The sequence below is a fragment of the Ornithodoros turicata genome, chromosome 3 (genome assembly GCF_037126465.1).
Source record: "Ornithodoros turicata isolate Travis chromosome 3, ASM3712646v1, whole genome shotgun sequence".
Classification (NCBI taxonomy): domain Eukaryota; kingdom Metazoa; phylum Arthropoda; class Arachnida; order Ixodida; family Argasidae; genus Ornithodoros; species Ornithodoros turicata.
The window spans coordinates 59,216,267-59,360,445 of NC_088203.1; the positions used below are offsets into that span (position 1 = coordinate 59,216,267).

General features: G+C 45.0%; 1 protein-coding gene and 2 long non-coding RNA genes across 3 annotated transcripts; 1 reads left to right on the plus strand and 2 right to left on the minus strand.

Moving 5' to 3' along the window:
• The first annotated feature begins 7,791 nt into the window (after nt 1-7,791).
• Nucleotides 7,792-102,275, plus strand: LOC135387156 (uncharacterized). The gene is made up of 2 exons (XR_010420898.1): nt 7,792-7,880; nt 101,526-102,275. It is a non-coding gene; the product is annotated as an uncharacterized LOC135387156 (long non-coding RNA).
• An 11,913-nt stretch (nt 102,276-114,188) lies between these two features.
• Nucleotides 114,189-114,680, minus strand: LOC135389528 (uncharacterized). Its single transcript, XM_064619565.1, has one exon. It carries the CDS (start codon nt 114,678-114,680, stop codon nt 114,189-114,191), a length of 492 nt encoding a protein of 163 aa, XP_064475635.1.
• A 5,761-nt stretch (nt 114,681-120,441) lies between these two features.
• Nucleotides 120,442-121,797, minus strand: LOC135387157 (uncharacterized). The gene is made up of 3 exons (XR_010420899.1): nt 121,579-121,797; nt 121,247-121,466; nt 120,442-120,750 (listed from the first exon to the last, which is right to left on the minus strand). It is a non-coding gene; the product is annotated as an uncharacterized LOC135387157 (long non-coding RNA).
• Nucleotides 121,798-144,179: the final 22,382 nt, after the last annotated feature.

A 144,179-nucleotide genomic window follows, 5' to 3' on the forward strand; every position in this document is an offset into this window, starting at 1 on the left:
GCCTTACAGCACACAAACAGTTCACAAGCAGCGAGATAAAAGGAAACTGGGAAGTGGTTTATGGCGCTTATGTTACGGACAGAGGTACTGCTTGTATATAGTGCCTGTTTCTAACACCAGCACACAAACAGCGTCAGTTCTTCCTTTTAGTGATCGGGGTTCATAGTTTGCGAATTGTTCTGTGTCCAGAAATTGTAAACACATTATATGTATTTAAAGGGACCATGAAATGATTTTCGAGAATTCCGAGTACTCTGCGGGAAACCGTTCTCATGATCCATCACTATCGTACACACATCGACTTTTAACCGTATTCAGTACAACGAGGGTGCAGTTATCAGACAAAAATAGCAGGGCGTGACCGCTGGATATATGCCTTCGAAGTGGTGGTGGTGGTGGTGGTGATAGGGCTTGCCGTTGTCGGCCTCACGTATGTGGGCAACGTCATTCGAAGTGGGCTTACGTCATCGCCATCCAATCCTCTCCGCCAACTGTGAACGACGAGGTAGACACACCCCGCCGGACCACGTGGATGCATGGTTTCGGTTTGGACAACAACGACGTCGTATATCTCCCGTCGAAATCACTTGAAATATTGCGAAAGGCAAATTATCAGCAATTGAGGAAGAGGTTATGCGACACATACAGCGTCTATGGATCGTTCGGTACGCAGCAGCTCGTAAAATGTCACCGACGAAGGTATGTTCTGACGAGGAAGAAGTTCAAAGAGGAAAACGTGCTCCGGTAACCATGCTGACAGTCAACGGCTATATTACATTTCTGGTAGGATTCTGTGTCAACGGTTAGTTACATTCGTGTCTGCAAGTCAAATTAAAACATATTTCATGACAAAGTATGCAAGCTTATTTGAAAATTTTGCACTTTGCTCGCAAAAGCCCGTCCGCGAATGGCAACATGTTCTGTGTATGATGTCACGGCCAGTTCGCCTCGGAGGCGGGCCGTAGCAGCTGCCGTTCACGCTTGTGGTAAATATAGAATATTTTCGCTATTTGTACGATTTTCAACTTCATATTTCTCAGAGTGAATGCTTTAGTACAGGGGAACTAATTAAAAATGATCGTGGGCTTGTGAAAAATCCTTTCATGGTCCCTTTAAGTAATATACGTACCACTTGCGCATGACCCTGTTGAGCTGCCTGCAGCTGTAATACACATGAAAACCAATCATGTCTACCGTATTGCACAAAAGTCACAGGTTCAGTAACAGGGAAAGTTCATTGATAACGCGTCCGACAACGAGAAAAGCCAATCACGTTCATATGAATGACATCATGTTCTTTTACTTGTTTACTGTATTTTATTTATCTAGTTATTAATCATAGGTTAAGGGATACCTTACGTTGTACCGATTTCGTCTTTTGCTGCTATGTTACTCACGCTCAAGAGTGACAGATCCGATTGGGAAACTACATAGACATTGTGACTTACTGTCGCTTGTGACTTAAGTTGCTGGCTCGCTTTGTTCGTGGAACACTATCGGAAAGGCGTCAAGTTTCAATTCGTTCCTTTTTTGTGTCAATCCAAGTTGCGCTTGCATGATGTTCTCATACAGATACACATTATCGGTGAAATGCGAGGAGCATACACGGACAGCATGAACACTCCTTGCTTCATCTTGTGGGAATCGCCTCACGACCCGCCCAGGGCCGGCAATTTCCACTCCCAGGGCCCCACCACCCGCTCGCTACCGGAGTACCAAATGCACCACACAGACCAAGTCGGCCAGATTCAGTTTATTCTCATACCTTTCAACGGAAGCCAGGTATCCGCACCCAACGCCCGGCGAACACCAAAAGGCAGCCCCAGCCTTGAACGGAACAATCTCCAGAAAACTGCTCGGAAGCTGAGCGCTTCTTTTAAACCAACAAACCCCGCCCACAGTTCTCTCTAGAAGGGAAACCGTCAACAAAACAGGTAAGGGACACAGATAAGGAGCGTAGATATCAACGCACAGATCTACGCGAAATCAGAAGCTCGGAAACAATCTTTATCACGAAAAGGCGAAAGTTCCACATCTTCGAAAAGGCGAAAGTTCCACATCTTCCCCCCTCACAAAAAAAGGGCACAAAAACCGTAGCGTTACACGTCTGCAAGGCGAGAGAAAAAACGCCCAAAACGTCGGGCACAAAACTAAACGCTCGGGACACAGTTCGGGTGGCAGTCCTAGGCTTGTAGATTCACAAACTTAAAGCATTTCGTCGTCATTGAGGTCGATGAGGCTGTCCTGCGATGTTGACGGCGGTGGGGGAAGGGACTCCGCTCTTCGGAAGAAGTCGTCGCGAGACGATGCGGGCGGCAAAGATCGTGATTCCCCACCACGAAGGAGCTCCGGCCGTTGGCGCTGAATGACTAGAAGGGCTGCTGCCACATCGGACTCGGTTACTCTCGCCGTCCGCGCTACCTCCACTCTGGCCCGGTGCAGAGGGCCTCGCAGGTGAGCACTACGATGAATCATGGGGACACCACATCGTGGGCAGAGGGCTTGACGCTCTTCCTCCGTGTACGGCTGCAGGGGATCCGACGGGTGTCTGTCTTCTAAAGTTACACCGCGGAACGGTGCCGGTACCGAAGATGGTTGTGCGCCACGGAGAGGTCTGGGTTGAGAGGTCCACCTAGAACGTGATGCCCAAGAAAGTGGCTGGCCAAGATGCGACGCGAGAAGCGACCGTCCAAGTCGCGATAAAGTGACAACAGGCCCGCTGTCGAAAGACATCTGTTGGTCGGGAGGTGCTGGGTCGAAGAGAGCACTCGGGACGGCCGCTTGCACGACGCCCTTGACGCCTGGAACGACCTGAACGGGACATTTCTAAAAAGAAACAAAAACCACATAGTAGTCAGAAGGTATATATCTTCTGGCCGGGAGGGTCTGTCCAGCCCTCCAGCGATCGTGATAAGCAGCCGTGGAAACGGGAAGCACACGACAGGGGTACATAGGCAAGCCGGTTCGAGTGCACTAGGAACTAGCGACTGTGGCTTTACTGTTACACGCGTGAGCACTATGGAATAGTGGCCGCTGTAATAACTTACGTGCGTCACTTGCAGAGCACGGTGCGTAAGGTACGGGAAAAATGTAGCACGCAACAGCACCGAGACCGGCCGGAAGGCGATCTGGCGCGATGAATGATTGTAAGCGATAAGCCGAGAATGCAAGTCTCGTGAACACCAACCGGGGCAGAGGCACTCTGCTGATAATTTGGACGGTGGCGTTACATTTACAGATAAGTCAGGTCAGATAAAACGAAGGGTGCGAAAGAGTCGCCTGCTCCGAAAATAGCTGAATAAGCATGTTTTGAAACGTTCCGGGCTACTGCTAGTAACCAACGGGGCTGAGGCGTTTCGAGTGTCGGAAAGGACACTCGACAAATAACTATTTAGGCTTCTCCCGGTCGAACATGCGTCATGCAGCTCCTACGCCTGCTCCGGCGGAAACGGGACTGACCTGTACGCTCAAAGACCACTAGGATTCGAACTATATAAATGGGAGTCCCGGAACGGGTTCCCAGACAAAGACGACGTGAGTCGGTCTGCAGTCTCCCTAGGTAATCCTACGCAGCCTGCTGTGCTGAGACGGAGACCTAGGAGCAAACGTGGTTGCGGCAGTTTAGGCAACCTAAAAAGCAAGCCAGTCATGCGTGACGGCGGGATAGGGCGGTAAAAACGGCCATTACAAAACGCATTCTGCTCGGCCTAGACGTGAGGGTGGGATGGTGGCACTATAAACTGTCTTGCCTCAAACCGACATGGCTCATGCTGGTGCATACTCCAGCGAGGTTGGTGGCTACGGGCCCCACGATCTGGATACCCGTTAATGATGTAGCTGCTTCCAACTTTCGCTTTGTCTGGGGTCTGGCTGTAGCTGCACCCTAGGCGTGCGAAATCAAACATCGAGGTTTTCGAAAGAAGTTTTCCTGGAGTCAGGAAGGCTGTGTCGGTTTCCAAACGACATCTCACGCGAAGGACACAAGCGTAGAGATTATCCCGATTCACAAAGAGTATCCGCGTCACTAGAAAGTGTCACATGTGAATACGGGCGACGTGCAGGAAAAAACAAAGCAGCCCCAGACTTGGCGGCCAGGCCGAAGTGTAGATTCACGAAGGGCGCGCGTCGCAAAATCTTCGCAGCTTACGGCGGAATCCTGCGAGAGCTTCCGAGCAGTCTTACGAAGAAAGATGACGGCGTTATTTGGCAGCGGTGCATTTGGAGACGGCAAATAAAGACTCCGTAATGCGCGCCAACGCATTGCACTTTGCCACAGAACCTTCAAGACCATCCCCGAACTGATATTGAGGCACTTTTTGCTTGGTAACCTTCAACAAATGCTTCAACTTTGTGCTCCGTAAAACCGGGTAACACGTGTCAAGAGATGAATGCAATGCATCACCTGTAGCTGGCCCCGCGAAAAAAGATTTCGTCATGGCACGACCGGCCATGATGGCGTGAGTGCTAGCAGGAACAGCTGCGCATGTCATATTTTTTGCAATGGACCCATTATGGCCGCTCATTGAAGAAATGCAAACATCTAATCACACGTGTACATATAGCTCTAGGTGAGAAATGGAACTGAATGGAATGGAAGTGAACATTCCCATTTTCTATGTGGTCATCACGATGCCCTTCTGCGGGGTCGGATTCACAAACGCGATCGTAAGTTACACTAAGATGCGCTAAGACTTCGTAGCCTGCGACGCGCGTACGAAGACGTCGTAGCGCGATTCACAAAGCTATCGTAGTGCAGAGGGTACACCCTTTGACGAGGAAGAGGAAGTTGCTCGCTTCCTGCCACGTGCACCTCGGAGCGAAACAGCCAAAGGGTGCGAGACTATGTTTTCGCTATGGTAACGATTGTAGCGGACGCTGGAAGACGACAACGATGACAACGATGGCCACGCGCATGGAGCACCCACTTCTCAGTTCCACCGGCGCGACCATGGAGATAGGCCACCGTCATCGCCTCTCCGTGGCATACCATCATCGCCGGTCTGGGCTCATGTAGAGGAAGACCATCGTCCTCTACATTTGGTGACCCGGACGAAGAACATCACGTCCGGAGCAATTCGGCCCATCACCATCCCAAATTTGTGACGACGCCATCGAGCAGCATTACCTCCGGCACACACGCGCTTCACAGATTGAGCCGCCTTCACTCCTACCGCATCTCGGTACTCTTCACTCCCCTTCTCACGCTTCTCACTGCCGGCCGCGACACTCGAGCCTTGCGCTCACCTGCCGATTGCGGCAGTCACGGCAGCCGACGCCTCGGCACGCTTCAGCCCATCTCGGCACCTCACTCACTTCACCTGGGACTCTCGAGCTTCGGCTCCCGTGCCGGTCGCGGCACCCCAGGACCACGACACTGAGCGCCTCATTCTGTCTCGCTCGTCTGTACCTGACGGATCGCTGTTCCCGTCTCCATCCTCTGTGAAATGCTGCCAACGTGTGCCGTGCCCCTGTTCGACCACACGTCACCACGTCTGCACGTCTACCACGGTCGCCCTCAACTGCAGCTTTTCCCAGACGCGTTACCTGGACTCCAGCTCTTGCGATGCGTCCGCAACGCACCTGACGGCCGGGGGACCCCTGTAGCGGACGCTGGAAGACGACAACGATGGCCACGCGCATGGAGCACCCGCTTCTCAGTTCCACCGGCGCGGCCATGGAGATAGGCCACCGTCATCGCCTCTCCGTGGCATACCATCATCGCCGGTCGGGGCTCATGTAGAGGAAGAACATCGTCCTCTACAACGATGACGAAAATGTGTAATCGCATCAATAAGAGTCGTCCCGTTAGAAGAAGACGAAGTTGTTCGTCCCCAAATGTTTTGTTACTGCACGTGCTCTCGGTCTTCCGGTAGCCATAATGGATACCATGCAATCACAGGCGAAACGCGTTTGACGACACCGCAAATATATTCCCAGTATGTTCGTCTCTGGGAGGGGGTGGGTGAGGGCGTTTTGTAAGCGGTGTGTGGCACCCTGCAGCTCTTATGGCTTTTTGCCTTTCTTGCAGACAATTTGGAGGGGTGTTGGGGGTGTCTTAGCGGGTGTGGGGGATGCTTGAAAAATCCCTGCGACCCGATTTTACGGAGCACAGAGTTGAAGCATTTGTTGAAGGTTACCAAGCAAAAAAGTGCCTCAATGTCACTTCGGCGATGGTCTCGAAGGTACTGTGGCAAAGTACAATGCGTTGGAGCGTATTACGGAGTCTTTGTTTGCAGTCTCCAAATCCACCGCTGCCAAATAACGCCGCCACGTTTCTTCGTAAGACTGCTCGGGAGCCCTCGCAGGATTCCGCCGTAAGCTGCCAAGATTTTGCGATGAGCGCCCTTCGTGAATCTACACTTCGTCGTAACTTTCCCGTACGACGGAGATACGACAGATGCCGTCGCACGAGCTCTTTGTGAATCCGACCCCTGTTTGGACTTGCCAAAATCTGTGGTCACTGTACGTATTTCGAATTGATATGTGTCACTACACCCGATATGATTTATTTTTCCCTGTTCTCGTCTGTATTGTTGCCCTGGATGATTAGTATAGTTCGGTCGGGAAAAGGGAAAGGGAATACAACGCAAAGGAGTACGCAAATGTAAACATGCTATGGCTAATTACGCACTGCTTATTATTCATACTGCTGACGTCATGTCTGACGTTATTTGTTTACGATCGTAGTAGTCCGCGCAACGCAAGGATGCGCTGACCGTCTCTATCATGGCATCGTTCTGAAGACTCAGGGGCCTACGGGAGTTACGCTACCTGTTTAGATATACTTTGGTTCCACTTCCTAGCCTTCGTTCTCTGTACGTCTGCCTGCCTAGACTGCGGCACTCTTGAATAATATGTAACTATGGGGTTTTGTGGATTCCTTCAAACATTCATGGAACCGTTCTGGAAGTGTTCGTTGACGGCATTCGTATCTTGCGTAGTGAGTTTTGAGTGAGGTTGATTATAATAATAATGTAAAAAAATTAGTATCCTTCTCTCTCAGCCTGTAGTGACCCTCTAGAGAGGAGCTTTAAGAAGGCACATCATTGCGAAAGGTACGGTTCAATGCTGAAGATAGGATACGAGAATGAGGGACGGACGACCCATCTCGCTCGTGAAGCTATAGGCACACACACACGCACACACACACATACGGGGTTATGATTTGATGGACCGTTCACCACCGAAGCTATGGAGCGTGTCAGACGAATATGGAATAGTAGGATCTTCGACGGCGTCAGAAAAAAGTGACGACACATGCCTAACGCCCCGTGGTGGATCCAGGGGGGGGGGTGCAATTGCCCCCAAAACTTTAGTGTATACATTGGGTTTCCTTCTCTCCCCTCCCTCACTACACACTTCCACAAAGACCCCCCAACACACACACACACACAAAGTGAGGGTAGGCGCCCCTGCCAGCGCTCTACATGAAACGACTGTTGTATACCTTGGATGGGTGGATGAATGGATATGTCAAGAGAAATATACTGTATACGACGGTGCTGGCTGTACGATATTGGTAAATAGTTTCGGTAATATATATCAACCACATTATGAGCGTGACTGGGAGAATTCTACTGCAGAGGTTCGTAGTATTAGCGTTATTCGTTCAAGCTTGACATATTTCATTCTTTGGTTCGCGTGACAGGTACAACAAGGCACGATCTTGTTCCAAACAGTTTAGTTCATCGATTCGCCTATTTTTCAAAAAGGCAATTTACCTCGATGACATGAGCAGTATTTTTCCCAGCTGCCGAGAAAAAAAAGCATTGATAGCGTTTCTTTTGCAGCTGTTGGCACGTCCGCGGATGCTCGAGTGTTAGAACCGTGAAGGCCCTGAAGAATGGCGCTGTATGTTTTGTGGAGGAACCCATAAGGGAGTAAGTTACTTTTCCGCATTATTTCAAATGTATAAAGAAAGCTGCTTCTCGTGGGCGAGATATGCTTCGGGCGGTCAATCGCTTCGTTTCGATTGCATTGCTCCAGAGTTCTGTGAGACGGACCGTGCGCGGCACTCGTACGAGTATTGGTTTATTTGAAAAGTCCAATGAATGATTCAAGCACGAATCACGACGAGGAAAGGGGTGGGGAATATGTGCACACAAGTCATTCGTTGGAAGGAAAAAGGCTTGCATTATAAACGCGCTCTTTATTCTTCACGATCTGTAGGATAACGTAAATAAGATGTGGGTCTTCGCCTGTGAAACTCTCCTGTATTACAGACTTACTAGAGAACATGTGCTTTAGAACAATGGGTACATGCTTCACATTTATCTCACCTCCAGGTTCTAGTGCCTCCCCTCCCTGCCTGATTAGCTATCACGTGCTTTAGCGTCTTGAAATTGTATTTTTTTTATTTCCTGAATCACTCTCAAACCTATACTTTCAACGGAGAAAACTTTAGACGGCCATTTTTTCAGACTGTTTTGCCCTTCGTCTTATCCCTTCTCCCCCGTCTTTAACTTTAACCTCACACTCGTCCAAATCCAGAGTTCGTCGGAGGCATCCACTTTTCTTTCGTTATTTTGTTGAACGAGTTACGCAAAAATGGAGACATGTGTGGAAGCCAAACTTTGAATCTTTTTGTTATGTTGACTTCAGACAGCTTACATCCAAATTACCCATGGGCTGAATCACTGATGATATTGGCATAAAACGACGGCTGTGGATTTTGCAATTGCTAAGATACGTCGCAAACGCTGTTTATGAGTCTCTCTTAGTTTGTTTAGCTGTTCTGTGCTCATAGGAGCTCTCGATGAGCAATATGCCTAGTGTAAGCATCGGCGTCATTACGTCTAGGGCTTTTGCACAAAAGCACAAGTTTCCACACACCCGTACGTATTGAGCTGCACGATTTATTTGCTGGTTGTTGCTATTCATCAACATAACATGTACACATCGCTACTTACCACCGTAATGCCCCCGTGTTCTAATGGATCGCCCAATGATCAGAGAATTGCTTCTTTAAGGTGGCAGCCAATGCCTACTAATTTGCTTCTTTGCTGCTACTCTTTTGCTGCTGTGACCGGAAAATTCACTTAGCAGGGAACTCACAATATCCGTTCATTAACTTCCTGCGTTGTAGGGATCTGTGGAGTTGTACAAACGCTATTTATGGCCCCGACTACCGAGGAACTGTTCCGTGGTGCACATTACATCCCCATGAACGTAGTTTTGGTAGGTACATGCTCCAAGTGGGCACGTATGACCAAGTGTCCGTTCTGTTAAAGATCAGTGAAAAAAAAACGTCCAGTAGCCTACGTGTCTTGTGCACTTTAATCCAACGAGTAATAGTTCAAATGGGTCAACTAGCGATAACCTTGCGCATCGAGTGATTCCTGATGTAGAGAGTTGCCTTAGCGTCATTGAATGTCTCCGGTCTGAGTATTGCATTCATTTTCCCCGGTACTATGCCGACAGCCGTCTGGGAACATTGAGAGTGCCGCTCTCCAATTGGACAAAATCTGCAACTCGGCGACATTTTGTTGACACGCCAGTGGAACCGCACACTCTTAAAAATGAACTTCACCGCATAGCATGCTCCTAGCCAACTATCATCCCTAGAGAAATCGTTCTCGCCCCTGATTTGTTGAAAACGGGAGGCGTACGCCTTTTTTGCACCGATTATGCAGTACATACTTAGTACAAAAGTGGTACACGCCTCCTGTGTTCAACAAATGAGGGGAGAGACCGATGTCATTCAGGATGATGCTTGGCTAGGAGCGTTCTATGCGGTGAAGTTCATTTTAAGAGTGCAGTTTCTTTCCGCCCAGACAAAAATTGCCGTATGCTGTGGCAAGCTTATTTCGGATCACGAACAGCAGCCACTTGACCATAACAGTACGTGAGATTTTGTTTAGAGGGCTTTGATCCATTGCCGTCAAGAAAGCAAAAGCGTGGTCGAATAAAGAAGCAAGAACGAACGTCTACAGGCGGGATCCGTCATTAACGGAGCAGACGAACGTAACGGAGTCAATATGGCCTCCCCACACGGCGCCTCCTAGGGTAAAACGTGCAGATGTACATCAGTTGCAGTACTCTGAAGCTATTCAGTGACTCTATACGTTGCCCTAGATAATGTTCAGGTTTTGTAATGCCGAATAAAGAAACGAACACAGCTTTTCGGGAGCTTAACTATGTATCGGACGACGTATCATACAACAAAATTTTGTCAGTACAGTCGGAGTTACTTTACAGAGATAAAATTTAAACTTACTGGGAGTGCTTCGTGAAAGTTAAAAAGCCGCCGGCTCCACACGATTTCCTGTGAATTGTCCACCTCATTATCATCCAATGTATGCGTGCGTGTCCTGTGGCCCATACCTGTGTTTCCGCTCCCTCCGGTAAATGGCGCCACAGTCGGCATCACATAGTAACAAAACACTGTTTATTAACAGTCAGCTGCGTGGGTAGCAGTGCTGCTCCTGAATCAGAATCACAATGACCACATCTGTTGCTTGCAGCATATGACACGTGTTCGGTGTCGTCTGTAGCGCCACTACACTACCTTCCTGTCTAGTAGAGTCGTACCGCTGTGGTGGGTGATGAACCATTCCAGATGAAAGTGACAGTCGCATCCGCTTCGGGCGATTTCGAAACTATAGTGTCATTTTATTCCTTATAGACTGTTGAACACGCAATCGAAAACCCCACACGAAATAGTGGCGTTGTTCGGCTATTATTCGATTGAATACACGACAAGAGCAGACGCCGAATGTTGTGTGTATTCCGTTCATCCCTCTCTAAAAAAGCGTGAAAACGTATTTATCTAAGAACCAATCAATGCGCGGCCTCCAGAATCGGGACCGGGACGCTTTTGATCTGCCGTCGTCTGCAAGCCCTGCAAGGCATTTAGATGTCAACATGTACGACGCGAGCGAATGTTACCTGTCGTCGCTATCCAGAGATTTCCTCGAGGACAGCAGTGACGCAGTAATAGAGGAGAATGATCCTTATTCTATGGATACTGAGACGAGAGATACGGAGATACGGAAACGAAACTGCGCGAGTATCACGCCGTTCGTCAGTTACGAGAAGCATCTCGATTCAGTGCTTGACGGACGCCCCCATCGAAAACAGCACAACAGCTGCCTCTGCGGGTTTTACAGTCAGAGGAGCCGGGCGTGTATCGTGTTGCCGTGCAGTGGGCACGGTAGCGATGCTCTGCACTAGCACATTGCGCTAGTGCATTACGGAGCATCCTCTTTTTTTCCCGACCTGTGCTACCGGCTGCAACTTCCTGCTCCAACAGGTACAGTAACGTGGTTTTTCAGTTTCTTTGAGGGGCCACTTGTTATCACTTTCAAACGATAGCTAGAAATTACGCAGCCTACACTTATGTAATCGTACAGTTCTACCAATATGGCGTTATCTCGTGTCCGGAAAAGTGAAAGGAGCTACAAATTCCGTATCAAATATTGCCGCATCCGGTAAAAGCACTTGCGAAAATCACGTTGTGGAACTTGCTAGATGCATGTTGACTTCGTCTGCAAGTGTTTTTCGGTCCGACTCGGGCTAAATACAATTTCATTTCATTCCATCCACGAGCATGTATGTGTTTGTGTATATATTTAGTAGCAATGTTCATATGAAATGTAAATAGTACGTGGCTGCAGCATCGAACTACACATATCCATGCAATTCCACGTCTACCCCTTCCTTTTGTTCTATATTTCACATGAAATGCATGTTTCTCCACAACTCGCACCCGACTTTTTATCGCCTGAACTCAGAAAAGCATCTCATCTGATCGTGTTGTGCATGTTGGACTAAGATATTAAAAAGGGTAAGAGTGCTAACAGTACAGGACATAAACAGTAAGAAGGGACACACACACACACACACACACACCAAACACACTTTGGTGGCGTACTTTGTATACATGTTGTTCTAAAAAGGACGAAGATCATCGGCCATCTCGCACGCGCGCATCTACCATTCAGTCCGGTATCGATCGTTCTACCATCGGTCCATTAAACCCTGCACCTTTGAGACTCCGGTTTTCCATAGTTGTCGACACATGTTGCTCCATGTTTATATCCAGCGTACAGTTTAGCTTGGTCGTTTTTCATGACACAAGGTATATTTAGTGCTTTTATCCTTTTTAATTGACACGGCAGATTTATGGATTGTTTATTCTCACAGGTGTCTAAGGTTCGCCAGCTGGATCTGGGGCTACCTGGATGTGCTGTGGGTCTTCCCATCAGCATATGAGGTTACTAACATATTCAGAAGGATAACATATTCCATTTACATGTTATAACTTATCTTACAATGAATACCAATTTTTTGTTTACAATGCAATATATTCAATACAGTAAAAAAGCAAAAAAAAAGCAAAGAAGCTTGTGATCTTGATGAGTTTTGCTACTTGCCTGCTTTCGGAGAAAACTTGCGAAGTGGCGTTGTTAAGTTGTTTGTACTGAGCGAGGATCTTCCAACAGGAAGAGACAGGGACAGGAACACGCACAACAAGACAATCTGCTTTACCAGCAACTAAGTACAAGATTAGTAGAAGAAGTTGCTCACAGTTTTTCCAGAAGAGTGCGCAGATCTTGCGCATGTGTTCTTAAATTGTTCTTCAAGTTAAAGAAATGCGTTTGTCACACAGTTGCTATAATAAAGGGGATCGTCTTGTTGTGCATGTTTGCGTCCCTGTCCCTTGCTGTTTGAAGATGTTTGCCTGTATTCGTAGTACATGGAAATTATGTGAGTGTACACGTATTCGCACACTTATCCCATTTTATGCAGTTTTCTTTCACATAAATTGCTGCTCTTTGCATACTTTTGCTCCACAGCAATCCCGTGATGTAAACTAACAAGCTGCAAGTAAATCTTTCTGGTCGGTCTAGTTGTAACTCATGTCATGCAGCATAACATTGAGACCTGTCTCATTCCTGCTGTCCATGTCTCGTTTCAGCTCTGCAATGTGGTGCAGACGTACAGTGAACTGCACAATAAAAGGACAAGCAAAGCATGACTGAAATTTTGCTTTATCTCGAGAACTTTACAGTGCAACAATGGAGCATGTCTGTTTGGACTTAACATATATTCGAGAATAGAGAGGGACAAGGACAACAAACAGAGTTCAACATATTTATTTGAACAAAGGGTGTTTGTTCAAATAAACCATTCCATTCCATTTTTTTAATAGGAAGCCGACCTCCGTCTGGCTGACCATTCCTTTCTTTTTTCTTAATAAACATATCCCCCCCCCCCAGATGAACGCTGGTTGTTTGTTGTACTTGTTATAATTGTTGTACTTGTAATTGGGGGATTTCGGTCAAAAGCGAGAGGGCAGATTAAGATACTATCCTAGTTGCAAGCCATTTCACGTAACCGGATCCAAAACCGAAACCGTGGCGACCGGGAACGCGAGGAGTACAGCGCTCATTTCACGTCAGAGGGCGACACGATTTGGAGCGATGGAGATAGTATGTGACCGGTAAAATGATACGATAGTGACATCTGCATGGAGAACTCCCATGATGCTTTGCGGTTCCGGTTCTGATCTCGGCGGAATCCAACAAAAGGAAACGTCTGCGTTGTGCGCTGCAGTGGTTGTTTTTTCTGTGTTTCGGTGTTCTATTTCCACACGAAAGGGCTTTCACGTTTCTTCGGTACCTTGGAACCCAAGCAGACAGCTACAGTGGGCTGTGGCAGTAAACATAAATGAGGAGAACGCTCCCGTTATGGATGCCGCCCGTCGGGGAAAGATGTGTGAAGAAGAGTACTTTTGTTACAGGTAACACCGCATTGTCTGCTGCTCGTTTATGGAGGTATACCCTACGAGATTTCACTTTGCAGCTCCCCTTCAAATCAACTTTCTCATGTTGACTATGTTCCTTCTGTGTTTCACTACAATCCGGAAACGGTCGCGAAACTAAGGGTAAAGCTGGCAAGGTGAATATCATGTTACGACGCCTATTTCGACGTCAAATCAGCATGCGTCGAACATTTTTTATTTATTGGAGTTTAGTTTTGGATGTCACACGTAGCAGGTACCAACGATATGAAGACTGAAAAGTGAAGAATGTTGTGCCTACACAAGACACCCGCGCAGAGTACGAGCAATGGGTTGCGACCACAGTCGCCGTCACTGCTAGCTCTGATATAGGGGGAACACTGGATTATGCAAGGGTAGCAGCGAGCCAACAGCTTCCCAAGCAGCACGCCAATATTGGACCAATATGGCGAGTGCAACCAGGCTTCATATTGGACCAATATTGCCAATATTTCTGTGATAACGCCAACGGGGAGTCCGTGTAACAATAAAGCATTATCCGGATCAATATCCACCACTGATATTACTTCTCTCTACTCTTTGCTCTTTCGTTTCTGCAGGTCTCATTGATCCATGTTGCATACAGTTACAAAAACGACACTACATCGCCCCAAAAACGAGGAACGGGAGGCCCGTCTTGCGGACACAGGCAGTCCCACGAAACTGCCAACGCCAAACATCTCCCAGAAGCCTTCATTGGGATCGCAACAGTCTATGAACCAAAAATTTCCAAGCCGCTCCGAGAGTACAAAGGAGCGAAACGTTTTCGTGACGGCGACGGACATACGCCAGAGCAACTCACACTACTTGCAGTAACTTGAAAGCACCTAACTTTAGAGAAGAGCCATCCCTTTCTATCAAACATTGTGTTTTTTACATGACCTGCCGCAATTCCGTTATCATTAAAGGAACCAGCGACATTTTAGCCCATATGGAACGTCCGATCCGACTGTCGCGCATGCGCATTAGTTATAGGGCGCATGATTTCGCTCAAACGACCACGCTCACTCTCAGTCGTTTCTACCGAGTGGCATTGGCATCGCGAAGCAAGATGGCGGCTGCTTCCAGAACGTGGAAAGTTGAGTTGTCGAGTTCTAGTGAACGTTACGATGGTATTGCCACGTATGTTGACTGTTTCGAACAATGTGTGTCATCTGTGGGAAGTTGTTGGATGTAACGACGTATTCAATTAGGCATTTCACGGGCTTCAACGTCCAATCTTACCGTGCTGCTTGGGCATTTGTGCAACACGGGTACACCCCATTTTCTGTATTTTCAGTCAATATGGGGTGTACACTTGCAATATGGGGCCCATATTGCCAGGATTTTCCCAATATTGGCTCAAACTGGGCAATATGGGGCCCATATTGCCCAGTTTCAGCCAAGTTCCAGCAGAGTTCCTGCAGAGAAGTTCCTTCCCTATGCAGATGGGGGTCCTCCATTGCTTTCTCCCCCCCTCCCCACCCCATTTGCTCTCCTCAGGTGTGCCAAAGTGTATTTTTCTTCTTTTCGCGACCACCGTTGTTGCAGTCCTGCCAGCTCCTTGAAGGACACTTCCCTATCCCTTCCACCTGCTCATGTTCCTGATGAAGCTGCGGCTTAACACTGCGCCAACCGACCAGCATATTGGCCGACCCTTGCTCTTGATTACCGAATGTCTTCCAGTGTGTGTTGGAGAAGGTTTCACAACAGCTCTAATATATGTACCAGAGTGAGGTCAGAAGTGACATGAGGCAGCATGTGTGAAAAATCAAAGGTTCTCACTTTAATAGCTAGAATGTTTATGACCAAGTTTACGACTGGCTGTCTCCATCGTCATCAGCACAGTTACACATTCTACTAACTGTTATGGGTTCGGTTATGTCCACTTTGTGTTTTTCGTTACCCATTATGAGTATTACACAGGGCAAAATTTTCTCTTAGAAAAATAATGTCAGTTTGGTTTGAGAACACTAGCATACTTTGTGGAGTGCCGCAAGAGGCCACAAATGAAGACCACATGAAGGTATAGATAGTATCGTTTGGTACCCATACTGTTTAAGTGCATTTGTGCTTGAATTTTGCAATAAAACCAATGTCAAATTTGGGGTGAACTTCCCTCAGTGAATACAAACATTTCACTTCAATGAGGACTGGCTTGTGGCAATCACTCGAACACGCTGTCGGGGGGAAGTCTTGAGAGATCCTCAGTCCACAGGATCAAATTCTTGCGTAGATATTTCATCACAGATGCTGTGGCTTCTTTGGTCAGCATGCCACAATTCAGCCTTCGCTTGTGCTTCTGTGGCAAATTCAATTCCAGCGGAATCATGCAGTGTAATGCGAACACACCTCATTGCAAAGTCCGCTGAGACGGGCTTACCTAACCTTTCGTGTGATGATTCTTGTTCTTGTAACTACGACATTGGTCGTGTGCACTTTGCCTGAAAAACAATCCTAATGAAAGTCAATCCAAACTGACATATGTATTCCAGCGACGTAGTGCATAAAAAGGTCAGCTATCCTTATGTCATATGTAACTTGCTTTAACATAAAAGTAGGTTTCAAAATATTTGTGTGCCTCCATATACCTGTTCTATCTGGTCGATTGAATAAATAGGCCTTCGAGTAGTCAAGTGCCTTGGTCACATGAAGTGCCTTGCAGCCATGAGACAGTAAGCAGTAAATCTGTTGTAAAACCTGCATCAGTATGTTAACCACCTTTCTCGTCAACGATGTCGTTCGTTTGCTAGGGGTCGCGAAGAAACAGCGAGGAAGGAATAATTCGGTAGCAATACAAGCAAAACGAACGAGTGCGTACCTCTTGAAGGAATACATTTTGTCTGCAACAGATGATCGATTAACAACCTTGAAACGTACTTAATGCCGCAGTATTACTGGTATCTAAGACGAACTGTCACGTCTGCCCTATACTCAAAGTTGCGCAGTTATCTTAGCGTACTGTGCATACGTGTACAAAGTATTTTCATTCAAATTCATCCTTGTTACATCTGTCGCCTTATTCGTTATTCGTATACCTACATTCTCCAGGAATGCATTACAGTTTGGAGGATAAGAAAAGGAACATGACAATATAAACTAATGTTATACAAACACGTCACGACAATGATACTACAAATTAATGACCACGAGAGAGTAACAATGAATAAAACGTACCAACACAGTTTGCATGAACAGTATCACTGGACAGTCCATTCCAATCGAATATCGTTCTTGGAAAGTATGAAGTTTTAAAAACATCCGTACTACAAGCATATTCCCAGGGACTTTTTTAGAATAATCAGCTCTCAGTGACAATGACGAGAAGGGCCCAGGCAGGTCATACCGTGATACAAAGAATGGAAACATTTTAATCTAAGTTCTTCCTACGTCCTTGCAATGAGTCCCCAACCCAACATGGCCTGCATGAACACTCCCCCCCCCCCCCCCCCACTAATGAAAGCAAAAGAAACCGCGCAGCGTTGTTTTGTACTTTTTCGAATTGACCTATGCATCCAACAGAAGGAGTGCCCCATATAATACAAACATATTCCAATATGTGGTGCACATAAGTGAGGTAAAGGTTCTCTTTAGTGGTTTAGGGAGCATTTTAAAAATTCCTAGTTAGCATTCTGAGGCAGCGGCTGGCTTAATTTGTTACTTATGGAAGGAACATAACTAATCCATTTAAGATCCTTTGAGAAAACAACTCCCACGTATTTCTATTCATCAACGTTCTGCAGTACTATTTCCTATCGTATAAGTCGTCAGTGTAGAGTTCATGGTTCCTGTAAATGACATAAACTTCCATATGCTCAAGTTGGGGTGTAACTGCCAGTCGACGGATCATTTAAAAATCACATGGATATAAAATTGTAGTGCAACTATATCATTATGTATCCGAATTTCTCTGTAAAGTAAGCAGTCGTCAGCAAAAAACCTAATCTTTGATGTGATACTGTCAATGATATCATTAATATAAACAAGGAATAAAAGTGATCCAAGGACCGATCATTGCGGGACACCTGATTCCATGACACATACATGAGATTTAAAACCGTTAATTACAATAGATTGCTCGTGCTTACCGAGGTAGGGTTTAAGCCATGACAGCATACCGTAAGGGATTCTCTAGGTGGAGAGTATACAAAAGCAGTCAATGGGGAATAAGGTCAAAGGCATTCCCAAAGAAAAAAAGAAACACTGCATCTACGAGTATATCAAACTTGTGCGTGACGCGTTACTAGTAATTGCGTTGCTTGTAATCAATTACTTATTGAGTAATTTTTCCAGTAATAAGTTACTTTACTGTAAAGGTAATTTTTGGAGTAATGAGTTACTTTTCTGGGTAACCGATTACTCAGTAACTGATTACTTTTCCTGCAGACATTAACTTATCTTTCCGATGTTCCGCCCCAAGTCAAGCCCCTCCTGCGGACAGCCTTTGTTGGACCGTTCTACTATATCAAGCGGGGTCATTGTAATAAAGTTCTGGAATTTCAGGGTCTGTCTCCCTAATCTCATCCTACACCAGTGTTGTGGTACCTGAAGCTGTGGAGGTTTAGTGAGGCATGGGGAAATTCCACCGAAAGGTCTTCCACAATCGGGTCAACGTCTTCCCTCGCGATAAATACAGTAGACGTACAGATCTAATTGTGTTATGCGTGTTTGTTCATTGTGTTATTTCAGCTGTTTCCCTGTTGAACCTTCTTTTTTTTTTCCTGAGGCACGCAAAAACGGGTATAATTTGCGTGAATGCAGGGTAACGACCGGAGTAAGGCGTTACTTTTTTTTCAATTACATTTGGAGTCGAGTGACTGGTAACGGTCATCAATTACTTTTTCCGTAGGAGTAACGGTAAGGGTAATCAATTGCCTTTTTCGAATAACGGGCACAAGTCTGATCTGTTTGCCTTCCGTTGTCTATGCCAACCGTTGTCAAACGAAGACGATAAATCGAAATGAAGCTGGGTTACAGTGGGCATACGTCGTCGAAAGCCATGCTGAACCGCACTATGTTGTTTCTTTACTGACGTGATATTTAATTTAAAAAAATTCCTGCTTAGGAGAAAGAAATCAGTTTTGTTCTTCCCGGTTTCCGGATGTGTGCTCGTATCACGCTCGTATAGACAAGAGTCTCGTATGATATCAGTCTCACAGCGCTCACATTCTACTCATCGTTGTGTGAAAGTTAACGAGCAATAATAATCTGAAAATATCGTTTGTCTTACCATTCTTTTAAACCATTTTTTCGTATGCTTGCATCCGCCGCCGTAGCCATCGTGTCGCGTCGTCTGCTCGCTGTGAACCAGAAGTCGTGCCTTCCCATCATGCTTAGAAATTGCCGGTCACCTATTGGAGTAGTTGCCGCTCAGATGCCCAACTAAACCGCTTTCCGGCACAGATAAGCCTCCGTCGGCGTGGGTGACGGCATCCTCAGGCGCGCTTTTTCGGTTTCGGCTCATTTGCATACAAAAATTCGGGGATAGATTAGCGCACGAGTGTTTTCAGGATTTTTGAAACGTGGAATGGTGTTCAACGAGGATAGTCTCTCAATTTGCTTCCTCGCTTTTGCCTAAACTTCTCTAATTAAAAGTGTAATTAATGAATTCCAGGAAATTTGTCATCCAGTAGTTCAATACTCTTTACCAGAGGATGCGCGCCTGGCCATTTAACTCAAGTGCAAAAACAACATTGATGCTGCTCTCATAGCTTTTATATATATATATATATAGGGTGTTCCATTTAACTCGAAACCCACCTTTAAAAAATGAGAGAAATAAATACCCGGGATGAATAATTCGGGAACGGCGCCATCTATCGGGAAACTTTCTTTTTTGTTACCATCTCTGAGATATCGTCCACCAGCCATGCCGTGTGAAATTGATTTGCGCACTTTCATTAATTAGCTAAAAATAAAAATCAATTACCCGGAAATGAGAGCTTTCAAAGTACGCGTCCGACGGTACCGCGACATCTACTACACCATTGGGGATCTTGAGTACATACCCCTCAGAGGGGAAAAAAAATCATCGGGCCTAGTCATTTTCGCGAGTAATTAATTAGTTTCGGTTTACATATTTTCCTCGCGTAGGACCGCAAACACAAGTTCTTTCACATTGCTATCCGCCTCGGAATTACGTGTTCTTCCGCATGTTTGGCAGCAGGGAGTGCTGATAGAAAAGTAACAACCGCAGAACCGGCTTCGCCAACCTTCCTTCCTGTTTATCTGATTGATGTACGGTCCGCTCTATGGGGCCGTCGTGTAGTCGATATAACGTGCTTTTATCGCCAAAACAAAAAATGTACGCACGAAACAAACAAGCAAAACAAAGGAGTGAAGCGAGGATTCTGTTGTTGTCCTGAGCTTTCATTCCATGAAATAACAAGCCTTCTGACCAATTGACCTTCTATTCACTTTCAATCTCGAAGCAGGAGAAATTATGCGCCACTTGGTTTCGCTTCTGTAATGCCATATTCTCTGAATGACCATAGGCGACCGTTGGGCGATGTATAGACGGTGGTGTGACAGTGCAGAGAGCGATGTGCTCCTTATGCACCGCCACGATGTATTCTTGTGCTTGCAACCGCAATGACGATTCGTTCTTTACTTATAACGAAGGCAACCTCCTAAGTTCAAACTACAAAATTAGGAAAACACAAATTTGATTTATTGCGGCACAAAAATCACAGGACGTGTTCAAAAGGCCTTCCTTCCGCGGCAAGGCACATACGGAGCCGCTTTTCAATTGATTCCGCGGTTCCTCGTAGCTGCTCAACGGTTATCTGTGCGCAGCATTCCTCGATCCTTCGCCTCCAGTTTTCCGGCGTCGCTGGATCGGTGTCGTACACTCTGTCCTTTATGTATCCCCACAAAAAAAAAAGTCCAAAGGAGTCAGGTCAGGGGATCGGGCTGGCCAGGGAACAGGACCTCTTGCGCCTGTCCACTTGTCTCCGAAAACGGAGTCTAACCATAGGCAGGACGTCCGCGATGCATGGGCTGGGGCGCCGTCGTGCTGATACCAGACGCCGCGTCGGTCGGACAAAGGCATTTCGTCGAGGTAGTCTTGGACAACGTTCCCGAGAACTTCACAGACGTACCTATGTGAAGTCAGGTGCCCGTCAAAAAAGTATGGGCCAATGACGCGGTCACCATGAATACCACACCAGACATTAAATGAGCACTGCCACTAGTGCTTACCATGCAGCCGCCAGTACGGGTTAGTAGAAGCCCAGTAGTGCCGATTCTGGGTGTTGACATTTGCGTCGCGCCCAAATCGCGCTTCATCGGTCCATATGACTTTTGATAGAAAGTCCTCTAGCCATAGGTCGGCGAATTCATTCATGATGGCCTTCACCCACATCATTCACCATCACCTCATAGAGAATGATGTGATGTTGAATAAAGGGCATGATTGGATGTGAAGTTGAAGTTGAATGAACGGCATGATGTGAAGTGAAGTTGAAGTTGAATGAAGGGCTATGATGTGATGTGAAGTTGAAGTTGAATGAAGGTCTATGATGGGATTTGAAGTTGAAGTCCGCGTGATGGGTTTTGAAGTTGAAGTCAGCGTGTGTGGGTTTGGAAGTCGAAGTCCATGTGTTGGGTTTTGAAGTCAGCGGGATGGTTTTTAAGGGGAAGTCAGCGGGATGGGCTTTGAAGTCGAAGTCTGCGCGATGGATTTTGAAGATGACGGATAGGTTTCGAAGTCCTCATCATAGGTCTTGAAGCCAACAATGTTTAGTCGATGTCTGACGTTCACGTGTCGTGACTGTTACTTGTGCGAACGCGTGCGGAGTGAAGGGCAAATGTGTATTGGAGTGCACCGAACGAACATAAAGGCTTCGCGTTTCGTGTCTGGTGTGGGCGTATGGGCCTGACACTGCAGATGCCTGGTGGACTTCCTCCCCCCTCGTTGTGTATCGGCGGTCGCAGGGAGGGAAGTGTTTGGAACGCGTTACTCTCTCGCATAGTGGGGCGGGGAGGGCAATGTCATGTAGCCGGAGGCAACTGCATGTTGGGAATGTGAGCGGTAGATTAGATCGAGAGGCGATTTGGCGTTCTGCGGTCGCGCGGTCTGCACGTTGCGGTTGTTCTGTTTGACTCATTTGCTCGCCTACAGCTATAATGTGCGCATATATGTATATTGGATGGGTTTGGATTTGAGCCTCCGCCTTCGGTCGCGTACGCGCGTTTTACTAGACGACAGTAGATTGCTGTCGTGCTGACGAAGTGTGTTTTATTAGGCTTATTTTGTGTCTTCTTAGATTGCTTATTTTCGCTTTGTGTGATTGGGATCCAAATAGGACACGATCCGGCTGGCATTGTTTTTGTGGACGTCTTTTATTTTAAATGTAATATACAGAAGTCACTATAGGTATCTTATTTATCTCAGGTGCATAGGTCATGTTATGGGGAATTATGTATTCCGCAGCATGTAGCATATCCATCGGACACAAGTGTTTCATCAGAGCACGCAGCTGCTATTTCTTAGATATTCATCGCCAATAAAGTACATTTCAGTTCTGAATATACCTTGTCAATTGGGCACAAAGCGAGAATTGGAATTCCAAGTTCTGCGAGTTCCCATTTTCCGCGCACATTTCATAGAACCTTGCCAGTGGCCTTATCACCTTCCCCGTTAAAAGATGCACTCCACGAACTCCAAACGAACGCTCTGCTGCGACCTTACTCAGAAGCACGTCGGAATTGTGGTAGCGTACATCCACTACATCGCGCTGCAACAAGGCGGAGCAGACAGGCTGCTGGCGCCGCGCACGTGCAAGAGGCGGGGTCACTGTCGTCGGATTTTTCAGCAGCAAAATAAAAAGAAAGGAGCCCGCGTTGTGCGTTCTGCTTGCTTGGACGTGAAGCGAAATAGAAATTTCCAACTTTGCTCATGATACTTTTGCGAAGTTACCTCTAAAAGTGACTAACACTACAGTCAAGTGATTATGATGAGAGGTTGTTTCAAACATCAAATAAAAACAGGTAAGAGTGGAAATTGTTGTAAACTGTGTCGACGCATATTTATTCACAGATCGTGAGAGAGGAAAAGAAACTGTTTCACGGACTGTAAATTGGTGGTCTTCCGGGCTCCTTGCAGTCTTCACTTCAATTTGCGCCTCAATATGTCCAAATGCCTCAGTCGTTAAGAATTCACTTAGTGTTCGTCCGTATATACCCTCCTCGGAGGAAAAAGAATACTATGGGTTACACTTTTCCGAGGACAGATTCTCAGTTTTTGGTGTCAGTGATTTATCCAGGCCCTCCTACATCCCTGTGACACCCCCTACCCCAAAGAAAAAAGTTTGGTGACACCCCCTGCCAAAAAGGGGGCTTGCTGTTTCAGCTGTAATGACATGTCGGTAATTGTACGTGTAAAGCTGTTATCACGTGGCTGTAATAATGACCACGCCCCCTCCTTGGGATTCCGGATAAATCACTGCAGTAGTGTATTGCATGAAAGAATTAGAGTAAAAGCATATGTTCAGCGAAGATGATCACAGGTCGCTGAATTCGTTCATGACGGCTATTTCCAGCGTCAGTAAGCATCATGTCACCAGAACTTATGTAATACTGAGAGGCAGGCCACGATGTATTCAATGCTGAAGCTAATACCCCCGCGTCAAGAGTGAAAAATGGCACGGCGGAAAAGCCAGACGTACGAAGCCACATGAACGTGCAATGTACCGGCAGACACGGCGGTCGTACGAAGTCACATGAACGTTCAGTGTGCCGGCAGGCAAGGATGTCGTACGAAGCCACATGAACCTGCAATGTCCTATGCGCTCACTTAGCTGTCAACAACGGGCGCAACATTGTGCAACAACCCTACCGCGTAAGCAACATACCTTCCGCCGCCGTTCACATGCGACAGCGGAGGTCAAATGTTGCATCCCTCCCTTTCCTCCTTTCTTGGTGCACCCTGCTTCCAAGCCCAACCCAGAGCTAGGCGACCGCACCCTCCAAACAGCATACCCCTCCTCCGCTTATGCTTTCGCCGCCACTACCAGAAAATCCACGCTAACAGGGGCGAGGAAGACGCCAACGTCGTAATCCTCCAGCAGCGGGCAGCCTGGCACACTAACGTAGGCCTTCGTTGGTATTCAACTTCAAAACCCCATCAGCGGTCACCCGAAGCCACATGAACGCGCAATGTGCTATGCGCTCACTTATCTGTCAACAACGGGCGCAATATTGTGCAACAACCCTACCGCGCAAGCAACACACCTTCCGCCGTTCACATGCGACAGCGGAGGTCAAACGTGGCATCCCTCCCTTTCCTCCTTCATTGGTAAACCCTGCTTCCAAGTCCAACCGAGTGCAGGCTGACCGCACCCTCCAAACAGCATACCCCTCCTTCGCTTACGCTTTTGCCGCCACTACCAGGAAACCCACGCAAACACAGGCGAGCAGGACGCTAGCGTCGTAATCCTGCAGCCGGGCGCACCCCTCGTAGGCCTTTGTTTGAGTTCAACTTCAAAACCCCATCACCGACTTCAGCACCCATCATAGGAGTTCAACTTCAAAACCCCATCACAAATTTCTTCAAAATCCATCACCGACTTCAGAACGCATCATAGGAATTCAACTTCAAAGCCCCATCACAAACTTCAACTCCAAAATCCATCACCGACTTCAAACCCATCATAGGAATTCAACTTCAAAGCCCCATCATAAACTTCAACTTCAAAATCCATCACCGACTTCAGAACCCACCATAGGAATTCAACTTCAAAACCGCGATGGGATCTCAAGTTGAATTATGATGATGGGCTCTGAAGTCGGTGATGGTTTCTGAAGTTGAATGATGGGTTATGACGTGATGGATTCTGAAGTTGAAGTTGAATGATGCGATGTGATGTGGTGGGTTCTGGAGTTTAAGTTGAATATTGGGTTATGATGTGATGAATTCTGAAGTTGAAGTTGAATGATGGGTTATGAAGTGATGAATTCTGAAGTTGAAGTTGGATCACGGGCTCGTGATGTGATGGTTTATGACGGTGATGTGATGTAATGGGTTTTGCACACGGAGGAGAAGTAAGGAGACCGAACTCTGCCGCGCCGCCGTTGAAAAAGTGTGGTCCCGATTCCTCGAGTCTAATTGTGGCCGCGGCGCGGCGCTCGCGCTCCCTCAGGTACTTGCTCCTCTGAAATGACGTGCTTGTAAATGTGCTGTGTCAGAGTTACTAGTGTGTCCAGTGCAAGCAGGAAAAAATAGTTTGATAAAGAAACACGATTGTCGTGTATCAAGGAACGATCTCTCTTTGCATTTTTCGCCTGGAGTCCTTGTTGGTGCAAAGCGGGAAGCTTTCATTTTACAATGTGGGGAAGCCGCCGTCAAGGGGATCCGCGTTTGCTCGAAGGCTTGAAGGTGTAAATAAGCGTAGTGCTCTCGCAGTTAGGAAGCTATTAAGAATCGCGGAAGTATGTTTTGTTTTATTTTAGATAAAAAGACACCCGAAGGAGCACAAAGGTTGTTGTTTGACATCGTACAGGATGGTAGTATAAGTTTTCGTGACTGGCAAGGGACGACTGCGAGATCTACATTGTTTATGGTGTGCACTGATTATTATTACTTCCCACAAACATCTCGCAGCGTGAGGAAATGATGTAATTGAGCACATTTGGATTCCAGCTGTTGCACGACAGCGTCGTAGCGCGCGTTTCTACCATCCGCTTCGCGTGCACAACGTTTTGGGAAACGCGAACTTTTTGTCGTAATTGTAAAGCATCCGCTAGGGTACAGAGGATAGAGTTACATTTCACGTGACACCGCACATGAATTTAATGCCAAGGTGCCGGAACGCACTTTCTGTCACAGGTTTGCAAACGCGGCAGAGGACACAGTACACGTACTTCAGTTTAAGGAAGAGATCCCGAAGACGATTTTCATATTGGTGTCCGGTTGGGGTGTCAAGCCCATATCTACTGAATTTGGGTCTTTTTTAGCTTAGGTAGAATACCTGGTGTAGCGTATTGAGCAGCATGCTTGTGCTGAAGTAAATTGTAACTCCTATAGGCATGGAACTGAACATCAAAAGTCAGTGTTATTCATGATGTCAGTGTTGGACGACACACATTACAGACTACATACCGACTTTCTTTTCTGTTCCCAAAACCGTAGCATAGCGTGTCACTAAAACGTCGCCATACACGAAGTTCTCTTAATTGGTTCACACGTACGCAGATAAAACTTTCCCAGTCCCAGCTTATGCGGCTACACCACATAGAAATTCCGACATATTCCGAAAAGATCGCGTCCGGAAACTTTACAGATCTTCAAACACATCATTCCCTCCACGCCATTTAAATGTGGCTTTTCAGCACAACCTTTGCTTCCTTTGGAGTAGGTGCCACCTATGACACGAAAACGAGGCAACAGAAATTGCAAACCAAGATTGGAGCTGACCAGAAAACATTAACTCATTATTGGAGAAATTGTTGTTAATTTTTATTACACAAACACTCGTTTTGAACGCTTCTTAGTAGAGTATTTGAGGGCAAACAGCGCATTGCCTTGCAGGCGATTTCGCGGAGCTAGTACCGGAGGGTACGCGAGCGCCGCGCCGCGGCCAACAATAGACTCGAGGAATCGGGACGTCATTCTCCAGTCGAGTTCGGTCTCCTTACTTCTCCTCCGTGGTTTTGCATAAAACTAACAATGATGTGATGTTGAATGAATTCTTAGGAAAATGCCGACCTATGCCTCTAGCATGACAAGTGCCCAGTTCGCGAATTCCGCTCTTCTGCCGTAGTCATCCTGAATGAGTCCTTGATATATGTGGGGATGGTAAGGATGTCTACCGGCCTTTTTCAATATGCGCCATGTTGTCGCTCGGCTCACTTCAAGGGCAGCTGCTGTGGAACGGACACTTGCATGTGGATGATCGCGGATATGTTCGAGAACACTGGACGTGACCTGCTCGTTCCGCGCAGATGGCTCTCTCGTATGGGGCTTGCCGAAGGTGCCGTAAATTGAAAGACTAGTAGTATGTATAGGGTGAGAAACAACATGGTGTCCAAACTACGGCACCCCTGCCCCTGAGCCCTGCGCGTATTTTTCCCCGCGCGGCGCGTGTGCGGAGGGTTATCCGCGCGATTATAACATGCAGAGACATGCAAAGAAGGGTCATACACAAAAAGTACAAGTGAAAATATATTTCTCAATGCCAATCAAGTTGAGATATATTTATTAAAGCCAATAGTGCTGGGAATTGTGCCAATTGTGATGCCAATCAGGTGAAGAAAAAAACCCAGCCGAAAAACCTTCACCACTTGTAACAGGGGCGGCGCTCGGGTGGAGGGCTGCTGTGGTGGGCGGAGCGTGACCGGAGGGCTGCGTGCGCGCTTACCCTTCCACCTGGGCCGACTTCACAATTTTTTCCGGTACAACAGGTGGGCGGCGCTCGAGTGGAGGGCTGCTGTTGTGGGCGGCGCGTGGCCGGAAGGCTGCGTGTGCGTTTACCCTTCAGCCTGGGCCGCCGACTTTCGTCATACGTGGGCAGACTTCACAATTTATTTTTCAGCTACAACAGGTGTGCAGTAGGCTGTTTACATGCAAAGGATAGCCATACACAAAGTACAAGTGAAAATATATTTATTAAAATCATTAGTGTCAGGAATTATGTTATGACTCTGCGTGAATGGGAAAAACTTAACAAAAAATCTGATACAATAGCATTGAATAGGTATCACAAATCAAACACAATATTTTTTATTAGTGGAAGTTTTCAATGAATCAGAAGGGATAGCACATTTAATCAAAGAGGATTTATTATAAAAAGTCTGAGATGTGAGAACCTGATAGATGTAAGTAATTTCGAGCACAATATGGAAGCTAACAATAATATTCCAACGTGACACAAATTTAATTAATCAGTTTCTTATGAAATGAATAGCGCAGACATAAGGCAATAATTCGAATCAACACGAACAACACATAGCATTAATATAGAACCAATCATCCAACATGTAGGGAAATAATAGCTACACCATATCAAAACGAGAAACGATCACCACATTTAATCAAAGGTATTCTTAATCAATATGATTATAAACAAAATTATAAGATGTATTATAAAAAGTCTAATATTCCTATACGTGAGAACCATCAGTGCAATAGCGGGAAGTTCTGATAGTTGTATGTAATTAACTGTGAACAGCAGAGACCCTGGAAGACTATGGGACACGAACACAAGAGGAAATAAAATCTATAACACTACAAAGAAGTTATTCTTAATCAAAACAACATAGTAATCTATCATTCAGAAAATCAAAAAAGAAAAAATCAAACTCATCAGAAAATAGACATGTTAAAAATAAACTTCACCACATAGCATGGTCCTAGCCAACAAACAGAACAAAGAACGACACGAACACAAGAGGAAATAAAATCTATACCACTACAAAGAAGATATTCCTAATCAAAACAACAGAGTAATCTATTAATTCAGAAAATCAGAAGAAAAAATCAAACTCATCAGAAAATAGACATGTTAAAAATGAACTTCATCACATAGCATGCTCCTAGCCAACAAACAGAACTAATGATATCTGCCCTCATTTGTTGAGGACGGGTGCCAATAGATGTGGAAGACCACGGAACACGAACGACAAGAACGACCCAGGAAATAAAATCTATACCACTACAAAGAAGATATTCTTAATCAATACGATTACAATCAAATTACAAGTTGTATTATAAAAAGTCTAATATTCCTATACGTGAGAACCATCATTGCAATAGTCACTCATAACATTTCGAGCGCAATAGGGAATCTCAGTTTCATATTCCAACATTACGCAACTTTTAATTTCATATTAAGTGAATAGCATAGGCGTAAGGAAATAACGCGAAACAACACAATCAACAGCTGCAATTAATAGAGAGCCAAACCTGCGCACCATCCGACACATAGAAAAATAATAGCTAATCAATCTATCAAAGGCGAAATATTACAATATAGTACAGACTTAACGCTGAAGAACAGAGGAACACGCGGCGACACGTAAACAACAACAGAGGAAAATAATCTATCATTGAACCATCATAAAATCGACCAATATACAATTTTCATTCTAACAAACATTACAAACCTTGATCGAGGTATCCAAGACGTAGGAAATATGCACTGTTTTCACTCTTTTCCTCAAAGCCAGGAGACTTTATGTCTCTATCTATGTGACCATAGCACCGCCCATGCTTTATCACTCAAAGGGTTAGGGGCTATATTACTTCGTCCAGCAAACGGGGCGCTCTAGAGGTCAGATAAGAGAGTTCAAAGGCGATATATTTTATTGTGCAGCGCAAATAGATGTCGATATCACTCGCGGGGATCACTATCTTTTCGCATCCTTTCCCTGAAACGGAAATCTTTCGTCAAAGTGGTTGACAAGTCCACTAGGTTTGTAGAGATGCGACATTGTTATTGAAGATGTAGAGAAAGTCCAAATTATTAATTGGTAGCAACGATACTCAGTCAAAATCGAGAAAAAAATTTAGTTACATCAGTTTCTGTAATGTCTTGCAACAGAAATTTCTAATGAACCACACAGAAATATCAAATGTGAAATGCAACTCAGAGTTATGAGGCATTCCCAACTCAGAGGTACTTACTTATGTCAATCGAGTGAACAATTGAAACAAGTACAAGACAATAACTATTTCGGGCAGTAAGTTCACAACTCATGGAATATCAGTCGAGTGAATACTTGAAACAAAATTAAAACAATAATTCTCACGACAGGTGGAGATTATAGCATTCTAAACTACATAATAAAATTTTAATCAATAAAATAAACATAGATATGCTTTTAATGAAGTGTAGACGTGCACTTGAAAACAGAAGAGACAATTGCTCTACATTGAAAAGATGGACAGATTTTGTACTCGATACCATAAGTGATGGGAAGATGTGATAAAAAACTGCTTCGAAAAGGAGAAGCCGCGAAACGATTTCATTATCGCTGCATTTCAATACGTCCTAGACAAGGTCGTATTCGGAGATATGGTACAAACTACAGAACTGAAGGTGCAAGAATTTATATGCCGAATCTACAATACTTATAAAAATATCTGCACATCAACGTCGGAAGGTCCACTGGGATTGATGGCGGAGTTTTTGAGGTTTGCCGACGAAGAATTGAAATACACTAGACCAGATGTAATTGTAATCAATGCAATGGGCATTGCGTTCATCAAGAAAGCAGTCGGATCAAATTATCATATACAAGCGGTCTATATCGCACGATTCATTATGGATTTGTTGAAATTACACATATCTGAGATGGAAAGTACATAAAATCTTATCACGTGATGTGTTCCACTACCACGGCAACGCAATTATTTTATTCTACCAGTCTCTGCAAAGATGTCGAATGAACAAAAGTTCAATATTGTCGTGCAAGGTCTGATGTATCATCATTTATTGAAACTCAAGAAACATATCAATTGCGGTGGACCACCGGACGATTTTCCTCTAATACTCTCTTGTACGCCATTCAAAAATCTTCATACAAAGAAAGGAAACATCAATAAGAGACTGTGCAAGTTCATCGCGATAAAGTGCAAGTTGTTGAAGCAATACAAACACGGCGACAACATATCACCTGCGTTAATCAACGCTGGATTCAAGCGCCCAATAATCAGAATAAACTACTTGATGTCTTCGGAATTAGTGAATCAAGACAACAAACGAAAACTTCAGAGTTTGGAATAGAATTGTAATTTATCGGAATAAACAAGCATATAATTGGAATAATAATTGTATTCTTTGTCATCATTGTAATGTATTGAACACATCGCAACGAAAACAGCTTATGATTAGATTGAAGACTGCTAAGGAGACGACTATTCCACAATTTGTGTAAGAATTCTCATATGGAATGAGACCTGACCACCAAATAGCTTTTACTCGACTACACTCTGTACAAGTTCAACACCCGAAGGATAGAATTGCCGCAGAAGGATCGGTCATTGAAATTTAGAGACATGATACATCAGTTTAGGATTACAAAAAGGATCACTAATCTCCTGTGAAAACTTATCGAATTTCATGAATTAAATTCCACAGTGCATGTATATTTCTCCATCAGTCGCACTAGCCCAGACGTAGTAAAGAAGGCGTCTTTGACAAGCAACCCGATGGGAGTGCGGAACAAATAAATAAATATTTTTTTCAACACAGTTGTCCGTTTGTTTGACTGGATAGGAAAAATGAGCAGTCCAAGACAGGGCAAAACGGGAAATAAGGCAAGATAACTGATTGCGGCGGGATAAGTCAAAGCATTGGCGACACAGTGTCATCGACTTTTACAATCGCATTCGGGTTCAGTGCCTTGGAGATAACACGAAGCCTTCACGAAAAGCGAATCTATTATCAGATGCCACAATGCAAACGAAAGATTTTACGAGCATGACGTGCAGGCCAAGTCTACATTTCTAATCCCATAGTCTTCGTAACACACGGCACACAAACATATATGAAATAATTTCCAAGTGGCAATCAGATTTTGGGAGAAGCGGATCACACAATAGCCAATAGAAGGGTACGGGGCCATTACATCCAACGAGCTGTTGCATGACGTGAATTCGTTTGTAACGGCACAATGGATGTAACAGCATGTTGGACTAACGGCTTGTTTTTGGATGTAACGCCGCGTTGGATGTAATGGCACGTTGGATGTAGTGGCACGGAATCCATCAGAAGTGCTTAACCAATATACAATGAAGATGAGCGTTATGCATAAACACAATGGAAGATATATTATATTGATTATAATAACCAGATCAGCGCAGGTCACACATAAATGTAGATCCAATTCATAAAATATACTCGAGATTTCTCGTGCGCCTCCTGGAGGCGCACAGGCCAATTGGCGTCTGCCTCCAAGAGACGTATTTGAACTCTGGACACACAAATCCGTTCCAACAATACCAAATGTTTAGAAGGGATCGCCCGGTGGTTACGCGATCCTCAGGTGGAGTGGCGATTCTAGCATCCCGGTCTGTTGCTGCAGTTGAGGTGCCGTTGACAACAACATTGGAAGCTGTGGCTGTTCGATTGAATCTCTCTACACCACTTACGCTCTGCTCAATATATCTTCCTCCTGCAGCAGATGTGCAGCGACAGGATATCGAAGATCTCTTGGACCAGCTGGCAGCCCCATTCCTCATTATGAGGGATTTTAATGCACACAGCCGTTTGTGGGTATGTTCAGATTTGGACTCGAGGGGCAGACTTCTTGAGGATTTACTCCTCCGCCACTCCATCACACTCCTGAACACAACACAACCAACATACTGCAGCACATCAACACGGACATTCTCTGCATTGGACCTTTCCATCTGTAGTGCGACCATTGCACAAGATCTGCAGTGGCACGTGATCCAAAACCCCTATGGCAGTGACCATTTTCCAACTTGGGTCGATTATCAGTGTGATGATGCTGTGCTGTGTACGCGAAAACCCCGCTGGAGGCTGCAGGATGCGAACTGGGCGGTGTTCAGCGTGCTGGCTGACCTGACCCTACACAACACTGACAACATGAGTATCGACGAGCACAACGAATTCATAACAAACACGATAATACATGCTGCTACACAATCCATATCCAAGACGTCGTCATCTCTGCCCAAGCGTTCAAAGCCTTGGTGGAACGACGACTGTAAACGGACGCGCAAGGAACAACAAAAGGCGTGGGCTCGTTTGCGTCGATACCCGACAGTTGACAACATGATCCAATACAAAAGGAAGCGTGCTGCAGCCAAACGCACAAGGGAGGAGGCCAAGCGCAACTCGTGGAAGGAGTTTGTGGGTACATTGAACTCGCGAACTCCAGCCAAGGTTGTGTGGGACCGTATCAATAAGATCTCCGGGAAATACAAAGGGTTTACAGTGCCTTGGTTTTCGCAGAATGGCGTTCCCTGTACGTCCTTGGAGGAACAGGCTAACGTACTTGGCAGACACTTTGAACACGTGTCTAGCTCCTCGCATTACAGCCAGTGTTTCCTGTCACACAAAACCGCTGCTGAAAAACGCATCATTAAACAACCTAAACAAGATACAGCACCTTACAATGTACCCTTCAACGCACATGAACTTCAGAGAGCCCTACAGGCAAGAAAGAACACTGCACCTGGCCCTGACGGCATACACTATGACATGTTGCGGCATTTAACACCCCAGTCGCAACAAATCTTACTCCACTTTTTTAACCGTGTGTGGAGAGAAGGAACTCTTCCGTTGTCCTGGAAGCTAGCCCAAGTGGTTCCGGTTCTCAAGCCAGGGAAAGACCCGTCTGCTGCTATTAGTTATCGCCCCATCGCATTAACCAGCTGCCTTGGGAAGACTTTCGAGCGCATGGTAAATGCAAGGCTCGTATATGTTTTGGAAGAGGCAGGCATCTTTGACAAACACCAAAGCGGTTTTCGTTCCGGCCGGAGCACCCAGGACAACCTACTCCACCTAGAATCACAAATCAGAGAGGCTTTTGTTCGAGGGCAGTTCTGCGTATCCGTGTTTTTTGATCTCGAAAAGGCGTACGATACCACATGGCGCTTCGGGATTCTGCAAGATCTACACGCATGTGGTATCACAGGCTGCATGTACAGGTGCATCGATAATTTCCTCAGAGATAGAAAGTTTCGTGTCAGTCTGGGCTCAACTTTATCTAACGTCTTTGTACAAGAGAACGGGGTTCCACAGGGGTCTGTGCTGAGCGCTACGCTATTCGTTGTGAAAATGAACTCGATAGCCAGAGCCATCCCAGCTGGCGTCCAGTACTCCCTGTACGTAGACGATGTCCAGGTTTCCTACTCGGCATCAAATCTTTCAACAGCTGAGAGGCAGGTGCAGCTCACGATCAACCGTCTATCTAAGTGGGCGGATGAAAACGGCTTCAGGTTTTCCGCGCAAAAGACAGCATGTGTTGTCTTTACTAGGAAGCGAGGCACATTTGCTGAGCCCTCGCTGCTCCTCGGTGGCAACACACTACCAGTTTCTGATGAGCAAAAATTTCTGGGGGTGGTGTTTGACAAGAAGCTGTCTTTTGTGCCACACATAAACTATATAAAACAGAAGTGCCTGAAATCCTCCAACATACTCAAAGTTTTATCCCATCGATCGTGGGGAGCCGACAAAGTCACACTGTTGCGGGTCTCTGACTCGGTTGTGCGATCAGTAATTGAGTACGGGAGTGTCGTGTATGGCTCGCCGCGGCCTTCGGCATTGAAGGTGTTGGACCCCATCCACCACGAAGGCATCCGACCCGCCACCGGTGCCTTCCGGACGTCCCCTGTGAAGAGTTTGTATGTTGAGGGCAATGAATGGTCGCTCGAGAGACGGAGACAATTTGAACATGTGAAGGCTGCGCTAAGGTACAGATGCCAGGGCGATGACCCAGTTGTACACTCTAGTGTGAACCCCGCTCTGGAGCGACTCTTCCTTGCAAAGCCCTCTGTTGTACCCTCGTTCCCGCTTCGTGTGGAGGCGGCGAGTTCCCGTGTGGGATTCAGCCCCTCTGGCGTTCCCTTGCAGCAGGCAGTCCTCGATGCTGCGCCTTGGCAGAGACATCTAATACAATCCAATTTAAAAATGACACAGTTTGACAAACAATCCACTGCACACACTGTCATTCTCCAGGAATTCCTGGAGATTCACCATAACTTCGGGAACCACCATGCAATCTACACTGATCGGACTAAAGTAAGCAATGGTGTGGCGGCCGTTGCCCTTGAAGGTGATTCTATTATGACGGCACGCCTGAACACGAACGCCACAGTTTTCACCGCAGAGCTTTACGCGATTCTCCTGGCTCTGCGGCACATTCAACAAAACGACCTTCAAAATTCAGTGATTTATTCCGATTCGCTAAGCTCTGTGCGTGCGCTGCTTTCATGCTATGACAGCAAGAATCACCTCGTCAAGCGAGTACGAGCGCTTGCGACCCAACTTTGTTCCCGAGGCTTTTCAATCTGTCTCTGCTGGGTCCCCAGCCACACTGGGATCCCGGGGAATGAACGAGCCGACCGTGAGGCTCGGCGAGCGTTGGCACAAGAGGAGTCAGCTCTAGGACTACCCTACCAAGACATCCTGCCAGTGTTAAAGAGAGCTGTCTGCACACAGTGGCAGCAGGAGTGGGACATGGAAGAAAATAACAAGCTACACCTCACACAGCCACACGTTTCTCCCCCGCATCGGACTGAACACATCAACAGATCATCCGAAGTTCTTTACGCGAGATTGAGGATTGGACACACATGGCTCACGCATCACCACCTACTCAGAGGTCAGGATCCGCCAGCTTGTGCGCACTGCGGTGACAGCTTGACTGTCTTGCACGTACTGGCATCCTGCCCTCACTTCGAACACCAACGCCAACAGTATTTCACCGCATTCTACAGATACCATGTCCCACTCCACCCAGCCCTTCTACTGGGTGACACCCCTCTTGTGCCGTTTAATAACGTAATCAAATTTTTGGCCACGTGTGGGTTTCTTAGTCAGATGTAGATGATAAGCATTGCTCCGCTTTTATCCATTATCACCGAACTCCTCATGTAAATATCTCATTGTCACACTTGTAGATAGCTTTTAACTGCCATGCTCGCTTGCTATCGTCATCCCCCTCTCTCTTATCCTGGTCAATCAATCATCGCTCATCGCTGATACCTGTAGATAGGTTTTAACTACCACACACTCTCTCACATCATCTTTCCCATAATCGTCTCCGACACACTCAGCATAGTTTTGGCGCTCTATGGCCTTTGTTGCCTTTGTGCCATTAAACACATAATCAATCAATCAATCAATCGTAGCCATACAGAAAAACTATCACATTATTTTAGTGTCATAGCATCCGGGCACTACAAATGGAAAGACCATACTTTAATTTTATAAGTCTTTAGCTCATAACGTTGTAAAACGCAAATTCCACACTAAAGATCATTTTCTTCTTTAAATTTTCAAAGTCAAAACTGCAAGCTATTTCTTGCATTTTTTCTAAAGATATAGATTAAAAAGTTATTCGTATACTCATACATACTATACAATTTGATTGCGGATTAAATTCTAAAATTTATCGATTCACATTAAGGAGAAGTGGTGACTACCACACATCAGTAAGAGTTTAATTAAAATTTGAACAGGTGTTGCGATTTATAATCAGTGTTGTAGAATGTGTAATTTCACAATACGCAAGCTTTAGCTCGATCACTTTGACGAGCACTCTTTCACGATGTCAGAGAAGTTAATCGAATGGATTGATATTTTCTGTATACACTATAACATAACGCGAATTCTTTATGTCGTGGATATTAAAAGTTACGAATATTTTCCGAACGAAATTTACTTAAAACTCGAAGAAAGGGTCACCTGCGTCGACGAACCCGTTTCCCGAAAAAGCAACACGCTCGCGTGCGGTACCGCGTTAACGCGTCGGGCGCAGAATCGCGTTCGGTTTCGGGTACGGCATTGGGGAAACGCGGCCCGGCGTGTTGCCGAAATGTCTTCGAGGACGCGGGTGACCCTTTCTTCGAGTTTTAAGTAAATTTCGTTCGGAAAATATTCGTAACTTTAAATATCCACGACATAAAGAATTCGCATTATGTTATAGTGTATACAGAAGATATCAATCCATTCGATTAACTTCTCTGACATCGTGAAAGAGTGCTCGTCAAAGTGATCGAGCTAAAGCTTGTGTATTGTGAAATTACACATTCTACAACACTGATTATAAATCGCAACACCTGTTCAAATTTTAATTAAACTTTGACTGATGTGTGGTAGTCACCACTTCTCCTGAATGTGAATCGATAAATTTTAGCATTTAATCCGCAATCAAATTGTATAGTATGTATGAGTATACGCACAACTTTTTAATCTATATCTTTAGAAAAAATGCAAGAAATAGCTTGCAGTTTTGACTTTGAAAATTTAAAGAAGAAAATGATCTTTCGTGTGGAATTTGCGTTTTACAACGTTATGAGCTAAAGACTTGCAAAATTAAAGTATGGCCTTTCCATTTGTAGTGCCCGGATGCTATGGCACTAAAATCATGTGATAGTTTTTCTGTATGGCTACGTGAAATCTCGAGTATATTTTGTGAATTGGATCTACATTTATGTGTGGCCGGCGCTGATCTGGTTATTATAATTAATATAATATATCTTCCATTGTGTTTATGCATAACGTTCATCTTCATTGTATATTGGTTAAGCACTTCTGATGGCTGTTGTGTGATCCGCTTCTCCCAAAATCTGATTGCCACTTGGAAATTATTTCATATATGTTTGTGTGCCGTGTGTTACGAAGACTATGGGATTAGAAATGTAGACTTGGCCTGCACGTCATGCTCGTTAAATCTTTCGTTTGCATTGTGGCATCTGATAATAGATTCGCTTTTTGCGAAGGCTTCGTGTTATCTCCCAGGCTCTGAACCTGAATGCGATTGTAAAAGTCGATGACACTGTGTCGCGAATGCTTTGACTTATCCCGCCGCAATCAGTTATCGTGCCTTATTTCCCGTTCTGCCCTGTCTTGGACTTCTCATTTTTCCTATCCAGTCATACAAAGGGACAAATGTGTTGACAAAAATATTTATTTATTTGTTCCGCACTCCAATCGGGTTGCTTGTCAAAGATGTCTTTTCTTCTTCTTTTGCTACGTCTGGGCTAGTGCGACTGATTGAGAAATATACATGCACTGTGGAATTTAATTCATAAAATTTGATAAGTTTTCACAGGAGATTAGTGATCCTTTTTGTAATCCTAGACTGATGTATCATGTCTCTAAATTTCAATGACCGATCCTTCTGCGGCAAGTCTATCCTTCGGGTGTTGAACTTGTACAGAGTGTAGTCGAGTAAAACCTATTTGGTGGTCAGGTCTCATTCCATATGAAAATTCTTACACAAATTGTGGAATATTCGTCTCCTTAGCAATCTTCAATCTAATCATAAGCTGTTTTCGTTGCGATGTGTACAATACATTACAATGATGACAAAGAATACAATTATTATTTCAATTAATGCTTGTTTATTCCGATAAATTACAATTCTATTCCAAACTCTGAAGTTTTCGTTTGTTGTCTTGATTCATTAATTCCGAAGACATCAAGTAGTTTATTCTGATTATTGGGCGCTTGAATCCAGCGTTGATTAACGCAGGTGATATGTTGTCGCCGTGTTTGTATTGCTTCAACAACTTGCACTTTGTCGCGATGAACTTGCACAGTCTCTTATTGATGTTTCCTTTCTTTGTATGAAGATTCTTGAATGGCGTACAAGAGAGTATTAGAGGAAAATCGTCCGGTGATCCACCGCAATTGATATGTTTCTTGAGTTTCAATAAATGATGATACATCAGACCTTGCACGACAATATTGAACTTTTGTTCATTCGACATCTTTGCAGAGACTGGTAGAATAAAATAATTGCGTTGCCGTGGTAGTGGAACACATCACGTGATAAGATTTTATGTACTTTCCATCTCAGATATGTGTAATTTCAACAAATCCATAATAAATCGTGCGATATAGACCGCTTGTATATGATAATTTGATCCGACTGCTTTCTTGATGAACGCAATGCCCATTGCATTGATTACAATTACATCTAGTCTAGTGTATTTCAATTCTTCGTTGGCAAACCTCAAAAACTCCACCTCAATCCCAGTGGCCCTTCCGACGTTGATGTGCAGATATTTTTATAAGTATTGTAGATTCGGCATATAAATTCTTGCACCTTCAGTTCTGTAGTTTATACCATATCTCCGAATACGACCATGTCTAGGACGTATTGAAATGCAGCGATAATGAAATCGTTTCGCGGCTCCTCCTTTTCGAAGCAGTTTTTTATCACATCTTCCTATCACTCATGGTATCGAGTACAAAAGTAGAGCAATTGTCTCTTCTGTTTTCAAGTGCACGTCTACACTTCATTAAAAGCATATCTATGTTTATTTTATTGATTAAAATTTTATTATGTAGTTTGGAATGCTATAATCTCCACCTGTCGTGAGAATTATTGTTTTAATTTTGTTTCAAGTATTCACTCGACTGATATTCTATGAGTTGTGAACTTTCTGCCCGAAATAATTATTGTCTTGTACTTGTTTCAATTGTTCACTCGATTGACATAATAAGTACCTCTGAGTTGGGAATGCCTCATAACTCTGAGTTGCATTTCACATTTGATATTTCTGTCTGGTTCATTAGAAATTTCTGTTGCAAGACATTACAAAAACTGATGTAACTAAATTTGTTCCTCGGTTTTGACTGAGTATCGTTGCTACCAATTAATAATTTGGACTTTCTCTACTTCTTCAATAACAATATCGCATCTCTACAAACTTAGTCGACTTGTCAACCACTTTGACGGAAGATTTCCGTTTCAGGGAAAGGATGCGAAAAGATAGTGATCCCCGCGAGTGATATCGACATCTATTTGCGCTGCACAATAAAATATATCGCCTTTGAACTCTCTTATCTGACCTCTAGAGCGCCCCGTTTGCTGGACGAAGTAATATAGCCCCTAACCCTTTGAGTGATAAAGCATGGGCGGTGCTATGGTCATATAGATAGAGACATAAAGTATCCTGGCTTTGAGGAAAAGAGTGAAAACAGTGCATATCTCCTACGTCTTGGATACCTCCATCAAGGTTTGTAGTGTTTGTTAGAATGAAAATTTTATATCGGTCGATTTTATGATGGTTCAATGATAGATTATTTTCCTCTGTTGTTGTTTACGTGTCGCCGCGTGTTCCTCTGTTCTTCAGCGTTAAGTCTGTACTATATTGTAATATTTCGCCTTTGATAGATTGATTAGCTATTATTTTTCTATGTGTCGGATGGTGCGCAGGTTTGGCTCTCTATTAATTGCAGCTGTTGATTGTGTTGTTTCGCGTTATTTCCTTACGTCTATGCTATTCACTTAATAAGAAATTAAAAGTTGAGTAATGTTGGAATATGAAACTGAGATTCCCTATTGCGCTCGAAATGTTATGACTGACTATTGCAATGATGGTTCTCACGTATAGGAATATTAGACTTTTTATAATACAACTTGTAATTTGATTGTAATCGTATTGATTAAGAATATCTTCTTTGAAGTGGTATAGATTTTATTTCCTCGGTCGTTCTTGTCGTTCGTGTTCCGTGGTCTTCCACATCTATTGGCACCCGTCCTCAACAAATGAGGGCAGATATCATTAGTTCTGTTTGTTGGCTAGGAGCACGCTATGTGGTGAAGTTCATTTTTAACATGTCTATTTTCTGATGAGTTTGATTTTTTCTTCTGATTTTCTGAATGATAGATTACTCTGTTGTTTTGACTAGGAATATCTTCTTTGTAGTGGTATAGATTTTATTTCCTCTTGTGTTCGTGTCGTTCTTTGTTCTGTTTGTTGGCTAGGACCATGCTATGTGGTGAAGTTTATTTTTAACATGTCTATTTTCTGATGAGTTTGATTTTTCTTTTTTGATTTTCTGAATGATAGATTACTACGTTGTTTTGATTAAGAATAACTTCTTTGTAGTGTTATAGATTTTATTTCCTCTTGTGTTCGTGTCCCACATAGTCTTCCAGGGTCTCTGCTGTTCACAGTTAATTACATACAACTATCAGAACTTCCCGCTATTGCACTGATGGTTCTCACGTATAGGAATATTAGACTTTTTATAATACAACTTATAATTTTGTTTATAATCATATTGATTAAGAATATCTTCTTTGATTAAATGTGGTGACCGTTTCTCGTTTTGATATGGTGTAGCTATTATTTCCATACATGTTGGATGATTGGTTCTATATTAATGCCATGTGTTGATCGTGTTGATTCGAATTATTGCCTTATGTGTGTGCTATTCACTTCATAAGAAACTGATTAATTAAATTTGTGTCGCGTTGGAATATTAAAGTTAGCGTCCATATTGTGCTCGAAATTACTTACATCTATCAGGTTCTCACATCTCAGACTTTTTATAATAAATCATCTTTGATTAAATGTGCTATCCCTTCTAATTCATTGAAAACTTCCACTAATAAAAAATATTGTGTTTGATTTGTGATACCTATTCAATGCTATTGTATCAGATTTTTTTGTTAAGTTTTTCCCATTCACGCAGAGTCATTAACATGATTTTAATAAATATATCTTCACTTGTACTTTGTGTATGGCTATCCTTTGCATGCAAACAGCCTACTGCACACCTGTTGTAGCTGAAAAAGAAATTGTGAAGTCGGCCCACGTATGACGAAAGTCGGCGGGCCAGGCTGAAGGGTAAACGCGCACGCAGCCCTCCGGCCACGCGCCGCCCACAACAGCAGCCCTCCACTCGAGCGCCGCCCACCTGTTGTACCGGAAAAAAAATTTTGAAGTCGGCCCAGGTGGAAGGGTAAGCACGCACGCAGCCCTCCGGTCACGCTCCGCCTACCACAGCAGCCCTCCACCCGAGCGCCGCCCCTGTTACAGGTGGTGAAGGTTTTTCGGCTGGGTTTTTTTCTTCACCTGATTGGCATCACAATTGGCACCATTCCCAGCACTATTGACTTTAATAAATATATCTCAACTTGATTGGCATTAATAAATATATTTTCACTTGTACTTTGTGCATGGCCCTTCTTTGCATGTCTCTGCATGTTATAATCGCGCGGATAACCCTCCGCACACGCGCCGCGCGGGGAAAAATACGCGCAGGGCTCAGGGGCAGGGGTGCCGTAGTTTGGACACCATGTAGTTTCTCACCCTATACATACTACTAAGATTTCGGTAGACGGATAATATTGTGTTATGATCCGGGTGGCCCCTCTGGGGGAAACCTCTGGGCGTAAATTGTTGCAGCCAAAGATGCGTTTCTCTGAGATTCCCCGAAGGCCAGGATCATGTCCACTCGTTCTTCGTTGGAGTACGAACCGATATCTTGACATTTGACATGGCGCAATATTCCTGGGTTTTTATTGCCTCCAAACCGAAGTTGCGCCCAATGAAAACAAGAAGACATATCAGTGTCACATGTGCGATAAAGTGCGATTTATCCTACCCTATCAATGCCATGTACGAAGTCAGGTGCTGGCAGATCGCGTTGATCACGGCCAGTCTCACTGTATGCACACCTTAGTGATATCAACACATCATTGTCAAGACAAACTTGACTTCACCAGGAGCGCCACAACGTACGGAATTTATTGGGTACCTGCTAAACGGTGCCCCCCTCCCCCAGGGGTTGCACCGTTGAGCAGCTACGAGGAACCGTGGAATCAATTGAAAAGCTGCTCCGTATGTGCCTTGCCGCGGAAGGAAGGCATTTTAAACACGTCCTGTGATTTCTGTGCCGCAATAAATCAAATTTGTGTTTTCCTAATTTTGTAGTTTGAATTAGGAGGTTGCCTTCATTATAAGTGAAGAACGAATCTTTATTGCGGTTGCAAGCACAAGAATACATCGTGGCGGTGCATAAGGAGCACATCGCTCTCTGCACTGTCACACCACCGTCGATACATCGTCCAACGGCCGCCTATGGACATTCAGAGAATAGGAGAGAAGCGAAGTGGGGAAATGGCATGATACGCATAATTTCTCCTGCTTCGAGATTGAAAGTGAATGGAAGGTCAATTGGTCAGAAGGCTTGTTATTTCATGGTACGAAAGCTCAGGACAACAACAGAATCCCCGCTTTACTCCTTTGTTTTGCTTGTTTGTTTCGTGCGTACATTCTTTGTTTTGGTGATAAAAGCACGTTATCTCGACTACACGACGGCCCCATAGAGCGGACTGTACATCAATCAGATAAACAGGAAGGAAGGTTGGAGAAGCCGGTTCTGCGGCTGTTACTTTTGTATCAGCACTCCCTGCTGCCAAACATGCGGAAGAACACGTAATTCCGAGTCGGATAGCAATGTGAAAGAACTTGTGTTTGCGGTCCTACGCGAGGAAAATATGTATACCGAAACTAATTAATTACTCGCGAAAATGACTAGGCCCGATGATTTTTTTTTTCCTCTGAGGGGTATGTACTCAAGATCCCCAATGGTGTAGTAGATGTCGCGGTACCGTCGGACGCGTACTTTGAAAGCTGTCATTTCCGGGTAATTGATTTTTATTTTAAGCTAATTAATGAAAGTGCGCAAATCAATTTCACACTGCATGGCTGGTGGACGATATCTCAGAGATGGTAACAAAAAAGAAAGTTTCCCGATAGATAACGCCGTTCCCGAATTATTCAGGCCGGGGATTTATCTGAGACACCCTGTATATATATGTATATCTAAAGCACTGGTCAGTCTTACGTGACGCACCCTGTACACATTAGTCCAGTACAAGGTTAGATTATTGACACACAGCTTAATTTATACTGCTCACCTGCCATATATTGTAACCACCACTAATTTTATTTATCCGTATCTGCTACGATGGGATCTTCTATATTTCCGTCTATCCTTACAGCACACAAACTATGGAATACACTCATTGTCTTAGGCTGACCCGAATTTGTGGAACAGATTGCCGTTTGATACACGCCAAATCACTAATTACTTTATGTTTAAGAGAAAAGTTAAATTGGATTGCCTTGCGTGCATTCGAAACCCTGTTGTTTGGTTATCCTCGAGTTCAGTGTACCTTATGTATTTTTCAGTTTGGCTTGATGTGGCGCGTATTTTATCGTGGCTGTTTTGTGTACCGATGATAACATAAATTTAATAATATTGATAGCGTGTATCAATCAATAATAGTAGTCTTGACCCTTCTCTTGTTTTACATCCTGCAGTTTATTTATTTCTATGTCTTTTTAATGCAGCTGAGATGACAAATGTTGCCTCCCAAAACGATGTTTATTTGCCAACTATATTATGCGTAGTTATCTATGGGACTGCGTAACAGGCTTGTCCTAGCAGTCCCTCATTGGTGTGTATGTATCGCTGCTGACGGCAATTAAACAATTATTATTATTAATCCAGTGTACTAAGTGGAAGTAGTTGAGGGTGTTACTGTTTATAGCAAGCGTCATAAACCCAGAGGTCATGGGAACTCATTACCCTTTACCAGGTGCTGAGTGCGACACTCAGCTAGGTATGTGCGACACTAGGTATATCGGTGTGGCAAGGTTCGGGACCTTATAAATGGTCTACGGTTACCAGGTTCTATGATATCATTGTAAGCTAAGATGTTATTTGCAAGCATTGCGCTCTCTGGGTGGATGCGCCACGCTTAGTCTATATGCCGGTGAGGAATGCTTTCTTCGTCTCTCGCACAGCGCGCGCACATTAAATATATATTAAAGGACACTTCATGAATGAAAAGACATTAAACGACTACATCCCTTTTCATTTGCCAAGCGCCCTATGGCGTACGGCGTATCGTATACGTTGTATTCGTACGGCGGGACATGTACAACATTGCTCACTGGACATTTGCTGACCGGACAATTGCTCACGTCGAAGCAAAAGTTGAAACGTCGAATCCGGACATTGCTCACTTCATTATAAAATACCCAGAGCCCACCCTGACATTTTCATTTCCTCGTGAGGGCTCCCTTGCAGTTTCTGCTCCTCCTCCTGCTGTCCAAAAGAAGCTTAGGTTTTCCCCTGGTAGAGGTAACGACTACCATAATCAACGTTATCTAAATCCCAAGTGCTTTCATTTACGTAACATTTCATGTTACGTGTGTGATTCCCTCATCGCGGGCTTCTTGACAGTGTTTGTCTTTTTTCTTTTTTCCCCCCATTCCGACGTATGCTTTCATTTGCTTTAGCCATATATCGGTATGAGCTCGCTTTTCTTACTTTTCTTCGTGGTAAATCACCGAAAATTTTCCATCCACCGGCACTCGCCTTTCACACGACACAGGGCAGAAACCTTCCACTGCTCCTAGTCCACTGGGACTCAATATCAATCTCTCAAGATGGTCTACTCGAAACATGAACTTCAATTTCTTTTTTTTGCACTTGCAGTTTGCACTTCCAGAACGAACAAGCTATTAAATCATAACGTAAAGCTATGCCGTAACGTATCCTTTGCTACCGTATATCACGGCTATGAAACGCACTCAGAAAATGGTCTGGAGTATGCCAATGTGAATCAATAAAATATGACAATCGTCGTTTGTACTAAACCTGTATACAGCTGTGTCTGCATCTGTATGAGGGCTATAGAGAAACGAATTGAAACGAGGTACACCGGTTTGAATACCAGTGCCAGCTGTGCTGTCTGGGGTTTTCCCTGGGTTTTCCTCAGAGGCTTTCAGACACATGTCGGCACAGTTCCCCTAGAAGTCGGCCGAGGATGCACATTCCCTCGTTCATTTCCAATATCGGAATATATTTATAGAAAGAATTGCGTTGCTGTATATGCAGCAAAACATGACAAATAAAATTCTAACGTAACAGCTGGATCGTACGGTTGTGAGCATTTGTCCTCCTTCAGCCTTTGGAAGCCGTCCGGTGAGCAGTTGCCCAAGAACACCTTACGGCAGATGTTTCCTGTTTACAGGCTTTATAGTCAAGTCTTCGTCGCCTTCCTAAACCATTCGCTTAATTTTCTTTAACCTTCCCTCTTATAATAGGCACACTCATATGGTTCTAGCCATTTTCCCTACCATGTAGTGGGTGGTGGTGGTGCTGGTGGTATGATGTTCTAAGGAAGAGGAATGAGGACTGCCTGTTCAGACAAGGCGGCACGTTTCACTCCTTTGTGAAAGGGGAAGCGGAGAAGGGGGAGTAAGAGAGAGGGTCAGAAATTAAAAGAAATGAGAAAATAGAAACGTAGCGATAAAGAAATTAGTAAGACGGGAGGCGGAGAGAAGGAAAGCGCAGTGCACTGGCGCATCTTGCATGTTTGCCAAACACAGCAAGTGGCACGCCACGCACGTGTTATATGGAGCAGAGGACAAACGATGCGCCCTAGCGGTTATACCTGCCACACGCGTAATGTGGCCGGAAGGCTCACTTTGGAGCCCTGTAACGCTGACGTCACGCAAATAATGCAACATGGTTTTCCATAGTTCTGCTACCGCACGCCTTTCGACAGCCACGAAAGAAATATGAACGCAATAAATGGTGTGATTGTCTAGAAATTAGCACGCATGTATGAGCTACTCTCGGATTTTCCCCATATTTGCGCAGCCGCAGTGTGCAACACACTGTGCCTACAAATATCAAACTTACACCACCAGAAAGCACATTTCACGACGAAGAAATGACATATTGCTCATCAGAAACTTTTCGACAGACGCTACGCAGAGCTGACCTCAATCCAACAATAAACAGTGAAGTCAACGACCGGCCAAGCTTGCCATTTTTACATAAAGATGGGATTTCCTGGAGCATTTTTGTTCACCTCAGTCTGTTGTCGTTCATATAGACAACAGGAAGAAAAATCGCGAATGTTTCGCGGAGGAGGCGTCTCCGACAGAAGCGGCCAAACTTCCGAAAATGGAAAAGTGCTATAAACGCGAATTCCACTCACGCTTAAGGCTAAGGGCACTTGAAGACTTTCTGCACACAACCGGGCTTATGGACACTCTATGACACGCTGAATGTGTGATGTTTCTTGTGTGTGCCCCAGCGATTCCGACATTTTACCCTCACGTGGTCGAAACTTTTGAACTACATGTTGAACTCCATTGTCATCTCTGTTCTTCTCTGGACATCATCTCTTTGTACTCTCTGTGTGTAAGTGTACTCACATCCACATTTTTACTTTATCACATTACATCACATCACATCACGCATATTTTTTGTTTCTCGGCAACGAATGGGCATAAAGTCTTGAATCAAGCGGTTTCGTCATCGAAAGATATCGGCCAACAACTTCCTTGGGTGCAGTCTCTCTCTGATCTTGGAAGCTGTAAGGACACGCAGAAGTTACCTCCTTTAGGAGAGGAGCGAATGGCTGCAGGTAGGCAGTTCCTACAGCAGCTTGACATGTGCGACCTTGTCGAGATGCCACAAGACAAACGGCCCTTTGGGTGTAAGAACCTTAAAACCAAGAGGGACAAGAACGAAAAAGTGGAATGATATAAAGCCAGGTTGGTTGTTCAGGGGTAGGCGTAGAAATTTGGAGAAGACAACGTCGCTACTTTCACTCCCGTGGCCAAGCTGACCATCTTGCGAGTGCCTGCGACCGGGCGATTACATGGTCGGCAATATGATGTCAAGTCAGCCTTTCTTAACTCTGATGAAGATGTCAATGAAGAAGATATACATATATATATATGAAGCAACCTGCAGAGTTTGTCGCAGAAGCACAGGAACACATTGTAAGTTGCAAAAATCTCTAAATGAACTCAAGCAGGCAGCCAGAGCTTGAAGTATAATGGCGAATAATGTCTTCGTTAAGGGCGTTAAGAAGGGTTCCGACGTCGCCGAGCGGACCCGTGTTTATATTCCAAGTTAGTGGGCACGAAGCCCCTGTACGTTCTACTTAGTTCCACTACATGGGATTACTCTCGTTTACAGTTTGCAAAATAAACTTCGAGAATAAACTCCTCAAAATAAATCACGAAACAATCCACGGTGTAAAGATAATGCCGTAAAAATCAATTCTTGCGATATAAACGCTTCAGATTCAAACTTCAAAATAAATCGTCTCTGTTTGGTCGACAGGCACGTCAGCCACAGAACAGAGAAGGCTTTTGGCTCCCGCGTCTGAAAATAGTTCCCCGCAGGGTGGGGTTCTTTGCGATGGGCTGGAAACGAGAGTACCGAGCCTGGGCGAATCGCTTGCTGTATTTTTCGCCGGCTATCAGGATTCTGTTGACATTGCAGTTAGTGCTTTGTTCTGCTGTTCGCCTGTCAAATATCAGCATGTCCAACTCTGAATTCGTGTCGTAAGTCACCAAATCAGTTTCTGTTGTTGGTTCCAGCTATGGTGGACACCTATATTGTGCCATATTGTGAACACTGTGGCGGACACCGCCATTCTCCTACAGGGCTGCCTTGGTTGTGAAATCAGAGAGTTGAAAAATGACGATCGACGAAAAAGCCAGATAGCGGTACCTTATGGATGTGTTGTGTTTGTCCGTCTGTGTTTCTTCCAGCCTCCGTAGAATCGTGATATCGGAACCTGCCTGTGTACTTTTCTGCGTGTGGATTTACTTGGGAGCCTACGTTCTGATAAATGCAGGGAACTGGTACTAAACAGACTCTCGAAATGTCTTTCTGCAAATAAGCTGCACACGAATGTGACGAAACTGTTTGTTTGCAAGAAAAAAACTATTTTCGTTCTGATGAAGTCAGCACAGGTGCCTTCATTTTCTGTAACCAGCAGACGGTTATCTCGCTGTGTCACGACATAAGATTCTAATTTCAGGGACATCCACATTGATTCACGCATCTTCCCAGGCGACGATTTGCCACGCAAAAGCTGCAAGAGATGTATCTAGACATTATACTTCAAGCACTTTGTTCTCACTGGTCTTTGAATACCCTGAAACCTAAGAATGCCATTTTCAAGGTCTCAAAAATCATGAATGTTTCTCACAGACCTTGAAAAAAAATTTGCATCTTTTATTTTCGCGTGGATCTACAGTGCAAATTCTGCTTATCTGATGTCAGAACTGTGTCTCAATACCAAGGGCAACAAGTAACCGAAATCAGATATGTGAGAAATGAACGGCACCCTCTGTTGCATTTGTTTCCTTCCTTTCTCTCCAATGATCTTACGTTCACAAATCCCGAAGTATGTTTAAGGTCTAAAATTAACGGTACCGGCTATTTCATTGTATGCAACGGTACCCTTGCACCTGTTTTTACAGCTTCTAAATATTGTGCTGAAATATGAAATGGCTATAAAACTTGCATCCTGCGCGACATTACCTTAAACGCGCTGATTGCAGTTCTGCAGTGTTGTGTTTCCCTCATGTTCAAGTGAAAAGGCAGGAAGAACGCTCCAAGACTTACTCTCACGCAGCCATTATTTCGGGGCCATGTCCTCGCGCTAAATGGTCACGAGCGTGCTTCCGAAAACTGCAGCGGCAGATAGGGAAACCGATGTTGCATTTGCACCGAGCCTCTATCTCCAATAATTAAACGAGACTTAATTAGTACGTCGACTTCGGATGTAGAACATGTTGTCATCCCTTGTAACTGCGCAAAAACGATTTCTCCAAAAATAAACAAAATCAGTCCATGGATACGCTATATGCACTTGCGCCTAGTATAAATTCACCAGTGGTTGTTGAAAATATACTGCTATTAGTGTTTTATGTGAAGTATGGCCGACATTTTCTTTTCGTTTGTTTCTTTTTTCTCTTTCTTTTCTTTTGTTTTTGTTCAGCTATGCCAGTGTGAGCTCCTATCCCAGACTAGCCAATTCCTCCTCTTTGTCCTCCATGCGGTCACCTACGTGTTACATTTCAAAGAAGCTAGCTGGTACTACCTGATCCAAACAGCTGACTAAACATGAACACAATCACATAGCAGAGTGAATAACAGCCGCCTTTATTGGCTTATCTTGCTTGGTTGATGGCGATCGAAGGTGGCATAGTTCTTTCCTCACCATTTTCTTATTGTTTTGTTCCAGCTAAAAGCAGAAGCTATACACTGAGCAACAAGGCGTAATACACACACACACACACACACACACACACACACACAAATAGAGACGATGAGATGGGGCTGATGCCGGCCAACAGGCTGGGCGCTGCCCCAGTGCCACTTGTACGTGATGAGATGATGGTGGATATGATAAGGGGTCCGGTAATCAAAGCAGGGTGGAGAGGCCTGTTGATGACAGGAAGTCCCAAAGGTGACGCAGACCTTGGCGTGTATGAGCTGGACTGGACCATGGGCCCAGCACCTTGCCTATGGTAAATTGGCGATGATCGATCGCATGCAGTTGGTGCTGCAAGATCGCACGCTCCCGCTGGTAGTGCGGGCAGTCCATAAGTAGGTGGTGCAGGTCTGCACGCACACTGCATGCTGCACAAAGGTCCGAGGGCGCACGGCCAAGACGCTGCCTCATAACTGGTGTAAATGCAACATTCAGCCGCATGCGGTGAAGAAGGGATGCGTAGTGTCGCGGAAGGCGATGAGGAAGCGACAGTGAAAGAGAAGGATCCACTGCGTGGAGCAGAGAGTAGGGTGTAATGTCATGCAGCCACTGTGATCTTGTCTTGTCTGCGGAGAGAGCACGGACGAGGGCCTGACGATCACCTTTGGGCAAGATGATAGAGTGGGCTGAAGCTATATGATGACCCGCAGGGCCGCCCGGTTGGCCTCTTCATTGCCGGGTACGCCGACATGACCAGGTACCCACTGTAATACTATGCAGTGGCCCAGGTCCAGCAGCTCCTTGTAAGTTTCAAGCATGTCAGCAACAACGAACATGAGAGGACGTCGAATGCCCATTGTTGCGAGGCATTGGATAGCAGCTTTCGAGTCTGTGTAGAAGACCCATGGCCGAGCTGAACACTGCAGGATCTTGCGCATTGCAAAGAGCAAAGCATGTAGCTCAACACATGTTGACGACGTCAGATGCGAGAGACGGAAGATACCGGTTATGTCTTCGGACGGAATAATATAGGCGCATGCAGAACTGGCTTTTGTGGACGAGCCATCCGTAAAAACAGGAGTAAAGCCTGCATACAGCTCGCTCATCATATCCAGTGTGAGCGCCTTGGACACACCTGCAGCGACATCATCCTTTCTCTGCAGCCCGGGAACGGATAGTGAAGCAGATGGCAGAGGGAGGGTCCAAGGTGGAGTTGAACGCGCCTGGGGTTCAACTTGAAAACGTGGCAGGTGAGGCTTTAGCTGTTGAATGCAGGACCTGAACTTGTTATTCCTGCGACGGGAAAGCTTCAGCAGTAAAGGGTGCCGCCGGTGATGAGCCAACAAACGGAGATAGTGACGGTTCGTCTCATTCAAGCGCTGGATAGCAAGCGGAGTCTCTCTCGCTTCTGCCATGATTAAACAAGTATCCGTTGTTCTTGGCACGCCCAGGCTCACACGAAGGCTACGTGCCAAAAGACATTGAAGCTTGGACTCGGAGGATGGCGAAATCCCGTGTAATACTGGAAGGCTGTATAGGAGCGGACCACGCACCAAGGCTCGATGAATGACCAAAAGCTCATCGCAGCCCCACCTAAGGCCAGCAATGTGTCGCATTAGGGCGATCCCTTTGGAGAGCTTCGCCTCTAGGCCCGCTATATGTCTTCTCCACGAGAGTCGGGAGTCCAGCGTTACACCCAAGAACTTACATGAGGTGGAGTACTGGAGATGCTGTCCAGCCACAGAAAGATGATATGGAAGCATGTTCGTTCGAGTGAAGGCGATGACGTCTGTCTTCTCCCACGAGATATCTAAGCCTGCCGTCAACAGGTATTGGTGTATGGAGTTAAGGGTTGACTGCAGTCGCCGCTGAATGGCGGGGCGAGATTTTCCGGTAGTCCAGATGCAGATGTCGTCAGCATAAAGAGAGAAATATACTTTCCTCCCTATGCAGTCCTTACGACCGGCCATAACTACGTTGAAGAGAAGCGGGCTAAGCGCACTTCCCTGTGGCACCCCGTAGTCTGATGGAACAGGCGCAGTATCTCCCTCAGCTGTGCGGATAAACAGGGACCTACCGCGAAGGAAATCCGTGATCCAACGCATGGCCCTTAATGACAAAGAAGCACAAGTAAGCATGTATAGGATGAAAATGCGACTGACGGTATCATACGCCCGTTTCACATCGAGGAATACAGCCACCCTTATCCTTTTGCGGACCATTGCTTCCTGTGCTGCGGACACTAAGTCCATGATGGAATCCAGCGCTGAGCGGTACTGACGGAAACCCGACATTTCTTTGGGAAAAAATGATCTCTTTTCGAGCCACCATTCAAGTCTGTGAAGTATCATGCGCTCCAACAGCTTCCCGACACAACTGGTTAGGCTTACCGGCCTAAATGAGGACAATTGTGAAGGAATCTTGCCTGGCGTAATAAAAGCACAGACATAGCATAGAAAAACAGAAAATTCAATTGCTAACCTTTGCCTCCACAATCATGACTTTGGCGTAAATGCTTTATGTCGTGATAAAGAGGACTCTGACTGTGTTGGCAGTACCATTTAAAAGGTTGGCACCTATAGGGCTACACAGTAAATCATTTTACACCTTCATTCGCTCAAAACAGGCTTATTCTTATAAAAACACCCTTTTCTATTCCGCAAACTGTAGCAAATGGTGTAAAAGAGCATTACTAAAGGTGCAATATCAACATACACCACGTTTTATCCCATGGCGATCATTAAGGGTGTAAAGTGAGGTGTTGAAAGAGGTGTTTACGTCCAATGCACTTTTTTTACACCCCATTTCAACTGGGAATATGGTGTTGGAAACGGTGTTTTATTTCGTCAAAGGAAAATTATAGGTTTCACAGCTCCACTCAGCAGTTAATGACATTAAAAACGATAACTTGAGTTACAAACACAGTATTTGACAGGAAAGGATGCCAGCAATTTAAATGGTATCTTTGACGCGTTGCAGGCGTACGTTTTAGTTGCAAAGACGAATTCCAGTCTCCGTTACAGACGTTTTCGACGCTACACTTAACGAACATGCCCCCAACAAATTGTATTTCAGTATATGATCCATCCGGTACGCCAGTAGAGGCTACCGAGGGTGCCCAAGTCTCATCAAGCTTCGGCACTCATGCCTACAGTACCTAACGCATTGCGCTCCGGGTACGATGAAACCACGGCTGGAAGTCTGCCGTGTTCAGGGTGGTGCTTGCCATAGACGCAAGAACGTCGAACTGTATGTCTTGGTATGCTGCCGTGGGAGCTTGTATTACACTAGCCATTTATGAGGGAGTATTTGCCACAAAACAAGTCCATCCTGAAACGTGTTTTCAATAGAATACTCCCCTTTTAACAGTATTTTTGTTGTTAAACACCCATTATAAGAGTGTTTTATAAGGAATACACCTAATTAAAGTGTGTTTTAGACAACACCCTTGATTCGGGTGTAAAGGCAACACCAAAAAGGTGTGCGCCATGGGACAAGTCATTTACACCAAAAAAGTGTAAAAAGGTTTACTGTATAGGTTGCTGACCCCTCTTGAGTGCAGATATTCTGGTGCCTGCACAGCTGTAAGCTGTTGTTCTGGGTGAAAGAAAGCTTGAAGACAAGCTTATTTACAAGAATTACTGGACATAAGGCACAGTGAGGCATGCTCCACCCAGGCCACAAGGAGATGCTATTGCTTTGAGCCACCTTCTCTTCATGCAGCAGAAGTACCTATTTCCACTGAAAGAAAGGCTGTGGGCCTTTTTTTCTGTTGTGGGAGAAGGGCACACGAGATCATAATAAATGGCTTCCGAAAGCTGTTATGTCGCATTCTGACATGATCTGAGCCAATATGGTCAAGTGATGCAAAAAGCTATACAGAAAACACTTGCACAGAGCAGAATGCAAATGCGGTGGTAGCCGGGGCGTTTTAGAGCGCTAAAAGTTGAAATGTCCCAAAAATTCGTCCTTCAGTGCATTTTCCGAACCCAGTCGTCTGTTTCAGCACCATAATTATGCGTGTAACGCGAGCGATGCACCCGCCCAATTATTTCAAGCATACTATGGTTTTGGTGCTTACCGGAAACTTTGACACCGTGTAAAATGACAGGGGCTCAATATTTCCCAGTAAGACTTTGGGAAATGTCTAGTAATGCCATAGGGTATCCACGATAATTTTTTGGTCCAGAAGTGCGGGGGGTCGAGCAGGACCTTTGGATCATTTGGCGTGGAATGACCCTGGTATAAAAACAGCGGATGAGTTTCGCGTTGTGTAGCAAAGGAGCGGGGAACTCTCGCTTCCATAAGGAGAAGAGTACTTGAAGTATATTTGTGTACTTAGTACTGCAAGCACTGCCCATTTCCTGCACGTTGGCTATCCTCAGCGTTGGCTATCATAGACCGTGCCGATACAGGTAGAACGATGTGAGAGCTGCTGAGCTTTCAGCTGAGAATATTATTTTTGGCGCCAGTGTATCTCAACGTTTACGTGCTGCAGAATCAGACCTGAGAGCACCCTTCCAAAGTTTATATATTGCATCACGGCAGCCTTCTGATCCATGGGCGCCGTCACGCGGGGTAACTTCAGCAAATAAACATTTCCGTTGCAACACAATCACCAGATTATGATTCATTTTTCTCTCTCTACGTTCCAGAACCATAAGTCTTCTGAGACGAGACAATGTTGGTTGCGAAAACCTCATCTGCAAGGTGTTTGGATACTCTAATTTCCATAATTCTCTAAGATTTAAATTGTTTTAATGAATCCGTTTTTCTTCTTTCGAGAAACAGAAAGAGCATCTTCTTTTTATGTTCATTTTAGACATGAAATGAATTCTTCATATCTGCGTGCTTCAAATTATTATCCACAGAGGTAACACTTGCTTGCGTTTGAGAAACAAACAAGCTCGAGCAAATGTTACCTCTTTTTATAGTGCACCGCATCAGGTTTTCCATTACTGAGACACCTCGCTCGCACTATTCTATTTTCTTTATTATCCGCGCGGGCGTCGGAGGTCCTTCACGGCAAGGGGGAGCGAACCCTAACCTAACCTAACCGAACCTATACACTATACAGGCTCTGTCAATTATTCTAGCCATGGTTCAGGCATAAACAGTCAAATACGCCTCACGAGTCATCAAACGTACGAGCGAACTCCTGGCCGCAGGATAAGAGCTTGCACCGAATGCTTGCCTGCGCTTACCAAAAGCAAGGTAGTGTCCTTTGCTGGCGCAAATCTCCATTTTCATGTACCATCTACACTGCACTGTTGCACTGTTCTCCGCGTAGGAGCTATGCACATACAGTATCACGTAGAATAATTGGGGACAGTACCCATTCCGGAGGATTTCGTTTTTTACTCGTCTTTTACACACTACTTTTTAAACCGGTGTTCATTTTCATTCTACGGTAACAGAGCTGAAAGGAAATATGCCTCGGATGAGACTTACGGAGGAAAGATGGGGTGGCGGGATCCTCAGAGCGAAACTTCATGGGGAGGGGGTCTGTCCCCCCCCTGCCCCCATCTTCCGACGCCCCTGATTATCAGAATTTCCGATGATACCGAAACTAAGCGGGAGCAGCTTTCCAAGCAAGGGCTTCGGAACAAACCGACAAGAGTAATAAAAGATAAAAAAAAAACAGAAAAGGGAGGAAGGACGCAGCAAAAAAGGTATATTCGCTGGAACCGAAACGGGACGAAAACCATCCTGAACACGGTTTTCTTTCTTTCTTTTTTTTTATAAATATTCCACCATTAAAAAAAAATATTATATGTCGGCCATGAGTATTTTATCAGCCTGCCTGAACCCTGCTCTGAATTACAGACCCAAATAATGACAAATTAGCAAGCAATCACCCTCGCTGCTCACTTTTTGGCGTTTTACGTCGTTTGAAGTGCTAATTGTTGCGTCCAACACTAGCGTCACCTTCGCATTCACCTAAAATTGCTCCTCTGTTGAACGCTGAACAGTCCTTCTCGGCTCGCAAGGCCGCGCCCATGAAATCAGCAATCACATGTTCTCGTTTTTGTGGAGCGTACACCAAACTGTTTGCAGTTCAGGGTACAGGTACTTAATGCGAGTGGGAGAGCCTCGGCTGTCTTCTTGTAGATTCGCAGGTGCAAATACGAAGATGTGCATAGCTTTCGGGATGACTGTGTGCGCGACAGCTGATGCCTTTCTCCGTCTGTGCACGCGCGCGCGCGTGTGTGTGTTTGTGTGTGTGCACACGTGCGCTTGTTTGGGAAGCTCGCGCTCTGCCCTGACACAGTTACAATAATATAAATGTTATACTACTGTGCGCAAGTGACGTATGCTGTAAGGCCGACGGTCTCGTCATGCTACAGTGAGAAATATTGCGAGGGACTTGATGGAAAGCATTGCTGCAGGTTATCTCGGCTCCTGAGTGTTTGTGCGCTGAACTGAACTTGCATTTTTGTAAAACAACTTCAATATATTGCAGTTGTAGCGAGAGAGTTTCCTTGGTTTTGTCGCATATTGCGTTCACTTTGTCTGCTTTCTCTTTTCCCCATGTGGTGTAACCCCCGCTTGGGCTATCGCTGCCTCCTTCAACGTTATTTGAATAACTTTTGTCTGATACTGTACCACTAAGGAGGAATATTCCATTACGGCTTAGAATTATTTTTCCTTTACGATGCTCCCAAACTAATCTCTGTGACAGAGTCTGTCTCATTAAATTCCTTTTGAGTTGTATTTCACACTGCTTACAACATAATGTGAGAATGAGAAAATATATGCTTCACGTGTTCTCAGCATCCTCTAATTCCTGCCAACTGCTGTTTGGCTAAAAATTCAGCAACTACACACGAAAAAAACAAAAAACAAAAAGCAAATAACAAATGTAGAGCAGACGACGCAGAACAACGCACATGACAACATGATTAGGACTGTGTTATGCTGTAAATTTGTCTGTGTGTGTCTTCGGTTCTACATTTTTGTAAACATATGTCATGTTTCATGCACCCTTGCCCTCTTCCACAAAAAGAGCCTCAGACATAAAAATGCAGGCTATGAGAGGCACATAAACACTGCTTACCTTGCTAACCTGTCTATCACAAGACATGTGAAAGGATTGTTAAATTAAAATTTAATAATACAAAAATGAGGCTGAAATACATAATTCCAATAGAAGGGAGAGTAAACATTGGAATAACAGGTAAATGTAAAGCACTGAAGTGTTGCCAGTCTTCTGATGTGTATGATATACTGCTCTATTTAACACATGACATATACGTTATGAAACATTGTAACTTCTTGCATTCAACATCAAGGTGCTATTCATTATTCTTTACACGGACACGTGGCAGAGTTCTGCAAGGAATCAGAAGCAAGACAGAAACAATGAACAATGTCAAAATTACTCAGGATGATATTGGTATCAGTATTTCATATTGATATTGTATCGAGGCTCCTGTTGGCGCAGATACGGATATTTTACCAAATTTCGTGTCTGTGATACTACTTTGATAACTGCGCTACTGGGACGTTCCAGTTTTGTATTGTTTCCAAGTTTGCTCACTTCTTCTGTCTAAGCAGACCACTGCAAAAAGTTTTGAGAAAGTTTAAAATTTTGAGTCGTTCAAAAGTACGAGGAGTGTTGATGCCGCAGTGGGATTAACTAAGGTTACATTTGCTAGGCTACCTTAAAATATTTGCATGCGCATGTTCTAGATAAAAGGTTTATGACACAAAGATATGATATCTCCGCTTGTATGATATATCAAGCAAGTATTGTGCATAAATTGTGTTACCTATATGACATGCTGCGCTGCATCTCCTGAGATACGTTACGGGAGAGAAGGACTCGTGGAACGATTAAAGGAAGTGCATGCGAGTACATATGTTTTGCAAACAAATTGTTCCGAAGTATAATGACGTTCGTGTTGACTTGGCAAAGCATTAGTCCTCTCATGACAAAGTGATGAAAGGAATAAGTGAGAATTGCAAAGCCGCAAGCACTGTGGTATGGCCATGTTCACAATGGGCAATGATACATTTCACTTGCCGTACCACGGATCGCCTATGCTCAATGAGTCGTTTGTAGCGTTTATGATTGATGTAGGCCATGGCAACTAGAGATGAACTTTGCAGGGTGTGCAATGATGTCTTTTGCGAACAAGACAAACCTCAGTTATTCCCTTGTAATTTTCGTCCTACTATACTTAATTGAGTTGAGGGTTTCAGGTATTTGGGTGTGCACCTCTTTTCCTTTCTCTAGTGGAAATTACACGTTATGGAAATCTACATCTAGTGGAAATTCACATTAGTTATGTGTCTTCTAAGGCTCTTAAAAAATTGTCTTCATGAAGTGTTCGCAGACACGACCGCATACAAAACCCTTGTACAGCGTGGGGTGTACCCTGTTACCCACTCTTAATAATAAAACTTTTGAAATCCACGCTAAGAAACCCACTCTTCAAACTCCATCCCTTTGAAATCCACGCTGTCAAAATAGATCACATTGTGTCTATACAGTCAAGTGTTAAGCATGGTTTCACGTGAGAAAATCAGTGTTTAAGAGGGTCACACTCCAGAATAACGAGTCTTTATGAAATTCTGTGTCGTATTCAGCATGTATCTCTCAATTATTCATTAATTTAATTAAGTTATAGGCGTAAATAACTACGCGTATGAATACTAGGATAACAACGCTTCAGCGGTTCGCCTACCATTGGTAACGAGGCTATCTGAGAAAATGGAGTAACGACGGAGCCGTATGGTTCCTAGGGTGTTGCGGATGTGCTGCATAAAAAGGATAATCACTGCAAGCTCAAATAAAGCGTATGTTTCTTCTGCCGATTTCGTCAGGTATTTTTCAGACGTGAGTAGTTTCATCTGAAATCGAACAACGGATAAAAGTCGTATTTTTTAATTCGCCCAGAAAAAAATATATGTTAGATGACAGCTCAAACGAAGCAAATCGCACTACGTGCGACGCTCGTGCGTGGGGTAGTTTCCGCGAGGAAGGGGAGGAAAGTCTGAGGCTGCTTGAGCGCGCTTTCTTCTGGACCGAATTTGAGGGGATCTGGCACCGCTCATTTTATGCCTAGGATCTGGAGTTTTTTTGTGATTATAGGCTGAACCGTAAACACTGTCGGCAGCCATCCGCAAAACCCTGAGGGCCACAGATTTTCTGTTAAAAATGCCAAACTTGGCGTAAACGTTCAAAAAGGCCAAACTTTGTTACCAATTTGCTTGATGACGGAACGTCTGAGGACATCGAGCTTAGTGGCATTCGATAGGCAGTTGAAAGACCTTTTGTGCTGTATAAAGTTCATTTTTCTCAGTCCAGTGCTTTCTGTGTTATTAGCTTGAGAATCGCACATGGTAGGCGAAAATTGCCAATGTTGCATCTCAATTTTCTCAAAAATACCATCTTTGATTTCCTTGATTATTTTTGAAAAGGTGGCGTCATGCCCCTTCTTTAGACGCCAAGTGAGTCAATCTTTTAGTTTTACCCGAGAGACGCGCCGCGATTTTTCTTGTAAGGCAGAGTCCACGAGGCTGCGGCCTTGCGCGCCCCACCTACGAGCACGCGACCTTCAACCTCTTGTTTGCCACAGGTCTCCCGCTGACGGAGAAATGAATGACCACACTGCGTGAGCTTGTTGTAGTGTCCCCAGAGCATCACTTTACGTTTACCCTATGGTCTCCCAGTTCCGTCAGGCTCATTGAAACCGTGGGAGAGTACATGAGTTGCCTGTGCGCACTTTACGAGAAGCCCCAGTCCTCGAACATACCGACAAAGTAGTGAGAAAAAACGAAGCGCTTCGTGAAGATCTTTATCAAGTGGTAACATCGTAGCTTTTGTTTCATTGTGTACTTATTTATTGTTGTTGTTGTTTGTTTCAGGTTGCCACCAGTCCTCTAAGCAGTGTGAAAGTCATATCCTTTTCACTGGTAAAAGAACGTTGTGGAAGTTTCGCAAAACGTAAAATGTGTCCATTGCGAGACCCCTGCAGGTGATGGATGCAACCATTGGATTAGCATCATCCGATAGGTTTAGATATCACCTTTCACATGATATAAAGTGACTGGGTTCAAGGGCATGGATGCCAAAAGGATTACTAAAGACCACACCGAGGGTTTAAGGTACCTACGGCTACCGGAAACGAGGGATTTTAGCTGTGCGTTTTTCTGTCGGAAATTTTGATTCCCACGGTGGAACTGACACAGCTCGTGGATGGCGAACGTGTTATACTTGAGAGCAGAAACATACTGTCATCAAAGCGGTCTTACGGGCTTTCTATATAGTACGCGTCGTGCTTCCGAAATAACGCTACAGGGCATAAAACTAATTAAAGGTAGCAGGCACAGCTTCGGAACTATCACTTATTGCGCCCAAGCTAATAGACGGCTGCAACCAGATGGCCACAAATTTGTATTCTCACGTGTTGTAACTTTCTCTCCCCTGTGGCCGTAGTTCTGCCTTCCTAATATTAACTCGCACTACAGCCTAATAGCGTGCGTATGTGCATTGCCTCAAGCACATGTGCGGTAGAATAGTGAATATGTAATAGCAAGTTCAAGGCGCCCACGAAAGTATTGCCCTGCGTCTCCAAAGGAAAAAATAAACGTACGTACCATAAGTGCAAAATAAGTACAGAATGCAACATCTGGGCAATAAATTACAAAGCTAAGACTACGAAGCAAAGCGCGCTCCTAAACATACGAGAAGCGCCTTTGTGTGGAAAAATCGCTCCACGGAAAGGTAGCCCAGCGTCTCAATCAAAAAGAGAAAAGGCACCTACCTTACCAGCAGCGCAAAGTACAGGCATGATTCTGCCCCTGTGAAATAAATCGTGAAAAATATTCTGGCGTTTTAGAAATAATTAAGATTGAACATGCAAAATTTGCGCGTACCACTCGTGGTTTTGCGATACTAGGCGGACGAAAAATGCGCTTGAACCCAGTCACTTTATATCATGTGAAAGGTCCTGTAAAGCTTTCGGATGATACTAATCCAATGGTGGCAGCCATCATCTGCAGGGGTCTCGCAATGGGCACATTTTACGTTTTTCGAAACTTCCACAAAGTTTCTTTTACCAATTAAAAGGATGTGAATTTCACACTGCCTGGGGGACTGACGGCAACCTGAAACAAAAGCTACAATGTTACCACTGGATAAAGATCTTTACGAAGCGCTTCGTTTCTTCTCACTACTTTGTCGGTATGTTCGCGGACTGGGGCCTCTCGTCAAGGGCGCACAGGCAACTCATGTACTCTCCCACGGTTTGAATGAGCCTGACGGACTGGGAGACCATTGGGTAAACGTAAAGTAACGCTCTGGGGCAACAAGCTAACGCAGTAATGTCATTGATTACTCCGTCAGCGGGAGACCTGTAGCAAAGAAGAGGTTGAAGGTCGCGTGCTCGTGGATGGGGCGTGCAAGGCTGCAGTCTCGTGGACCATGCCTGACCAAAAAAATCGCTGCGCGTATCTCAGGTAAAAATAAAAGATTGTCTCACTTGGGGTCTAAAGTAGAGACATGACGCCACCTTTTCAAAAATAATCAAGGAAATCGAAGTAGGCATTTTTGAGAAAATTGAGATGCAACATTAGCAATTTTCGCCTACCACGCGCGATTCTCAAGCTAACAACACAGAAAGCGCTGGACTGAGAAAAATGAACTTTACACAGCACGAAAGTTCTTTCAACGTCCTAGCGAATGGCACTAAGCTCGATGTCCTCAGACGTTCCGTCATGAAGCAAATTGTTAACAAGGTTTGGCCTTTTCGAACGTTTACGCCAAGTTTGGCATTTTTTAACAGAAAATGTGTGGCTCTCAGAATTCTGTGGGTGGCTTTCGACAATGCCTATGGTGCAGTCTACAATCACAAAACACCTCCAGTTTCTAGGCAAAAAATCAGCGGTGCTAGATCCCGTCAAAGTCGGTCCAGAAGAAAGCGCGCTCAAGCAGCCTCAGATTTTCCTGCTCTGTCACGCGTAAACTACTTCACGCACGAGCGTCGCACATGGCGCGATTTGCGTCGTTTGAGCTGTCATCTAACATATATTTTTTTCTAGGTGAATTAAAAAATACGACTTTCACACGTTGTTCGATTTAAAATGAAACTACCCACGTGTAACGACTTGGTGTGCTAACACGCGTGCAGCTCATGAAGGAATTCATAGATGGAGTGACACCGATGCAGTCGTAGAAGAATGTCGCGAAAAATGTCCAGGATGAGCAACATATAAAACGTACCGCAAAACTGCTGTGTCAACCATTTGTCACGACGGTAATCACGTAAACATCATGCTCTCATGATCTCTTGCTTTCCTTGGCCTCAGCCTACGAAGAACCGCTAATGTTATGTTTGATAAGAGTCGCGAAAAGTGGTTCAACAAGGTAAAACTGTGCCGGGAACACCGTCATAGGAGGGATGTGTTTAATTAGATCACAGTGAAAGGTAGCAAAGGACTGTTACTGGTCATGTAGAAAGCAGATCTCTTTGATCAATAGATCAATGGATTGTACAAATTGTCTTCCTGTCAAAGGACAGCTGACATTTTCTTCCCTTCTATACTGGGAAATTTTGACCCAGTGCTTGGTTTCTGGATGCCACAAAACACTTCTCGCCAAGATGGTGCACTGTGACTCAATGGGGCATTTACAGCTCAGTGGCATTACCACCTGAGGCAAGTTGACTGTCTCAGATGCTGTCACTGCCGTGCTGTAGAAGACCCAGAGCATATTCTTCGTCATTGTCCACACTATCAAGCTTTCCAAACTGCCGTTTTCGGATCCCTTAATAATCTGGACTTCAGCCCATCTCTCTAAAATTGCTTGGCCTATGACTAAATCGAGTCCACGAATGCCTGCCCTCAAAGTTCTTGTGACAATTTTGGACTCCATGGGACATTATTTCCTCAAACCACTCAAACCACAATATGACAGTATGTGTTGCCTGTTTGTTTAGCCTTTTACAAACTTATTTATGCATACTGCTGCCATTATTATGGCTATGGCAGGAGCGAGCAGTCTGCAAAGTTTTGTTCAAGGTATCTTCCCTGTTTGCACCACCAATAGCATTCTGTTTGGTAATTGTAGAAGGCAAAAAGCTGTACTTAAAAACGTTGATACCCGAACAGAGGGCACAATATTCAGATGATGTGCACAGCCTAGTGAAGAGGATCCTGGGAGGACAAAGTATGAATCCTCTAAGCTGATCCTCAGCATACTGTTTAGTGATAAACCTAATAGCCTTCAACTGCACCATTTCCAAGCCGTTTCCAAGGCACTTTGTACAAGGGTTTTGTATGCCAGCGGTGTAGTGTCTGCGAAAGGTAGTTTTTGTGTGCACTTCAAGAAGATATTTTTAAGAGCCTTAGAAGACACGTAACTAATATGTGATTTTCACTAAAGATCGGAAAAGAGGTGCACACCTAAATACCTGAAACCCTCAACTCAATTAATAGTAGGACCAAAATTACAAGGGAACATATCCAGGTATGTCTTGTTCACAAAAGACATCATTGCACACTCTACAAAGTTCATCTGTAGTTGCCATGGTCTACATCAATCACAAACACTGCAAACGACTCATTGAGCATAGTCGGTCCGCGGTACGGAAAGTGAACCGCGCCATTGCCCATTGTGAACATGACCATGCAGCAGTGCTTGTGGCTTTGCATTTCTCACTAGTTTCTTTCATCACATTTCTTATGAGATGACTAATGCTTTGACAATTCAACGCGAACGCAATTATACTTTGGAACAACTTGTTTGCAAAGCATACGTACTCGTATGCACTTCCTTTAATCGCTCCAGGAGTCTTTCTCTCCCGTAACATATCTCAGCAGATGCAGCATATATACAGAATTTTGGCACAATATTTGCTTGATATATCCAACAATCAGGGATATCAAATCTTTGTGCCAAAATGGTATGCCACGTGTCTGTGTAAAGACGAGTCGCTTAGATGGAATAGGTATAGCACCTTGATGTTGAATGCAAGAAGTTACATTGTTTGACAACACATACGTCATGGGTTTAATAGAGCAGTATATCATACACATCAGAAAAATGCCAACAATTGAGTGGTTTACATTTACCTGTTATTCCAATGTTTGCTCTCCCTTCTATTGGAATTATGTATTTCAGAATCATTTTTGTATTATTGAATTTTAATTTGGCAATCCTTTCACATGTCTTGTGATAGACAGGTTGGCAATGCAAGCAGTGTTTATGTGCCTCTCACAAACTGCATTTTTATGTCTCAGTCTTTTTTTTTTGTGACAAGAGGGCAAGGGTGCCGGAAACATGGCACAGGTTCACAAAAATACAAAACCAAAGAGACGCACACATACACACAAATTTACAGCATAACACAGTCCCAATCATTTTGTAGTGTCCGTTTTTCTGTGTTGTTTGGACAAAACCAAGGAAACTATCTCGCTGCAACTGCAATATATTGAAGTTGTTGAAAATAGAAGTTCAGTTCAGCGCACAAACACTCGGGAACCGAGCTAACGTGCTTTCCGTCAGGTCCGTCGCACTATATCACACTATATCATGACGAGACCCCCGAACCTACAGCATACGTCACTTGCGCACAGTAGTATATAACATTTATATTATTGTATATGTGTCAGGGCACACACACGCACACCGCACAGACGAGGAAAGATATCAGCTGTCACACACATAGCCATCCCGAAAGCTATGCCCATCTTCGTTTGTGCACCCACGAATCCACAGGAAGACCGCAGAGGCTATCCCACTCGCATTAAGCACCTGTACCTTGAACTGTAAACAGTTTGGCGTACACTCCAGAAAACGAGAACAGCTGATTGCTGATTTCATGGGCGCGGCCATGCGGGCCGAGAAGGACAGTTCAACACAGGAGCAATTCTAGGAGAACGCGAAGGTGGCGCTAGTGGTGGCCGCAACAATTTGCGCTTCAAACGACGTAAAACACCCAAACGTGAGCAGCGAGGATGTTGGCTTGCTCATTTGTCATTATTTGGGCCTGTAATCCACATCAGGGTTCAGAAAGGCTGCTAAATACCGATGGCCGGCACAAGAAAAACGTGTTTGCAATGGTTTTCGTCCCGTTGCGGTTCCAGCGAATGTACCTTTTTTGCTGCTTCCTTCCTCTCTTTTCTTTTTTCTTTATCGTTTTTTTACTGTTGTCGGTTCGTTCCGGACCCCTGGGTTGGAAAGCTGCTCCTGTTTAGTTTCGGTATAATCAGGGGCTTCGGGATGGGGGGGGGGGGCAGGGGGAACAGTCCACCTCTCATCGAGATTTCACGGTGGCTCTGCCCCGCCCCCTCTCCCGAACTTTCGCTCTGAGGACCCCACCACCCCATCTTTCGTCCGCAAGTCTCATCCGAGACAGATTTCACTTCAGCTCTTTTACCGCAGAATGAAAAGGAACACCAGTTTAAAAAGTAGTACGTAGAAGACGAATAAAACAGGAAATTCACCCGAATGGGTACTATCTACGTGATACTGTATGTGTATACCTACTACGCGGAGAGCAGTGACATGCCATGGAGCTGCCTTGCGTATGTGGTACAAGAAAACGCAGATTTGCTCTCCAGCAAAGGACACTACCTTGTTTTTGGTCAACGCAGGGAAGCCTTCAGTGGCAGCTCTTATCCTGCAGCGAGGAGTTTGCTGGTACGTTTGATGACTCGTAAAGCTTACCTGGCTGTTTTTGCCTCAACCACAGCTAGAATAATCGACAGAGCGTATTGTTTAGCAATAAACACCATTTACCGAAGAAATCAATGTACTTTTGACGATAATATGAAGTTTTAAAAAATGAGGAAACACGCCATCGCTCGCTCATTTCTATCAATTTGTCTTACCGCCTTTAGTGAAACGATCAACAAGCATTTCAGTTTCTGCTGCTCTAGTGCGAGTTTTTTCGCCTCAAGGTAATCAAGAATGTGGGATGGCCTTCCCCATCTGCTTTACAACGTCCACCGTCACTTGGACGAGTCATTGCTAGTGGATCCTATTTTTGTGTATGCCGCACTTCTTAATCTCTAACTCAATATCCCGCAGTGCTCTCCTTCAGGTCAGGTCAGGTCGGGTCGGGTCGGGTTGGGTTTGAGTTGGGTTGGGTTAGGTTAGGTTAGGTTAGGTTAGGGCTCGCTCCCCCTTGCCGTGAAAGACTTCCGACGCCCCTACGGATAAATAGTGCGAGCGAGGTATCTCCGTAATAGAAAACCTGAAACGGTGCACTACAAACAAATGTTACCCCTGTGGATAATAATTTGAAGCATGCAGATATGAAGGATTCATCTCATATCTAAAATGAACATGAAGGAAGATTGCCAGCAATTCTGCTCTTTCTGTTTCTCGAAAGAAAGAAAAACAGCTTCATCAAAAAAAAAAAAAATTACATCTTAGTGAATGTCAAAATACCTTGCAGATAACTGAGATAAGGTTTTCCTCCACTCGCATACGCGTAAATGGGAGACTAATGTACAGGTAGTCAGAGTTGTTTTATTTAAAAAATATGTATTGAAAAGGGCTACGACCACGAAGTATGCCTTTGTGGCACGTTCCCGTCTATATTGTGTGTGTGTGTATTTCAGCTTGGACAGGTTTTTATGAAAAGGCCACGAGAGCACGTCATTTTCACAGTTGAGTTCTACGGTTAGGCGCACATCTTTTCCAAGAAAGACTATAATGACTAATAAGGATGACTAATTAATTAAATTCATTAATTAATTATTTAATTAGGACGTCTTGAACAAAATCCAGATACCGATATGCAGACTTGTACGTATCTTGAGTACGTACTCAAAATACAGTATTTTAAATACTTTTTCCGGTATTTTGGTACTCTACTCAATACTTTTTGCGACAAGTATTTTTAATGTATTTAGAATACTATTTTCGATATTTGCTACTCAGTACTCAAAATACTTTCCTTCCTCGTCAAGCTATATCCAGCACACTTCCCGCCGTGCTAAAATTTCCAGCTCAGTAGAATTTAACCCCCTTTTTTCTTTCTTGTTTCGGGAATTCGCGAATCTGTCATTTAAACTCTTGTACAATAGGCTGGTCCCACGCTTAGCCTTTCTTGTCAATAGCCAACTTCGTCAGAAAACCGTTCCTATTCATATTGTCAGGCGAATCACCAGGGGATAAGGTACAAGACAATCACGGCATTTATTTCCTCGGTCACCAAAGCAATAAACACGTCCCAGAGGTTGAAAGACCCGAACGGACATACAGGGAGGGATTACGAAGTTTTGGGTCAGAACATATCAACAAGGTTTACTTGGGTTCACCAAAGTTCACCAAACATTACTTGAGACCAAGACGTTGCAAATGAAAGATATGCTTAAGTATGACGGATGAAGTTTATTCCTTCCATTTGTAAGGCCACGTTCAGAAGATGCATTTCGCTTACTGCTAATACTAAAGTACTTTAAAGAGTATCTTAAATACTTCTTAGAGTATTTAGTACTCTACTCAAATTGCTTTCAGTTTTGAGTATTTCGTACTGTATTTTAAATACTTTTTACGGAGAGCATTTAGTATCTTATTTTAAATACTTTTGTGCAGTATTTTGTACAAGTCTGCCGATATGGGAGACTGTCGTAGTTAAAATCCACACCACGTTTAAAATTTTTGAAACACGCACGTGTATTAAAATATCCATCCCTGAATTTTGACATGCAAATGGACCAAAACCGAAATCGTGGCAACCACGTTTGGGGTGGTGGTCTTCACGGTACGGGATCTGCATATACTTCTGTATGTCAACTACGCTCGCAACTATATTGTCTTGGCTCAGAAACTGTATGTTTCTGGAACGTAGAGAGAGGAAAAAGGAATCATAAAACACGAATATACTTCAAGTACTCTTTTCCTTACGGAAGCGAGAGTTCTCCGTTCCTTTGCTACACGCTGTGAAATTGAACTGCTGTTTTTATACCAGCTATTTATTGACTAGATGTTGCACCCGTGTCAGCGCGCTGAGCGGTTGAGCCGTTGAGCTGGAATTGGAATTAGAATTGCAAATGAAACAAAAATAATAATAAAAAAGAGAATGAAAAAGCGTTGAGCTATCTGAGTTGATCGAGGTCAGTTCACTCTGGAAATTGTTGCACCGACGACTAGCGCCACCTTCGAACTCTGCTAAAATTGTCCCTCTGTTGAACGTTGAACTGTCCTTCTCGGCTCGCATGGCCGCGCCCATGAAATCAGAAATCAGCTGTTCTCGTTTGGTGGAGTGTGCACCAAACTGTTTGCAGTTCAAGGTACAGGTACTTAATACGAGTGGGAGAGCTTCGGCAGTCTTCCTGTGGATTCGTGGGTGCACAAACGAAGATGGGCATAGCTTTCGGGATGGCTATGTGTGTGACAGCCGGTGTCTTTCTCCGTATGTGCATGTGTGTTAATAATTGGGAGTTTACGTCGCGAGACAACTGAGATCACCGTCTGTGCATGTGTGTGTGCGCGCTCTTGTTTAGGAAGCTTGAACTCTGTCCTGATATATACACAGTACTAGTGCGCACAAGTAATGTCTAATGTAGGTCCAGGGTCTCCTCATGATACAGTGAGGAATACTGCGACACACTTGATTGAAAGCATTGCTGCGAGTTAGCTTGTTTCCCGACTGATTGTGCGCTGAACTGAACTTGCATTTTTGTAAAACAACTCAGAAGAAGAAAATGTTGGAAATATCGGCGGCTTCTGTCCTGAGGCAACTCCCTTCCAACTTCAATATAATGCAGTTGTAGCGAGATAGTTTCCTTGGTTTTGTAGCATATTGCGCCCACTTCACCTGCTTTCTCTTTTCGCCAAGTGGTGTAACGCCCGCTTTGACTATTGCAGCCTCCCTAAGGTTTATGTGTCAGTTTTGGAAACACTGATATTGTTACATGTGACACATTGTAGTGTACTGAAGCCAGCTGCACTGTTGTATTGTTTCTTCGCATGGTTACTTCTTCAACGTTATTTGAATGAGGAATGCGGAGAATGAGGAAATGTATGCATTGCATGTTCTGGATATTCTCTAATTGCTGACCCCTGCCGTTGGGTTAAACTACAGCAACTATACAAAAAGATTAACAAATGTAGAACAGGAGACAGAAACACGGACACAATGACATGATTGAGATCATGATATGCTGTGAATTTTTTTGTGTGTGTCTCTGGTTCTACATTTTATGAACATGTGCCACATTGCCAACACCCTTTCCGTCTTGCTACGAAGAGAGCCTCTCAGTAATAAAAACGCAGGTTGTCAAATGCATGTAAACAGTGCTTACATTGTTTGGGGTCTTCACTCATCTAATGTTTATGCCAGAAAATGCTGCCCTAGTTCACATGGCATACTGAATATGCGCGTGCTCCACCGGCCACAAACTACATTTTCAATTAGCATTGCAGTATGTTTATCGGCACACATGAAATTACCCTTCATAAGTACATCATGCAAGCTCATTGATTCTGATGCTAACTGCTCATGAAATAACATGGGATGGGGTGAAAGACACATCACATGAAAGACAATCACATGTTGCGTCAGTAGCAGTGACGTACTCACTGAGCAGTGACGTCACTAGCAATGAATTTTCACTGAAGCCTGCAACTCAACGATGTAATTCACATCTTGATAGCAGAAAAAGTAAGCACATGTTTGTTATTACTTGTTAATGTGATGACGGTCATTGTCGTGGCTTTTGGCAATAAAACCATTTCAGGATAAAGAACACCTTTCAAGGTGTAAGCTATGAAAAGTAGTACATTGAGTGAGGCATAGTGAGGCATTTTAAAATAGATTTTTTCCTTCATCTTTTCAATGTTGACATACATCTGCTTGTGTAACTGTCAATCTGGGCTATTCCAACCAAAACCAGCGAGAGATATGTGGCTTGACTCTCTTAAATATCACAGAAAAAAATTATGTGCATTTTTTAGACGATGCATATATAGAATGTAAATCATCATTTTGTTTTCTTGAACAATGGGGGCGCATTAAACTGTGCTGAAATATGAAGTTGTCCCTTACGAGCTTCCTTCTGACATCTGCATATACATCATTTGTGCGCTTTCCTTGCCTGGTGTTAGAGGGGAAGCAAGGGTCTGCCATCCCAAAGGGCATGTAGAACGAGAATAAATCTGGTGACGTGGTGAGAACTCAAGAACGGAGCACATTTTGAGTCAAGTTTACGATAAGTTTCTCGCAAATTAGCATTCTTGAAGGAGACCCAGATTATTTATGCTTGTAAACTGCTGAATGGGGATTAGCTTCACATAAAAATATCAAGCTGATCTATATCCATTGTTTAACCAAGCCTTTGAGAATATCAAGCACTTGCAAAAAATGCACTGTTTTTTCAGATATTATATTCACATATAGGTCATCTAAAAGAAATCTTCCCTTATTTGTATAACCAGTCCTCTCCTATAACATATTGCAAACCTACAGGTTTATTTTTCTTTAAAAAAACAAAAAAATTGTCACCATAATGTGCTGCAACTTGTTCGTCAGTTGAGGTCATCTAGGAAGAAAAAGAAAAGCCTTTGTGGATGTCTCCTGCGAAAATTGACATTCTGCTTTTCCATTTTGAGAACCTACGGGAGTATTTGTTCTTACGCAAGAAAAATGTTTCCTCAGCTCATTCATATCCCATCTGTATGACGCTATAGCACACTTTGAACAAATTTTGCATTCAACTGTTCCGCCCAGTTCTACAGATTAGTTGCAGTCGCTGCTTCATAACAGCTTTGTCAACATTTATGATTGTGTTCACATACCTGAAGTCACCTGGAAAGTCAACAAATCTCATCATTTCAAGGACAGACCCTCTCCTATAGCATGTTCAGAATCTACTGGCATGCGTTTTCTGTAGATCTTATTGCATCAGCAGACCATATTGGCTCAGATCATGTCAGAATGCGACGTAACAGCTTTTGGAAACAATTTATTCTGATCTCGTGTACCCTTCAACCACAACAGAAAAAGAGCCCACAGTCTTTCTTTCAGTGGAAATAGGTGTTTTTGCTGCATTAACAGAAGGTGGCTCAAAGTAATAGTACCTCCTTGTGGCCCGGGGTGAAGCATGCCTCACTGTGCGTTACGTCCAGTAATTTCTTCGCCAACTTATGTCTTTGGCAGTGAGCCACAACGTATGCAGTCTTCAAGCTTTCTTTCACCCGGAAGAACAGCTTACAGCTCTGCAGGCATCAGAACATCTGCACGCAATAGGGGGCTGTAATCTAGCCCAGTAGGAGCCAACGTTTTAAATGGTACTGCGAACACAGTCATAGTACCATTTATCACGGCACAAAGCATTTATGTCAAAGTCATGCTTGCCAAAGCCAAAGAGGCAAAGTGATGCTTATGGAGGGTTTTATTATGCCCTGCTACTCAGTGTATGGCTTTTCTTTTAGCTGGAACAAACCAATAAAAAAAATTGCGAGGAAGGAAATATGCCACCTTCGGTCGCCATCGACCAAGCAAGATAAGTAAATAAAGGTGGTTGTTATTCACTGTGCTATGTGATTGTGTTCATGTTAAGCCACCTGTTTGGATCTCGTAGTACCAGCTAGCTTCCTTGTAGTGTAACATGTATGTGACCGTATGAAGGACAAAGAGGAGGAATTAACGAGTCTGGGGTAGAAGCTCTCACACTGGCATAGCTGGTCAAAAAGAAAATGTGGGCCACACATCATATAAAACACAAATACCAGTATATTTTCTGCAACCACTGGTTAATTTCTGGTAGGTGCGGTGCATATAGCGTGTCCATGGACTGATTTTTTTATTCTTTGAGAAATCATATTTTTGCAGTTATAAGGGACAACATGTTCTACATCCAAAGTGGATGTACTAATTAGGTCTCGTTTAGTTATTGGAAATAGAAGGTCGGTGCAAATGCAACGTCGGTTTCCCTATGTGCCGCTATAGTTTTCCAAAGCACGATCGTGATTATTTAGTGTGAGGACATGGCCTCGAAATAATGGTTGTGTGAGAGTAAGTCTCAGAGCGTTCTTTTTGCCTTTTCACTTGAACGTGAGGGAGAAACAGCACTGCAGAACTGCAAGCAGCACATTTAATGTAACGTCGCGCAGGATGCAAGTTTTATAGCGATTTCATATTTCAGCACAAAAATTTCGGTGAGAAAATTTCATGGTTCTTAAGACCTTGAAAATGACATTCTTAGGATCCAGGGTATTCAAAGACCAGTGAAAACAAAGTGCTTGAAGTATTACGTCTAGATACATCTCTTGCAGCTTTTGCATGGCAAATCGTTGTCTATGAAGGTGCGCGAACCATTGTGGATGTTCCTGAAACTAGAATCTTATTTCGTTACACTTTGAGATTACCGTATGCTGGTTACAAAAAAGTAAGGCACCTCTGCTGACTCAAGTTATTCATCCGAGAGAAAATAGTTTTTACTTGCAAACAAACAAACAAACAGTTTCTTCACATTCATATGCAGCTGATTTGCAGAAATGCATTTCGAGAGTCTGTCCAGTCCCTGTTCCCTGCATTTATCAGAACGTAGGCTCACAAGGAAAACCACAGGCAGGAAATTACACTGCCAGGTTCCGATTTCACGATTCAGCGGTTCTGAGGCTGGAGCACACACACACAAACACAACACATCCACACGGTATCGATATCGGGCTTTTTCGTCGATCGTCACTTTTCAACACTACGATTTCACAACCAAGGCAGCCCTGCAGGAGAATGGCGATGTTCGCGACAATGTTCATAATATAGCAGGTGTCCACCATAGCTTGAACCAAAACCAGGAACTCATTTGGTGACTTACGACACGAATTCAGAGTTCGACATACTCAAATTTGACGAACAGCAGAACAAAGCATTAACTGCAGTGTCAACACAATCCTGATAGCCGGCGAAAAATACAGTAAACGATTCGTCGAGATTTGGCACTCTCGTTCCCAGCCCACTGCAAACAGCCACACCCTGCGGGGAACTATTTTGAGACGCGGGAGCCAAAAGCCTTGGTGGTGGTGGTGGTGGTGGTGATAGGGCTTGCCGTTGTCGGCCTCACGTATGTGGGCAACGTCACGACTCACACCCTGGGGGAATGTGCGTCCAAGCCAAAAGCCAAGCCAAGCCAAGCCAGCCAAAAGCCTTCGCTGCTCTGAGACTGTCGTGCCTGTCGACCAATCGGAGACGATTTATTTTGAAAGTCTGAATCTGAAGCGTTTGTATCGCAAAAGTTGATTTTTACTTCTTTATCTTTACACCGTGGATTTTTTCGTGATTTATTTTGAGGAGTTTATTCTCGAAGTTTATTTTGCGAAGTGTAAACCAGAGTGATCCCACAACGTGCCTTGGAAACGGTTTGTGAACCCCTATGCAGACAGAGATGTTAGAACCCTCGAAATGGAATGGTTCCATCGAAAGCCATTAAGTTTATCAGTAAACAGTACGCACAGTACGCTGATGATCAGCTTATAGGATCTATACTTAATCCTCCCAAGATCCTCTTGGTTAGGCCCCATATCCTCCAAATGCCCATTTCCACCGACGCCCCAAATCAACCAAAAGCTAATTTGCTCCGAAAAAGTGTTTGGAGGTTCTGGGCTTTCTGTTGATCTGGGCACGCGGTTGGCAGGGACCCACATCCCCCAAATGCTCTTTTCATCCGAGCACCCAGAACCACCGAAAACGGGATATTTGAAAGCACGCGCTTGCCACGTTTTTCAGGGAGAGGAGGAAGGATGAATGGTTGCAAAATACAAAGTGTGCGGGAATCCGATGGATCTTCTACGACCGACCAGAGAGGGCCACGTGTCCCTTGCCATCACGTGGGCCCCTGGCTGCTGCTTATCCGGTGCTCGAAACGTCCATTCTGTAACGTAATGCATGCGGTCCGCTGATTTACAGCTTATATATATTATTATTTATACGCTATTTTACGCTTATTTATACAGCTTCTTTTGTTCCCGTGCTTAATAATTCTCCCCCGAGATGTAACAGATAGGACGGATATAAAAATGAGAGCTGCTGTAGGAAATCCACATTAAAGAACGTGACCTTGGATGGGCAGATATGACACGGCACTCGGTGTGTACATCTCATGTCATTTCTACCCGTCCAAGCTCAGAAGTGAAGCTCGCCAAGGAAATGTGATGATGATGATGATGATTAGGATTTTTCTGGCGCAGCCCAAGGAAATGTGAAAATAAGGTCGCTGTTCAAGAAGCGATCCGAACAGAGAGATATTTCGAAAATGAATTTTATTCGTATGCACGTTGCTGACGGGAAAAACACTACCTTCGGAAGCTCATGGATGTCCGCGTCATGAGGCATGGGGAATGCACATGGCATGAACGGGGAGAAACACACAAACCACAAGCCTCTTCTGGGAGGATTGACAGATTAGACGATATGTCGGTTTCATGCACGTTTACTCTTTGCAAGTTTTTCTAATGGTTGTTTCAGCCGGTGAATAGCGTGTTTTTTGAACGCCTACTTCATTGAACGCGCTTCATTCGTGCTCATCAAAGAGAGACTTCTTATGACGACGCAACAGGCATAAAATTAATGTCAAGTTTATTTGGGCAAGGATGTCCAAAAGGTCATTTTTGGTCTCGTAAATAATGTACTTTAGTTGTGCCCCAGCAGAACGTTTTCGGTGGTTCTGGGTGTTCGGATGAAAAGGGCATTTGGGGCATGTAGGTCACTGCCAACCGCGTGCCCAGATCGACAGAAAGCCCAGGGTTAGGCCTCATATCCTCCAAATGCCCATTTCCACCGACGTCCCAAATCAACCAAAAGCTCATTTCATCCGAAAAAATGTTCGGAGGTTCTGGGTTTTCGGTTGATATGAGCACGCGGGTCGCAGTGACCCACATCCCCCAAATGCTCTTTTCATCCGAGCGCCCATAACCACCGAAAGCGGGATACTTGAAAGGACACGCCTTTCCCGTTTTTGCGGGAGAGGAGGAAGGGTACACGGCTCTGAAGTGTGCGGCAATCCGACGTACTCCCTGCAAGGCTACCAGAGAGGGTCACGTGACTCTTGTCGTTACGTGGGTCCCTGGCTGCTGTTCATCCGGTGCCCGAAATGTCCATTCTGTACCGTAATGTAGGCGGTCTGCTGACATTCTATAGCTTTGTGTGTGTGTGTTTAATAATTCTCCCTGGAGATGTAACAGATATGACGGATATAAAACTGAGAGCTGATGTACAAAACCCACATTAAAGAAACCTGAGCAGGGGTGGGTGGAAACGACGCGATACTCGGTGTGAGGTGGGTACCTGTCATGTCATTTCTATCCGTTAAAGCTCAGAAGTGAAGCTTGGAAAGGAAATACGTATAAATGAGGTCGTGTTCAAGAAGTGATACCAACAGAGTGATCTTGAAAATGAATTTTATTCGTATGCATGTTGGTTGCTGACGCGACAAGCTCTATCTTCGGAAGCTCATGAAGGTCCGCGTCATGATTTTTTTTTTGATTGCGTGTTAGCGCCGCGAAGCAACTGTGGCTACGAGCGGCGTACAGATGTGGACAGACGGAGAGAGGACAGCAGGAAGGAGTGGGGGACATGGGGGATTAGTATGCGTCCTGGGCCGACTTCAGGGGCAACTGTGCCGACATTCGTCTGGAAAGTCTTCGGAAAACCCAGGAAAAACCTCAGACAGCACAGCCGGCGGTAGGACGTCATGAGTAACAGAGAAAGGAGATGGTGGAAATGGTATGTTCTGTGGCTGTTACACATAGCGGGACGGTGAAAAAACAGACAAACCTCATGCGTCTCCTGAGGAGATTGACAGTTCAGACTATATGTTGGTTTCATGCAGTCCTACTGCTTGCAAGCTTTTCTAAGTCGGTTAATAGCGTGTTTTCTGAATGTACGTCTGCTTCCTGGAACGTGTTTGATTCGTGCTCATTATAGGGAAACTTCCCTTGACGACACAGCAATGATAAAATCAAACAAGTTTATTTGGGCAAGGACGTCCAAAAGGTCTCAGCAAGGGTAATTTTTGATCTCCTAAAGAATTTGTCTTCAATTGTGCCCCAGTAGACGCGACACATGCTGCAAATAGGTGTTAATGGTGTGCGACATCTGGTCCGTGAGGCTGACGAACGGTGGCTCCAGTGCCATCCTTCCGGAGCTGTAGAGGTCGTACATCCAGGAGAACGAAGTACGGGCCTCCTCGATGGCAATGTTGTTCGCCTCGAATGTTCTATGCCGTTGGTTTGGCTGAACCCCGTTTATCAGTTGTCGAATACGAATCTGAAAGCACAGTACCAAATCAATAAATATTTACGTGCGTACCAACTGCATGGGCACACATGTATTCTGCTGGTTCTTCACGGCATACATTTACAGCAACTTTACAACAAAGTACACCATTTTACAGTTCACGTTCTCGGTAATACGAAACATTTTGAATGAAACGTACTTGATTTGTATTGTGGATGTTCGACTGAAACTCTACCAAGAATTTCGAAAGCGACATCCGCGGCTGGCTGTGGAACTTCACACGCAGGGAATTATGCCAACCCTCCGCATGATTGTTCGTACGGATGTTGTCTCTGTCCCCAAAGAAGTTCCACAAATCAACGTTCGTGATCCACTGCCGCTGGAAATATTCAGCGAAGAGCGCGAAGGAACTTTCCATTCTGGGACTTGAAAGCCTGGGTCTCGATGGGGCAAGACAAATTGCCCAGTGATACTGAACGAGCTGCGGAGGGAGAATGCTGAGGGCTGCGCATCTCCTCAGCCAGGCACGGGCATCGTCGAATTCTTCAGTAGCGAACTGTCCACTCCCGCAGTACAGTGGCTAGATCCAATAACAGACGAAATAGAAAGGAAAGTTATGCCCACACATAGATTCCATAAAAGTTGTACAATCAAATATATCATTATCTATCACTCCAAGAATTTTTTGAAGACATTTGTGGCGCACGAGAGACTGAACAAGTAGATACCTTAAGACCCAGTTCACCAATTTTTCGCTGAAGGCACTGGCCGAAATGAAACAGACACCCCTTTGTCGTGGCAGTGGGGAACACATATCGGAACGCCGCCATGGCGCCCTCCTCAAAATCGAAGTGTCCTATGCCATCCGCAATCGCTCCGACTGTGCCGTGCCTGCAATCAGAAATCATCACCTGCAGTGCTCTATAGGACAACAAAATGGAATGAGCAGGACTAATCTGAATAGTCCGTATTATAATTTAAAATGGATCAAGAATTCACAGCTCTCTGCGTGAAAAGTGTGCTCTTACCTCCTCTCCAGGGCGTCTTTCACGGCCGCGAAGAAAATTCTGTACGTCTCGGCCGTCTTGTCAGGAAGAAGCCCCACCACTAGCGGGACAGCTTCACCTCGCACAAAACCGTGTACGGAGTACAGCTGACGGAATTCTGCTGGCTTGTACGAGAATGTGCCATCACACACCCAGTGGCGGGATGTATGCAGCATGGCCAGGTCAAGATTTGAAGCAATCGCTAATAGAGGCGGGCTTCGGCGCTCCAAGATCACGTAAGATCCTGGTGTACCCGTTTGCAAATCTTCCCAGGACTTTGTGAGCTCCTCCCACACTTCCCTGGGATCTCCAATCCCTTGGAGAACAGGATACCGCTCGTTCACCTTGCGCTGATAGATGGAGCGCACGGAACTGCCATAGAAACGCAATCACATTTTGAGAAATTTTTTCATGCTCTTTGTTTCATATTGAGTTTAGTTGCCTTCTGTGGCTTTTTCCGCAAAGGATTAAACGAAGCATAGCTCTCAGCTTCTATATTAAATTCGCAACAAGCTAATGAATATATTTCCTTAACAGTGACTATGGACTGCAAAAATATATTACGCACCGATACGCCGGGAGGTGTCTCTCTATCATCAATCTCCTATCTGCTGGCACGTCCCTGTACTGCTGCACAAATTTTCGTAAAAGTAGGTTGTATCCCTCTCGCGGCCTGCTGCAGGAGCCACCAAAAATTTCGCGCCTGGTCTTCCTTTCGAAATGTTTCGCCAGTATCTGGAATGAAAATAGCCGCTTTTTCTGAATGATCAGGATGACAACACAACCGGCATGGGAGAACGGATAGCAGGGCAGTTTTGCTACTAGCTTGATTCAATTTCCGATACATGCTTCCTGTTTTCAAAAATAATAATCTCCTATAGTCATCCCACAATATCAACATCGGATCTGTTCTCAAACCTTTAAAGTCTGCCAAATAGTAATTTCATTTCTATGTTTCCGACAGATAAGAAATGTTAATGGGCAGTTTCAACTCACGCCCTGATCGCGATACTCGTTTGGAAGACGTTTATTCGCTTGACCTCTCTCGTCCAAATGGCATCATTTTGCTAATATGGCATTCGACATTTTTGTTTATCATACCATAGCCGAATGCATACAATCTGCTAAAACTCCGTATTAAGAGCTATAGGGCGAAACGCAATATGTCGCTTAAAGGATGCTACCCCGACATTTTTGCCCCATAAGGAACATGAAAGATCTAACCTATTATTCATTTCTCATGATTGTGGACATGTCTATTTGTATAACAGAAAAGGAAGTGTACTTACCTTTGCATTTCCTTGAGAATTAGGATCGCAGGTGTGCGGCACCTCTTCTGGGCTTCCGTAGACCCTCTCGTCTACGACTTTAAGGCGGGGAACCTGGACGCCCGGCAGTCTTTCCTGATGTTTCCGCGAAAGACAGTTTTCGCACGCGTAGTATGTCGTGCGACGACCGTCTTTCGTAACGTAGTGGGAGTGATAGGTATATTCGTACAGTACATCGTCGTTGACGTTACTGGGAACCAAGAGAAGCGGCTTCCCCTTAGAGCTCCTGGACCACTGACACTCGTGCAGCTCTGCCATGACGTGCATTGCCAACCTTATCGATGTGAGACTGTTTATAAACCCCACGCGTTCCTAGCTAACAGGTCAGCAAGAACACTGGCCCAGATCTACAGGGTTCTTCGGGCTTCAGACAGATAGGTTTTGTGCTGCATCAATTGTATGCCACGGCGCGAGACGCATTCAAAGGGACATGTACAGGTCACCGACAAGTTCATGCCACGCATTCGAGGAAGCGAACCTCAAGGGATGGCAATGAACTGTATTAAAAGAAAACATAAAAGAAAGGTAAAGGAGGAGGTCATTGTAACCTGTTTCGGCACATGCTCCCTGGGCTCTTTGGGCGCACACTTTGGAACCGTTCACCCTTCCTCGTCTCCCTGGAAAATTGGGGAAGCGTGTCCTTTCAAGTGCTCCGCTTTCGGTGGTTCTGGGCGCTCGGATGAAAAGAGTATTTGGATGATGTGGGTCACTGCCACCCGCTTGCTCATATCAACCGAAAGCCCAGAACCTCCGAACATTTTTTCGGAGGAAACGAGCTTTTGGTTGATTTGGGACGTCGGTGGAAATGGGAGTTTGGAGGATAGGGTCTGCTACCAAAGCCCAGAACCTCCAAACACTTTTTCGGAGGAAATGGGATATTGGTTGATTTGCGCCGTCGGTTAGACTGGGTGCTTGGAGGATATGAGCTGCTACCAATCCTCTTCACAAGGATGTGCACATCAGGCTAGTTCCATCTCAAATCGAACAATCCTGTACACTTGGAGTCTTGAATGAACGCGGAAAAAATATATGTTGAAGCCATCGGTGAGTTAGAACAAATAAACGCTTTCCGAATTCTCTGCGCTGCGCGGTTCGGGAAATCGGAGAGGAGAAAAAAGCTGCCTCTCATAAGACGATGTCGTCGCGCACGGGTTTGAGCGTTCTCTACAAGGCTATTTCTTGTCGCATTATAGTAATTTCTTGATCTCGCTTTAGACAACTTAGGGCACAGTAGGATCCTGCGTTGGCAGTTCTGTGTCCGTTTTTGTTTGTCTGCAAAAAGTTAGCACAAAGTGCCGAAAAGCACCATATGCACTGCAACTTTTCGGACGGCGTTCAAAACTGATAAGATTGAGCATTATGCCCTTTAATTTGTCATTCATAGGGCTATCGAATGATGTATAATTTGTTGCTCTACTCTATCAGAAACGTAAGCGATACCTCTTTTAGTAGCACCATACCAACGAAAAATGACGAACTTCGGAAGCCTTTATTTAAAAAAAAAACACCAAACAAGAGCAGCATTCAGGGACACCCCCTCTGAAACCCGGCTTGACCTGATAGCAGAGGACTACGCAAGGAAGCTAAGTTTACAGGGTGGTGCGTGAGTACGTGAGGAGGAACAGATCTGGGCAGGGAGAGGAGGACATATCTGAGGCGAACAATTCCCTTTTCGCGCCCCGACCTGATAACAACACCGATAACACGCCCGGGAGCATTCGCATAAGATAAAGAATAAGACGTGATGTATAACTGTGGAAACGAGCATGAGACTTTCCAGATATCGGGAGATTGCCGGATGAAATTGGCAGGTTGGCGCCTGTGATAGCCTTCTGGACGACAAATTCACTAAATGCGAGTTCTAAGAGTGCAGCAAGGACAGCAGCTACGGTCCGCAGACGATACACAGACTACGTAATTTTATGATGATACCATCAGTATCAAATTGGTATCAAGAGTTATTACGAGCTAAAATAGAGGAAACTGACAAATTGGTGCCAGTGAGTGCCTCTTGGGCGACGATTTTGCAAAATGTCTGAAGTATATAGATTGGGCTGGTTGGTGTAAATCCACAAGCGACCAAAGAACAAACACGAAACAACAACAGAGCGACATGTGTCTGGTCTTGTCTCCTGTTTGTTCTTTGGTCGCTTGAAAATGAATGATTTGACCAAACGCTACTTCGCGGGCTCTGGCAAGGGAATCAGGTATGGGCCGCGGACTCATAGCTATTAAGCATGGATACACAGACTACGTAATTAAGTGATGACATCTTCGATATCACGTTTATATCCAGAATTATTACTCAATGAAATGGAAGATACGGACAGTTTGGCGTCTCCGAGTGCTGTGGCGATGCGAGTGGCAAAAGTTTGATCAAACGCGACTTCTTTGGACCAGATATTTTGGAGCAGAACTAAATACCAGATTTGGAGATAACGCTAAACAAGTGCTACGCGCCCTCGAGTACATTATTTATTTCTCGCTCAAGATGAAGTAATGCTTAGATCAGGGCAATCAGGGCTCTCACACACGCGGGCCGCATGTGCATGGCTTGCAGTCAGCTATTCTGTGTCCCGAGGGCTCTTGACCACTAAATAGAATAAAGCTGCCCCCCCCCCCACACACACACACGCACACCAATGATGAAGAAGTGGGAATGAAACCAGGTTTTCAGGCATTGTTTTTACCCTTGCTCGATGCAGTGTTGCTCCTGTCGACGTTAGGAAGGACATTCACATTCGAGCAGTTCTTGTGACTCATGAACCTCAGCTAGTAGTTATAGCGATTAGCGATCTGGTCTGAACGTGCATTTTGATAAGCTACACTGTAAGTAATATGATAATTGAGAAGTTATAGTGGAGACAAGTGCAGAGAATGACATCATCTTAATTATTACACTAAGTTTATGGGCTTACAGCATAGCAGCAGCCTCTCGCCAAACGCGTTTTGGAGTAGCCAGTTCTGACTGGGTCGGGACTAACCTCTCCATATTTTTCTTTCTTTTCCAATCCAATCCAGCAGCCTCTCCGGATATCATGCGCGAAAAACTGTATACTGAGCACAGAGAGGCGCAGTGAAAAAAAAAAAGGGAAAAAAATAGATGGAGTCGTTATGTTCGAGGGTCATTGTGCGAATATTTTTAATTATTTCTCTTTCCCTGATTTCCTTTTTCTTTTTCATGTTGAAAATGCAAGCAAAATCAGCAATACAGTGTGTAAACCGACAATTTCAGTGCTCCTGGACGTTGGGATAATCGTTCGTGAAGAACTATGTACGAAGAACTTGCAACGCCTTTCAAATTTTCAATGTCTAATTTGGAAAAGAAGCTCATTTTTCTCTGCTGGTGTGTCAAGTGAAGTTTCTCATTGACGAATTGTATATGCGAATGCCTAATAACTATACCGCTCAGCTGTTTACGCTAAGGTACTTTGCTATAATTGCGGTCCTTTCCAGGGTGATTACCCCCACCCCCAGGGAGGTGTACACTCCCCCTGAATTTTTCCAACCACTCCCCTGTAATTCATGAGATTTCCCGATACACCTTGGCCACCAATGCATATACGCATAGATATGTATCCATATAGATATACCACCCTATGGTTCTCTCCACTCGAAATCACGCAGACATCTTATCACGCCGGGTACCGCATCTTGGCTTCTATGCGCATTGATGATAGTGCCAGCCGCAACAACAATGACAAAGAAGAAATTGTCGTTCCTCTTCGCTGCTGATACGAGTTGCGCAACGGACCAAAGGCTGATGCCTTCCGTTTGAATTCAGCGTGAGAGAGCCGCGACGGCAAGGAAAAAAACTTGCCAAGATACGGGGCACAAAAGTGAACTTGCACAGCAAATCACCGGCAGTCCGAACATTTACACGGCAACAGACACCTACGAGCACTGGTGCTAAAGTCTGAGGAGAAGACATCATAGATGAAAATACATATCCGTTACAACAACAACAACAAATAGTTCATGACTATGGCCTGGGGTTGTTCACCGCTTGAGAACATATCCGTTACGAAGCCTTTTGAATTTCACTGTTCATGGTAATCAACCAATTTTTCTCGAAGTACAGCACGCATAAACAAGTCCATGGTATGCTTACACCTCGACCTGCAAGAAATGACCCACAGTGACCCTAGAAGTCTGCCCAGGACGCACATTTCCCCAGGGCGTCAGTCGTGACGTGGCCCCTATACGTGAGGCCGACAACGGCAAGCCCTTTCACCATCACCATCACCACCACCACCACCACAGTATCCTTCTGAAACATTGCATCACTTGCCAACTTCTTTGAGAAAAGTAAAAAGTAACCTTTCTGCAACCCCGATGATGGCAGGGGCACCCATGGAATACACCACAAAGAGTCACTGGTGTATTCTGCATAGCGAAGCCATTATCAACGACTTATACTAGGCCCTTGTACTGGGATTTTGACAGTGGTGACCGCAAAATTTGGAAGAGGCGCCGGCAGAGCCCTCTAAAACGGGCAAAACCCTTTGTATCATGGTGTCAAAGGCATATTCGAGACGGCTTATGCTATTGCCCTTCCCACTGGGATTGTAACGGAGGCGACCGCAAAATCCGTAAAAGACATGCAGCAGAGCCCTTTAGAACGGGCACAACCTCTTTAATCATGGTTCCAAACAGATATTATCAACGGCTTATGATGCTCTTCTACAGGGATCGCAACAGAAGCGACCACCAAATGCGGAAAAGGCAGCAACAGAGTCCTTTCAAACGTACGAAACCCCTTGTATCATGGTACCAAAGGCATATTAATGACGGCTTACGCTGTGCCTTTCTACCGGAATTGCGCAAGAGGAGACCGCATAATTTGGATACGGCAGCAGCAAGGCCTTAAAAAACGGGCGAAACTCCCTGTATCATGGAGCGAAAGAAAGAAAGTTACCAGTGTCTTGTGCAATCCTATTCTGCTGGAGTTATAACACAGGCGATCGCCAAATTCGGCAAACGTGGCAGCAGAGGCCTCTTAAACGAGCAAAACCCCTTGTGTCATGCTGTCACAGTCATATTATCAACAACTTATACTATGTCATTCTACCGAGATCATAACACAGGCGACCGCAAATATCGGGAAAAGGATGCAGCATAGCCCTTCAGAACGGGCGAGACTTCTTGTATCATGCTGCCGATGACATGTATCAATGGCTTGTGCAATGCCGTTCTACTGGGATTGTAACAGAGACTACCGCAAAATACAGAAAATGCGGCAGCAGAGCCCTTTAAAACGGTCGATACCCCTTGCATCATAGTTCCAAAGTCATATAAGTATACGCAACGGGTTATGCATGCTATTGCCGTTCTACTGGAATTATAACGGATGCGGCCGCAAACTCCATAAAAGGCTACAGCAGAGCCCTTTAAAACGGACAAAAAACCCTTTAATCATGGTGGCCGACATTTTACACACCTATAAAGACGCGACGGCTTATGTTATGCCCCTCTCCTGTGATTGCATCGGAAACCACCGCAAAATTTGGAAAAGGCGGCAGCAGGGCCCTTTACAATGACTCAAATGACTTGTATCATTGTGCCGAAAAGATACTATGAACGGCTTGTACTGGGATTGTAACAGAGGATACCGCAACGCTCAGCAGCAGATCGGGCCCTTTAAAACGTGCGAAGCCCCTTTAATCCTGGTGCCAGGCCGTACATGGAGAGGTCGCGTTTGAAGAAACTGCTTCCGAAACGACACTCCTTAAGCAAAAAGCGTCCTAAGCTGATTTTGTAGTATGTATATGAGAAAGTAAGATCACGGGGTTTGAACCCCGTATCTTGTTCCCCTGTTGCACCCTGAGAGGGCGCGTTTTAAAAATCGCTTCCAAAATGGCATTCGAAATGGCCAAATGGCCTATTTCATCAACTTCGGGGCTTAATATATTTTTATATAACAATAATATTAAAGACGTCCAAAGCTGATTTTCTAATGTGTATATCTGAAACTAAGATCATGGAGTTTGAACCACGTACCTTGTTCTCCTGTTGCACCATAACAGGTCGAGTTTGACAAAATCGCTTCCAAACCGGCGCTCGAAATGGCCATTGGCCAATTTCATCAACTTCGGGACTTAATATCATTCGATATAACAATAATATTAAAGATGTCCTAAGCTAATTTTGTAATATGTATATGTGAAAGGAAGATCACGGGGTTTGAACCCCGTACCTTGTTCCCCTGTTGCACCCTGAGAGGTCGCGTTTGACAAAGTCGCTTCCAAAACGGCACTCGAAATGGCCAAGTGGCAAATTTCGTCAACTTCGAGGCTTAATATTATTTGATATAAAAATAACATTAAAGATGTCCTAAGCTGATTTTGTAGTATGTGTATGTGAGAGTAAGATCACGGGGTTTGAACCCCGTATCTTGTTCCCCTGTTGCACCCTGAGAGGTCGGGTTTCACAAAATGGCTTCCAAACCGGCACTCGAAATGGCCAAATGGCCAATTTCGTCAACTTCGGGGCTTAATATCATTCGATATAAAAATAATATTAAATATGTCCTAAGCTGATTTTGTAGTACGTATATGTGAACATAAGATCACGGGGTTTGAACCCCTTACCTTGTTCCCCTGTTGCACCCTGAGAGGTCGGGTTTGACAAAATCGCTTCCAAAACGGCACTCGAAATGGCCAAGTGGTCAATTTTGTCAACTTCGGGGCTTAGTATTATTTGATATAAAAATAATATTAGAGATGTCCTCAGCTAATTTTTTAATATGTATATGTGAAAGTAAGATCACGGGGTTTGAACCCCGTATCTTGTTCCCCTGTTGCACCCTGAGAGGTCGCGTTTGACAAAATCGCTTCCTAAACGGCACTCGAAATGGCCAAGTGGCCAATTTCGTCAACTTTGAGACTTAATATCATTTGATATAAAAATAATACTAAAGATGTCCGAAGCTAATTTCGTAATATGTATATGTGAAAGTAAGATCACGGGGTTTGAACCCCGTATCTTGTTCCCCTGTTGCACCCTGAGAGGTCGGGTTTCACAAAATGGCTTCCAAACCGGCACTCGAAATGGCCAAATGGCCAATTTCGTCAACTTCGGGGCTTAGTATCATTTGATATAAAAATAATATTAGAGATGTCCTCAGCTAATTTTGTAATACGTATATGTGAAAGTAAGATCACGGGGTTTGAACCCCGTACCTTGTTCCTCTGTTGCACCCTGAGAGGTCGGGTTTGACAAAATCGCTTCCTAAGCGGCACTCGAAATGGCCAAGTGGCCAATTTCGTCAACTTTGAGACTTAATGTCATTTGATATAAAAATAATACTAAAGATGTCCGAAGCTAATTTCGTAATATGTATATGTGAAAGTAAGATCACGGGGTTTGAACCCCGTATCTTGTTCCTCTGTTGCACCCTGAGAGGTCGGGTTTCACAAAATGGCTTCCAAACCGGCACTCGAAATGGCCAAGTGGCCAATTTCGTCAACTTTGAGACTTAATATCAGTTGATATAAAAATAAAACTAAAGATGTCCTAAGCTAATTTCGTAATACGTATATGTGAACGTAAGATCACGGGGTTTGAACCCCGTATCTTGTTCCCCTGTTGCACCCTGAGAGGTCGGGTTTGACAAAATGGCTTCCAAACCGGCACTCGAAATGGCCAAGTGGCCAATTTCGTCAACTTTGAGACTTAATATCAGTTGATATAAAAATAAAACTAAAGATGTCCTAAGCTAATTTCGTAATACGTATATGTGAACGTAAGATCACGGGGTTTGAACCCCGTATCTTGTTCCCCTGTTGCACCCTGAGAGGTCGGGTTTGACAAAATGGCTTCCAAACCGGCACTCGAAATGGCCAAATGGCCAATTTCATCAACTTCGAGGCTTAATATCATTTGACATAAAAATAATATTAAATATGTCCTAAGCTGATTTTGTAGTATGTATATGTGAACATAAGATCACGGGGTTTGAACCCCGTATCTTGTTCCCCTGTTGCACCCTGAGAGGTCGGGTTTGACAAAATCGCTTCCAAAACGGCACTCGAAATGGCAAAGTGGCTAATTTCGTCAACTTCGGGGCTCAATATCATTCGATATAAAAATATTAAAAATGTCCTAAGCTGATATTATAATATGTATACGTGAAAGTAAGATCACGGGGTTAGAACCCATTATCTTCCCCTGTTGCTCCCTGAGAGGTCGCGTTTGACAAAATCGCTTCCAAAACGGCCAAATGGCGAATTTCATCATCCTAAGCTGATTATATAATGTAATATATATGTGTATGTATATGTGAAAGTACGATCACGGGGTTTGAGCCCCGTACCTTGTTCTCCTGTTGCACCCTGAAAGGTCGCGTTTGACAAAATCACTTCCAAAACGGCACTCGAAATGGACAGTTTTATCAAGTTGTATAGTTTAATATAAAAGCGATATAAAATACAAGACGGTATCATTTGTATATTACTCACTGAAAATAAAGTTGTCTGTTCTATCAGCCACTTCGAGTTCTGGAAAAAATGACAGTTCTCGTTTCGAATCCTTCAGACCGGCCGTACAGTCTCAGCGCATGCGTATTACGATAATACTGGGACTTAGTCCGTCGAGCGCCTAGGAGGGGAACCCTGTCTGAGTCGCAACTTTGAAGGCCCTGGGTGCATCAGGATTAACACTCACACATCGTGCCGTGGTTGGTATGTCGCCTGGAGGACGTACTGAACGAAAATAGGTGATGACATTTGCAGAATTTGACTGCTTTTGTCGAAAAATCGTAGTCTAAACATGGGCGATGTGCAAAAATCGACGGAATCCCCATAGGCGCAATGCATTAAAATTCATTTGGCCAGGGTGCACTAGGCTTATATCCTGCTGGTGCCTTTCATGTCTCCAGGGTTTTTTTACATGGTGTTCTTCTCTATTAGGCGATGACATCTTAAAAAAATTATTCTGTTTTGCTGTTAATTGGCATAAACGCTGTCTCCCATTGAATTAACATCCTGTAAGGCAGCTTCCCGCATAGCGGCTGAGTATAGTGACGGAGTGCGCCGGCGGGGGGGTGACCGCGAATTTTGGGATTGAAACTTGCCTCGAAAATTTTATATGTTGTAGGTAGTTCCTTAGAGTATGCACAGAAGAGAAACTATGACAAATTAAAGGGCATAATGCTCAATCTTATCAGTTTTGAACGCCGTCCGCAAAGTTGCAGTGAATATGGTGCTTTTCGGCACTTTGTGCTAACTTTTTGCAGACAAACAAAAACGGACACAGAACTGCCAACGCAGGATCCTACTGTGCCCTGTTGAAATTCCAACCTTACAGTGACGCGGGTAGTGACCACCACCCGCGTCACTGTAAGGTTGGAATTCCTAATGGGCAGAGTGTAAGACTACGCAGAATTTGTTCAAACGGCACAGATTACGCTGAGAAGCTTGACGAATTCTGCCGTACACTTGCCCAAAGGGACTATCCAGAATCCCTCCTAACCGAATTCCGTCGCAAGGCACTCAGACTCGATCGAAACGAGGTTCCGGAAAACCGAAAAAATACTGACGCGTGCCAAATAAGCTTCATCACAAGATATTCCAACGCACTTCCAAACATCAAAGCCATTCTACAGAAGCACGAGCCCCTCCTCCAAAGCAGTGACCGACTTAGCAATATATTCACCCATCCCATACAGGTGACATACCGACGCGCAAAAACCTAGCAGACTCCTTGGTCAATGCCAAAATCAGCAAAACGAGCACCCCGTACACGGTAACACGACCCTGCACCCTCCCGCGCTGCAAAACATGCAAGCACGTTCAACACGCATGCAAGCACGTTCAACACGCTAACTCCATCAAAAGCACTGTGAGCAATTATACCCACCCCGTTAACCACGCATTCACATGCACACGCTCCAATGTCATAAACTGCATTGAATGCGGTGACTGTTCTATGCAGTACATCGGTGAAACCGGCCAACAAATGAACGACCGCCTTACCGGACACAGAACCGACACGTCCAACAAACTCCCCAAAGCAGCCGCCGAACACTTTAACGTTCCTGGTCACAATTTTGACAACATTAAACTACATATTCTAGAAACCGGGTTTAGATCCACACGTGACAGACGTGATAGGGAGTCTTATCTCATATACAAGTTCAACGCTCTTCACCCGTCCGGTATCAACAAATCACAAGGCGCCCTAGAAACACTTCACAAATGAAATATGCTTTTCCCTTCTATCTCCATTATCATCTGTTATGTTCTGCATGGCCACTGCTTTCTGCTTTCTTTATTGCATGCCACAACTTTGTATTACTAGTATAAAAAAAACCTTTGCTCGTTCTGGAATTTTCCCCACGTAACCACTGACCTCTTTATCTTTCGCTATGCTTGCGTATTCTTGCCTGCTCTCCCGGTTCGTCCACGTGTCCGTGAACCTCCCATTTTTCTGTAACCGGTCCGTAGCCTAGATCACTACGTTCACATAATCCCCTCCACACTCTAACAAAGCAGCCATTCACTCCGGCCGTAAAAGCCCGTACGGAACCTTTCTTCCCTCCGGGCTGTTGACCCACAATTCGCATGAACCTTTAAACACGTCACACCTAACCCTTTAAATACCATGCCAATGATGAGGACGGTGCCCAGAAGAAGAACAGTCTCTGTTCGAAATATCAGCGGCTTCTGTCCTGAGGCAAATCCCTTCCTACATTCTACCGGTTCGCTGGATTTCTACCCATCTATGTACTTATAAGAGTAGTTTAAACCACCTTGCAGAAGTTGCGGTTGCTGTTTAGTAACGTTATAAGGAATGTAGTTAAAGGGACAATGAAATGATTTTCGAGAATTCCGAGTACTCTGCAGGCAACCGTTCGCATGATCCATCACTATCGTACACACATCGACTTTTAACTGTATTCAGTACAACGGGGGCGCAGTTGCCAGACAAAAATAACAGGGCGTGACCGCTGGATATATGCCTTCGAAGTGGGCTTACGTCATTGCCATCCAATCCTCTCAGCCAACTGTGAACGACGAGGAGGACACACCCCGCCGGACCACGTGGGTGCATGGTTTCGGTTTGGACAACAACGGCGTTGTATATCTCCCGTCGAAATCACTTAAAATATGGCGAAAGGCAAATTATCAGCAATGGAGGAAGAGGTTATGCGACACACACAGCGTCTATGGCTCGTTCGGTACGCAGCACTTCGTAAAATGTCACCGACGAAGGTATGTTCCGACGAAGAAGAAGTTCACAGGGGAAAAAGTGCTCCGGTAACCATGCTGACAGTCAACGGCTATATTACATTTCTCGTAGGATCTCTGTCAACGGTTAGTTACAATCTTGTCTCCAAGTCAAATTAAAACATATTTCATGATGAAGTATGCAAGCTTGTTTGAAAATTTTTCACTTTGCTCGCAAAAGCCCGTCCGCGAATCGGCAACATGTTCTGTGTATGACGTCACGGCCAGTTCGCCTCGGAGGAGGGCCGTAGCAGCCGCCGTTCACGCCTGTGGTAAATATAGAATATTTTCACTATTTGTACGATTTTCAACTTCATATTTCACAGAGTGAATGCTTTATTACAGGGGAACTAATTAAAATGTTTGTGGGCTTGTCAAATATCGTTTCATGGTCCCTTTAATCGTTCCAACAACAACTTAATTTTGAGATGAATGGGGCGTTTCATCGCCAGGGGCGATACTCTACCCCATAACTGCTGGTGGTGCGAGGAAGGAAATAACGCCCTATGGAGTTCGAAATGGTCAAAAGAGGTTTGAGGGCAGTCATTCGTGGGCTCGGCTTAGCCATAGGCCAAGCAATTTTAAAGAGATGGGTGGGGGTCGAGATCATTAAGAGATTCGAAAAGGGCAGTTTGGAAAGGTTGGTAGTTTGGGCAATGAGGAAGAATATCTTCTAGGTCTTCTACAGCACCGCAGTGACAGCATCTGAGACAGTCAACTTGCCTCAAGTGGTAATGCCACTCAGCTGTAAATGCCCCATTGAGTCACATTCGATGAAATAATGCATCACGTTGGCGAGAAGTGTTTTGTGGCATCCAGAAACGAAGCTTTGGATAAACAATTCTCAGTATAGATGGGTGGAGAATGTCAGTTGTCCATTTACAGGAAGCCAATTTGTACAATCCATTCATCTGTTGGACAAGGAAATCTGTTTTCTACATGACCAGTAGCAGCTAGCCCTTTGCTATCTTTCACTGTGATCTAATTAAACACCTCCCTCCAATGACGGTGTTCTCGGCACAGTTTACTTTGCTGAACCACTTTTCGCGGCCCTTACCAAACATCACATTCACGGTTGTTCGTAGGCTGAGGCCGACGAAAGCAAGAGACGTTTACGTCATTACCGTCGTGGCAAATGGTTGACAGAGTAGTTTTGCGGTCCGTTCTACATGTTGCACATCCTAGGCATTTTTCACTACGCGATTCCCTGTCCAAAACGGCTACGACTGCATCAATGCCACTTCACCCATGAATCCTTCATGACTTGCACGCGTGTTAGCACACAAAGTCGTTACACGTCTGAAGAATACCTGACGAAATCGGCAGCAGAAACATGCGCTTTATTAGAGCTTGCAGCTTGCTTGTGATTATCCCTTTTATGCAACATCCGCAACACCACACCGCTCCGTCGTTACTCCATCTTCTCAGATAGGCCCGTACCCAATGATAGCCGAACCGCCGAAGCGTTGTTTTCCTAGTATTGATACGCATAGTTAGTTACGCCTATAACTTAATTAAATTAATGAATAATTGAGAGATACATGCTGAGTACATAAAGACTCGGTATTCTGGAGTGTACCATCTTAAATATCGATTTTCTCGCGTGAAACCATGCTTAACCCTGGACTGCTTAGACCCAATGTGATTTATTTTGAGAGCGTGGATTTCAAAGGGATGGATTTTGAAGGGTGGATTTTTTAGCATGGGTTTCAAATGTTTCATTATTAAGAGTGGGTAACAGGGTACACCCCGCTACATGATGGCGATATGCTCATCTGTCATGAAGACGACAACGTCACCACTGACATTGGAGCTGAACTCAGCCAGTACTTTGAGACAAAGACCTTGGGCCAGTCAGCCGATATCTCGACATCGAAATCGAGAGGACGCAGTATGGGCGCTCTCTTCTTTATCAGGGAAACAAGATTGGCGCCCTTATGGACAAGTACAACCTATCTGACGCCTAGGGAAGTCTTACACCAATGGCCTCAAATTATTTGAAACTCACAGGCGAACATGATCTGCTACCGAGCAACGCACTTTGTCATGAGGCAGCTGGAGAGTTCCTCAACTTGAGTACCTAACACGGCAAAACATTTCTTGTGCTACAGGAATACGACGTCGTCGCGTCAGCACCCCATGTCAGCGGGACTAAAGCACCGTGAAAAGAAAAAAAGAAGACAAAAAAATCAGAGATTTCAAGTTTGAGCAAACTTGCGAAGTGGTGTAGTTGGTACTGAACCAGCATCTTCAAGCAGCAAGAGAGGGGGACACGAGAACGCACAACAAGACGATCTCAAGTTTACTAGACACATTAAGGTGAAACTTCCGCCGATCCATGTCTCGAATTGGGTTGCTACGTCGACGCGGACTGTTTCATCGAGCTAGGTGAAATCCCTGTTTCCTGATCCAGTGGAAAACAGTTGACAGCGGCCTTATCATCAACTGAAGCGGAATACGTTTCAACAGCGTACGCATGTCAGGAGAAGATGGCAACTGATGATCTGAAGCTCGGACACATAGAAACGACAAATACATACTAAGAAATTAACGATGAAAGAAGGAAGTCACTGAAAAGGTTAGCAAGATGTAGGACAGCAGCTGGCGAGTCTTTTGAGTGACTTCCTCCTTTCAGCATCTTAGGAGGTTTTCTGGTTGCGACAACTGCTGTCACACTTCGGACGGACCATCGAAAGATCTACATGTATTGTGCAGGACAACAAGCGGTACACTAAGGTGGCGGTCTTACAAAAAATCTTGATGAGTTTCTAAATAAAAGTCAATGTCTTTTGACATCACACACGTCAGAATTTCTTATGTATTTCTGGTCAATTGGCCAGGATTGGCTGGAAAATTCGCCATCGCATTTCTGATGAGTACATTTCTGTTAAGTTTATGGCGTGTTTCTTGACAGATACTGTAGAGTTTATAATGTGTTTCTTGACAGTTACTATCGAATTTCTGATGTGCTTCTGTTGACAATTGGGCACTGAATTTCTGATACCCCTGTCACACGGGCATTTCGATCCTTCTCGAATCCGATCTGCATCGAACTTCCCGAGCACGCTCGAGTTTTGACGCTGCTACACGGCCACTTTCAATGCGCATTGAATAGTTGTGCAAATGAATAAACGGGACTCATTAATTTCGCGTTTCCTATATAACAGCGATATTAGTGGTAATTTATCGTATACCAATGTAAGCATCATTTGTAGCTTCGCGCGCATGTCCGTCTTAAGTTATGACAGTTCACTGGGGCCGAGGATGCAAATGGCGGCCGTCGAGCAGTCTTGAAATTCTCAATCCTGTTATGGGAACTGTCTTGAGTCAAGCAGGATCAAAGTTCGATCCTGCTTGGAAGCGGCCGTGTAGCACCATCCGATCGGCATTGGGTTCAAGCAGGTTCGGTCGAGCAGGATCGAAAATGCCCGTGTGACAGGGGTATGACAGGTACCTGATGTGGGTGTAGAGTTCATGACGTATTTATGCATTATTATACAACGGCGTTGGCACTAAGAAACCACAAAAATACAGTCAACCCTCGATTTATGAACGCCCTTCGTTTCTCGAAAAATGGTTCATAAATCGAGGGATTCATAAATCGAGGTACAAGGGGCGCCGAAGAGAAATGGGCTGAAACACGACAGGAAATGAACTAGATTACGTTTATTTCCACATTCACGGTGAATCCAATTAGGGATGGCATTCATATTAGCCGAGGGGTGAGACTGTTTGCAACGGTAAATATCCCACTTGTCGCCGGCTGTTAGAACTGATCGCTTTCGCTTGGAGCCACGAAGTGTTTCCATCTTCTTGGTAGGACTGAAACTGAAGGCCGCTCGGCCGTGATAGGTCACCCAGGTAGTAAAGTTTTTCCACTCACAAACCAGGTGAGTCACCTCTGGTAATTCTTGTGTCTGCGGGACACTGCACGGCTGCTTGATCTTCATTATAATGAAAAAATGGCTTGGAAGCAAGCGAGTTGGTGAAGATGATGCATGATGTAAAACCCCGAGACTTCGTGTTCCCTAGTCTCGGGGTTTTACATCATGCTTCATTATTTGTTCATCTTTATTGACGCGATCCCAGTACAGCCCCTTTGTCAACAACCCCGTTCATAAATCGAGGTCATAACACGTGTTTTTGCGGTTCGTTCCCAGAAAATTCGCTCACAGTTCGGATATCGAGGGTTCATAAACAACGCGCTTATCGGGGGCCAGTCTTCATCTTCACCTTGTGAGCTCCACGTTTTATCCGATGCAGACGTCATGTTTCGTCTTGAAGATGTTGCCAAGGGCCTCGCCGCGCGCTTCCGTAACACTGTTCCCCTACCTCCTCCTCCTCCTTTCTCCGTATCGCCACACCCTGCATTTGTAGCCATCGCATGGGACGAATTGGACTGCATTATCCGTGCGCTCCCTTCATCTGCTCCCGGTCCGGATGGCGTATCTGCTCGAATGATGAAATTTCTGTGGTCTGCTCACCCCCACGTCTTGCTTGACATTGTCAAAACCTCTCTGAGTTCGTCATGGATCCCTCTGATTGGAAAGTTGCAAGGGTTATCCTGTTGAAGAAGGTTGCGTCCATGGGCCTTGCCATTGACAATATTCGGCCGATCGCGCTAACGTCTGTGCAAGACTGTGGAGCGAGTGATTCACCGCCGGTTGTCTGATTTTGTTGAGTCCCATAATATTTACAACTGTAGCCAGATCGGCTTACGTCAGCGTTGTTCCGTCTGGATGGGCCACGTCAACCTCGAGAGCCAAATATGCCGCCCACAGGAGGATGAGGACTTCTTCAGCTCTTGTGACATTAGACATTGCACAGGCATTCGACAGCATTGAGCACTGCGTTCTGCTGTACAGGCTGTCTGCTGTTTGTACCCATGCCTATATTCTCTCCTGGGTCTGGAATTTTCTCTCTGGAAGATCTTTCCAATGCTCGAACTGCCAGCTTGTCTCTTCCCCTCAACAGCTGTTTAGAGGGGTGCCTCAAGGTTCTGTCCTTTCCCCACTGCTCTTTAACATTCTCATGAGCTCCCTTCCCTTGGACGCTAATATTCTGACCATCACTTACGCAGATGACATCGATTTTTTTCACCTCGGCCTCATCGCTTAACTTGTTGTACATCGACACTATTGTGGCTTGGACCACGTCCGTTCACCTGAATATAAAGGTCCAGAAATGTGCGGTGCTCCTGTTTCCGCGTGCGGGCTTCCGTGGGGTGGTGCCCAGCATCAATCTTTTGATAGGCAATGACCGCATCAACCAAGCTGAGTCTTTCAAATATCTGGGTGTGTGGTATGATCACAGGATGGACTGGGGCCGCCACATTGAACACATTAGCAGAAGAGCCTCTGCGGCACTGGGTTGCATCCAACATTGCTCCAGCGTTCGTGTTGCTATGCGCAGGAATACCCTTCTTTATGTCTATCGTTGCTGTGTCCGTCCCACATTGACCACATCAGCAGAAGAGCCTCTGCGGCACTGGGTTGCATCCAACGTTGCTCCAGCGTTCGTGTTGCTATGCGCAGGAATGCCCTTCTTTATGTCTATCGTTGCTATGTCCGTCCCATCCTCCAATATGGCTGTGTCCTTTTCTCTCATCTCCCTGACTACCGGATAAGCAAGCTGCTCGTCTTAGAGAGGAAAGAGCTCCGCATGTGTCTCGGTCTCTCCAAGTATACTGCAAACGACGCCCTGTATCTTGAGGCGGGTGTGTTCCCACTAAAAGCCCGCTTTCATCTTTTGACAGCGGGCACTTTCCTCTCTCTGGCGCAGAGCCCTCTTGCTTCTCACCACATCGAATCGCTCAGACATTGGGGTTCCTGGACTAGCAGGCGGTGGCGCAGATCCAATATTCCCCAGTTGCTATTTGCCCAATCTCTCCTGTCGCCGCAGAACGCTTCGCTTGCCCATGCCCCGCAGCTGGTTGTGCCTCCCGCGCCAATCCCTGTCCAGGTTCTCAGCATCTTTCATTCTGATGCCGAACATGCCCCTCTCAGTTACTTGAAAGCAGAGCTTGTCACTCACATGTCTCACTTTCCCAATCACTTGGCCATCGCTACGGACGCATCTGTCTCTGAGGAACGGGCGGCAGTTGTTATTGTTATTCCCCAGCTCGGCTCGCACTGTCCCGTTCGCCTCCCTGACTACACACCGGTCTTTCACTGTGAGTTTCTGGCCATGCTCCTAGCACTGCTGAAGGTTCCTATTGTTTTCACAATGGTGCTCATTCTTTCTCACTATCTTTCTGTGATTTCTTCCTTTGAGAGCCCTACAAGCACCATGCTCGCCACCATAGTTGCTTTTGCAGCTTGCTACATCTCCCACCTCCTTGTCTCCTGGATTCCTGGCCACCGCGGTCTCCCGCTCAACGAAGCTGCTGACACCCTGGCTAATATTGCACTCTCTGGACCAATCCTGGATGTCCTTCCTCCAATAGCTGACATCGTCCGGGCGTGCTACAGACGTTTCCTTTCTCTTTCGCGGCCTTGCCCTCCACGTCCTGGCTATGAGCACCTCTTCTATGAGCATTGTGGCTGCCGTGAGACCGAAACTTCTGTAACGCGCGCTCGGGGCCTCTCCTTCCCATTAAACTTCTATCTGCACCGTGCTGGCCTCGAATCGTCGCCTGCGTGCCCGCACTGCGATCAAGATGAGACCGTCCATCACTTCTTCCTTGATTGCCCGTCCTATGTCACCATTCGTCGTCGCCTTCTTGTTCCCCGTCTTTTCCATCGGTGCTCACCTCTCCCTGACAACTCTGCTATCCCTTGAAGCCAACCATAATGGCGTTAGCGACCGCGCTATTCTCCATAGTATCATCTCATTCATCTCCAGCTCTAACCGGTTCTAACTCTGTCTTACCATCCTGTTGACCGCACTCCAATAGCCCTGGCTAATCTCCCTTGCGGATAAGCGCCATCCTGCTTGAGGAGCAACAACAACAACAACCTGCCTCAGTTCCACCATCGCGGTCATGAAGATAGGCCACCGTCATCGCCTCTCCGTGGCATACCATCATCGCAGGTCGGGACTCGTGTAGAGAGATACCACCACCTCTAGAATTGGTGACCCGAACGCTGAACATCAAGTTCGGCGCAATTAGAGCCTTCATCATCCCAAATTTTTGACACCACTGGCAAACACTGCCAAGACGAGTTATCCCTGGAAGCCAACTGCATTACTCGACGCATCTCGCTAGCATCATAACGCCCATCTGCTCTCGACCGACTCGCCAACCGCTCACGTCCTGCTTTCGTCGACGCTACCGATTCGAACGACCACGCAGCGACCCGACCGGCCACGGACCATCGCTTCATTTCTTCCAGGGACTGGCCTGCGCTGTCAACGGCACCTCGGACACTCGCGACCCGTCGTTTCATTTCTGCATCTCAACTCGCATCGGCTGCCGGCCGCAACACCTGAGCAACGTGCTCCCCTGTCGGTTTCGGCAGTCGCGGCGGCCGACGTCACGGCACGCTTCAGCCGGCGTCTCGGCACTCCTCACTGCTACGCAGCCTCACTTCCTGAGACCCTACGAGCTCTCGTTGCCGTGCCACGACTCTGACGCTCGACTCCGACGCCCAACGACTTCGCCCCTCATCTGCTCCGCTCATCGACCGTTTCCCGCAGCGGGTGTTGTGCCGTGCCCCGAACACGTCCGGTAGTGCGCGTCATCCACGGTTGCTCTTGCTCTCCTCCTCCGGTGTGAACGCGGTTCTTCTTTCTCGTCGCTTCGCGTCTGGGAGGGGGAGTACTGTAGCAGGCCGTGGACAACGACGAAGATGACCACGCGCCTGGAGCACCTGCCTCAGTTCCACCGGCGCGGTCATGGAGATAGGCCACCGTCATCGCCTCTCCGAGGCATACCATCATCGCCGGTCGTAGAGGGATACCACCACCTCTAAACACCATCGAGGACAAACTGTTCTTCAGCTGAATATGGTTGTGTTGAACTTGCAACACACGCAGTCTGTAAAACGAAAAAAAAAAAGGCAAGTACCATAACACAAAAACTTACTGCAGCACATCACAAGCAAGGGCTCTAATATAGTAGAGCAAGGGTATCAAACACGCGGCGCGCATGTGGCCCACGATGACCTATTTCCGCCACCAAATATAAAGAAGCTACCTTCTCAAAATAAATTAAACTCAAACTCAATGAAATCGCGATGATCGATAATGTCAGCTAGCTTTTTTCTAATTTTTCTATTTCCAAGTTGAAACTGTGAGCAAAGGCAACAATGCAGTGCGTAAATAGGTGGTAACATCAGTGCTCCTGAACATTGTGATAACCGTTTGTAAAACACTACATATTTTTCTCAAATCATTTTTCATACTTTCAGCACCTGATCTCAAAAGGTAGCATGCAGAACCATCAGTAAAATCACTATTTCAGCTTACACAGCGCATGCGAACAATGATGTTGGAAATGGCAAGCTGCCCGGTACAATCTTGCAGCAGGTGGATATTTTACAGAAACTGTTGTTCACAACGAGTCGTGAATTTCAGACAAATGTGTTGTGTGCAATACCCCATTCCACCATTAACACAGGTCTACTGATCAGTCCATTGACCCATGTTCGATTCATAGCTTCTTTGATGGGGCCATTTTTATTCGCGTTTGACCGTTTACCGAAGTTCTTAAACGGAGAACAGGTTTTGTAACCTTTGCAGTGTAAGTGCAGTATGTCAAAAATTGCTTTTTCAACAAGAACACCTGCACCGATATTCACCGCAACAGAGAATAAATAGGTAAAAAGAAATTGGCCTACACATGGGCATTACAACTTCAGGATATCCCTGTTTAGCCATGACACTAACTTATTCACATTTACTCTCTCAGAACTAAATTTAGGCTGCTAAGGGGACGACGGACACAGAAGGCGACACACAACAGAATTTGTTAAGTTTAGTTATGTTACATCAACTACCTCAACTTTGCACTTCGGTACTCTGTCAGTAAGGATTGGAAATTTTGCAATTTTGAACCATAAAAGCAAACTATGTTACTAAGATAACTTAGACACTTAAACATAAAATCTGCTCAATACTCATTCCACACTGGCAAGGCTGAGTAGACATCAAGACGATGGCCGTCGAACGTCATCAAACTAAAGGAGCTATGTTGCTGCTGCACAAACACCGTCTATGGTTGCTACAACTTTAAAGCAAGCATGAGCCAAAAAATGGCTCCATATATTAGCTCCCCTATACACTGATTCACGTAAAAAGAAAACAAAACCCTACAGCGGTAAAATCACAATATCTGTAAAGGCGGCAGATGTGTAGACATGTGTGGCTCGACCTTTTTTCTTTTATTTTGAGGGGATGTGGTGCGGTTTCTTTGTCGGAGCGCGTAGTGGGGGGAGGGGGGGAGAAAAATCCATGTATAAGCTGACGTTATCCCCCCTCCGGTATCTGCCACTCGTTTGAGACATGGTAAATGTCACCGCAATGCTTCGTTATTAGCTTAGTAGCTGATGCGCCACTAAAACCCGAGTTAAATCAAAATCCGTTATTAGCTTAAACACATACCAGCGGTCAGTTCAAGCATATATGCCTTGAACAGCACGATTGGTATGCCCCGACGATTTCATACATTAAATACTCTCCAGAAAAAAAACTAAAGGAAATTTCTCATGAGAAAAGTTAATGTCAAAACTCCATGGAATTCCTGGTAGGAACGTAATGTGGAATCACATTACACATTGAGTTTCTGATGCGTTTCTGTTGACTCATTAAAAACACATCAAGATCATACAAGAAATTCAATATCGATTTTTGTAAGGGATTGGCGAAGGGATATCCGCTAGAAATAAGCACATCGACGCACGCCATCATTATGTGCGTGACTTGGCTGCACGCAAAGTGGTCAGCTTCCAATACTGCCACAGTAGCGACATGGTAGAAGACGGCCTAACTAAGCCGCTTCTATGTCTTCGACAAGAAGCTATCCGAGTGTAGATGGGGTTGGTTTAAGAGTAGTTGTAGTGGGGGGTGGGGGGTGGGTGCTAGTCGCGCGACAACGACGACCATGTTCCTCGGGTGCATGCGTTCCCACTTTATGCGCACCTGCGCAAGACTGTTCTTGTCATTAAACCAATATCGCGACCATCAGGTAGTTGCTTCCGTTTACTGCTGCCGCTCTACACCAACAAGTCCGACGCCAGCCAGAAACGACATTCCACAAGCTGATCACAGACTCTACGTGACCAGCGGACGCCGTCCCTCCCGCACGCCGGTCGATCGCAAAGGACCCTCTAGCCGCTAGATATTGGAAAGTAGCGACACTTTTAGATCTTTGTCCAAAGAGCGCGATCTTCTCTCTCGCCTCCTTGGCCGTTGCATTCCTTGCAACGAATGTTACAAGAAAAACGAGTAAGATTCCGTTATGTTATAAGTTGTGCTTTTCCAACCTAGAAATAGTTTCGGAATGTATCTAGGTGTTAGTTTTCTAAACAACCTGAAATGGATCTCACACGTAAACTATATTTCAGCGAAAGATATCAAAAATGCTTCAATTTGTTTTTCGCAACATAAGGCAGGCTAATTTCAAGGCTAAAACGGATTCCTATATTACAATGACCAGGCCGATTTTAGGATATGCCTGTACTGTAGTACAGTATGGGGTTCTCACGAAGTAACATCGATTGAAACACTTGAAAGGGTTCAAAACGTTGCTGCATGAACGATATTTAACTGTATGGGTTCCCCAAATAGTGTGACTGAATAAGGGCAAACTTGAGGTGGGGTACCTTATTGTTGAGAAACAGGCAACTGCCACTTTTCTTCTCTCGACTTTCTCTTTATCGCTCGCTTTATATAAAATTTCTGGACACGTTAGAGCAAACACCCTGTATATGACTGGAACTACAATGTCCAGCAAAGTCAGCGGACCTAACTTCTTAATCTTAAAGGAGTACAGAGGACCATAAAAATAAAATAAAAATCAGATTAAGACGTCTGATGATAGTGTGTGGTTTTACCGCGTGTGTCATTTTCATATATTTTTGCGCGAAAGGTTTTGATGTGTGCAATTTGTTTCCCAGAAAAAAACTAACATAAACATGGCTCCGCGCGTTCACCCTTAACTCGCCAGTCCAGGTATAACGAGGAGGAGAAGGGATGATGCCACGTCACTGATGACGTTATAAGGAGAACTCATTCTGGTTCGCCGGTCAGTGGGGATGAGCGCCTTGTCCTTTTGCCGCTGTAAAACAGTTTTGCCAGTTCTTCCGGAGAATTGGGGATAGAACGAGCCGCCGAATCATTACCGAGCCAGGAGAAAGGCTTTTTCAGAACGCCGAACAGCCGAGTAGCAGACGACAGAGGAGTAACAGAGAACATTTCTCTAGACCAATCAGCGAGCGTTCTCCTTATAGCGTCAGTGCGAGGTTCCAAGCTGATCACAAGCTGGTACTGCTCTGCACCGCCGTTGCGCACTGTTGCTTTTTGCGGCGTACTTTAAATTTCTACAATTTCTGCGATAATTATGACTCTGTGGTGTGAATTACTTCGTATGGTGCATCTTACTGGCCTGCTTAGCAGTTTTATAGGAAGAAAACCGGGTGTTAAAAATGACTTCTCTGCTACTTAACTCTTAACCTCTCTTACCTCTTACCCTTAACCTCTTCATACTCTTTGAAAGAAAGAGAGATTTTACTTTCAATAACGTAAGGAGTGCTGATTGGGTTTATGGAAACTGTATCAGCAGTGAAATTGATGGATTTTTGTTAGATTTTCCATTTTCCACCATTGACGCGTATGATATGCCTTCTCTGCTTTCTAAGTAATTATAGTCTTATATGGACAATGATTGTTTCCATGATTGTGTAGTGCTGTGATTGTCATAATGTTATATACATTTTTATTTTTTCTTCGTTTTGTACTCCCATATTCTATGTTGCGATGTACCGCAACAAGGATTAAATAAATAAAATTATGCTCTTTTCTTTTCATGATATACAGCGTAATCGAAATATACCTGACCCTTGTGTCACAATAACGTGGTCACTGCCAACATGTCAAAAACTGCCGTGTGATAACAACAAACCGTCACATTGTGTTACGTTCAACAAACCGTGGTTCACGATAACTGCGGTTTGGTCGGGTAACGGCGGTTAAGCCTGCCCGTGTGATAAGGGTGTAGATCAGCTTAACGAAACAAGACCTTTGTGGAATGAACTCGCAGCGGCAGTCGTGTGATGTGCCTACTGGAAGGTTATTTCGTTCACCTTATGCGTTCCACCCTACTTAAACTACAGTGTGTGACTTGAGTGTTTACTTCGTCTTCCAAATATTATTAGCTGTTATCTGCGCTGTACTGCTTGTTTGCAGCCCCGTTTCAGTTGTATATGCTTCTGCTTGGCAGGAGAAAAGAGAAGGTTACATTTGATGACAAAAGATACCTAGTTGGAAACCCACAAAGCAGTGTTCAGTGACCATTCGTTTCTCACTCTCAACAGGGTAAACGTGGACATCCAAATACCAGACAGATTGGACGGAGCGCCCCACATCCTCCGTGCTTAGGACTACATGAGCTTCCAAGACTGGGCAAGCCAATGAAAACTCTACATCGTCTGTCGTGCTTTGTTGCACTTTCTGTTGCTACTGTTGTTTATTATGCCTGCTCATTCGACACGGTTGACGACGTTCCAGAAACCAAGAGACCGGTGTTACGAAATTATGCAAGTCGTGCACCTGAAGCAAGCGAGAAAAAGGAACCTTTCTGTCCACGTATTTTGTTCTGGACTAAGTTTTGGGGATCGCAATTATTAGGACTAAACGGTAAAGAAGATATTGTGGTTCCTAACTGTACTCGTCGATGCCACGCGACATACAATAGAGCGCTTTTGAATGTCAGTGACGTGGTTGTGTTTCACTGCAGAGACATTAACGCTCGCAAAATGCCATCGGAACGATATCCTCACCAGAAGTGGATATTTTGGTGCATGGAAGCGCCTCCCCTTGCGTACGTTCCTAAACATGACGCCGTTGATTCCCAATTCAACTGGACCATGACGTACCGGTATGATTCCGATATCATCATTAGATACGGTAGATTTACCCGAAAGCAGCAACCTATTACGCTGGAGTTGGAAGAAGCCTGGCGCACGAAGAATAAGACAGCCGTGTGGGCTGTCAGTCATTGTCGCCCGCACAGCAAACGAGAGAACTTTGTCATGGAACTTGATAAATATATCGATATAGACGTTTACGGTGCGTGCGGTCCATTGAAATGTCCCCGGAGGATGAAAGATTCATGTTATCGCATGTTTGAAAAGAAATATTATTTCTACCTGAGCCTAGAGAACTCACTATGTGATGAGTACGTGACTGAGAAACTTTACTATCCCCTGCAGTTCAATATAATCCCCGTGGCGCTGGGAGGTGTCAATTACGACGTCAAGGCACCACCGCACTCAGTGATCGACGTGGCCTCATTCGCAACACCCCGACACCTGGCCGATTACCTTAAACGCGTGATGAGTGATTACGACTTGTATAAATCCTACCTGGAATGGAAACGGGAGTACGACGTCCGAGAGTGGCACGGCTACCAAGAGAGCTTCTGTGGCTTGTGCGAAAAGTTGCACAGTCCCGACCTAAGAATATATTCCGCGTACAACAGCATCAGAAGTTGGTGGACAAAAAAATCGGCGTGTTACAAGTATAACGATCCAACTTGGATCGCTGTGCAGAGTAAGGTGAAGCTAGTGGGGAGTTCATTAACTTCCGGTGATGGCATAGCGAACTAGACCCAGACGCCGGATAGCCAGCGGAAATCGAAATCGCACCACGTGTTCACGCACGTTGCTATTCCCCAGGCTTTTCATGATTCTTGCTCTGTGTATTGGGTACCGTAACGCTCTGGGAATATCCATTGGAAGCAGCTGACCAATATTGATAGCTGTCGATAGAGTTCTCTTTCAAAAAGTTGCCCGATAAGGATGTCCCTTTGAAAGCGTGCAAAGTACTTTGTGATGTGTTCAACTGCTTTGGTTCATGTTTCTTCTGGTTGTACAGACTTCATTGTGCCTCTCTCTTTTCGTCATCTTCGTCATCCTTCTTTCTTTTTTTTTTTTCTTGCAGGGAATAACAAGCCGCCGTAGCGCAGGCTAACCTTTTTCTGTCTCCCCTTTTTTTCATACGAAACATATATCCCCCTTCTGTTTAGGGAAACGGATATTAGATTTCGGTGCTGCTGTGCGTCTTAGTGGGGCCCAATTGCTCTCACAATTTGTTTGTGCGTTTCTCAAGCTGACCGCTCGTTTCATAGAATTCATGAAATATTATGAAATATAGGGGGTGAGGGTCTCATGACTGAGTTTTCGGGGTTACCTGACGAATAAAGAGCTTGTCGGAGCAAAACGTGTGCTATAAGAAATATATTGTTGTTATATACTGTGCTTTTGATACTTTGTTCTTGATGGAGTTTCATCGGCTTCCCTCCATCGTTACCTTCTCTTTTATCCCAACGAGCATGTGTGTTCTTCGGGATTCCGTCCCGAAGAACACACACGGTCCTCAGGATGTCCCCACAGTGTCGCCGTGTCCTTGTCCTTCGAGGTGTGTTCCCAGAACGTCTTGAGGATAACACTCGCGGACTGTCCGTGAAGAGTCATTCAGGTAGGTTCTGTGCCCGTCACTGTGGGCAGCTAGCGGGACGAGAAATATTACTTTGTTTAGTTCACCTGCTCAGACTCTCTAAACGCATCCGTTTTGTTTTTGGGTCGATCCTGGCACCTGATGAACATTTTTCTTAAATAAAGGGTGGTCCAGCATAAAATCCTCTGCCTCCAAAAAGGATAACTGTCTATGACACATGAAGCATTTCTCGTGGAAAAGACAGAAACGCGCGGTGCTGCCGCACTGCTTTTGACTTACAAAATGCCCGACCTGAATGTCTCAAACAAAAGGGAGTAAGAAACATAGACTTTGAAATGATGCAGAGGTAATACTTCAATCAATTCCTCGCCTTCAGTATTTTTTCTTTGCGAAAGAGGCACGTACAGCTCAGCGTTCGTTTCGTGTCGCAGGTGAGCAGGATTCCCGAATTTACGGACGGTCGCCTTATAAGCAATAAATAATATCTGTTTTGTTTTCGGAATATAATTCTAATACCTTTTGAAGTGGGTTTCGGAGGGGGCAAGCTTACGCTTGTCCCATCCTACAGTTTGCAATACGAGGGTTTCTCGGACTTAGTGTACCTGTGAAAATTCCGTTTATCATTGGAACAATAAAAATGGTTCCATAACTTTGGTGTCATTGCAATTTGACGTAGCTTCTGTACGCACTTGGCGGGTGTGCGTGCCAGAGTAAATCAAACAGACAAAGGTAAAACAAATCAAAGCAGGGAAGTGAGGGAACACTTTCTCCTCTATACACATACGTACCCATACGTACCTACCTACCATACGTACATATACATACCTACAGGATGTTCAGGCTAATGTGCACCCAGGTCTAAACAAATACGGTGCGTCATAGGCGAATGAAAAATGCAGGATATTGTGCCGGAATCGCATGTTCTAACCTCCTGAATGTTTTTCATGATGACCGATTAACTAATTAGCGCAATTAATTAGTTAACTGGTTTAGTTGTTCTTCCTAGGGTCCAGATGTGAATCAAAAAGTTGTACAGCGCGTCGAGAAATACCCATCACAAATGTTTCCTACAGCGTACGCCTTGCATGGAGTTTTTTTCCTGGCCCCGCGAAATCCGAAAGTGTACCACGTGACGTAAGGCGAGCGAAACAATGCGCGCGCCTCGATTTCGGAGTTATCACGTGCACACAAAAATTACTGCATTCTTTATCTGCCAGCAAGCGACCTTTAGGTTAGGTTCTCACCCGAAGAAGCAGGAGGAGTGGCATCGAGAAGTGGTACCATGTGCTTGTCATGACTGTTTGAGCAATTAGATTTTATTCATAGTTAGTTACGGTAGATGCTATAGGTTCTTTCTGAAAACAAAACATCAGATGTTGATGTCAATGAGTATTTATCTATTCCAGTGCTATGACAGCAATAGGCGCTATTTAAATGTCTGGCAAAAACACATGTAAGCATTTGTGTTATTTTTGAAGTAATCATCCTGGATGAGCTATCCCTCAAGCCTTTGATTCGGTATCCGACAGTGAGCCAATTTGGATTTTTTTACACATCAGTTCCCTGTATGCGTGGGTTCTAAGATGGAAAAATGGTTCGCAAATAATCAACAATAGCTGTTTCAAACTCCAACGCTTGGTTGTCTACGATCTCAAGCCGTGTGCCCAGTCGTCCATAACCCATGTGTCGTCCTCACGCTCCTCTTCGTGGTATCGACGTGGACCTCAATCGCATGGACCGCTCCGCGCCTCATAGGGGGAATGATGTGGCGGCCCGTGGACGACGACAACGCGCATCTGCTGCCGTGCGCCACTGCACCTGTCAGCCTGTTCTGCGGGCGCTGTCCTAGCGTAAGGCCACGAACATCTGCCCGCTGAGTCATTCCATTATCGCCGGTCAAGAGTTTCGTGGATGAACACCATCTACTCTACATTTGGTGACCCGGACAGTGAACACCTCTTCTCGGTCAATAATTCGGCCTCCTACCATCACTATTCCATATTTCACACCACGTTCAATACCTTGCAAAGCATCAAACTCTGGAAGTCCTACAACACAACGCTATCCTGCGCCCAGCGACCCTTCCGACATGGTCTTCCTCATCGGTGAATCAGCACCCAACCACCTCCTGGTAGACAAGTCGCACCGGGGACTGCACGGAGACCACATTGAGCTCCGTTCCCGGCCTCCACCTTGTAAGCGGGGCCGGGGGGAAGAGAGGGTGAGATAAAATATAAATTAACGGTTTGAAACAGCAAAGCCTTACAACTGACGCAGTCGACAGTGAATATGTGGGTTGAGCTCCATGCCGAAGCGGACTCGTCCGGACACTGCGTTTCACACGTGCGTTTCACAAGCTGTACGCCGTTGGATGAGGAAACCGTTGAACTTCCCAGAACGGTGAGCAGTGATGCTTTTCGCCAACTTGTGCTTTCAAAAACTAACAAAACGGCGCAGTAGATTCCTGCCGAAGGATGTGTGAAAGTTAACATGAGGGTCACTGACTACGAGGAACATATCGGAAGCGCTCTCAGGGCACTGCACAGGCTTTAACCGTGATGGGCGCGGTGCAGTCTTCCGCAACGGATGCATTGATTCGCTTAGTGGAGGCACAGAATCAGCAACTTATACGATGCCAGGGAATGTTCAATTCGGTCCTACTCTCACAGTCTGCACCTGTTCGCCCTCACTTCAAGATGATAAAGCCAGACGTTTTCGACAATCAAACCACCAGCCCGGAAGTATGGATACTATTTTACGAGTATGCGTGTAGATGCAATCATTGGTCCACTGACAATGATATGATCAATAACATGCGACTGTTTCTCTCTGGCATGTCAAAGAAGTGGTACGAGTTGCCCCTCCCAAAGCCTAGTGGCGATACCTGATTGCAGTCATCTGAACTGAGAGCGCAAGATACACGGACAAAGAACGGAGAAACAGACAGGACGGGCGCTATTTCTCCGTTAGCGCCCGTCCTGTCTGTTTCTCCGTTCTTTGTCCGTGTATCTTGCGCTCTCAGTTCAGATGTCTCATTACCAACTAGCCCAATCCTCAACCCTTCTGATTGCAGTGCTAGGAAAGCTTCTTGAAGTCGTTTCGGGAAAATCCCATCGATAACTGGGACAAAGGCATTTTTCACAAGTTCAGATCCGGCTCTATCCTTGACTATTTCTACGAGAAACGCAGACTGCTTCACATAGCTGAACCGAACCTTCCGGACACAGCAGTCATTCATTTGGTTGTGCATGGACTACCAAAGGACATGCAGACGCACGTTTTGGTGAGAGCGCCAACAACCGTCGAGGGTCTCTTTGACTGCCTTAAGGATTTGAGCATCCGACACCACCCCTCACGACCCATGGATACTACAGTTCGTTCCCGAACAACTGCGACACCTCTCCGAAGGCTGGAACCAGTGGACAAGCCTCAAGTAAAGGACTATGTTAGTCTCCGGTAGCTGAATACTGCGACGAGCGACAATCTCCAAACTATACACGGAGAAAATTTGAACGAATAAACGAGGGTGCGCAGTCCCACCCGACGACACCAAAGAGGACTGTTTTTCTTCTTCAAACTAATCTTCTGTTCATCAAAGTAATCGTGAATGGCCAGCCCATTAAGGCATTCCTCGACACAGGAGCGTTCATTTCTGTCATTAACGTACACAAAGTCGATCCTACTCAACTCAAAGTTGGAAGACCCGTCTCTGTAAAAGCATATGGGTCGTGATTACCCTGACGTTCCAAGAAACAACCGTCTCAGTCCATGCGTTGGTAATGCCTGATGTCCATTGTGAGTTTCTCCTCTCACGTCCTGACATGAAAACTCTCAAGATGAACCTGTACTGGGATGACAAGGTAGACGACGACCCACGGAAAAACATCAGACCAGTACTATGCCTTCAGCGTGCGGAGGACATAAAACAGGCATACCTGGTCTCTTCTGTTCACAGGGTTACCCACCAGCTATGAAGAATTTTCGCTGTGCCATCTAAGCTCATGGACACAACAGCAATCAAACAAAAGCCGTATCCCATATCTAGAGAAGAAGAGTGAATATACCTGTTGAATATATTATAGAAGATGATATGCAAGTATGATATACCGCACGAGCATTCTGTATCACTTGTCTGTTCTTCTCATGCCACAGTATAGCATCGTCATCCAACAGCCTCTCTGTCCTATCTTCTACAACTGGTGCCGCGTGACCAGTTGTAGAAGATAGGACAGAGAGACTGTCTACAAACTTCGGACGCCTCCAAATTGTAAAGGCGCTGTACTGCTCTCCTTATTGTTGTGCGGTTAGGGGTCCTTACTAGACACACCCTAAACCTCCCGTCAGAGCCTGGAAAGATCTTTTCAACCACTGCTAATTCCACTGAAGCCAATTCCACTGAAGCCTTGGACAGTTGGAATGTTCCACGAGTACGATGTCTCCAATCTTTAAGTCGCATTCCCCTGCTCCCCTTGAGTGGTATCCGGAATGTAGCTCAGTCGGATATTCCTTGCGCCATCTTTTCCATGCCGCTTCGAGATACTCTATCTGCCTCTTCCATGCCCCTCGAAACAAGGCCCTCGACTTGGCGGCATGGATCATCTCCTCCGCAGGAGGGTGTGGCTCCGTCGCGTAGGAAATCAAACGTCTTGCAATGATCATGATTGCTGGATTCAGTGGCACAGGTTCAGAGCCGTCGTTGTAAACGAACGTCACAGGTCATGAGTTGATCATCGCCTCAACCTCGGTGAGTAATGTCTGCATCCCGACGAGGTCGATAATGTTTCTTGACAAGGTTTTTCTGATAGAGGACTTGACGGATCTTACTAGTCTTTCGTAAAACCCTCCCCACCACGGAGCTCGTTCGGCTATGAAGTTCCACTGAATTCCTCTTGTCGACCAGTAGTCCTGTACGACTGGATCGACGAGAACATCTCTCAGCTCCCATATTTTCTTGGCAACCGCTTAAAAGGTTTTAGCGTTGTCACTATATACGGTCTGGCAGACGCCTCTGCGAGCGGTGAATCTTCGAAATGCTTGTGCAAATTTGACCGCGGATATGTCCTCGGAGAGCTCCAGGTGAATCGCTCTAGTAACGCACGAAGAGAACAATGTATGCCTTTTCGTATGTCCTCGTCTTTGTGATCATCACTGGCCTAGCAAAGTCTATCCCTACAACATGAAACAGACGGCCCATATTTACACGATCTGCCGGTATTTGGGGGTCAGGCTGACGATGTGACTGTGTAATCGAAACGCTCGCCGTGGGTTGAGAGAACGCTAATGGGCTTGCTGTCATCCGTCCTCCAACCCGAAGGATTCCATTTTCGTCAAGGAACGGTCGAAGATCATGTATCTTCGAGGTTTGAGGAACCGGCTTGTTGTTTCTCAGAGCACGAATCTCATCCATGAAAGCTGAAAGTTGTACATGTCTGATCAAATAACGTTCAGCTGACACGACTCCGGTTGTTCGTAAGGACCCTCTTTGCTTCTGCTGCCCTCTTGCGTTCTTTACGAACCGAAAGATCCATGCCGTTATTCAGTGAAGACGGTTTATGCTGCTGAAATTTTCCACACACATAACGGGTTGCGGGCGTGTCACCTGAAGTACTGATATGTCGGCATTGTCGACGGCGTTCCGATTTCCAAGGTTGGCAATTGGTCAGGCATGACGTCCGGCCATCGGTCAGGTGTAGCTTTTAGCCATGACGGCCCGTTCCACCAAATCTTGGTCTGTAATAGCTTTCTAGGACCGCATTTTCTCGCCAACAGGTGTGCCGGGTTTTCATCCGTCGGTAAGTAGCGCCATCCTTCTTTGTCAGTCTTGTCCTGAATTTCCAAGACTTTGTTGCGTACGAACTTGGGCCAGCGGGTTGGGTCGCCTAGTATCCAGTGCAGTACAAATGTGGAGTCCGTCCAGAAATGTGCAGTGTGCGCAAGCTTAAAGTTGTCCCGTAGGCACCGTGCGAGGCGAGACGACATTAACGCGCCAAGAAGTTCGAGCCGGGCAAGGGTGACCGGTTTCATGGGCGCGATTCTCGATTTGGCGACCAGTAGTCGAGCGTTACGCCCGTTCGCTCCGTCGTCAAGACGCAGATAAACAGCTGTTCCAGACGCAACGGGACCGGCGTCCGAGAAAAAGTGCAGCTGCGGCCCTTCGTACGTATTTATATTGGCGAAATAGCAGCGATATGGTTATATCTTGTAGATATTGCCTTTCGTCATGCCATGTAGTCCACTTGTCATTGAGATCCTTGGGTAGTTGACTGTCCCAATCCACAGTTCCACACCTCGTTTCCATATTTCTTGAAGCAGCACTTTTGCTGATGCCGTGTACGGCAAAAGGAATCCCATGGTGTCATAAGTTCTTGCAAATGACTGTAACGCTTGTCGTTTCCTTAGGCATGTGTAGGCTTCTTCTGAAGCAGCCGGCAGAGGAATGGTCAGTGTGTCGGTTTCCTTATTCCACGACATGCCAAGTATCTTTGTGACGTTCCCGATCAAGACACTGTCAGCGTCGGTTTTAAATTTCTTGCGCATACGATCACTGTTCGAACCCCACTTTTGGAGCTTCATTGATGCCTCGTTAAAAAGGTCTTGGGCCTGAACGTATAGTTGTTCAGCTTCCTGTACGTCCTGTGCTCCGATGATGACGTCGTCGACGTCTATGGAGTTTTTAAGCTTGTTTGCAAGTTGTGGATATCGCTGTGCGGCATTTCGGATATGGGGTCTCAACGTTGCTGCGAGTAGAAAGGTGCTTGGGGCTGTGCCGAACGTGACCCTGGTCATACGCCACGTTTCAACAGTGGGTAATGGTTGGACTTGTATCTGTCGTTACTAGTACCACAAGAGCCTGAGTGCGTTCCTATCTTCTTCACGTAGGACTATTTGCAGAAAACCCTTCTGCACGTCTGCGATCATTACGATAGGATGGAGGCGGAAATTTAGTAGAAGTGCCATTATGTCTGGGTTTAATTTCGGCCCCGGGTCTAGATTGTCGTTAAGTGATTTGGTGCAATCTTCATGAGAGGAGGCATCAAATACTATCCTTATCTTCATGGTGATCCGATCTTCTTGAACAACTGCGTGATGTGGCATATAATAAGTTGGTCCTGTGTTAGAGATTTTGTAGATTTGTTAGAGAATTTGTAGATCAAGCGGGACAGAACAAGGGTCCGTGCTGAGCGGCTGCCAGGAATCAATTAGGGCGCGCTCGTTTATTCCTCGTCCTATTCGTCCTTTTTGCATCCTTGCCACCGAGGGCGCTACAGCCCCCCCCCCCCAGACCGTACTAAAAAGGAACGGTACTCGTAGCTAAGGTCCAAGTGACGTGTATGGTTGGCGTCAACTGACGTGAACAGGCGTCGTCGAGAGCAAGGGGAGGGGACAAGGGAAGGCAGGATGCGATGTAGGCAGGCTTCACCCGATCAAATGCGACGGTGTCCGACTTTGCTGTTGACCTCTATACGCGCAGTCTTGGGCGTCTGAGATAGGATGGGATAGGGACCGGAATAAGGCGGCGCCAGCGAGGGCTTCGCACGGTCGTTTCTGACGAAAACATGAGTCGCCGTACTTAGGTCCTGGCTAACGAAGACTGTGCGACGGGTTGGCACGCGAGGTGGAACGGGAGTGACGTGTCGAAATAACTCCTCTAAGTCCCGAACGTAGTCATTGTGGGATAGATGCGGTTGATCGGCGCGCGGGGTGAGGAAGTCTCCAGGATGCGCAGAGGGGAACCATAAACGAACTCTGCTGGTGCGCACCAGAGACCCTGCTTGACAGCAACGCGTATACCGAGCAACGCAAACTGAAGATGTTGGGTCCAGCGTGATCGGGAGGGTTGCGCAGTGAGGGCTATACCTTCAACTGGGGGTGGAGGCGCTCGACCAAACCATTCGCCGCTGGGTAGTAGGCGGTTGTCTGTATATGGTGCGCTCCGAGGAGGCTGGTGAGGGCTGAGAAGAGGGCACAACGGAACTGTGAAGCCATGTTCGTTGTGACAGTGGATGGACAGCCAAACTGTGCTACCCATGTGGTCACAAAGGCTTCGGTGACGGTTTGGGCGGAGATATCTGCTAAGGGAACAGCCTCAGGCCACCTTGTAAACCGGTCCACACAAGTCAGAATGTACTTGTAACCGTGGGATGTGGGTAGTGGGCCAACTATATCGACATGGGCGTGGTCGAATCGGGCTCGTGGCGGGAGGAGTGCGTGGAGCTGGGCCTTAGTGTGCCGCCCAACTTTCGAGCGCTGGCAGGAAACGCAGGTTTTCACCCATCGCTGTATGCCCTTATGGATGCCTAGCCAAATGTATCGTGCCGTGAGAAGCTTCTGAGAAGCGCGGACACAAGGGTGGGCCAGATTACGGGTAGCGTCGAAGATCTTCCTGCGGAGTGCGACAGGAATAAGTGGACGGTTTGTGCCAGTGGTTGTGTCACAAAGTACAGACATCGTCGTCGACGGTATGGGGACAAGACGAAGCGTAAGCGAGGTCTGAGGAGCAGCTTGGGAGCTCGCGCATCTCGGAATCATCCAGGTGAGCTGCGGCGATGTCCTCGAGACTTAACGTGCAAGGCGCGGAGATGCTATCGTTCCGAGATAAAGCATCCGCGGCGCTGTTATCGACACCATGCACGTGCCGGATATCGGTTGTGAACTCCGAAATGTAGGCGAGGTGCCGAGTTTCTTGTGACAGATAGTCATTTCGGTTGTTCCGGAACACATATGCAAGGGGCTTGTGGTCCGTTAAGATGTGAAAGGTCCGGCCCGCGAGAAAGTGACGGAAGTGGTGGACTGCTGCATATATTGCGAGAAGCTCCCGGCCGAAAACGCTGTATCTGGTCTGGGCATCGTTAAGACGTTGTGAGAAATATGCCACTGGGTGCCATATATGTCGGAGGTACACTACTGCAGCACAGCGCCGACAGCGGATCCTGAAGCGTCGACCATGAGCCGGGTGGGCGCATCCTGTTGCGGATAACTGAGCAGAGCGGCATCCGCGAGCGGCTGTTTGATAATTCCAAAAGCAGCGTCTGCGGTCTCCGACCATAGAATGGCTGCCGATGACTTTACTTTTGCTCTGAGCAAGTCCGTGAGAGGCCGAGGGATGTCTGCGCAATTGGCGATAAAGCGGCGGTGGAAGTTAAGGAAACGACGGTGCTGGCGAACAGCAGTTGGCCTGGGAAAGTCTGTGACGGCTTTGACCTTGTGGTCCAGAGGGCGGATACCTGCGACGGCGATGTGATGGCTGAAGAATTCGAGCTCAGACACTCAGAATGTGCATTTTTTTTTTGCATTGACCACAAGGCCGTTTTCTTGGAGTCGACTGAAGAGTTGGCGTAAATGATGTTCGTGCTGTTCGGGGGATGAGCTGAAGACAAGCAGGTCATCAATGTAGGCTACCACAAAGTCCAGTACGCGGGTTACTTCGTTGATGAAACGTTGGAAAATTTGAGCAGAGTTCCGCAGGCCAAAAGGCATTCGGACGTGCTCAAACAATCCGAAGGGAGTAGTGATGGCAGTCTTCGGTATATGCTCACCCTCCATAGGGATATGATGGTAGGCTTAACTAAGTCGACCTTAGAAAACGTAGTAGCCCACGCTAAGAGCTCAGAAAAATTGTGGATGTGTGGTAGAGGATATCGGTCGAGGATTGTGTTCGCATTAAAGGCTCTGTAGTCACGACATGGCCTCCAGTCATTGGCCCCCTTCTTAGTAACCATGTGGAGTGGCGAAGCCCAATTACCGGCGGACGGTCGTATGACTCCCAGGGCCAGCATGTGCTCGAATTCACGACGAGCCATCGCCGGAAAGGCATCGGAATCGTCCCGTGACCGGTGGACCCGTTGTCTCGACGCGATGAGCGACATTGTGCGTCACTGATGCGGAAAGATTGCACGGCTTCACGAGTTCGGGGAATGACGTCAAGATCTTCTCGTAGCGTGAAGTTTGTATAAATGTGCAAATACCAGCAGACTGTGCTGTAGAGACGGAAGCGATGGTAACGAGGTTCGTGATATTGTCCCGCAGGCCGCGCTGCCTTATGCTGACGTCGAAATTGTGGAAATGTAAGAAATCAGCCCCAAGAATCGGGTGCTCCACGTCGGCAACCAACGAAGAGCCACATGAACGTCCTACGCAATTCGATATGAAGAGTGAGGGAACGTAGACCGTATGTGCTGATGGTGGACGTGTTCGCAGCTTGCAGTACTGGCGTGAGACCCTGACCAACTTTCTTGTCGGAAGGTTTTGCGGGTATAACGCTGACTTGTGCTCCAGTGTCCACAATGAAACGGTGGTTCCCGATTCGATCCCTGAGATACAGAAGGCGGGCAGGTCGGGGGCCTTGGTCGGTTACCGCCATTACTGACCGGCCGTGGAGTTTTCCTGCCAGATGCAGGGGGCTTGGCAACGCGTGGAACGGTGTCGGAAGCGTCGGTGGGGCCTGCGGGTGGGACCAAACAATATTGGGGGCTCTGAGTGCGTTGCTGCGACGATGCGCGGGGGCATCGGCGACTGCTAGATCAGGGCCTGCGAGTTTGGCCGTAAAGATTAGCTTGCAGATCAGCCAGTTGCGTCGACATTTTTTCCATCTCCCCCGCCAAACGTGCGATGGCAGCTTCCAGTTCACTAGTTGCCGGAGGTGGCGCGGCTGCAGGGGAACGCACTGTTGCCACGCTGGCTGAAACATAATCTGTGATGCGGTCAGCGAGGTCGGCCAAACGGTCTAAGGCAACATCGTCGTTCCCAGCCAAGATGAGTCGCACATCTTGAGCAAGGCGGTTGAGGAAGAGCTCGCGGAGGATCGCGGAGTGGTCGCGTGATCGATCTCCCAGGAGCTGTTTCATCCGATGCAGGAGCTGCGACGGACGGCGGTCACCAAGCTCTTCAGTCGCAAGGAGCTGCTGTATCCTCGCTCGCTCCGAAATCGTCGAGCGCGAAATAATGGCAGACTTCAACGTATCATAAGCGTTGTCAGGCCGTATGGACGAAAGGACGTCATCATGCAATGTCATCGATCAGCTTCAGGAGGATAAGCGGCAGCACTACTTCGCGGTACTTAGTCATCTGGCTCTGGACGCGACGGGCCTGGAAGAGCGCTTCGACTTGTCAAAACCAGGTCATTGAGGCTCAGTCATGAGGTGAGCTGAGTTTGGGTCACCAAATTTGTAGATCAAGCGGGACAGAACAAGGGTCCGTGCTGAGCGGCTGCCAGGAATCAACTGGGGCGCGCTCGTTTATTCTTCGTCCTTTTTGCATCCTTGCAACCGAGGGCGCTACATCGCACTCAAAACGACTTACAACCCCCCTACGCCGTCGGAACACACCATAAAATATTTGACAAAAGTGGATGCATCACTGAGGAAGGTTTTGTCAGGAACAAGAAGCACGATTACCCGCACATAAAACGGACCGACCAAGTCGCCAACGTCTTATTGGGCAGTACCTGGACGTCAACGAAGATGGACACGTGCCTGGAGAACTCGGCCTGAGTTCTACCGGCGTCGTCCTAGCGTGAGGCCACGTGAATCTGCCCGCTGGGACATTCCATCACCGTCGGTCAGGACTCGTGTAGAGGCAGGGGCGGATTTGGGGGGATGTCCTGGCGCCCCCTCAATTTCAGTCGTTAAATAGAGTTTCAGTTTATCTTGCAAAAGTGTAATATCATGCTGTCCAAGGCAGGACCCATCTCCCCTCAGAACAATCCTGGATCCACCTATGTGTAGAGGAAAAACATCTCCTCTACAGACCGTCGTGGCATGTCGACAACCAGGGCCGCGCGACTGTTCGACGTAAGAAAAACTAATATGGATATGATTGTCAAGGAACAACAACAACAACTTTATTTGAGGATTGTCAAGGACAGTTCTTTCGTTCCGTATTGGCTCAGTGCGCTAACCAGAGGACGCGGCGAAAATTTGACACGCGCGCCACTTGTGCAGAAAATCGGTATGACTGAACTGAGCGCTGGCTGCTGTCGTGTGTTGCGCAGTGGCGAACGCAGCAGCTAGCACCAAACTCAGATGCGACTTGCGACCTAAAGAAGCAAGGCCTTTCTTTTTTTTTGATGTGCAATGGTACAACTGTAGAGAAAGGAAGGCTTTATGTGTCCGGACACGTTTCTGAAGTGGGAGATGTCTTCGAACACCCGGTAGGGGAGAGTCCGGTAATAGCAACGTGCCTTTTCTCAACTAGTCTTCCCGTTTCAGCTTCATGCATGTCTCAGACGTGGGTTTTGTGGTTTTCGACATTTTCCGAAAAATGTCGAAAAACACACCCCGAATTATTATTATTGTTTTTTCAAATTCGGCGTGTTCCGAAAAAGCGGACCGCTATGCGGACGTGAGTATGCTCATTTACCCTTGCATTTATTACAACAAAATATGGGTTTTCCGTGTTTGCCTGTTTTGTACTGACTATAAACGGGATTATTCATTTAGTATTAAACTTCTGCTAGTTGGCTGTTTCCTTCACTCACAAAATAGGCATTACTTCGTGTGCAATTAAATCAACGCTCGCATTCGGACATCCCGTCCGTCCCGACGGAACACAGCTGAAGCAAAAAATCCGATTTTGAATAAACCATATAAATGTCGATAAACAGACCTTGAATTGGCTTGAAATCAGGATTGGCTTAAAGGGACTCTGACCAGAAGTTCGACAAATATTTCGTTTGCATCTATTACGAAGGTATAATATGCCTCCAAGCCACACGCGAAATATTTTGGCTGTGCGCGGAGGCAAAGTTTGCCAAACAGGGAGCTGAAAACCGGCTTCGCTTTTCCCCCTCAACTCGCGCAATCGGGGCCGAAATCTAGCTTCTTTGCAGTGGACATCCGCCAATTTCCGTGTGCGTGACGAAGTCACGAGGGCCACGTTTCATTGGGCGCCCGGACCGGAAGTTCTGTTGTTAGTGAGTCTGTGAGAGCGCCGGCATCCGTCCGGAATGCCCGATCGGGCAATGTGGACGTCGAAGGCAGAAATGCGGAGACTTCGAGCCCGGAACTTCTTTCTGACCTTTCTGCGATCGAGACATCGAGAAGAAAATTCTGCGTGCTGAACAGCTCGGTAGGCTTTCGAAACGTCGCCGATGCCGCGAATGCGAGACGAAGTTAGAGCTCTACGAACATCAGTTACAGATGAAGCAAACAGCATGAGTCGCCTGTCTTCAGGTAAGCGATGAGCTTTTTAACGCACACTGTGATCGAACATGCAAACGTTCGCAGAAATTTCGTGTTCTGATATCTAATGCGCACTTGCTGTTCATGGTGCCGGTGTGGCTGGTGTGTCATAATGCCGAAGGAGATCGAATGCTTGTGCTGCAAAGAGCTCGAAAACACTGCCGAATGACTGCAGTATGAGTGCATTACAACCCACAAAGATTTCCAACTTCTATTCTTCAATATGACTGTCCTGAAGGTCGCATATTGAACTCCGTGGGCACGCGAACCTATGAGCGACTGTATTCACAAGTAAGTCACATGTGTCCTTGTCGAACGATGTTAAAATTTGGGCGGCCAAAACTGGTTTGGTCCTGCAATAGAGTCGTTAAAAACTCCAGTACAGGGCGCAGCACATAAAAAGGCTATACAGTACACGACTCTGAACTGGAGAAAACCAATATAGGCAATTTTGTAATTGTCAGTGTGCTGTGTCCTGAGTCACGTTTTTATGTATTGCCCTGTGCATAAGGTTTTAGCGTAGGTTTTTAGCGATATTGAGTGTTCTTGATTGTCGATTCAGTGAAAAGTAAAACAACTTTGGGTTTTAAAAGAACACAGCATGTGTAGTAATGTACAAGGTGTGGGCAGGTAAACTGCAGTTACTCTCAGGTACATGTAGAAATGACGATGCACACACACTGTACTGTAACCGGTTACCTATTTGCCTAAACTATATTTTATGTACATCTGTGTAGACGATGCAGATACACTGCGTATCGCCAGTTTGCAAGGTGAGTATGGCACAAGCTTGGAAAAAACAAGATCATGGTCATCCCAGCCTGTGCAGTGAAGAGGGTCTGGCAAGCCTTTCCCACAGAAAATGCCACAGGCTTCAAGTACCCAAGATCCTAACTGGGGGTACCTCTTCGCACGGCTCGTCTATCACATTTAAAATAATTCAGCATCTGTATTTAGGATGATCTATAGCTCTCAGGATGATGCATGGTTCATGAGTTCAACATGTTGTGTTGAAACACAACACTAGTCCTTTTTAATGAGTCTTGCGGAATGATAGATGAGCACTCCTTTCGTGACATTGTGTACCATTGCTACAGTGAACAATTTCTTGAGCAAGACTGATGAACGAACAAAAAATAGAGTCTTGTCTTCCAAATATGTATGTTCCTTGTAACTTCCGTATTTGTTAAGTGACCCATGTTGATGTCCCCCCTCATGTAATGCCTGCAATGGCCTTTGAGATATATTCATAAATAAATAAATATCAAAACCGGAAAAAGATGTAACACGTATCCTCTCTTTGTGTGAATGATACATAGACATTCTCAGAAGATTTGTACATAGTCACACTTTGCCTCATTTTGCATAAAGCCTAGTTCCACCTCTTATATCATCTCCGCATCTTCAATCTCCAAAGCAGTACAAGGCTAAAGTAATCAGTTACTACTTAAAAAGAAGGAGGGGAGGAAAACAAATGCTGGCACATCTAAAATTCGAAGAAACCCTGGTACTTTCACGGGGCTACTCACGGCTCAGTGCGGGATCAGATCCCGATGGAAAACAGCTTTTCTGAGCCTCAGTGATAGATTCCCTTGATTGCACTGACTGTGAGGCACATCTCATTGGCTTGGTGGCAAGTGGGCTTGTGTCTGATAGTAAGATTTGGAAGAAAGGGAGCAAGGAACATCTCTCTACGGTCTTAAGAAGGATATCAACGTTACCTGTCAAGGTACAGCATTTCATGTTGCTTTCAGTAAGTACAACACTCCTCATAGCAGTTACCATTCGTGTTGGGAAAGCATGCTGAAGTTAGCTCAGGTAGTGCATCCAGAACTGTGAATCGGGTTCATAGAGAGCACCTGGTGAGAGGAACAGCAACAGTGTCCAGTAAAGACTCTCCAGGAATTTTGTGCAGGTTTGGGGGTCACACCTTTTAATAGTGTTGATGGAAAGCAGGGTGTGTGAAACACTGACTTCTGGTAGATGAATTCTTGTTATTTATAACCAGGTACCCATGTTCTAGTAATCTAGAAAAAGCCTTGGCTCTCTTGGAGGAAATTGCTAATGAATCTGAGTGTCTTTTGTGGAAACAGGTCGTAACTGCCTTTCTATCCACCCTTCTTAGTTGCCCTAGCAAAAGCAAATATGTAATGCTGTGCACCATATCTGATGCTAGCACACTAATTGCTTTGAGTGTTCTCAGGCTTCTGAAATGGAGCTACCTCGTACATACGCTGTGCCATGTCGGCAAGAACATAAATCAGACTGCCTTTACTTTTTAAATTGGCCCTTCAGTGCTTCATGTGACTGCAAGAATGGCATCCCCAAAACAATAGGCAACAAGAATGATTTCTGCAATGTATTGAGCTTTGTAAAACAACAACTTTATTTGAAAATATATTCCAGAAGCCGGGTGACAACTTCATAATGTAGCGTCCTTTACTGCAAACACCGCTCAACACAACGAATAAAAACAGAGCGTAAACGTTTTGTCGCCTATCCGGGTGGCATCATCAGTACAACAGAGGCCAAAGATGAGCACATCAGCCTATCTAAGAGGGAATCTTACACATCCGATAGGGGGCCACGGTATGTATTACAGGCTGAAGCATCACGCCTGATAAAGCAGGATTCTAAGAACTTTCTAGGGTCCCATCGCTAGTCATGAGCAAAGGTTACTGCACCATCAAAATATATGTCCCTTAGGACAGCAGTGGTAGACTGATTCGGTCCTGTTTAGTTAAGCTAAGCATTAGTAGCCCTGGCTCTTTTAGTCTTGTCCCACGTCTTTTGTCTATCTCGCCAATGTAGGTTGTATCAGATTCTATGCACTCAACTTGATATGCACAGTCAAAATGCCTGATGGGCACAGTGCCCTCCAAATAGCGTATGAAATACATTGGATGAAAGGAATGCGGACCACCGATTTGACTCCTTTGATGTTGTTTTTGATTGTTCTCTGTTGGAGGGATGATGCCACCTGGATAGGCAATGAAACGTTTACTCTCTTTATTCTTAATTGTTGTGTTAAGCCAGTGTTCTGAGTAAAGCATTTTACATTATGAACTTTGTTTGAATGATGATTAGTGGCGAGCTTCATACCCTGGGCCACTACTCTAACAATTGCTTGTGGTAGTGTGGCGAAATGGAATAACGAGCCTTGTAGACAATTTACTTGGCAATATATTTATTTCTCTCTCATAGGTTGAAGAACCCAGTGTGGTGTTACATAACGGAGGGGCACGTAATTATACAAGACCGATCACCAAAAGGCCTTGCTTTTGACTAGATTAAAATGTGAAGCGATTGTAATATAACAAATGCTGCATGGTGGCGATATGATAGGTTCTCCTCACGAGTTGTCGCCACAGTTACGGTTAGTTGAGAAACTGCATATCCAGGTAGCAGGATCAAATTTTAATTAGGCTACTTTGGCCAACACGCGAGCGTAGAGCACAGTGTCAAAAGCCCTTACAAAATAAAAAGAATACTACATCTACATGGACCCAGAAATCAAGACAGTTTGAAATGCTGTGAACGAATTCCACTACGTTAGTTTTGCCTGAATACCCTTTTCTAAAGCCATGCCGGAATTTAAAAAAAGAAATTGACAGAGTCAACTTGGTTGACAACGTGGTAGTACATGATGTGCTCCATTAGTTTACAGGGAACCCTAAAAAGTGGAGCTGGTTAATAGATAGAAGGAGCATAGTTGTCACCTCTTCTGGAGACAGGAATAAGCTTGAGACCTATGTCCTCGACTCGCACACATACTAAGAACCTTTGACACAGATTAACGTATCTTCATTCCAGCTCTTTCACTTTCAGATGTTCATCTCTGTTGAGTGGTCTGTCATTCTTGTAATACAGATTGGAATTGAAATGCAGGTGCATAAGGGATGCTCTGAAAGAAAAAGTGTTTGGTTTTAGTCCTCTTAATGTTTCTGAAAACGAAAACAAACTTCACGGTGACTACTCTTCTGAAATTAGCAATTCCAGGATGACAGCAAAAAAAATATCTTGCCATATCATTATATCCACCTGGCACTTCAATTGAATAATGGCAGTTGAAGATGACGATGATTCAATTTAATGACGCATAAGCAACTCGGGCTATAGTGTGCCAAAACCATGGTAAAACTGTGACTTGTTAAATATCAGATGATTATACTAAAATAATATACTTTGTTGGTTGGTAAATTGAGATATAGACAAAAACATGATATGATAAAAATAAGCAATTGAAGAAAAGGCAATTGTTGGCTTTGTGTGACTGATGTCGAGTTTGCCACACTACGTGTTGAATAATAATGTACGCTGATACGCTGTAGCATATAAAGTACAATCATACACACGCTCAATATGTGGTGGATATGTGAAACCAATATACACATACTTACATTTCAAACTTTCTTGAAAAAGGCAGTCCAAGTCTGTCGGATTTGCCAGACTCTATACAAAGCCAGTAAGCACAGTGTGGAATGACTGATTCATCTTTCGAAGGCAGAGGGTGCAGCTACCACGACGCTTCGTCATCTCAATGCTTCGGAGCGGCATAGCCTAGTAAGAAGCCATCAGAAGGATCTCATAACGATAACTTGGTCGAAAAAGTGGAGGGTTCTGTGGGATATGTAAGAAAGCATACGCGTTACACAACAGCTACGAGAATGATCGACTGCACCTGCATGGTTTTCAGTACGTAGACTTGGAACTGAAAAATAAATGTGGTAACCTTGTTGATACTACTTTTCCGTCAGGACCACACGAGAGCACATTTGGTTTTTTTAGTTGAAGGTATCATCAGGTCCCCATGCTCCTTTGAGATGCAGCAGACAGAAGTTCGCTGAGGCGAGTGACTGCCGTTGCGGTTCGTCGCTTCGCAGCAGATCAAGAGCAGTACACCGCAACGATAGGTGAAACGTTCAGGATATGGTGACCAACTCCAACACCAACCCAATGACCCGAACAAAGAGGATAAACCGGGAGTCACACAAGTTCGCAGTTACAGAGCTCGGCATACGGCATCCATTACAGCTGACCGGATACGGAAGTATATATCGAACGCCGTGTACAGATTGAAAAGAAAATCGTAGAAACTGTTGCAGGTGATAAATGCAGGGTATATTTTTCTTCTTGAGGCTCTGTAACAAAAACATATTAACGTAGAAATGCCATTTCACGAAGGAAACTGACAGATATTGCGTGACCACGTGACGCGTTTGAGCCAATTGTGGGTGTTGCGAGTGGCCCCCGTGTTGACGTCATCTTGATGGTAGGCCGGGGTGGATATTCTATATAAAAGTATGTTTTCTCGGTTTGACGCTAGGCGTGCTGCACTCGGATGAAGTCGAATGTTTAAAATTCGAGTTTAGAGAAACCGTGGGGTTTTGATGCGTGAATTTTCGCATGGAGAGTCGTTGTTGGGTGCTTTATCGACTACAAGTACGAAAGAGCTCCCACAGTTTCTGGTCAGAGTCCCTTTAAAAGTAAATGCCGAAAACCACAAACCCATGAAGTGTAAACCCATGCGAGTGTAAAGTGGGTGCAGTGCTGCACTGGCGATATTCCTCAATCTGCACGAATTTGTGTCTGCCACCGATTTGCCACAGTGGCGGATATCAATCCCAATCTCGAAAGGAACTAACAAAATCCTTATTGTTTTCAGCACCAGTTATTTTTTGCTACGATTAAACTGGTATGCAAACATTATGCACAGCAGCTGACGTGTGTACAGAAGTTTTACCTCGATGCTTTTGATACAACGTAGTCAAATATATGATATGCAGACAGCAGAAATGAAGACGTTCACATGTACTGTAGAACAGGACGCATGCATATCATGAGCAGAATTTGCAGGATAGATCATACTTCGTTGTCGCGCCAAATGACGTGTATCCAGCGTTGGCCGAATCCACGCTTGTACAGCCGTGCAGGTAAAACCTCATAATTCCCTTGTTTCTCGGAGCTGCAAAGACGCAGCATACGAGCTATGCGGATTATGGGTACCCGAAACGTACTGGTCATTGCAAAAGTCAAAAAAAAAATCAACAGCAGCTGCTTATGGTAGGAAGGGGAGAGCGCCTTCAGTGCCGTTTCGCACCTCCTCGCCGCTTGGGTGGCTTGGGCGCTGCCTTCGCCTCCTCGAACCACTTGCGCACTGAGCCTATAAACTCAGAATTCTTCACGAACTGCGGTCAGGAGACTGCGATCGCCGTGTGCAGTTCTGCAGTAGCGAGTACAGTGCTGACAAGCCAGCTCATTTCGAGTTCATTTTATTTCGCAACGAGGCGAACTTTCATCTCAATGGTCACGCAAATCGTCATAGTGCACTATACTAGTCCGCAAGCAACCCAGTTTTTGCACTGCAATGCCCTGTGCAGTCCCCAGAGGTCGATGTGTGGGGCAAGTTGTGGAGGCAAGGGGATGTTAGTAGTATAGATTCGAGCCCCACAACAGCCACTTTTTTCTAATTCCTGTCTGTGCGGCTCTGTCGTAGATGTTTGTCGTGTGTCGTCTGTTGTAGATGCCTCTCGTGTGTTCTGTCGTCTGGTGTACTTTGTTGTGTCGTATGAATCTTGTCGTGTTTTTGTTGTGTCATCCACATCCACCATCTGCAGTAACAAGTAACAAGTGTCGACTATGTATAATTGCATGCAAACTTGCAATATGAGGGAGAACCTGTGTATGAAGAACAGTACATCTGTTTATTGTCTGTACACTTACACAACTCATACATGCACTGTTCACTGTAGCAGTATGTATGGGACCTCTTGTAGCCTGTACGAAAGAAAAAAAAAAGAGACTATATTCGTGTCATAATATGACAGCATTAGTTAAGCGTCATATTCGTATATCTTTTGTATGCGATTCTATACATGCAAACTAGGAAAAAGGCTAGACCTTGACAGTACACAAAATTATAAAAATGTGAGGACATTCCAATCAACTGGTAGCATTTTTGTCATGGCTGCTAGAGAGACAAAGTGGAGAGGTGCTCAAGCAGGTCTTATCGGAATCTGTCAAAGTAGTTTCTAGTTAATAGAAAGCATAATTGGACTTGTAGTTACAGTACATGACGCTTTAGCCCCCGGCAAACTACTTGTAAGAAACTTTTTTTGTCGATTTCATATTTCTGAAACTCTGAACACATGCGCTCTGAATTATTACTGTTCAAAACATAAGGAGCTCACAAGCATTTACTATACTTTTAAAAAGTGTGATATGAAGCCTACTGCACAAGCTTTTTGTTTTTACTATTAGATGTTTGTAACCATGTAATTCTTACCTGTGACATTTATTACTAAAAGTTGCGACAAATTATTGTCCTGTCAAATTTAGCAGAAGTGACACTTCAACACATTGGCACAAGTAATCGAGCATCTTTCTCATTTATGGCTTCAGTATTTATTGCTATAGTAAGAAAACGAAAAAGAAAAAAAGGTCACAGTCACAAAAACACAGTCATATCTGGTCAATAGCACTCGTTAGAGCGGAGCAACAGTGTGACGTAGTGCATGTATGCACCTCTAGTGCATGTACACTTAGCTTTGAAAGTTATCTCGATGTTCTCTGACAGAAAGAGAATGGTAATCATATATATATTCACAAAATTTGCCCAAAAGTAATCACCCACCAGTAAGTGCAGGAAGACATCAAAACTGCATCATAAAAATCACTTGTGAACAAAGACCACCAGTACATTCATAAATAAACTTGAAAACAAACAAGTTGGCACAGCTAGCATACATACGCAAAGTTCTGCTTACCACTTTGAAAAACTTTTGAAGCGATGGCCTTTTGCAGCATACGATTAATTTGCGCCAGTGTTACCACTTCTGTCTGCAAATGTCCCATATCTTCGAACTCTAGTTGTCTTTGTTCACTGATTTTTGCGGAATCCAGGGGCAGAAACAGTGTCTTCTGCATGCCTTTGTGCAGTGCTCGTTTGCCCTGCCTTGCCTAAAAGCCGCAAAGACGACATGTTTCGATCAGCGAATACTGGCGTACACCGTGCGACGACCGAAATCTGTGACCTGTATTCACTTCTGATCAGCCATTAGAACACCAGAATAAATCATTTCGTGGCGCAATAGAAGTGCCGGTTCTTACCTTTTTTGCTTCTGCAAGTGGCTCGTGATCCACTTTACACCTGCTTCAGCGCCGCTCATTCATCCTGCCTTGTTTCTGGAATGTTTTTACGACAAAGAAGTAAGAAAACTTATTGAAAATTATCTGTCGAAACCACCTTACCTGGCGTGTAACATGTGTCGTCTCGCCACATTCCAAAATGCCCCCAAAAAGTTTCGTGTGTCGCATACAGGTGGCGCGCTATGTTAGTCGTCATCGGAAACCACACGGAGAGGAAATATCCATTACGAATTAATGTGCGCGTGAGGCGTAAAAAAGACCCGTACATTAAAACAATAAGAACTAAATTCCTACAAACTTTCCTAGAACATAACTAATCGAATTTTGGAAAATTTCTTACATCCATCGAGTTATTTTTAGGAAAACCACGTGTCAAGTTTTCCTTGCACACAAGAAAACTGTACATAGCTGCCACCTTTTGCCCTTATTTAGCCCTTCCACTCTTGTCACTTATTTAGACGCCCTGTCGTGGTGCTCTTTGGCGTGCCTCAGCCACGATTTTATGTTGTGCTCCACTTTGCTGCGTGTGGCGTTCTTAAGCAGCCGGTTGGACATCGCGATGCCTAGAAGAATTATGACACAGCTGTCAGAAAAATGGCACGTCACTAGGGCATGTACTATTGAACCTGATTACAGACAAATTTTCCAGCAAAAACATTACCTGATACTTACCGCAAATTCGCTGCAAAATATAACTAGGCCTGACTTTTTCGGGTTATATTTCTTACCAAATTCAGGGATAAAAGTTCTTCAAACATTGAGAACGTGTCTAAACCCAGATTGCGTTGAATCATGTTGAGTCAGGTGTGAACTTTCAGTTTAGTCGTCATGATGTTTTTATTTTGATGCTCTTCATAATCATGCTTATGTGTTTACAATAAGGTTTTCTTTCCCGTTTTTCTTCGGTTATTGGGATTTGGAACCCCCTGGTCCAGCAGTTCTCGCTGAAACAGCAGTACCTGATAGTCGCTCATTTGCTTCAGGGCGTATTGAGCGTAATCAGGTATAATTGTAAAACGCCAGGGCTTACACATAACCCAGATCCTACGCATCATACACACAAAAGCATAAACATAATTTTTATACTTACTGCATAATGCATGTCAAAGAAGGTTACACAAGACTGATTAGTGACAACAGGCAGACACTGTTTTCCTCATTGTGTCTTTACATGCAGTATTCTATTACTGTTACTCATACATAATTTTACGTATTCTGCTACTGTAGGTGGAGCTCTCAGTACTTCACCGCAATGTTACAACTTAGTATATTGCGCGTGAACTCTGATTGTATCTAGAAGAAACAGGAGTTATGGAGCACTGGGGGAAAACTCACGGAATATGGCGTTGCAGCACAAAAGGTCGCAGAATTTCATTTTCCCTTTTCCACCTAGCCAGCTGAATGATGTTGCCACCTCATCAGTCATCAGAGCACGAAGAATTATTTGAGTTGCATCCCTCGTGTTTGTCCCTCCGTACCTCTGAAGCATTGCCACCTGAATGAAGTCACCTGGTGATTATGCATGAACTTTGTACTCATTAGCAATTAGCACTAGTGCGATCAGAATGGAAATTAGCGACCGTTAGAAATTGCGATAAGGAGCTGCTGATCGGAGCTCTATTACAACGATTATGATAGTTCTTCGACAAAGTTCTTCGGTCAACGCAACTGCAAAGAGACACACCATTTTTTGCATCTCACTTTCCTCATTGAGGGAACTGTCAAAATCCAGGAACCGCTCAAGCACTGCATAAGGCTCAGTGTCATCACTCTCCTCAGTGGCCATTTGTGATGTGCGTTGTTGCAGGGCAGATGATATATCATTCAACTGTGTAGAGTGGTCTTCTTGGACGGCCATTAGAGCATGGAGCAACCTCAGTACCTCGTTTTCAAAGGCTGCAAATGTATGGTGGGCATATGTAAGAGAAATACACTGCCTGGAAAAGAGCATTACGACATATATCCGGAAAGCCTGCTTTAAAAAAAAAACACCTTGTTATGTGAGATATCTTCCTACCAAAATGCAAGCAACTTTTCAATGGAGTGAAAGCAAAATGTAATTCTGTGACTGTACATTTTGACCTTAGTGAATGCACTAAAATGTAATCTTCCAAATTCCATATATTTTATAAGTTTAACTTGTAGTGTTCATGCTGATTACCTGCAAACACAGATGTTACCATGGGAATACACTAAGGACTCTATGCATGGGGGAGCCGGCTATTCAAACGTGAAGGAAAGAACATCAGGTTCGGGTAATAACTAGAGCTGTGCGAATCAGATTTACAAAATATCAGCACATTGCAAATTCGATATGAATAATCTCTGTAGAGTGTAAATCAGATTCAACAATTTGCAAATGCTCCTGTCCTAATAATTCCAATATCTTAGATTAAAAGATCTCCTAAAGTTGTGCACGTCAGATGAGGTATTGCCACTCATGGATGAGAGCGGTGGCCTCGCTTTTAAGGTACAAGAAGGGAGATGAAAAAGATTGCTTGTTGTGCAAGAGTTGCAAGAATTCCTTTGGCGTATCTGTCATGGGAGATACTTCACAATGATCTCCTGTCATACAGTTGTATACTGCACTGCTGTGTGGCAACACTGATACAAGTAAATGTGCGCTTGAGTTAACTCTTTGGTGATATTAGGTGAAGTAAACTTGCAAAAATTCTGCTGAAGGTAGGTGCTACGCCTTATTTGAGTCATAGTGTAAGAGTGTTTGAAGATTTCGAATACGGAAAACAGGATGTGGATATTCTTCATACCATACAAATCATGTCAGAGGTTGAATTTGTATTTGGAATTTGGAATATTCGTGCAACTCTAACAATAGCTAATCACTCTAGCTGGTTTCAAAACCAGTTTCAAAACTGTTTGAATAGCCACACCCTCTCAGTGCTAGTCTTTCTCGCTTAGCAAGCTGATGTGTGAAATTCGATCCTTACAAACCAGTTATGTGCAGAGCGGACCTGCCAGGAATATGAATGGCGGTGAGAGCTATACATAACCGCGGCTGGAAATATCCATTGTAAGCACATCGGTAGCAAGGATACATAACTAATGACCAGAAAGAAAATTTTGCACACAAACATGCTTAGGGAGATAATACGGCCACAGCAACTGTGTTACAGGGATTCTCATGTTGTAAGGACAATGTTATCACTCAAGTCAAACCAGCTCTAGGCAGAAAGCTGGCTGTAGGAGAATTTGAGGCTTGCATGTAAGCACCAATCTGTGGCGTCGGTGGCACCTGTTGTGTATTCTGCAAGTAACTTCCACTCTAGTCTGGAACAATCACAATTGTTGTTATCTTAATATCAGGTCAGGCTTCACTGTCATACCTCTTGGTAGCGTAGCAAAAGTGTGACGTACTGAAGGATCAAACTCCTGTCTCAAGTCTGTCGTGCCAAAATGCTGTGACCCAGACAAGCACAACTGAGATCCCTGAGTGCTATCACTTGCTCCATTGGAGACAAGCATATGAGACACACTGCTATATCTAAAATATCCTGCTACTGTACAACACCTCACAATACCTGAGATGCTCCTTGCGCTCCGTGCCGGTATACGTGTCGGTGGTGCTCTTACAGTGGCCTCCCTGTTGGACACTGAAAACGAGGCAGCGCTATAAAGACACGCTGCTGAGCTATGCTAGCAAAGACCAAAACTTCAATATATCATACATTATTGCAAGCGAGGCTTTGCATATCAGCACCTTCCATGCAATCTTTAATGGCTGTAGGGGTAGTTCTTATACTTGTACCTCTATCCAGGCGATGCTGGGAATGACGAGCAGATGCATATGGTGTGCTACGTGCGTCACTGGGTAACTCTGGTACCGATATATAAGCTGAGTGCTCATAAGCGCTACCAAAGGTTGTAGTGTCTGAAGTGTTGAATGAAGCATATTAGCCCACACACTGATCATCCAATCAGAGTGCTGTCTTACCATACAAAATTGCTCCACCACTTGGATGACACAGCTCAGTAGAATCTTCCTCCTCTGGCATTAGAACATCTTCAAGGTGTTCACTGGCAGGTCCTGAGAAAGAAACATTCAAGATATCACCAACTAGAAATTTATCTAGCTACTGACTCTGCATTATATTTTATTTCTGAATCTGTTTAGACGTATTGCCAAATCTACGTATAGAGTAACATGGTATAGATGATTCAAACATTATTCGTACTGAAAGCATTACAAACAGTTACCCCTGCCCCTATATAGAGGCCATGTACTGGGAAACTTTACTCATATTTTCGCGTGTAGTGCGTTTCCGCCTTGCTGCATGAAGATGTATTTACCCCAAATCTAAACATTCAGGAAGAACTAGACTTTGTGTAACGAAATAGACGGAGATAAAGAGACAGAAATTTCCATCCTGTTGCTATTCATGATGTCATATGTATTATGATAGTAGTCATCATACCTCTGTGAGTTACAGGGGAGACTGGGTAACTAGAAGAACGGTTCAGTGATTGACCACTAGGAGTTAAAGGCACGTGCACGGAATCGTAGTCTGTGTAGAAGGCGATGTTGCTGTCAGGGAGAGAGCCTGAAATGGTCCAGGGGGTCACATATGCAAATATTATACTTAATTCAACAACATGCGTGAAATCCATACCTTGAGAAGTTGCGATGCCAGAATTGCATGGATGGCTGCGGCTTTTCTGCTGCACACGCTTTGTAACCTCTCCCATGACTTTCAAGAAAGTAAGGACAAATTACTTATGCGTAAGGTTTGACCCTCTGGGTTATATGCAGTTATTGCCCATATTTACACACTGGTTTGTAACTAGCAATAACTGTGCTTTTTAAACCATGTTTTCAACACACACACACACACAAGTGATCCAGAGGTGCCACTCCACCCCCAACCCCCCACATTTTATATGCATTTTTTAGGGTGGTTCCATGTGACATGTGGTGCCGTATGCAGAGCTCGTCGAATACGCAGTTCTTACGGAAGGTGCTTAAACCTACACTGTTTTGAGCAGACATTACGGCCCATAAAAGGGACGGAGTATGTTAAAAAGCATTGTATTTGATTGGTGACAGTCCATTTTACTGTATCAAAGCAAGTTTTACCATTGCGCTTGATGCCAGACGGGCTAGACGCTTGTGCCATGCGCGAAATTTGCAAGCTACGTGCAAGTTCACAATTTCTTGCAGCGTGTAATTCAGAAATTTCTTCCACAAATTTTTTGGCGGATAACCCCTGCGTTGTATTTTCAACACAAAAATGTGCAGTCCCGCGGGTGTACTGTAAACCGCAGTAACAAATTGGGAAGTTGTGCAAATTCTACAAGATGCACATTTTTTACCGAAAAATTTGGTGCGGGGAGGTTGGGTAAGAAGCATGATCAACGTGTCATTGGATGCAACGTATTCCTAGCAAGATATAGCAACAATGTCACAGAAGCACTTTTTGTTGAACTCAGATGACACTTTTTCAACTGAAGGTACTTGTATGCACTGAGGCGCATCATAGTGAAGAAAAAACTGGCTGGCTAAGTCACAAAACGCTAGAAGGAAATAAAACACTAAGCAGTTGCATTATTGAACAGCAAATAACGATTGCAAACACGAGTTTTGTCTCGTTCAAGACTCGACATTTGTGCAGTGAGCGCTCATCAATCTGTCCATCTTTTGCATCAATGAAAATTTTATCCTGCTCTGATCAAGTACTGGCTGCAAAGAACACAAGCGGATAATGATTTCTCCAGTACAGTCCTGAGGTGTGTCATTGTTTCTTTTATTTTTTGCACGCATGTGTTAGCACATTCGAGATCGTTAGCAGATCCATTTAGCTGTCCACTGCTCTTGCCCGCTTAGCGATTTGAGCGATTACAAATTGAGCGATTTTTTCGCTTCATACTTCAACAGTTTAGATATTAAGAGAAAAACGTTTTCAGATAGGCTATTTCCACTGCATTACTCAGGCCCAGCTCATCTAAAGTTTGTTTCACTGTCATCTTCCACATAGGGGATACTTATTTCAGAGAAACATGGGCGGGTGTATGAGGACTGGCACACTTGTACTGCTTGCTACGTGAACACACTTTAGTGTGTAAACCTGACCTTAAAAATAATTTCAGAAAGATCTGGGACTTTGCCTTGTTCCTTGGCTTACATCTGAACTTTTGCAGTCCAGCTCAAGAAAGACTGTTAATTTGACTTCCCTTGTGAGCGTTGGGGATTTTTAGGGATACCGTTTATGCACAAAAGTGTCTACACATAGCAAGCAGTATAAGCCAGTCCTTGTGCGCTCGCCCATGTTCCTCTGAAATAACTATCCCTCGTATGCAAGACGACAATGAAATAAACATAGACCTAGCCTGGATAATGCAGTGGCATACTTTTCTACAGACTAGAAATGCCCCGAAATTGCTTATTTGATATTGAAAGTTATGGCACCCATGACTGACAATGTTTTTTCTCTTGTACATACATCTGCACTGTCGGTGCACAAAACAGAACATCGTATATTGCAGATACTAAGTAAGGTTTATATATGTGCAAGGGGAGTGCACACTACAAGGATGCTACTCTGTTTCCAATAGGAATGCATTAGCACACACATGAAAAAACGAAAAAGGATGAACAAAAGGATGGCGCACCACAGGAACTTACCGAGTGAAAGCATCCTCCACTTGTACTCGGTGCAGGTAATACTTCATTACGGTTCATGTCGTGCTTACTCTACTTATGTCAACGACCCGACTGATTGATGCCATCACGGTCAAAAACAACTATATTGTACCATAAAGCCTGAATGGACCCCTGTCTCCAAGTCTTTCATTATCTCGCACGAACCAGCACCCCGAGCTGGATAAAAGTTCCGTTGGGACACATGATGGTAAGATTGTTGAGCGCTCACTGAGCAACCGTCGGGTCTCGAAGGAGGGAAAGATGTGTCTGTAATCGTTCCCATCAAGTTAAATTTCTTTAGAATGAAACAATGTTCTGTTGCGGTCCGAGATCTCAGTTGTCTCGCGACGTAAACCCCCAATTATTATTAATATGTTGCGTTCCGAGTCCTCAGGAACTATCAAAAGAATTGAAATAAAATTCCATGCGGGGTTTGGAGCGCCACCTCTGGATCATTAGGCGTGGAATGGCCCAGGAATAAAAGTTGCCAAACCGAGAACTCGGAGCTACTTCAACTACATTTTGACCTCAGCAGTTGCTGGTGTACAATGCTCAGTAAACAAGGTGTTTACAGTTAAAAGTGAACTGGGTCACTTCAGATGTTGTTTCACCTTATTGTACTCGAGTGTCCTAAGTGTAACCTGAAACATGTCCATAGCAGATACTGAACAGAAGGTTGAGGTGCACAAGGGGCATGATCACTGCTATATTTTTGCAAACATCAGCAGGCATCAGCAAAATGGGAGCGATTGAATAACAGAGGTATAGATATCATACCTGGAGGAGGTGGCAATGTTGCTTGCCCACTCTCACTATCAGAGCTGGTGCTGTGTACCAGTCGAGACGGTTTCCTTCACGCACGTTTTGGCTCTGCATCCGACTGCAAGTCGGACGTCTGTTCAGCTGCAGGGAGCTTTTTCCTTGCATCTTCATAGGAGCCTATTTCCAAAATAAAATCATCACATTAGGTTGTCTTTCAGCTTGGGAAGCTCACACAGTTAACTCCTTGACGAGCTAGCGGTGGGAGAAATGCAGGACATGGGCTTGGTCCTTTTGGATGTGATACAAGCAGAAACGACATGAAGCTCGGACGCACACATGTGTAAAGAAACTTCGGACAGGCATTTACTAAATCCATCTAGCACACCGCACTCCACTCTTCTCCAGTCTTGCGCTGGTGTTTGTGCCTTGATTACCATAGTTCTCAGTTTGTTTGAATTCTTCGCAGGTGGCCACCAACAAAACATCCCGCCCACCCAGCTTGCATGTACCACAGGTACGTCGTTTTCTCCAGGAAATTTCACGATGAGAAAGTTGTTTTTCCCTGCGCAGAATGTTCAATTACAACGTTGAATGAGAGACAGTAACGATTCACTGCGTTACAAAAGCCAGACGTTTCCAGAACGTGGTTGTCAATAGGAGATGCACAGCTCAGTGCATCCAAGCTAAATGTGGAGGCATGCAAATTTTGATGGGAAAAATATTCAAAAATCACACACTAAGCGATCAAAAGTACCATATTCATACTAGGATTTCTCGAAAATGCACAAACCTTTAGCAAGCAAATGATGGCAGTTCTGGTTGGTGGAGCTTATCAGAATAACAATCTGTGTTTGGGTTCTACAGGGTGTTCCCTTCTATCCGTTACAGATTTTTTTATTAAAAAGGTCTCAGAGCAGCGCTGATACCATTTTGCCAGGCGGGTTCTATCACCTATTTATTTCTCAAAGTAGTTCCTTACTTGGGAAGTTAAAACAGCGACTATGTATTCGAATAAAGAATGACTACAATTCAGCCATCTCAAATTAAAAAAAAACATCAAATTAATAATCTAATAAATTACTATTAGCTAATTAGTTGTGAAGTAGTTGCAAAAGCTTTCTGAGGCTATGGCAGCCCAGCTGAAAAACCCGCCTGCACAAGTGCTCTCCACTGGTCTCACACCTATTCATAAATAAATCTGTAACAAAAACAAAACAAAAAAACAGTATGTGCTGCACAACAAGTGCACAACATCATTGAGTGCCCAGACGCATATACTGCTCTGCTCCCAAACCAGACAGATCTTCAAAGATGTAGAGCGGCAGGGAAACGTATAAAGGTCAGTCACATGAAGAAACTTTCGTCCAATTATACATGGTTTCTTTGTCACAGAGTAGAAGGCAATGTTTTCAATCACAACTACACTGCCGTCGAGTAGGATGCAGCAGTTGTCCCCACAGCTCCTTCGTAAAGTATATTTCTGGGGGATGACAACCTTTTTGTACTGCGGGCCCACACACAGTACTGGCAATGGTCCTGTATTGTGCTCGAGGCTGAAGATCACTTCACTACCAGTTTTGGCACATATGGGAGACGGAACCTTTCTCTGTTCCATAACGCGCTTATACAGCTGCTCTAGTGGACGTTCAGGTTTCCTGAGATGTCGTTTGGCTTGCTGCATGAAGTTTTCAAAAGGAAAGGCACTCCACGAGTCTGTAGGGCCATGGTTCTCTACATCATCAGACAGGTGGAGCAGCCCGTGAACATTATAAGAAACACGATCTTCACCATAGATCGACGTGTACATTGTCACAAAGTACTGCATCAGCTCCCTTGCATACTTGAGATGCTTCTCCAGGTGTTTGGCACTTGCTAAGATGGTCATTGCACAATGTAACACCATGAAGTTCTGATACATTTGGCTTGGAAGACTGGAATGAAGCACAACTGGCCCAGTGTCAAACAGGAACAGCTTCAACTCGGTTGCCTTCCAGGTGTCCAGTTCAACTAAGCTTCTCGGCTTCCTCATAAAATCAGAACCAAGATGGTGACGAAGGGATATGTGCTTATGTGACACCTCGAGGCACGTCCTCGAGCTTTGCCTGAACTGTGTCTTTGGACCAGAGAACCAAAGCTGGAGCAACTTCCGCACAACACCCAGACACACCAGGTGCATGTAATCAAGGGGTATACTGGTGACGATATCAATAGCTAGCTCTGTTAGGATAGTCTCTCCAGTGTGATGTTCCCTCATAGCAAAATTTCTGAAACTGTCATTTGTTCTCTGCTCACTCTGCGCTAAAGGAAAACACACCCTACCATTCTTGTATATGCCCTTGATAGTGCATTTTGTACAACTGTAAAATCCGCCATGGCTTTTCACACACAAGATATATGCCGTTGCAGGTGCATCACAGACAATGGCATTTACTATGACTTGTATCTGCTTGTTTTGTATTTGCACTCCAGTGCAAAGGATATCTCAGTTACGAATGGGCGTAGGAAGATGTTCACATCTTGGGGTTTGCTCTTCCCATAAAAAGTGCCAACAAAGAAAAGAACCCCGTCGCCACAGTTCCTAATCCTGCAAAGAATGGGCTAAAACTGGTCCCTGGTCCTTCTGCTCAGTGGGAGTCCATCTAAATGCAGAATGAGAGACTCTGGCAGTTGTGTTACATTCTGCAGTGAATACTGCAGGCCGGATGAAAGTCCAAAGTGGCAATACTTTCCACTGCACATTTCAACTACTTGGGAGCTATGCCTAGGCGTTCGCAATAATGATCGAGCACAGCTTGGAAGAGAGGTATGACAGGGGTGCGTTCGTAGAAGCTTTAGCAGGGATGTTAGAGCGTCATGCGAAATGTGATGATTTAAGGTCCACTCCTGTAGCTTGGTACACAAGTCATCTGTGGAGCCGCCTCCAAATTCAGATGGTTCGTGAGGAAATATCTGTGAAGGCGATGCTGTGCGTGCGACTTCCTGTGTACTTGGAAGTTCACTCTGTCTGTTTTCACCATTAGTAGTACGCACCGGGTGCACAACAAGGGTACTTCAGCAAGGTGAGACAGTCTCTCGGTAATGTGAGCAGAATCTTGTATAACCACTTCAAGTGAGTGGTTCCCCCCTGATGTTGATGGGCTATCAGAGCCAGTCTGGGCACTACCAGTCACGCTCACAAAACATGTCCCTTGCGTCGTATTCCTCTGGATACTTCTGGCAACTTCTCTCTCCACGCGGCGCACAAGCCGTCTTCGACTGTGTGTAGCATCTTTAAAGCGTGATAATGCGGTATAAATTGACAGTTCACTTCGACAATTACATATATAAGAATTCATTAATTGAAATAACAAACTTCACGTTTCTGCACCCAGCTGTTGTGGCAAAAGCGGTGAGAAAATATATTAACTACACTCTAAATCGTTTTACACCTTAAAGGGTGTAAATCAAAATGTTCATGGCGCACACCTTTTAAGGTGTATTTTAACACCCTCGTGGCAATTGGGGTGTAAAGGGTGTAATGCCGAATAAAACTGTTGGGTTTCTGGCAATATGCTGGTAACTGTGTTTTCACAATTACCAGCATATTGCGTATAATCACATTGAGGTCCATATATGTATGCATATCAAGGTGATTAAAGATGTGTGTAAACATGCACAGCCGACATACAGAGATGTATGGCGTGGCAGCTGTGCATGGCAATGAAGCATGGCAGCTGTATATAGCTTTTCGTGAAACTGTAGACCTTCTCATGAGCAGGCACCTCCCCCATATGCGTGTTCATTACTTAGAACGCTGCATTTATTCGCTTCTTCAAGGCTTTGCAGTGTTGTACCCACAATTATCAAACCTTCGTAAAATGCATTACGTTGTTCATTATCCGCGACTCATCAGGATGTTTCGTCCTTTCCTATCTGTATGGTTGTACGCGTTTCGAAGGGAAACACCAGCATTTTAAAGATGTTGCTAGAAAAAATTACATTTTAAGGGCATAACCCTTTCATTAACAAGAAGGCATCAATTTTATCAAATGTATGTGTGGTCGCAGCCCTTCATGAGAAATGCCACATCTACTGATGATTCCAAGGAGATACTACTTCAACATGCCCCAGAAGCAATTCAGAGTTACATTCATGACCGTGATATTCACGCAGAATCTATAGTCTATGTGAAAAGTGCAGTTGATAATGATAACACATTTGCTGTTGGCTTGCCAAAGGATCTTCCGAGGAGGACTTACCCGTGTTCATTGAGATTGCAGGCATACATGTTATTAACTCTGATACCATTTTTCTCATACAAACATTAACTACAGTTGAGTATGATGAGCACTATCATGTATGTGTTCTGTCTTGCAATGAGGAGCAACGTGTTTTTAGAAATTTAAGCACTATCTCAACAGTTCTTGTAAATCTGCATGCATTACCAGATGGTAGACGTGTTGTAAATCCAGGGCCTGCACTTTTGGAATGTAACTTCCTGTTCCCTGTTGTTGTATATATTTACTTTTGTTCATGTGAACGAAAACTAACATACTCCCTTTCTACACCCTGGCGACACATTATCACCATATTTCACCTGAGGGTGTAGTACGCCATTGTTACACCCTCAGGAACTTCCAAAACAAAGTTGTAGGGTGTGAAAGGGGTGTGATCTTTGTTAATACACCTATTTTACACCTTTAAAGGTGTGAAACGATTTAGAGTGTATAAGAAAAAGGCGAGGAACAGACAGTTGACAATTTACTAGGAGCAAACTTCCACTTGGATGCCTCACGATTTCCATAACGCGACAGGAGCGAATGACGTAATGACGAGGAAATGGCATAGACAGTTCCTTTCCAGATGCTTTTCAATCAAAATTGTATATCACTGTCAAGAGATAGACCGACATAGGCGAATGAGATTAGCAAACAGCTTCAGTAATTTACAGAAACAGGCACCGGAAAACGGCTGCCTGATAGACTGACTCGGTCATGTTTTCAAACGGATTATCCCACATGTTTGGAACGTTTTTAAATGAGCAGAGACAATACCTCTTGTTGGTTGGATATATATGCTGTGATATATCACACAACAAGCACTATGTATCACGACCTTTTCCTGCCATTCTTCGCGACATTCTCGAAGTAATGGGGTGACATACCTTTCGAACTCATGGTCACTCAAAGTGAACGCCGGCACTTGGTGAACGCTCCAGTCACCGATGCCACGCTAACGCTACGATGATACACTGCAACCAAATGTTTTGTATATTAATATTTCTGCTTTCATATCCCCGCGATCAACAGACAAAGAGACACTGTCCACATTCGTTGACTTCGCTCAGACTTGGTGGGAATTCTACGCTGTACCATAAGCGAAGGAGACGCCACATCACTAATGTCACATATCGCCACGAAAATAAGACATTTTTATGATAATCTTTGAAGTATCGAATAGTTGTCCAAGCTTTCGAATCCGACACATTTAACAAATCAATATTGTTATACGCGTTCACTGTTGGCAATGAAAATCCCTACAAACCGCGCTTCTACATAGACGAATTCTCATATTGCTTACAGATGCCGCCGATTTTGTGCCGCTTCTGACGGCTTCCCCTCCGAGGTCCTCGTACCGTTGGCGACGCTATAGAGATTAATAAACAACATATTAATAGAGAGAAATTAACCTAAATGGTGCACCAGGGAACACATGGTAGTCAACTAGACGTCCAGACCTGTTCTAGCCCTAGACTTTAGGGTGCCCAAACTAGACGTTGACTAGACTTCTAAAAGTCTTACCATTATTTAGACGCCTAAAATTAGTGATTTACTAGACATCTTGTAGACATTTAGTAATTGACGTCTAATTGTAGACGTCTTGTAGCTGGCCTTGTATATAGCACATATTAGAAATCATCAAGATTTTGTTTTATTAGCTTTTTAAGAGGTGTGAACACATTCACACATCAAATACAGTCACTATATTATAAGAGGTGGTTCTAAGCTTAGCTTTCAGGCTTACAAAACTGAAGTTCAATTGCTACGAAACATATGCAGGAAACTGAATTACTTGATGGCAGAGTTAACATAATTGTGGTGTTCAAGTTGTCCGTGAACCGGCCCTGGTGACTGAGTCTGTTCGCCTTCTGATCCCGAGATCGCTGGTTCGAACCCGGCCAAAAACACCAGCAACTTAGTGCCAGGATACAGGTTGCTTGGACATGCCATCTTCCACAAGGGGCATTAAATACGGTGTGTTGTGTGGTGAGCTTTCATTGCGTGGGCAATCCACAGACCGACTGCTGTGGCGTCGCTCATGATCTCAGTTGTCTCGCAATGTAAACCCCAATTGTTATTAAGTCTTCCATGCTGGTATCTGTCCACAAGAGTCGTCACAAGAAGTCTAAAAAATGTAGCCAAATGCAGAAAGGGAACTGGAATTAGGAGGGTCATCCAAAAATAAGTTTCCCCGATATTTGTTATTCAAAGGAAACACCACTAGGACAAACTGAATGGTGTAGTAGTTGGGTGTGACATCCCGGTACTGCAGATGTTGGTTAATGGAGTGCCGTTCACCTATGTGTCAGGCATTCAAGCATGGATGTAATATTTCCGAGTACGTCTGACTATCCTAGTAAGGAAGAGTTATCCTATTTTTCGTTAAAAAAAAGAGTGCTTTAGAGAATATCCACTGACAGTTAACACTTGTTTATACAAAACACTTTACAGGCATTGAAATGGTGTGTCCTCTATATAGGGTCGTGAAAATCTGCACAATGAACAGTACAGTGGGAGATCAGCTATAACACCACGAAACGACGTTTCTTTTCTGAAATTCCGAGAATTGCTAACGGAGACTGGCGGGTCACTGGTACTGCACTCTGATACTAATGGGAACAAATTTCCTTCAGCTTGGTCAACGAAAGTTATGCGAGATGGGGGCCACATTTGCTCGGTAACGTTCGTAAAGAGCAACGACTGAATGCAGCTTGCATTTTCCTTCAATGGTATCAAGACGGTCAAGATGAATTTCTTGGAACAATTATTATTAATGAAACGTGGGTGCATTATGCAAGTGCTGAGACAAAATACCATAGGAAGCCATGATGGGTGCCCGGTGAAAGCATTCTGAAGGAGGTCAAACTCGCGTTTTCGTCTGGAAAGGCTATGCCGACAGTGTTTTAGGACTATCGTTGTCTGCAACTTGTAGATTACCTCACATGCACAACCACAGTAAATGCAAAGATGTACTGCGAGATCCTGGGAAAGCGTCAAACTACAATGAAAGAAAAACGCACAGGACTTGGAAGGGTGTAGTACAACCACTTCAACGCTGTCTGCACTCGTCTTGAAAGACTTGGGATTTGTTCCAGAAATTCATCTGGAAATTTGCCAAAGAGAGAAAAAGTACACAAGCGAGCTGGTACAACGTTGAAGTAGGAAGCATCACCTTGAGCATGAGGAGAATGAAGCATACAGGAGACACACAAACGTGAGTTTCCTTTTCGTGAGCTTCCTGTATACTTCGTTCTCCTCGTGCTCAAGGTGATGATTCCTACTTAAATGAAAATTTGCCCAATCTGCTGTTCCATCTTCCTCTCAAAGCACCCCTCGGCAGTCACCAATTCGCAAGTGATCATGAAACACAAATTGATCAGGTGAAATGCAAAGTGAATGCCTCACTTTGTAAACAGGACATAGCATGGCACAGACAACGTATTGAATACTTGGTATCACAGTATCAAAAATGTTCAGCTAAATAAGGTGACTATATTAGGGAGTAAATTTGAGCTCTAATCTGTACATAAATTTTTTCAATGTTGTGCTAGAGGTTTATTATTTTGTTCACAGCAGAGGAACTTTTGTTGGATGATCCTCATACATGAAGGAAATTCCTTATTTTCTTACTTTCCATCACACGTGTGTGGAGCAGCAAGTACAATCTGTTTGCAAATGATCATACTGAGGTAATAAAACTGGACTCTGCAACAACCTTCAGAAACTATGCATGAATGGACCACATTAACTTTGTCCAATTATATTATGACCAAATGGATAGTATGTATGCTATGTGAGTTGTATGTCCATATATTGTAACAAAAGATCAGTCAGATGAAGGCAGTCTGACTGAGGTACGTAGATAATTTAAATAATGTCCATACATATGATGATCCGAGTGTTTTTGGCTCACTGACATGCATATACACTGACAGCATCCACAACTAGAAGACATTACCAGAATCTAAGTGCTGTGAAGTAATATTTTATTTTTCTGAATGTATATCTTTTTTTCTTAACGAAAGCCCGCATTTGTTCGGGGCAATGTCTCTTGAACTAGCGTTCCTGATGGCGTTACCGTTGCTGGTAAATGTAAATTTTGTACGTTAGTGACTCCCCTGCACAATACTACGTTACACCAACTTAAAGAAATCAGCAACTAAATTATTGAATCGCTGAAACGTCAATAAAAAAGTCGACGACTCCGACGAATCGTGCAGCGCAGCACTATAAACGATAGCTCCACAAACACAGAAGCATTTTGCACGTACTGTGGGCAGCAGATAGCAGATGTTTGTTTACTGCACATAACATTTTCCCACAAGCTACACAGCAGCAGTAAAATGGAATCTGACGTGACTCAGGGATTTCAGGACACTTCAAAAAATCTTGAAACTGCCCATGGTATCTCTTTGAAACCGCTGAACAGGCAATGCGCTACATATTAGGCACACCTGTAGCTCAGTAGCAAAGGCACTGATAAAATGTTTGCAAAAAGAACAGCGATTTTCAACACACACATCACAAAATACGACACTCGTCGCTGCAACAACGATGGCGATGGCATGATGATGATGATGATGTTGGTGTCACTTCCGCTGGATTGGCATATGTGTTATTTAACATTTAACCTCCACCACCACCCAATTATAATGAACGGCCACGGAAATTAAAGCATTACAAAAAATAAGTACTCAAAAAGCACGAGCTAAAGCAATGGCAATGACGTCTGCCCGTCTACCCAATCACCATCCATCATCCATCCATCCAACCAGTTCGAACCAGTTCAGTTTCAACGGTTGAAACTTCAAACTTTCCGGACGCGCAACGGGTAGCAGTTGGGGTCTTCGCGGCTGCATTCCACTGGTTGTTATACAAAAATCTGTCGAAGTTCTAATCACCCGCGCGTTTTGTCTTGCAATTTTTGAGCATAGCGAGAACGTACGCCGTGCTGTTCAGTGATAAAAGCTGTTGAGCGCAGCAGAGCTCGCAGAGTACTGTGGTGGACAACGTTTCTTTGTTCTCTGGCTTTCAAGTTTAAGGGGTGAGTTCAGTCTTCATTAAAGTATGTGCCTGTTTCTGTACACCAAATCGCATGTAGTAGATATGCGTGGCATAATATCGGAATATCGTTTCCTCTATTTCGGCTTCGTATCACCGATTGAAGCATATTGGAAGTGTGGGTTGACCTGACTGCACTTGCATTCAAAGTAGTGATTAACGTTGTATGTTCGGCAGTACAACGTTTCATTAAGTGCCTTGGTTCGTCTTGGTGCTAAAACAAATACGGTATCACTAATTAATCATCGAGATTCACGAGTTTTCGATGACTGTTGAAGTCTTGAGTAAACGAAAGTCGACAGTTACGGTTTGCAGGGCGGACATGCCGAAACATAAATGCTGGTTAGTTCATTGTCATGTCAACCCGACTTCGGTTGTTGCATTTTTCGCTGGTAGTGAAACTACACACTGAAAATTTTGCGCAAGTACTTTTGTTTGCATATCATGGTTTCATAGCAACTGAATTTTTCTCTTTATAGGTGCTTGGACTATCTTGCATCGGTGGATATGAAAATAGTGGTAACCTACCCTACGAAACAGCTATGTGCACATAAGCTTAACAGTTCCCTGTGAGGTGAGGGGAAGCAGTTGTCCTCCAATGTTCCTGATGTTCGATGTGCCCCCGAATCTTACTCTGGAGGGAGCCTCTTTAAATTTTTTGCAAATACAGTTGGTGGAAGACTCTAACTGCTTTCCATTCACATGGTTTCGAACTTTTTTTCAGATGCTGTGAAAGTCAGCAGGGAAGTGCGATGTAGAAGAAACGACTGCCAGAAGCTTGCTAAAGAACCGCACAACATGTGTGAGCAGCAGACAAAATATTCATCAAACGGTACAAAACTAGTATTGTTGTGCTTTGTCGTTTTGAGACATCCTTGCTATTGTATGGAGAACAGCGTGACTATGTCATTCCATCTTTCTTCACCCAAACAGCTATCTGGTAGCAGTGCAAGATTTGAGTTCCTAAAAGGTTTATTCACTGAAGTCACCTCAGCGCCATACTATAGGTCCCTCAATGTTTAGTCCTTGCATTTGTTCGCTGCATTATGCTTTTTAGGTGACTATTAACACCAAATAATATGGAAATTGCTTGGATATTCTACAAATCACAGAGCAACAAGTTTTAAACACCAGATATGCGGTGAGTATAATATGGGTAACAGCTTGACTGAAATCTACAATAGGGCCGAGATCTACCAAGGCCGATGGCAGCAAATCTGCCTGCTAGCGACAGTGGCGGTCTCCTGCGGATGACGTCATGTGAATAAACTTGTATACTACTTGTACGTACTTATAATATTTGACGTGGTGATACAGGTTTTGCTTTGTATTGTCTTTTATAATATACACAGTGTTTATTTTTATCCTGTAAAGAATTTTCGCACCAAAGTTATGAGAGCAGCACAGATGTTGTTTTAGCGTAATGCAGTGATGGAAGTGCTGCGCCAATCATGGAGTGCTTAGCAGTCGCCTGCTCGACCAGGTAAGGTTGTGTGTCACGAGAAAACGCCTGCCACATTGATGTACTTTAACAGCGACAGCTGTTACATCCTCATTTCCCTGAGATCCTGGCAGCGTCCGCTAGAGCCCTGCGCAGATAAGATTTTTAGCATCTGCGTGCACATTATCCGATCCGCACCGTTGCATACGCAACCGTTTAGATCCGAAAGTTTCGAAGGACGCGTAAACACAGCCGGAAGAATGTTGGTATAATTTCGGATGCCTCCGTGCTCTCATGGAAGGACTCACGCCAAAATGCCTTCTCTCCTGTCTTGGCCGTGCATGGTCAAAGGTGAACCGGGGCATGCGCTCGCTGTCGGTGCGCAATACAAATAAATTGCTAGTAGAAAAATTACAGCATGCGGTATATCCGCATCCGACCTCGAGCCATCCGATCCGCACACTGCAGAAAGTGATAAATTCTAGTCCGAATCCGCAAGTATCTTACGGATATCCGCTTCCATCCGCAGATGGTGCAGGGCTCTAGCGTCCACATCAGGTAGTGACGCGCAAACAGATTTTCAGCTGTTGCTGCAATTTGTGTTGTGTAGCTGTAACAGTTCTGTGATTTTTGTACGTGCAGCTTCTTTTCTTTGTGTCTCTCAGATCAGTGTTGATACAGCTTTTACTCTTATGCGGCCAGACAAGCATCCCGTGAAAGAGTGTGCATAGCCACTAAACAAACTAGTTAGAACTAGGAGGCTACATGATGCTTTCTGACATGTTTTGTTCTATTTTCTAGCCACAGTGAGTCATTGGAGGCAGTGCTGCAGCGCCAACAATCACTCATTGGAAGAAAGGAATGAGGTGGCCATCAACACCCTGCTGTCAGTTCAGCACTCCTCAGTCAAAACACAAGACGCCTGCTTGGCGGCAAAGTCAATCCAGTTTTAGACAGAGTCTTGTACCGTGTGTGGTTTACTGCAAATAAATGTTTATGCTGAGATC

Coding starts and splice junctions, on each gene's coding strand:
- LOC135389528 (XM_064619565.1), bottom strand. CDS start 114,680: ATGACATTGCATGATGACGTCCTTTCGTCCATACGGCCTGACAACGCT.